This window comes from Saccopteryx leptura, chromosome 1 (genome assembly GCF_036850995.1).
Source record: "Saccopteryx leptura isolate mSacLep1 chromosome 1, mSacLep1_pri_phased_curated, whole genome shotgun sequence".
In the NCBI taxonomy this organism is placed as follows: domain Eukaryota; kingdom Metazoa; phylum Chordata; class Mammalia; order Chiroptera; family Emballonuridae; genus Saccopteryx; species Saccopteryx leptura.
The window spans coordinates 67,074,173-67,218,351 of record NC_089503.1 but is presented as its reverse complement, the minus strand read 5'-3'; the positions used below and the strand labels follow the sequence as shown (position 1 = coordinate 67,218,351).

The window sequence follows — 144,179 nt, the reverse complement described above, 5'->3', positions numbered from 1 at the left end:
TTCAAATTTGTAGTTAACTGTGACTAATGTGTCTCAGAACTTCAGACTCCCCTTACTTTTATATGTTTTCATTTAAATGGGTATATCCTTCCACCACAGCTTTTGGCAAAAAAAAAAAAAAATGTTGGGGGAAGAACACACTGTCCTTCCTAAAGAGACATATCAACCACTCCCATTCCCCTTTCACAAGGATATGGAGGTAAGAAAATGACAAAGATTAAAATAACATTTACAGTTTTGCCTTTGTTAACATCACTGAAAAAAATAACTTTTCATTATTTAAAATCCTTTTTATATTTTCTGCCTTATAATTTAGAGGTGAATAAGAATAACTTTCTCATTCATATAGTCATTCACTGTATATACGACTTTTACAAATATTTTGTGAATGTCTTCTCTGCAAACTTCTTGAGGATAAGGACTATTTCCTGTAGATCAGTGTTACCAAAACCTTCACAGTAATAAAAATTAACTAAAATGCTTTTTTAAATAAATTTTTTTATTAACTTCCATGGAGATTATTCTTATTTAGGATTATTCTCATTTAGGGTTTCTGGAATGGTAATAAAAGTTGATATTTCTAACAAATATTTATATAGTCACACTCACAGAAGATTGGCAAACACCAAGATAGATCTTTGTGTGTTCCATTGTGACTTGTCCATAATAAGCACTTGATTCTTTTCAATTCTTTTTTTTAAACACTTATTTATTGTTTTGTAGATGCAGAAGGAGAGGGACAGAGGCAGAGACAGAGAAAGAGACAGAGAGAGAGAGAGAGAGAGAGAGAGACATCAATTCGTTGACCAGGGATGGAACTCGCAACCTTTGCATGTCTAAGAACAGCAATCTGGCCAGGGTGCACTTGATTCTTTTTCTTAATATAGCTAAATTTTATCTTATTAGACCCTATCTGCTGAGACATTTGAAAACCTTGTATTTGTAATTTGACACAATCAATTTAGCCACCCGGCCCTGTGTCATCAGAGTTTAACAAGTGAGGCTTTTATGTCTTCTCCGTTTGCATCTATGACTTTAAACAGGATTGAGACGAGCAGCTTACCAGAAGTCTCCTTCTAATTGGCTCTGAAGCAATAACTCGCGTTGTCATCCGTGTTTGAATTACAGATCTAGCTATGAATCCTCGATTGTACTTTTATATGCTTTCATTCTGTTGGTAGGGATCTATCTCAACTGAGACTAAGTTAAATCTTTACTGAGATTACTTTTAAAATAACTATTTAATAAAGTAATTTAACTTAAAAAATGTTGGCATAATTTCTTATAAACCCATGTAGGCTTCTAATAATTACTACTTCTTTCTTGAAATCTTTACAGACTTTCTTCATCATGACCCATTACAGAATTTTTTTGGATGGGTGATAAACTTACAAATTTACTTCCTTATTGTCCATCTTCAGAAGAGTCTCCTATTCTCTGGGATTTTTGAATAATTACCAAGAGCAGTTTTACTGTCATACCTAACAAGCACCTTTGCTCAAGTATGTGTTCTTAACTGTGTTCCTACTTTTTATTATTTTAAATCCTGGCTGGCCTACATGTATGTTGCTATTTTCAGTATAAAAGAATGCTTACAATTTTTTCCCTTGGAAGCAAAAGTGTATGAGGTAATTTGGCTTTTCTCAGTTTTTATTAAAACTTATATCACTGGCCCAAAGCAGTTAACCTTTCTCTTTCATATTTTTGTTTTTATTGTAAACATACTTAAATTATCTTCTTATATTAGTTAGAATTTTTAGGGGTCTCAGCTCAATCTAGGTTTTAGCCTTGATGGCATATATATGTATATGTACACTTTAATCTGTTTAGATATTTTTTTATGCCAAAATTGCATGAGGCCTAAAATTAGACTTATGCTATCCAACCTAAGTCCTTCCAGTCTTGGACTTAACATGCAGTCAAGACCATAAAACAAATAGCTGTAGAAAGTCAATATGAATACTAATTTTGATGGATATAATGTTATTTTATGCAGATTTGGGTATATTATATCACTGCTATAGTAGTACATTAGAAACTTGACTGTTAATTGCTTTTGAAATGTTGCATTAACAGTGTGTTTTAGAAGACATTTTGAGACATAATTAGAATTGTTCAGGAAAAAGAAAAGCCTTGAAAGGTAAAATCATAATCATTCATTAAAGAGTAAAAGTTCCAGTTACTGACAATAGTAAAAAGTACCATTTTGTCAGTTTTTCTTTTAAGTAAAAATCATTAGTGAGAGGTAACTGGTATTTATATTTACTTAAAAAATGTGGCCTGGCTGGTTGACTCAACGGTAGAGTGTCGGCCCGGTGTGTGGATGTCCTGGGTTCGGTTCCTGGCCAGGGTACACAGGAGAAGCACCCATCTGCTTCTCTACCCTTCCTGCTCTGTTTTCTCTCTATCTCTCTCTTCCCCTCCCTCAGCCAAGGCTCCATTGGAGCAAAAATGGGCCTAGTGCTGAGGATGGCTCCATGGCCTCTGCCTCAGGCACTAGAATGGCTCTGGTTGCAATGGAGCAACGCTCCAGATGGGCAGAGTGTCGTCCCCTGGTGGGCATGCCCGGTGGATCCCAGTCAGGCGCATGAGGGAGTCTATCTACCTCCCCACTTCTCACTTCAGAAAAAAAAGCAACCTAGAAACACTAGTTATGAATTATAGGATTCTGGAACGATAAAGATAACATACAAGGGAATTTAATTGTCAGTATTGATATATTGGGTTGTTTCTAAAAAATGTAATTTTACTGTATTTCTCCCTGCGGCTGTTCCCTAGGGACAAGTGAAGAGCTCTTTTCGGGTCGATGAATATTTTATTTGCTTAGTTGTATTTTCAGTTTGCCTTCAGGAGGGAAGCCCCAGAATGTGTGGTAAGAAAGTATCAAGGGAGTTTGAGTTACTACAGTACTACATAAACTTAGAAATTGAATACTGTATGATCTGGTTGAAAACAAACCTTTTCTCTAAATCTGTTACTCAATATCAGTATTTATTTCTTTGATGAGTCAAAACAATGGAGTAATAAATTTATCAGTTTAAAATTTTTTTCCTAAGCTGTGGAAATTATATGGTGAATTTGGTTCATATGAAGTACACTTTTTAGGAATGTTGAAATGCACTAGTGCCCTGACTTTGGTGGCCTCAGACATTTATTTTCCCTTATCTTCTAAGAGAAGCACAATGAAAAGCCTTCTTTTAATGAAGGAAAATGGAAAAGTACAAAATACCCTGTATGATTTCAACATAAGGCTTATTTCATAGGAACAGAGGGTGAGCATGTGAGAAAAATGTCTTTTCCTTCCCTTTCACTTTCCTGTCGCTAGGTTCTGCACAATTTAAATTTCTTGCTTGGCTAAATTTTTGTTGACAAAAACCATTGCACAAAATAGGTGAGAGTGTGAAGCAGAAGTTTAGAGGATGAATTTGAGATTGAGATTGAAGAGCTCAATATCTGAAGTGTCTCTCCACAAGAGTAGAGGGAAATGAAAACAGGGTCAAAATTCTGATGTATTATGGATGGTCAGCGTAACATGATCACACATTCTGAGACCTGTGATGTGACATATTGAGCTGATATGCTATCTAAAAGACAGCCTCATAGAGAGGAAATGTGGAGAGTCTACAAGTAACTCATATGACTGTCTCACACATTATTTTTTTAAGTGAGGGCTGAAAGGCAGACTCCTACATGTGCCCTAACTGGGATCCACCTGGCAAGCCATGCTCTGCCCATCTGAGGCTGCTGCTTTTTGCTAGACAACTGACTATTTTAATGCCTGAGGTGAGGCCATGGAGCCATCCTCAGCACCTGAGGCCAACTTGCTCAAACCATTCGAACTATGGCTGTGTAAAGAGAAGAGAGAAAGAGGAAGGGTGAAGGGAAAGGGTGGAGAAGCAGATGGTCACTTCTCCTGTGTGCCCTAACTGGGAATTGAACCTGGGACTTCCACACACCAGTTCATGCTCTAACGCTAAGCCAACTGGCCAGGGCCTACACAAACTTGATATTCAAGCTACTACTTATATATTTAAAACAGACACCTGTATAAATAGAGTGTGTTCCTTCACCTCCCATTTCTTACCAACTCAATGTGTCTTTCCCATTCTGTGTCGCCATGGTTGCCGTGTGTATTCCAGCCACAGTGGCAGTGCTGACAGACATTACCATAGGGAGGAGCCAATGTTCTGTGCTTAACATTTTGTAAGTGTTGTCTATTTCATCTTCAAACTAATCTCATGAGATTGGGTCTATGATTAGTTCCTTTTTAGAGATGAGGAAATTGAGATCCTGGAAAGTTCAAAGAAGGTCATGAAAATTCTAACCAGGGGACCTAAGCTTCAGTATTAATTTGTAATAACCTAGGACCAGATTTAGATATTTCATTGCCCTTTAATCTATCTCTAGAAACTTTTCCTAGTTACTGAACTAAAGCTCCTACTACAGCAAGTGCAGTTAAGTGAATGCACACTTCTGAACATACAGACCTTTCTCTAGAGCTAGAGTCTATGAGAGGTAGTAGGGTATGGTGTTTGAATTCAACCACCTTTTACTTCTCATTTTTATGTACCAACTGGGTGACCATTAGTAGTTACTTAACCTCTGTATGTGTCAGTTTTCTGCTGTATAAATGAGATAATAGTACCTTTCTCATGAAGTTGGAGTGAGGATTAAATATGTTGTCATATATATATATATATATATATATATATATATATATAATGAATATATATATAATGAATATATATAATGAATATATATATATATATAAAATGAATATAAAGCACTTAGAACAGTGTTTGACACATGGTGTGCACTTTCTAAGTGTTAGATATAATTTTCTTCCATTTCTTGCTTAATATTTGAAAAAAACTTAACAGTTTCCAGAGTTTGTTTTTCCTTATTCCCTGGTGTGGTTCATATAGTCTGTGAAGCGTGAGATACAGACATGTGTTTTCTACTTCTGTGCAGAATGCCAAGGCTGTAGAGAAGATTACAGCCTGGTTACTGAGCGCAGGAGCTTGGGCAAGTAACATAACCCTTATAGAGATATGAGTACAATTAGCTTTTTATTTTTATTTATTATTTTGAACAAGGTAGAGAATGAATCCAGGGAAAATATGGAGGAGAGTAAAGATGTGATATTGCAAGAGGTAGGTGAGTTAAAATGTGGAGAAATTCTATCTTATACTAAGAACTTTTAGTACATTTTTCAGCAAGAGAGGGCCCTGCTGCTCAAAGGTATCTCAGAGCAATGATGGACTGTGGCAATGTTAATAGCAGGGATGGCAAAGATGCCAATCTTCCAAAAGTGTATCCTCTTTCTGCAATGAAAAATAATTGGATTTCTTCCTAGTGGAAAGAAGAAAATGTTATTATTCTTTCTGTCTATGGATAAAGTGATTCTCTGTGCATGCTCCTAGGGATTCTCTACAGGGAAAGGGACATTACGAAAAGAATTATTTTGAACTAACAAAGTATAAGACTCCTCCAAGGAGATGTTATAAAATTCATCATTATGGTTACTCAGAGCCTGTCGGTGAAAGTGATAAATTGTACTCTTTTCTCAATAGTAAATTATACTTAAAACATTTCATCTTTATTCAAATTCTAAAAATTGGTTCTGTGCATAGTGGTGCACACTACTTCCATTGATATTCTGCTCTCTGTGGCATGATTTATTTTTAAACAAATATTATTAAAATTAAAATCAAGGCCCTGGCCAATTGGCTCAGTGGTAGAGCATTGGCCCGGCATGTGGAAGTCCCAGGTTCAATTCCCAGTCAGTAGTGCACACAGGAGATGCGATCATCTGCTTCTCCACCAATCCCCCTCCGCTCTTTCTCTCTCTCTCCCCCATCCTGCAGCCATAGCTTGAATGGTTAGAGCAAAGTTGTCCCTGGGCACTGAGGATGGATCCATGGTCTTATCTCAGGTGCAAAAATAGCTTGTTTGCTGAACAATAGATGCCTGCCCTTCTGGCAGGCATCTCTCTGGTATGGAGCTAGCTGGGCAGATCCTGGTCGGGGTGCATGTGGGAGTCTATCTCTCTGCCTCCCTGCCTCTCATTTAATAAAAAAGTAACATAAAATATAAATTGTAATATATTTTAGATCTAGATGACTTGAGCCTGAAAAGGTAAAAGAAGAGGCTAAAATAAATTACAGATTTTACTTTTCCAGATTGGTCAAAAATTCCTATTTCTCAGAAATTTAGTCATATCTACTTTAACACAAACATATTGAGTTATAAAACTGACTAAATAACTTGCTTGCCCTTACATATGAAATATTTCATTTCTATATTTTCTCTCTCTCTCTTCTGTGTCTGTCTCTTTCTTTCTTCTTGGCCATTCCTTTATTTCTATCTTGCCTTTTTACCTAAAAAAAAAATGTTGTAATTGAGTAGAAAAACTTTTACTCATAATTGAATGTGGCTGTGAATCCTGGATCCCTCCTTGACTTGATATGTGAATGGTGCTGGGAAAACTGGAAAGCCACATGCAGAAGAATGAAACTGGACTACAGTCTGTCCCACTTTACTAAAATTAACTCAAAATGGATCAAAGATCTAAACATAAGACCTGAAACAATTAAGTACATAGAAGAATACATAGGTACTAAACTCATGAACCTGGGTTTTAAAGAGCATTTTATGAATTTGACTCCAAAGGCAAGAGAAGTGAAGGCAAAAATTAATGAATGGGACTACATCAGACTAAGAAGTTTTTGCTCAGCAAGAGAAACTGATAACAAAATAAACAGACAGCCAACTAAATGGGAAATGATATTTTCAAACAACAGCTCAGATAAGGGCCTAATATCCAAAATATACAAAGAACTCATAAAACTCAACAACAGACAAACAATCCAATAAAAAAATGGGAAGAGGACATGAACAGACACTTCTCCCAGGAAGAAATACAAATGGCCAACAGATACATGAAAAGATGCTCATCTTCTTTAGTTATTAGAAAAATGCAAATCAAAACTGCAATGAGATACCACCTCACACCTGTTAGATTAGATATTATTAACAAGACAGGTACAATAATAGCAAATGTTGGAGAGGCTGTGGAGAAAAAGAAACCTTCATACACTGTTGGTGGGAATGTAAAGTAGTACAACCATTATGGAAGAAAGTATGGTGGTTCCTCAAAAAACTAAAAATAGAACTACCTTATGACCCAGCAATCCCTCTACTGGGTATATACCCCCAAAACTCAGAAACATTGATATATAAAGACACATGCAGCCCCATGTTTATTGCAGCATTGTTCACAGTGGCCAGGACATGGAAACAACCAAAAAACCCGTCAATAGATGACTAGATAAAGAAGATGTGGCACATATACACTATGGAATACTACTCAGCCATAAGAAATGATGACATCGGATCATTTACAGCAAAATGGTGGGATCTTGATAACATTATACGAAGTGAAATAAGTAAATCAGAAAAAAAACAGGAACTGCATTATTCCATATGTAGGTGGGACATAAAAGTGAGACTAAGAGACATTGATAAGAGTGTGGTGGTTACAGGGGGAGGGGGGGAGAGGGAGAGGGAAAGGGGGAGGGGGGCACAAAGAAAACTAGATAGAAGGTGACAGAGGACAATCTGACTTTGGGTGATGGGTATGCAACATAATTGAATGACAAGATAACCTGGACATGTTATCTTTGAATATATGTATCCTGATTTATTGATATTGCCCCATTAAAAAATAAAATTATTAAAAAAAAGTCACCAAAGTTTCCTGATAACCATTTTCTTACCCATAACTTAGGTGATATTTATGTCATGAGTTTGTTCTAAAAAAGAAAAGAAAAGAAAAGAAAAGAAAAAAGCTCATTTGACACAAACAACAGTGTCGTGATTACAGAAATGAAAGGGGGTGGGGAAAGTAGAAGAGGGTAAAAAGGAGATAAACAGTGATAGAAGGAAACTTGAGTTGGGGTGGTAAACACGCAGTGCAGTGTACAGATGATGTATTGTGGAATGGTGCACTTGAAACCTATGTAATTCTATTAACCAGTTTCACCCCAAGAAATAAATTTAAGGTAGATAAATAAAATGAAGTAGTATGTTAATATAAGTAATTATCTACCTGAAATAGCAAAAATATTCAAAAACTAATTTACCCTATATCCTATGATTTGTTTCAATAGCCTGTTATTGCTACATCTGTTTATAATTTAGGTTAGCTAGAAAATTCTGACTTAAGTGACTATAGATAGATTTGGTCACTAAAATAAACTGATGAATTCTTATATGATTCAGTTTTAAAAACTTATAATTTTATCACAATAAATTAGATTATGTTCTCCTAATATCTTAGAGTATGAATTTTTTTAGACACAAATATTATCTAATTCTTAAATCTTTAGATTCTAAAGCTATAGTGCCTGACCAGATGTATAGGAAGTACAAAATGTATGTCGAATTATTTTTTTAATTGACATTATTAGCAAGACTCTTTGGCCTCATAAAATTATATAGCATCTAAACATACTGTTCACCTCAAAGATTGACCATAAAAAAGATTTATGTTTAATATTTTACCACTATACCAAAATGATATGCTAACTGTGTCATTTCTTTCAATAACATTTTTATGAGAAATTAAATGAATCTATATACATAAATGCTTTTTTAGGTGTTGGAAAACTATATTTTGTTTTGTTTTTTGCTGTTGTTTGTTCCATTTTGTATTGTTTTCAGACCAGAGGCCAGACCGCTGTCACCTATAGCTACGATTATGGAAGATTCAGCCCAGTATTGAGGCTGACTTTCTGATTCATGTTATAATGATAAATCAAGATCAGATAGAATACATATAACATGACTCATTTCCAGATAATTTCAAGTTGAAGGTTAGTTCTAGGAGTTCCAAAAATGTCTTAGTCAGTGACATAGTAAATGGATTCCTACATAAATGTTTAAAACTATAGTCACATTGCTTGAAGTGCACAGAATCATGCACATGAAGAAACTACACCTCCACTCAACAAATCTGTTGGAGATAGTTCAACAAGGACTTTTAAGTCACCTACTACATAAATATATTGCATGTTTTTGTCCTCTCATAAACTGACTCATGAGGCAATTTATTTTTCTTATCTGTGCATTTTATCAATAAAATGCAACAATTGGAAAAATGGATTGTTTGAATTTTCCATAGCTTCAGTGTGTGATTGACCCCCCCTTGCTTTGATATTGTGTTATTTTTATTGTTCTAAATTTTTTAACCTTTGACTTTTTTGTGAGACAATGTCTCTTATTTTTATTCTTCCTAATCAGTAGAAGTCTAAAGTGTGAAGTCTTAATAGCTTTCTCTAATATACAATTTCTTAATTCCTAGCTCCTGATCCTTTCTCATAACTCATTGTCCTGGTTATATTCTTTGTGAGTTACATAGGTACTAGAAGAGTACCTGAATCTAGTTGACTATGAGTTAAGCAGTTTTGGAAAACAGGTTATGTAACCAGAAAACATTGATGTTAGGAACATTTTAAGGATAATCTAATTCAGTGGTTCTCAAGTTTTATTGTGCATAAGATATACATAGAGAAGTCTTGTTCAGACATAGATTGCTGGATCCTTTTTAAAATTTTTTTAACTTAGTGCATCTGGGTGGGTTACATTTTAATTTCTCAAATGATGATGATGTTGACTATGACCTAGAGCCACAATTTAAGAATAACTTTTTTAACTCAACTCCCTTATTATGGATGGTTGGTGATGGTTCAAATTTACACAGCCAGTTAGTTCCAATATTATCATGACACAATATCTCGTTCAGTGTTCTCGTCCATTAAATCAGTGTTTCTGATAGTATGTTCTGTGGAATATTACTTATAGCAGATAGAAAGTACACCAGTAAATAACAATTATCGATACTTTGTTTTCAATAGCATTTGATCAAAATACCTGTTTCTTCTAAATATTATGACTAATAAAGCATCTATCTACAGAGTTTTTATTGCTAATTTTTACAAGTAATTTCTTAGTATTTTTGTTGTTTTTTGTTTGTTTGTTTTACTTTATTTGCTTTATAATCCATTCTAGTAGTGTCCTTCTGGATTGATTTAAATGGCCCTTTTATCTTACCAGAATTTCTTTCTCCTGGTTAAAGCCATAAATACTACCTGATGAAGCTGAGCATTTTCTAATTAAGAACTCTCAATCTTCAACACAATAGGATGTATTTTCTTCCAAAGGTTCTCATGTTGGTTAATGTATGAAATTATTGTCCACAGGAGGACTTCACTTGGCAGAAGGAAAATTAGATTGGGAATTAGTTTTGTGTTGTTTGAAGATTTTCTGTATCTGGGCTTTAATACCCTCTTTCAAGTACATGAATGTGAAAAATCATTAGTATGTCACACCAAGAGATAAGATGATGTGAACAGAAGTAGAGTTATGGTAGGACAAGTATTTACTACTATTTTTTCTTCAAGGAACTAGCCCTTGCTGTAGGCCAAATAAGAAAACAAATTATAAGTGACTCAGAAAAGACACAGCACATCTGTTAGAATAAGTATAGGAAGGAGGCAAAGTGCTCTACATTTCTTGAAGTAAGAGAAAAAGAAAGCACCCAGGATTTAGTTAAGCCAGGGAGAAAAATTCCTGAAACATTTGTATGTGCTGAGCTGGATAATAGCACGTAACTTTTCAGGCAGACAGACCAATGTATGAACGATGTTTCCCAATTTATTTGGCTATTACCTAGGAGAAATTATTTAATGTCTTGAAATCTCAGGGGTTTTTTTTATCTTCAAATAAGGGGGTAAGTAACACCTTTTTTTTTTTTAGGTTATGGTAGCAATAACTCCTGGGAATGCAGGAGGGTATCTGTCTATAATCATGTTGGGTACTTTTAACACAAGTCAAAGCAAAGAATGGGTACTAAGATACTTGATCCTTTAACTTTTTTTTTCACAGAGAATACTGTATCAGCTTAAGGTGGATAAACACACTAAAATGCCAATGGTATCTTTGCTTTATGCAGTAAAGTGTATTATTGTATTCTTTTTGGAGTCAGATAAATACTAAAGGCTAACTATGTCACTTATTAAGAAAGTAGTCTATTTTGTCATAATTACAGGTCACTTAAATATACTTTTACTTCCTCCATTCAAATTTTGGGTCGTTACATTGTAAAGTAGACGATATAACAAATTTAAAACACTGTTTTAGAATTTGATATCTTTATTGGTTTTCTCTTGCCTCTTTTATTCCTCTCCAGTTAATTTTAGGAATACAGATGGCAAATGGAATCAGTTAGTACTGAGAGATTTTTCTTCACAAAGGTTTATTATAAATTGTTCATGTTCTTTACAGAGGATGGAATCTTGACTACTCCTCAGCCCCTGTGTGCACTAGAGCCCTAGGACATCTGTCTGATGTCTGTGTCCTGCCCACGCGGCTACTTTACTTCAGAATAGAGACATCTTTGCAGGCAACTTGGCCTCATTACACACCCACACACTTCCTCTGAACAGCGCTCCAGGACTAATTCTGAAAGATCATGCACCTATTTATTTCTAAGATGTTTCAAGACTAAACATCATAGGGAAAATATATATATAGGAATGTCACACTGTGAGAAAAACACAATTGCTCTGAAATCTTCTGAGAGCTTTTAGAATTCAAAACTAAGTTGGCTGTGGACTCAAAGTGAAATTTCTATAATATAAACCAGATCATGTGACTCTTTCACTTAAAATCCTTTAATGACACACCATTGTGTTCAGAAGGAAACCCATGCTCTTTAGGATTTATGCATTGCTCTATGGAATGGGCTCTGTTGTCCTTCAGTTTCTATACAGCTTCTTTTCCAGGAACAACTGTGCTGCAGCCAGAGAAAGTGGTTTTTTTTTTTGTTTTTTTTTCTGAAGCTGGAAACGGGGAGAGACAGTCAGACAGACTCCCGCATGCGCCCGACCAGGATCCACCCGGCACGCCCACCAGGGGCAAAGCTCTGCCCACCAGGGGGCGATGCTCTGCCCCTCCGGGGCGTTGCTCTGTTGCGACCAGAGCCACTCTAGCGCCTGGGGCAGAGGCCAAGGAGCCATCCCCAGCGCCCGGGCTATCTTTGCTCCAATGGAGCCTCGGCTGCGGGAGGGGAAGAGAGAGACAGAGAGGAAGGAGAGGGGGAGGGGTGGAGAAGCAGATGGGCGCTTCTCCTGTGTGCCCTGGCCGGCAGAGAAAGTGGTTTACATTCCTCATAAGGCCATGGTCTCTTGCTTCTGAAACTATGGTACATGTTCCCACCCTTGTGCTTCACTTTTTTCTGGAAGACTTGCTTACACATTACTATTACCTATTAAAAGCATTCTTTGACCATGCTTACTTGGATAGGTATCCTTATCTCTCCTGATGTCTATCATAGTGCATACCATTGCTTTGTCCTTGTCTCCTAAAACCCCTTTTCAGTACTACGTGAATTCCATGTTTAATTAATCTCTCCGAGCCTATTACAGTATCCTGCACATAGGAAGCACTCAATAAATGTCCATATGGAGTAAATTCCTTCACTCATCCAATATGAAGAATATTTATCATAGAAAGATGCTCATCCTTTCTAAAATTTGATTTTTTGAGAATGCTCCCCTCCTGCCCTATTATATCATTACTCTAAACTCTAATTCATTCTCACAAATTTTCATTTTATTGATTTATTTATTTAACTTTATATTTTATTTTTCTTCTTTTCCAAGTAAGAGGAGGGGAGATATAGAGACATACTCCCGCAAGGGCATGACGGGATCAACCTGGCAACCCCATCTGGAGCCGACACTCTGTCCCTTAGGGGCCATGCTCTCAACCAAGATAGTTTTAGCACCTGAGGTGGAGGTTCCATGGAGCCATCCTCAGTGCCAAAGCCAATGCACTCAAACTGATTGAGCCATAGCTACAAGAGGAGAAGAAGGAAAAAAGGGGGGACAGGAGGGATGGAGAAGCAGATTGTTGCTTTTCCTTTGTGCCCTGACCAGAATCAAACCTGGGACATCCACACACTGGGTCAATGCTCTACCACTTAGTCAGCCGGTCAGGGCCTATTCTCACTATTAAAGGATACTGTGTTAAAAAGGCAGTCTAGCTTTGCTATTAGGTACTATATTACTAAAAAGCATGCTAAGGACACGGTTAGGCACCAGCAACATTATTATTATTTTAGGAAATTATAACTGTTATTTTCAAAAATACAATTAAGATTGGTTTTGAGAAAGTAAAAATATTAGTTGACTTTCTTATATGTATAAAATGGTTTTCTATATTTTTCTTTAAAAAATATATGTGTAAAGAAACACAATACTAAGTTTAATATTTAGGACTTCTAGAGCCCGAACATAGCTCTCAGACCACTAATTTATTAGGTTGAACTAATTATTCACTTTTCTATGCTTCAGTTTGATCTGATGAAGTTGATATAATAAAACTGAATTCTCAGGGGTTTGGTGAAAAGTAAATGAAATAAAATATATAAACAAATTTGAGTGTATATTAAAAACTTCTTAGTGCATCATTGATTACTGTACAATTGACTTTTGCCTTTATTTCTGAGAATTAAAGTTTTAGTTATAAAATTAAAATAATTTTCATATATTCTTCAATACCAACTCTGCATTTATATGTAATGATGACTAAATAAGTGAATTTGTTGAGGTTATGTTTCAACACAATAAAAGTTTTGTTTAAATATGTTTGAGACTTATGTGCAAGTTATTTAAAAAAGTCAGAAAATATTTTTTCATGTAAAATCCAGCGAAATCAAAACTACTGTATATACAGGAATCAGCTGTTAATGTCTTCCACACTTAGCTTCCCTTGATCCTTAAAAAGTTATGAGGATTCAATGCCATATTTATCACCTGGCTCATAATGGGTATCAATGTACTTATTCTTATTTCTTTTTATAATATATTTGAAAGTTATGAGCACTTGATAAATATTTACTGAATTATCTTGATAAGAAGTAGAAATATATTAACTCATAATAAATATGAGGGTTATAGATAGCTCTAATTTTCATTAAATGTCTTTGCAATATATACCTAACAAGATAATATCAATCTTGAATTTTGCTTGAAATTTTGATAGAGATATATTTGAGTGTGCATAAAAATAATAAGCCACATTATCCACCACAATAAAATCCCCAATAAAACAAAAAGTGAGAGTAACTGAAAGGTAGTAACATTTCCTCACTTCTTTCTGCATCCTGAAAATGGACTGCTTCCTCCAACCCCTGGATGGACCAGTAAGTTGCCAGAGGTTTTCCTTTTCCTTTTTCTATTTTTGTGAAAGAGAAAGAGAAAAGGAGACAGACAGATAGCAAAGGAGAGAGATGAGAAGCATCAATCTGTAGTTATGTCACTTTTGTTGTTCATTGATTGCTTCTCATATGTGTCTTGACACAGGGCTGGGGGCCTAAACTAAGCCAGTGACCCCTTGCTCAAGCTAGTCACACTGGGCTCAAGCCAGTAACCTTGGGCTTCAAGCTAGCAACCTTTGGGCTCAAGCCAGCAGTGCTGAGTTCAAGCCAGATAAGCCCTCACTCAAGCTGGCAACCTCAGGGTTTTGAACCTGGTACCTCAGCATCCCAGGTCAACACTGTATTCACGACACCCCACCAGTCAGTCACCAGAGGATTTTTTTGAGTAAAAGTGTCATATTATAATATTATTGCACTGCACTGAATGATATCCAAAATAATTATAAAAATTGTGAGCATTGTACAACATCTTCAAAAGGAGTTACTCTTCTATAGACGTACAGCCTATGGTTTTAGACATGTAGGTTGCGTTGGATATAAACAATCCTGTAAAGCAGATCCAATACCAACTTGGAACCATTATTAACTTGAACTTCATAAAAGGGATGACTTACTGTCTTTTCAACCAAATCTCTCATTTAACTTTGTTAATTATAAGTAGTTCTAGATTACTGGATGAAAGAGGTAGCTGACTGGTTTTCTTATTAATCAAATGTCATTTAACTTAGACTATTAATTATAAGTACTTCTAGCAAAATAGAAACAGACTTATATATAGATAGCAGGCCGACTGCTGTCAGGATGGGGGAGAATTTGGTGCTTGGCAGCGGTTGTAGGGAGTGAACAAAAGAAGAAAAAAAGAGAAAGTCATGAATATGAACAACAGTATGGTAATTGTGGGGGAAGTGAAAAGGGAAGTGGAGAAAGGCGTAGGGAGGATAAATGGTGATGGGCAGAGACTTGACTTGGGGTGGTGGACACGCAGTGAAGTATACAGATGATTTGTTATAGAATTGTGCACCTAAAATCTGTATAATTTTATAACCAGTGTCACCCCAATAAGTTCAATTAAAAGGAAAAGAAGAAAAAATTATAAGTGATTCTAGATTACTGAATAGTTGGACTTAACTATAAAAACAAACTGATTTGTAGTGGACTGTGTGTAAGAGAAATTTAGAGCTGAACTGCATTGGATATGAGAATGAGGAAAAAGGAGTTTCACATGGGAAAGTGTCTGCTGTATTTTAGGTTTATGCTGGCTGTCTTCACCCATTTTTTGTACCATCTTTAAACATCTTTTTAATCTCTCCATTAATTCTTGGAGGTATCTATTATTTTTCCCTTTAAAATTGCCTCTATTTTTTCCCATCGTTTTGGGAGAGGTATAAATCTCTCCCAAAGGAGACAGAGAATGGGAAGGAGATTACTGGCTCACTAAATGCTAGAAAAAATTGGGAAAATGACACCTGATCAAATAAAACAACTATTTCATAATAATAGTATATTCAATTTCCAGAATAAGAGCTGAGCTAAGAATGAAAACGGTGTGGTTCCCCATCCTCATCTCCTTGTATTTATCCTCATGAATTTATTAACATTAGAATAATTACTTTGTAAAAACAAAACTTCTCTCATAAATCCAAATTCTATTTTATTATAAAGAAAATTGTAAATCTACCATACAGAACAACATTTATCTTCACTAGAAGAAATGTGTTTGCTTTGTGCATCAAGCACTTGCAAATGACCTGCCAATCATTTCACAGTGGAGATCATTAAATCTATCCACACCTTAGTTCCAAACATTCTCTGGATTACCTCCTCACCCACAAACATTCTAATAGGAATTATTATAAAACCCTTTATGTATCTTCAAAATTTGCTGTATTTTATTCTTATATGCTTTTATTCATTCCCAAGATTAAGGGCAACTGGATTTTTATCTAGTCATGCTCAAATTACATATAAGATTGTGGCCAAATACTGAACCTCTCAGATTCAGAAATGAGATGGTTTTGATCTAAATGGACTCAAGGGTCAGTTCTAGCTCTAAGACAATATGATTTGAACCTGTCTCATTCTCTCTTCTCTCTTTTCTTCCTCTCCTGTTCTTTCTCTCTTCCTCCCTCTCTCTCTCCACACCCCTTTCCTCCCAATTATACTTTCTAAGATCTAGACTAGTTTTATGACTCTAGAACTTTATTTCTTTGAACTTCACTTTCTTCAGATTAAACTCCATGGTGTCTGAGAACCATAGAATCATGAAACTAGATTAGTAATTTATAACCAGTGTGCCTCAAGAATTTTTGAAACATGTGATACCTGACTTTTAGTCAGGGGCACTGACCTCTTTTATCATAGAATGTAAAAAAAAAAGGATGACAACAGCCAACACAACAAGAGACATTCAATGTGATGAATCAAAATTATACCTTCTTTGTCAGGTTGGCAAAAAAATACATTTTTTTTGTGTGTGCCATATAATTTTAGTAATGTGTGCCATAAAATGAAAAAGGTTGAAAATCACTGAGCTAGACTCATCACTTTTGTCCAGCCGAGAGTCGTTAGAGGTGTAGTGGTGAGGTACTCAAACATTTGGGTTTGAGTGCGCAGAGACTTGGTTTTCAATTATGGTTTCTCCACTTCTAGCTTTGGGACACTGTCAGCCCCTTTCCTGTATTTCTACTCTACTCTTCATCTTAGCAAGTTTTTTGTTTTTTTGTTTATTTTTGTATTTTCTTTTGTGAGAAGGAGAGAGAGGAGAGAGACAGACACAGACAGACAGGAAGGGAGAGAAGTGAAAAACATCAATTCTTTGTTGCAGCACCTTAATTGTTCTTTAATTGCTTTTTCCTATGTGCCTTGACCTGGAGGCTCCAACTGAGCCAAAAACCCCTTGTTCAAGTCAGTGACCTTGGGCTAAAACCACAACTTTAGGGCTCAAGCTAGCACCCTTAAGGTCGTGTGTATGATCCTATGCTCAAGCCAGCGACCCCACGCTCAAGACGGCAACCTTGGGGTTTTGAACCTGGGTCCTCTGTGTTCCAGACCAACACTCTTTCTACTGTACCACTGCCTGGTTAGGCTTACCAAGCTTCTTGAATAGTTCATCATTTTTCTTCTTTCCTGTTCTAAAAATGTCATCTTTTCCCTTCAGTATCTTTTTTTAAATTATTAAGTTTAATGGGGTTACATTAATAAATCAGGGTACATATGTTCAGAGAAAACATCTTCAGGTTATTTTGACATTTAATTATGTTGCATACCCATCACCCAAAGTCAAATTGTCTTCCGTCACCTTCTATCTGGTTTTCTATGTGCCCCTACCTTCCCCCCACCCCCTTCCTCTCCTTCCTCTCCTTCCTTCCCCCCCCCTGGTAACTATCACACTCTTGTCCATGTCTCTGAGTCTCATTTTTATATCCCACCTATGTATGGAATCATATAGTTCTTAGTTTTTTCTGATTTACTTATTTCACTAATATAATGTTATCAAGGTCCATCCATGTTGTTATAAATTATCCGATGTCATTATTTCTTATGGCTGAGTAGTATTCCATAGTATATATGTACCACATCTTCTTTATCCAGTCATCTATTGAAGGGTTTTTTGGTTGTTTCCATGTCTTGGCCACTGTGAACAATGCTCAATGAACATGGGGCTGCATGTGTCTTTATGTACCAATGTTTTTGAGTTTTGGGGGTATATACCCAGTAGAGAGATTGCTGGGTCATAAGGTAGTTCTATTTTTAATTTTTTGAGGAACCACCATACTTTCTTCCCTAATGGTTGCACTACTTTACATTCCCACCAATAGTGGATGAGAGTTCCTTTTTCTCCACAGCCTCTCCAACACTTATTATTACCTGTCTTATTGATAACAGCTAATCTAACAGGTGTGAGGTGGTATCTCATTGTAGTTTTGATTTGCATTTCTCTAATAGCTAATGAAGATGACATCTTTTCATATATCTGTTGGCCATTTGTATTTCTTACTGGGAGAAGTGTCTGTTCATGTCTTTTTCCCATTTGTTTATTGGATTGTTTGTTTGTTTTGTTTGTTGAGTTTTATGAGTTCTTTTGGATATTTTATGAGTATATTTTGGATATTAGCCCTTATCTGAGCTGTTGTTTGAAGATATCTCCCATTTCGTTGGCTGTCTGTTTGTTCTGTTTTCAGTTTCTCTTGCTATGCAAAAACTTCTTAATCTGATGTGGTCCCATTCATTTATCTTTGCCTTCACTTCCCTTGCCTTTGGAATCAAATTCATAAAGTGCTCTTTACAACGAAGGTCCATGAGTTTAGTACCTATGTTTTCTTCCATGTACTTAATTGTTTCAGGTCTTATATTTAGGTCTTTGATCCATTCTGAATTAATTTTAGTGCAAGGGGAGAAACTGTAATCGAGTTTCATTCTTTTGCATGTGACTTTCCAGTTTTCCCAGCACCATTTATTCAAACTAAACTAGCCACCATGAACATACTCAATTTTTAAAATACCAAAAGAGGGCCTGACCTGTGGTGGCGCAGTAGATAAAGCATCGACCTGGAACGCCGAGGTCACCGGTTCAAAACCCTGCATTTGTCTGGTCAAGGCACATATGGGAGTTGATGCTTCCTGCTCCTCCCTCCTTTCTCTCTCTCTCTCTCTCTCTCTCTCTCTCTCTCATTCTCCTCTCTGAAATGAATAAATAAAAAAATAAAATAAATAAAACAAAATACCAAAAGATCTTCTACACCAAAACCTTATCCTTACTGACTTTTGGCTTAGATGGCTCTGTCACTAGCTCTTAGAAAGAAATATACTCCTTCTCATGCTTCAAATTTCAAATTAAAATCTTCCCTTTCCTGATTACACTTTCTAGATACTCACACAGAATAATATATCAAATGTTCCACTTTTCCTCTATAATAGCAACCTGTTAATTTTATAGCTTATTTCTCAAATAAAAATAATAAATCTATGTGTTGATATTTTTGTTCATTTTTCAATATTGTACACTCCTTGAGGAGGGGTCCTGCCTGCTTGTTTACCACTCAACCATCACTGGGAACTGCTCTTGGAGCATGCTGGAAATTATATATCTGCCAAATGGATGAATGAATGTGTAAGCTGCATCTGTAAAATGGGGGAAATAAGCTTTACCTCATAGTAATTTGAATATCTGGATATATAACTTTGTATGCTCTCAGAAAATGTGCTTGTTATTTAACTGATAAGATCCAACTGATGAGATCAGAGTGTTTAACTTTACAGGTATAGAAAAGTGGAAGAGGCACCTTCCTTAAGGCAAGGATTCTTAAAGCACTGTATATAGTTTCTCCTGTTGCATCTGCCCTAGATGTGCTGTCATTCATACAGCCCACTCTCCACAGCTCATGCTGCTTAACTGCCCTGCAAAGGCAGAAGCTACGAGGCCAGAGCACCGCTCAGCTGTTCTGAGGCTTCTCTCCAACAAGGAGGCAGCGTACCTGGCATGTAAGCCAGTTTTTCTGCAGTGCTCTCTTTGGCAGTTAATTATGCATGTCATGTCTTTCTTATCTTAACACACTACTTCCATGGACCTTGACTTGTAATCTTGAGCATGGGCTATTTCCTTTTGAGCCTAAGTTTTCTCATCTGTAAAGTTGGGATTGTAATGACATCCCCAACTCTTGCATAAGATTGATAAGAAATGACCTCCTACCTGGTCATTTTTTTACATGACCCTAGGAAACATTTTAGCCATGCAAAGCCTCAATTTTCACATGTATATGGTCGAATAACAATAAGTAGTTCTCATCTTTAGTGAAAACAAATAAATGCAATTTCCATGAAATCAAATTGGAGATTATTAAATATTAATCCATGTATACAATATGAACACATACCCAAAACATGGTGGCCATTCTCTGTGTCCTTCTAAAGACCAGTCAGAAAAAATAACAAATATATTTATTTTATAAAGTACTTGCAAAGAAATATAAGTGGTATAGATGGGGACTTGCTGGACATGGGAGATAACCATGTGAGTTAGAACATTAAGGGCAGTTTCATGGATAAAGTTACATGAATTTCAGTAGGGGAGAGGGGGCACAAAAATAAAGCCTCTGCTCGGGAACAAAGAATAAGCATAGTTTGCTCAGATGCCATCAGCCAGTTGATCCTTTCTTTTTGTCTATCATTCCTATTTCTTTGACACAGAATGTGACCTGGATAGTCTGAGTTACTTAACTAGAACTTTCCCATTGCTGAATTAGCATAGAGTACCCTACTTTTTATCCATAATTTCTTTTGAGAATTGTTTAATTAATGTTTGTACATTAGCTAATTAGCATTACAAGTTTTTTTTTTCTCCTCAAAGGCTCTATAAAATATAAAGTAGCTTTTGATTGAAAACACCTCAGCAACCCTAGGTAAGGAAACTGGTACGCATGACCCCCTTAGAATTTGTACTTGGACATGAGCAAAGTTTTTCCCCAGCAAAATATAGTAGGAAAACCATGGAGAGGCTAGGTGTTAGGTTAATGAAAAACATCTTTGTCCTTTTTCAGGACAAACACAGCCAGTTTTTCTCCTAGCAGAAAGTGTGTTCTCAATGACTGTTTATGCTTGGGTGGTAGAAAAGAGGCCCTTCAATTGACAAACTCTAATAGAAACAGGAAGGGCTTCAATTATGAGCTGCTGAGAATAACACTTTGTGCACAGAGACGTGCACTTTCATTGCCGTCATTTATTTCCAGGATAACCATGTAAACAAGCTCAGAACTGAAGTCTACTTTTTGTGGCATAGTGTCCCGATTATACATGGACGTGGAGGCTATGATAGGTCAACTAAAATATAGAATATTCATATAATACAAAAAATCCAGTCACTGTAAATGATTAATTTCTTATTAATATCATCCTAGAGTGGACTTCCTACTTACTAGCTAAAAACCACCTTTAGTCTTTTGAACGTCAAGGTTTTTGTTTAGAAAATGGGGTCAACAATATATACCTTGTGGCTTGTTGTGGAGATAAAATAACTGAAAGTATACAACTTGGCACAAAGAAGATTCACAGTAAGTGTGAGTTTATGTCACTAGTTTTCATTGCGACTAATATAGAATGGATATATAGTAGATACTCAGTGACTGCTTATTGAGCAAATGCCTTGTCTGACCACTACACATGTAAATTCAAAGAGGAGAATAATGGTTCAGACTTGAACAATGCTACATTTGAGCCCATTTCTGTCAAAGAAATAGCTAGAGTTTGTTTAGCTTGTTTTCAGAAGGTTAATTTTTGAGTGTGTAATTATATTGGAGGAAAGAAAACATTTCCATAGTCCTATTTTAGAATCCCAATACTCAACATTCATTTATTACCTTTTATTTTCAAAACAGAATACAGATTTTTTTTAAAAGTGTGACTGTTTTCTTTTAAGAAGTCAACGTATAAAATAGAATAATTTTTTTAAATGTGTAAACACACTTGTACAGTTAAAAGAACATATGTACTATAGGGCTACAGAGGGATCAGAGATTTTTTAAAGAATTTCAGCAGGCAAAGAAGTAGATGTATAGCAGCGAGCTGTGCGAGCTGTTATACTTTATATTCAGAGAAACCCAATCCCTTATGCCCGTGATTGGGCTACAGACATTGTTTACTGGGCCCAATGCAAAATAAAAACGTAGAAACGATCTTTGTTCAAAAATATACAACTTTTTCTTTCTTCCACAGACTCTTTATTGACTTGTTATGGTGTTCTGTATTTACCTTTCACGTCACACTCCCTCAGGCAAGGGATACTTCTGCAGCATGGGCAGCTTCCTCATAGGCTCCGGGGACCCACTGTGCAAATCGGCTTAAACGCATGACCCAGCAGCTGGCACATGGCCCCTCCCACCAGCCACGCCCAGGCAGTGAGAGGTAGAGCCAGGCTCCTTCCCTTCCCATGGGTCTGCTTTTCACCCACCCACAGGGGATGGGTCACCAGTAAGTATTTTTGACCTATTTCCTGGTACACATACTCAACTAGCAGATGGGCAGAGAGTCATCTGCCTAACTACATGGCCAGCTGAAGGCAGGAATATGGCTGCCATGTTCCAACCGGAAACCTTGAGGTTGGAAAATGTCCGGTGGCAGAGTAGAATGCCCTGGGAGACCCATTAACGAGAGGTCAGAGTTAGGAAGGCTGCCAGATAGGGGATGCCTGGAGCCAAGTCCCCAAGCTCTCAGAGCATGCTTATTGCCCCTTGGAATTCACTTCCCAGATGTAGATGTAAAGATAACATCAACGCTTTCATGACAGTGCAGGAACCCTCTGGACATATATAGCCCTGCATCGCTGCTCTGGTTGTAGATTCATGAGGTCAACTCTGGCCAGTGTGCTGCTCAGACAAAATATGGGAGAAAAATGGTATTGCATTTTGCTGACAGTGAGATTTAGTCCCAGAATTAAAAGGTCTTCAGAAAAGTACGAAGCAAGGGGTAGGGTGAATGAGGCAGAGCTAATCAACATTTCATCTGAAGATTACAACCTTGACTGCTCCCAGGCAGAAGGGCTCTCACTGAGAACCTGCAGTGGGAAGGTGGTGGGGCTGAGCCACTCCCAGAGGACTGCTGGTTTGATGACTTCCCTGTTACCCACACCTCTCAACATCAGTGGGTTTGGTCTTAATATATAGCCAAAACAAAAAGGAATATGTCTAAGCTGATGTCATGTTATGATTGAGAATTGTTTTCTAATTAGCCACTGCTGAGTCCTGACACTGATATGTGGCTGTCTGACCATGGGCGACTTGTTCTGTATATATGATCTTTAATTCCTTGTTTGCAAAATGGAAATATAGCAGAGTTTTTGGAAAGTTAAATGAACAAAATTTAGAAAAAGTGTCTTATACATTCAGAAACTAATGTTCATTTGCTAGTAGTTGTTTCTTTCCTCTATTTTTATTTTACTTGTTTTTCTTAGGACATGTTTCAGCTTTAGGATGTAATTTAATTGTTTAAGAATTAATGAAAGGAGCCTGACCTGTTGTGGCACAATGGATAGAGAATCGACCTAAAATGCTGAGGTCGCCAATTCAAAACTCTGGGCTTGCCCAAAGCACATATATATGGGAGTTGATGCTTCCTGCTCCTCCTCTCTTCTTTCTTTCTCTCCCTCATTCCTCTCTAAAATGAATAAATAAAATCTTATAATAAACTTTGAAAAAAAGAGAAAAGAATTAATGAAAGGAAATTTCAGATAACAAAAAGATCAAAGCATGTGACTGCCAAAGTAGAAAGACTTAAAGAGAACCTATAGCAAATGTTGAGTCAATGCTGCATCAATAATAGCCTCAAAGTGAAAAACCACAGTACGTGAGAAATGTTGCCTTAAGCAGAAGACAATTCCTACATGAATTATATAAACCTGGAAACTCTGTAACTATTACAGACTAAGCAAATGTACACGTTCTGCAGGCGCTAACTTGGTCAGCATCCTTGGTTTCGCATGATCATCAAAAGTGATGTAATAAAAATGTGCTAGAGACCAAGTAGCTCTCTGGGGTTATCCTTGACATTGAGCACATTCCTTCACACATCTGAATCTCCATGATTCACCAAGAAATAGCAGGGATGAGCTTGGAAGATAACAGTGACAAATGAGTATGTCTAATAAAATTATTCTTTTTTTACAAAATGTTGCAGCTCTCAGGGTACTGTTACATAGAGAAGTGGGATGAAATCTGATGGTTTAATATCTACTGTGGAAACATAGTTGAATTGTATAATTGAAATGAATATTCTCTAATATCTACTGTGGAAACATAGTTGAATTGTGTAATTGAAATGAATATTCTCTATATTTCTATGTATTCAATTTAATTTTTAGGGGAAAATACATATAGATAAACCAAGAGAGATTGCTTCCAGATTTCAAAATATCCCATAATGGACTGAATGTTTCTGTCCTCTCAAAATTATTATGTGGAAACCCAATATGATGGTATTAGGAGGTGGGGCTTTTGGTAGGTTTAGATAAGATAATGAGAATGGGGCCCTCATGTTGAGATTAGTGCCCTTATTAGCGAAGAAAGAGAGACCAATGCTCTTTCTCTTTTTACCATGAGAAGACTCAACCTCAAAGGTGGCATGTGTAAGCCAAGAAGTTGTCTTTCTTCAAAATTGTTATCTTTTGGCACCTAAATCATGACCTTTTCAGACTCCAGAACTGTGAGAAATAAATGTCTGTTTTTTAAGCCACATAGTCTATATAGTATTTTATTATAACAGAACTATCTCCTAGAACTTTTTGAGAGAAGTTTAGGTTTTGATTTATAAAAAGTTCTCAACATAGTTTTAGTTCTTAGATAAACTCTAATGTTGTGATCATTTATTGTTCTAGACTCATGGAGAATTTTTATATTTTGAAGAGTTGTTTGTTGCTGTTATATACTTATCTTCTTTATTAAACATAAAACAAATGTAAAGACTATGAAGTTTATCTATCTTAAAGCCTACATAAAAAATATCTGTTGATTAAGTAAATTATTTTTATATACTGGCCAGATGGCTCGGTTGATTGGAGCATCTTTCCGGGGTGCAGAGGTTGCCAGTTCAATTCCCGGTTAGGGCACATGCAGGAGCAGATCAGTATTCCTCTCTCTCTCTCTCTCTCTCTCTCTCTCCCTCCCTCCCTACTATTCTCTACATTATCAATAAAATAAATATTTAAAATAAATAAGTAAATTATTTTTATGAGATTAATCCATTTGAATTATTCTGGTAGTTGCTCCCTTCATGAATGTTTTCTATCTACTTATATCTGTAAGTTAGATTATTTAGCTTTTGTTAAAACTCTATTCAAATCTTGATTATCTATAGCATGAAGTCTTATATAATAGTAAAAAATCAGAAATATGAAGTAACTAACATTAAATATTAATTAAATGTAATGATAAAATAAACAGGAACTTCAAGATTGATGCTTAACTAAGAGAGTCTGTCTTACAGCTAGGCAGGTATTTAGTCATTGAATAGTGTTTGTGTATCTTTATTTGATTTTCACCGTTTGATACCAAGAAGTGATTTGACAAATATAATATACTTTTCAGATAACCAGTTCTAATCAAAGAGGTAGAACTTCATTTTTTTTTTTTTCATTTTTCCGAAGCTGGAAACGGGGAGGCAGTCAGACAGACTCCCGCATGCGCCCGACCGGGATCCCCCTGGCATGCCCACCAGGGAGCGATGCTCTGCCCCTCTGGGGCGTTGCTCTGTTGCATCCAGAGCCATTCTAGTGCCTGAGGCAGAGGCCACAGAGCCATCCCCAGCACCGGGCCAACTTTGCTCCAATGGAGCCTCGGCTGCGGGAGGGGAAGAGAGAGACAGAGAGGAAGGAGAGGGGGAGGGGTGGAGAAGCAGATGGGCGCTTCTCCTGTGTGCCCTGGCTGGGAATTGAACACGGGACTCCTGCACACCAGGCCAATGCTAGAACTTCATTTTTTAACAGTATTGTTGAAAATAAAATTTTATGCAGAAGTAAAAATCTTGAATATCTGAACTCAAGTATAGACATTACATGTCAATTAATTTTTAATCTCCATATAACATGATACCGGAGTTTACATGGCTCATTTAGAAACTATACTAACTTGGAAAAAGTCCTCTAGGTGCTCCAAAACAGTATAAGAGAAATGCTGGACTTAACTTATTGGCATGAACACAGGCAATTCAAAAAATAACCAGACAGAACCATTAAATTAACATATCACATAGGACATGTAATTGAAAGAAGACAGAGGAATATTATTTATTTGACTTTTAAACTAATGGAAATTCACTATATTGGATTTACATCAAAGACCAGGAAATGGAACTGCAGGTTCCTAAAGATGCTTAGTGAGATTAGGCAGTGACCTGGCAAGGCAATATACAGATGTGTATAATGACTATTTATTATTCCTCATTGGGCACAATATTTCTCTCTGCTGATGCTAAAAACATCAAGATATTTTACTCAAAAAACATCTCTTGCAGCACTGTGAATGTAGATACTTTTTAACACACTTATTTTCATGGATAATCATGTAATGAAGTAAATAGTAGCAATGGACAGAAGAGAAACATTAAAAGTAAAACTTTCTTTTCTTATAGTTTGTATATGTGATATAATCATGCCAGTGTAAGCAAACAAATAAACAAGCAAAATATATATTTTTTGAAAAGGTAAATTGAATGGTGCTCACTATTTAAAATAATAGATTAAAAAACACCCTTACATCCACATATCACAAGCACAGTGATAAATAAAATCACAGTGTCTGTTTTCAAGGCTTTTATTTTGCAAATTTGACTATAAATGCATCAAATTTGATCTTCTCCAACATTCATTATTAGTAGCTCATATCACCAGATCTGATCCGTTAATCTACTTCTGCTTATAGTTTATCAGAAAATACTTTTTCTACTTTTTTCTTACATAATATATATTTATATGTATACACACACACACATAAACACACATCTAGACATTTAGAGAGAGAGAGGAGAGTCTGGAAAAAACGCCAAAAATATTAATTTAAAATAAATTCTAGAAATTTCTGCACTCTCTTCTGTGTGTTTATTCTTCACAGTGCATTCCATACACTTCAAATGTTTTGACTATTGAAAAATTTTAAACAGAAATGTGAAATCCAAGTGCCACATGAAATGGTAGAACAGAAGTAACTCAGATTGCATTTCTGTGCCTTTATATAAACACTGTGATGTTGTGGTTTATTTTAAATCAATTGTAGGAATATGCAGTACTAGTAGTAACCCTAGGACTCTTTCTTTTTTCTTTTAATTTGTACTAAATCCATAATAATAATGAAGCTAACCCCCAGGCATCAATTCCTTGAAGACAGATAAGAGATAAGATGCAAAAAGTTTTTGATAAAATTAATAGACCTGAAGATGTTAGGTATATTAGGTCTGTTGTTAATAGTATTTCAGGATAATTACTAGTAAGATATAAAAACAAACTGCATCATTGACTATTATGGGTAATATTAAAACATTTACAAATGTTACCTTCCTAAGACAAATAATTTTTGCTGATTTCATAAGTATTTTACTTATAAAAAATAAAATTTATATTTTTATAAGAGAAATGCATTTGCTATGGGATAAAATAAAGATGTATGTGGAAATAGAGAATTAAAAAAAAAAGTCATCCATGATTTTTCTCCTTCTTCATTTCCAGAGAAACTGTTGTTAAAATTTTAATGTAGGGTAAGCTTTTCTGAAAGATATTTAGCTCAAACATTCAAAAAAGCACAGACTTAGGATAGATCTTAGAAAGGAGTGTATTTTTCACCAGTCATATTCTTATCTGAAGTTCAGGGTATAATGTTGATTCTGCAGGTTGTAGGAAATGCCATTGCAATGGAGTGAAATTTTCTCAGCAAACAATAAGCATGGGAAAACAATGTGTTTTGTATTCTCTGAAAATCATGTTTGGAAATCTCACCATGAGACACTCTAGGAATGGCATATACTGGAAGACAGCATTGTTCAGTGTAAAGGGCAGCAGAAGAAAGTTTCAGGGGACCAGAGTGCTATCTGTGACATTACGCATGGCATTGGAGTACGGTGAAGTTAGAAAAGCTTTATCTTGGCAGAACCCGTCTTCTTAAATAGATAGATGAGAAAGTTAAGGCTCAGAGAAGAAAATGGCTGTCCCTAAACTCTTACAGGGTGAAACTGTTAACAGCTAGACAACTCAATTATTTAGTTTGCTTGGTTCTTCTTTTTGTTTAAAGAACTGGCAATGAAGGTGTATAGAAGAAAGTAGAAACAGGTAGACCATGGTTAGCAGTGTGGGGTCTGAAGAAAGAACTAATGTCCTCGCTATATGTGCTTCAGTTTTGCCTAGACAACAGAGCAAGCAGGAGACTTTCTGAGTAAATACAATGTGAAAGTGATCCAGTTTCCAGAAACTCTCAATAAATTTGTAGAATTTATGTTAAAGCTAGAATGCTTATCAGAGCTATTATAAACACCTAACTAAATTGTAGCAATTTTTTACATGATACTGGCCAAACAAAAAGATTTTTGCTTTCTTGTTTGAGGTTATTTTGAAGGTTTTTCTCTCTTCTTATTTAAAATAGTATATCTTGATGTCTAGGGTTAGCATAAGTAGATATTTACAATTTATATTCCCGTGACATAGAAGTCTTAATGTTAATAATTAGTTGCTTAATATTGAGCAATAACTATAGTATTCAACAGCTCTCTGTTTTCAGTGTTTTCCTGAATAGACACTATTGAAGAATGCTAGGTTACATGCCTCTGACTCTATTTCCTATCTTGAGGAGAAACTGGGAAACTAAAAATTTACTAAGAAATGTTTTCTCTTTCAATTTAAGTATTGGAAATATTCATAAGAATATTTGTAGATCTAAACCATACTGAATATATGATTGTAACACTTTTTTAAAGTATTTTAATCACCTACTTTTTAAAAAGAGGGAAAGAGTATGAGCTAAATTTTTAAATATAGTAAATCCTAAGATAAATATATTCTAAAAGGAATCAGAAATAGACAAATAGAAGTAAGTGAAAAAAAAATCAGGGCTTAGAAATATGAAGAGATATATTTCAAAAAATTAATGTTCTAAGAAACTAAGAGGTATAGTTAAAAAAATAAATCACAGAACTAGCACAATATACAACAAATCTTGACTATATTTAGCAGATATACATTTCAAATATATTAAATGTGAGGGCTAGTAGAATAGACTTTGTTATCATTGTTTATATTGATAGACTAGCAATTTTCAACCTTTTTCATCTCATGGTACACATAAACTAATTACTAAAATTCTGCACTGCGCCAAAAAATATATATATATTTTTGCCGAGCTGGCAGAAAATAGGTATAATTTTGATTTGCTCACACCAGACAGCTATTGTTGTGTTGGCTGTTGAAATTTTTAATTTGACAACCTAAGGGAAAAGAGGTCAATCAGTGTCTCTGACTAAATAGTCAGGTATTGCATGTTTTAAAAATTCTTGTGGCATACCAGTTGAAATTGCTGTCATAGACTGTATCAATAAAAGATATATGTCGCAGCTTTGCAACCTTAGTTCTCACAAATATAAGGTTCTATTGTTTAATACTTGAGATTACTGGAATCAATCTGAGTTTGAATTTCACCTATATACCTGAGCTCCAACTCATTTTATTTATTTATTTATTTATAATTTGAATTTATTGGGATGACTGTTTAATGAAATTATATAGGTTACAGGTGTATATTAGTGTACATTACGCTGTGTGTGCAACACTCCAAGTTAAGTCTACTTCTCACTCCAATTCATTTTAAAGTCAGCATCTGATATGTGTTATCTTTATGATTAGTCATACCCAATAATATTAATGATTTTTCCTGTTGAATTCAGCCCTAAAAAGTTCTAAAGAATGAAAGTATGTTTCCAAAAATAGCTCTATATGTGTTTTAGCTACTGTTGGTTTTATAAGATTTTTGGTTGTTGAAACTATAACATTAAAATCAGCACCTACTTACTACAAACCTCAAAATACTGATTGTTCAAGTTTCTCATAATAAAATATACAAAATTCAAGTAAGTATAAGACAGTAAACTTTTGTCAATTAGTGTAATTTATAGCTAAATTTTACCAGTAATCCCATGTACCTTGCATATCTTTTATAGTCTTATGATACCTTTAAGTGTCCCTAGCCTTCTCTACTTCTTGTGTCACACATATCATATTATTCAATCATTCTTTCCAGCCATTCAAATGCAATAGTTTTCTCTCTGTGATGTCAGGCAGATAATGGGCCAAATCCATTATTTCCTGATTTACCCCTCACTTTTAATCAGCTCTACAGTCATTTAATCTTTGGTCTTCTTTCGTATCTGGAGGTAATGTATTGTAGAAAGGAGAGATTAGTCTAGTGTTAATTGTACTAGTATAATACCTCTCCATATCCTTGTTTCTTAACATAGTTCCTAATTATAGCAAGGCTGTAAAATTACGGGTTGGTGAATGAATGACTGAATAAATGATTGGGTGAAAGCCATCTTCCTATAAAAAAGTAATAATCAAATAGAAGACTGACTTAAAATCATAGCATCAAGGAATTTGTGAGTTTCACCAATCTTATCTCCCAGAAGAAACAGTTTAACAGGTTTTTGTGATTTGTCAAGGCTTTGAGATAATAAATCCAGCCCTATAATCCAAGTGAATGACTAATCTATAGCCTAATTTCCTATTCGAAAACAACGTATTTTTATTCTAAAAGCATCAGATAATTTTTAATGTTTTAGTCCATCTGTCATAGTATAAGCTCATAATTCCGTCAAATGGCATATGTTATTGCTCTAAACTACTGAAAATAATAAAGTCAGTGGATAACTAAAATTGAATTGTAAGAGGTAGTGGCAATCAGTGCCTACTATCATTCTATGTTCTTCTATGAGTGTATTGCATTAATGAATAACAGTGATAATAAAAACTAACTATGGTGAATTTTTGTTGTGAGCTTTTCATGTGTGTTTACCAAGCATTCCTTCTTTTTTTCTAGTAGCATTACCCTACTAGCTTCTAGTGCAGAGGCTGGGGGATTGAGCACATGGTTCAGGCAGGCTAATCAGAGTTTATCCTCTCTAGCCACTGATTGTTTTAGTCATAACGTAAGCTGGACTAATCAGATTCCCCCTGTGTTGTACTGCCCATGTTTTCTCTGGGAATGTGAAGTGCAAAGCTATGGGTAGATTGGGCCTGAAGGTAGCAGTATAAGGGGTCATAGAAAGAGTTTTTCTGAAAACAAGGACAAGCAGAAACACACAGAGCTACAAGAGAGAGAAATAGAATTCTGACTGTCCTGTAAGCTTCTGGGTCTATCTATGCAGCTATTCCATTCTTTGGGCTTTTTAGTTATACAGGCAACTGGATACCTTAAGATAGTTTGAGTTTCTATACTTTCAAACTAAAGAAATTCAATCTGATATAATTAGTATTGTTGAGTAATCATTATAAATCTGACCTATAGTTCAAGCTTTATGTATGTTACAAATTAAATCCTCACCAAAACAAAAGAAAACAAACAAAAAAATTTACAATTTAAATTATATATTATCTTAAATATATGAATGAGAAAATTTAGAGGGAAGAAGCTAAATGAATACCCCAAGGTCATACATATTGCACCACGGGAAGCATTACAGTACGTTGAAATCTTTTTATCTGACTCGGAAGCCTGTTTTCTAAACATCTCATCAGCAAAGCAAACTGACTTTACATACCTAAGTTTCATAGGTCACAAAGTCTCAATTACCTTTTAGCATCTGAGACAGTTCAAAGACTTTATTTTTATAGGTACTTTGAGTCAATTATCTTTGCCTAATTTTATTAATAGACTAATGTATAAAATGCACTTCATTGTAAAATAATCATATTATATAGGTTAGTATTAATAAATAATAATTACAGTAGCAGTGATATTTTCCTGGGGTGGCATTATTAAATATAGTAAATAAAAATACACTTGTTGGATCCCATGATTCTGAATTTAAAGAGATCCACTATTAAAAACTTATGTGACTTTTTCAAATGACTTGAACTCTTTAATAAGATAATTTTTTATGATTATAAATGATTTTTTCAAGATAAAAATAAAATAAAGACCTGGCACAGCATAGATTTCAAACAAAGATAGTTTTTTATTTTCTGAGCTCTCCATACCTTTACAAAGATAATTTTATCACATTAAATATTTTATACATTGTCAGCCAATTAAATATTCCCATGGCAATTAATCATCCTGTATTTATGAAACAAGAATGAAAAACAATGAGAAGCTAAAACTAAATAAACAAACAAACTAAAAAGTCTGTCACAAATTAATAACAATAATATATGCTTTGGATATTTTGACATAATTGTAGTATCCACCTCTCTAGACTGGTTGTGTTACTATCTCATAGGAAACAATTTAATAAGCTGTTTTCAGCCTGGAAAAAATGGAATGAAACCTCAACGACTGTTTCTAAGAATCTGTAAAGGTCAATGCAATGGCAAACAGAGAACACCTACATATTGCACACAAAACTGCCCTTTAGAAACAGAGAATATAGCCAATTAAATTGCTGCTGGATGTCAACTAACCTTGCATATGGTGACATCAATTGGGTTTGAGTAACAGAAAGAAGGACTATAATTTTCTCCTGGGCTGATTTCAATAGCAAAATATACAAAGGCATATTTTAGGATGTCAGTTTGTCCTTTATTGATTGTACCTGATTCTCATGTCTAGATATTTTATTTCTTTATGCTGTAAATTTTAGTGCAATGGCTTTAGTCTCTGTTGTCTAAGTTAGGTACTCTTTCTGGATGTTGATTTATTAAGAGTCTTTAGGAAGAGTCATTTTTTTGTTTCTTAATTTTTTTAATGTTATATTAAAAGTGATAATACACCAGATATAACCTAATTTATTGTCACTACAAATGACAGAGTTAACTGCTTTGTAGTAATTCATTATCGTGAGATAAAATCAAAGCTTAGATCAGTGAAAAGAAAATATTGTCAATCCATTTTTCCCCATTTTCTGTTGCTGATGAGGCCATGGTGTGGCCGATATTCTACTTAATATTAGTGTTAAGAAAAACCAAAGACACTAGAGTGGCTCTGGTCGCAACAGAGCGATGCTCCTGGATGGGCAGAGCATCACCCCCTGGTGGGCGTGCCGGGTGGATCCCGGTTGGGCGCATGCGGGAGTCTGTCTGACTGCCTCCCTGATTCCAGCATCAGAAAAATACAAAAAAAAAAGAAAAAGAAAAGACAAAAATAAAAACAATAAACCTTATACTTAACTCATAGTAGGTACTCAAAATCTTGAGTATCAAACTTTAAAATATATTTGGCAATAAATATTCATTAAAATGAGTTGACCAATCTATTTCCTAATAAGTTTACTTACCCATTTAGGAGTCTTACGGACACCCCAGTCCAGTCCTTTCTCAAGGATGTGCAAACAGATTCTCACAGAATATTTTGAAAATACAAGGGATCCTCAGGTTACAACAGTTTCAACATATGACATTTGGAGTTTACGATACTCACTCCCATAAAAACTTTTAAAAATTGAGATGTGAGTGTTTCGACTTACGCTGTCAGCATCATACTTAGGGACAACATGGGTAAACTAGTTTGGTTGCACGTGACAGAAAATACGCACTAACAAGGCATATGAGTGAGGGAGTTGACGTCCCCCAGTACGCTTACCCATGCCATTTTGGACAGTTAAAAACGCAAGTGTTTCATTTGTGTTGCTTTGGTGAGTTTTGAACCTTATTATGGTTCTTAAATGAAAGTCAGCTTTCAGATGGTAGAGCTTTGAAGAAGAGGAAAGCCATCACAATGGATGTCACAGAGCTACTGGCGTCATATGGAAAGGAGCTGCCTGCTGAGGACCTCATTCAGCTGGAGAAGCATCTGACTAAAGAGGAAGAGATAGAAACCCCAGAACCCAAGACATTTACTACCAAGGGTTTGAAAGAAGGCTTTTTGTAGTAGAGGACAGGTTGGCAAAAATTCAGAATGAAGGCCCCAGTGATGACCAACTCAGTAAGGTCTACAGAGCTGTTATGGATGCCTTGCAATGCTATAGGCAGATTTTGGAAGAAAGGAAGTCATCAAACTTCCAGACTAGCCATAAACAATTCTTAAAGAAGGTAGAGAGGCCTACAAAAGATTCTATACCTTCTGCATCAGCAGCTTCTCAAGATGAAACACCTTAGTACAGGTAGAATCACTTCCAGCGTCACCTGCATGTTCTCTAGGCAATCTGATTCATCTGACCCAGTATCTCCAGCACCTTCTGCAGGTTCTCCTGCCTCTCCAGCTTCCTCCTACTAATAGGTCACTTTCTCCCACTTGCAATGCCTCTTCCAGTGTGCAAGCCAACCACAGGAATAAAGGTAAGGATTTTTTTTTACAGTATTTTTTTCTATTACTACAGTATAGTGTACAGTACAGTATATTTATGTTCTTTTCCTATTTCTATGGCTTAGCTGTGTCCTAGACTATGATTTTATAACTGTGTCAGGATAGGGAAGTAACTTAGGCTGGGGTGTGCTTCCACTTACACCAAAATTTGGGTTATATCATTGTTGTAGGAACTGAACTATGTCATAACCTGAGGACCCACTATAGTATCAGAGAAGTACAGATTCTCTATGGGTCCATTTACCAAAATTAATTTTAAAAGATTAAGAAAGGGTTTATAGAACTCATGCAAAGTCAATATATCCTCATAACAATGTCTGCTCTTGAATAAATGTTGCTTCAATTAATTTGATGGTGTTAGAGAAACAGGATAAGTTCTCTTGTAATCTCTGTGAAAACTTATGTACACTCTACACATCATACTTCTGTAAGTATGGTCTAGTGGATATTGACTGTAGGACAAACGAGTTTATAAAATTTGTGTTATTTGAGTTTGCTCACTTTTATTGTTAAAAATGGCACTGACCACATGAATGGCACTGCCCAGGTGAAACTGCTAATTACCTTTCTGCTTGGGAAGGGCCACTGTTATGCTAATGTGTACTGGAGGAGGGGTTTTTGTGGGCCCAGATAGTTTTTTAGAAGAGGAAGAAGAAGCCAAGATGCCAGGGTGCTGTAAGAGAAGCCATTTTGTGCAGAGAAGAGAAGGGAGAAGGTGTGCAGATAGGGAACCACAGGTGACTGAGACTGGTGGGGGGCCTTTGATTCTAGGAAAACATGGATGTGTCAGTAGCTTTGTGAGCACTGAATGAGTGAAAGGGAAGTGTTTACCCTCTCTGTGTGTTTTACTCACTGGCCAGGTGCAATGCTAAAATAAAGGAATGGCCCGCCATTTTTTATTCCACTGTTTCATTACTGTCTGCCCGAATTCAATCTGAACCTGCACCTGCCTGGCAGTGATGGCAGTCACAACTATTGGGCCTTACAGACATTCAGTTCTTGTATTACTCAAATCAGGTAGTGCCTCAGGCTCACTGTTAACACATCCCATTTTGTGGTGTTATCATGAAAAAAAGTATCAATATAAAAGAAAGTTGTACAATTAAAGGGCATTATTTGACATTAAGTAATATTTCATATCTATTTCATAACTATTGGTTCACCAAAAATGGGATATGAACTCTGAAATGTGAACTTTGAGACTGACCAGGCAGTGACACAGTGGATAGATTGTTGATATGGGATACTGAGGATCCAGGTTCAAAACTCTTAGGTTTCTAACTTGATTGTGGGCTTATCCAGCTTGAGCACAAGCTCACCAGCTTGAGTGCAGGGTCGCCGTTTGAGCATGAGATCATAGACATGACCCCATGGTCACTAGCTTGAGCCCAAAAGTTGCTGGCTTGAAGTCCAAGGCTGCTGGCTTGAATAGGGGTCACTGACTCAACTGGAGCCCTGGGTCAAGGCATATATGAGAAAGCAATCAATGAACAACTAACGTGATGCTCTATGAGTTAATGCTTCTCATCTTTCTTCCTTTCTGTCTGCCCCTGTCTTGTTTTCCCTCCTCTGACTTGTGCAAAATAAATAAATAAATAAATAAATAAATAAATAAATAAAGTATGAACTTAGAGTTATTATATTAATGAGGTTTATTAAATGTAGCAAATATGTGACTCTGGTGATGATGTTGCTAATCTTGGAGGCTCTCTAGTGTGGGGGAGCAGGGGACTGTATGGGAAATCTTTGTACCTTCTTCTTGGTTTTGTAGTAAAGCTAAACCTTCTTTTAAAAAATAAAGTCTTTAAAGTATTAGAGTTTGCCAATCCTAATAAGAAGAGAGGATGGTGTGGCTGGAGGACTATAGGGAGGAGAGTGGGAGAGGCAGGAGAAGCAGGAGCCAGAGCTGCTTTTAGGTCTCAGGAAGGGTGTTGGTATTTTTACCTTTGGTTAACAATTGAGAAACCACTGGAGGAGTTTATGGAAATGATAATAATCGCATTTCTAAAATATGCCTCGGTTGGCCTGACCTGTGGTGGCACAGTGGATAAAGCGTCAATCTGGAAATACTGAGGTCGCCGGTTTGAAACCCTAGGCTTGCCTGGTCAAGGCACATATGGAAGTTGATGCTTCTAGCTCCTCCCCCCTTCTCTCTCTCTGTCTCTCCTCTCTCTCTCTCTCTCTCTCTCTCTCTCTGTCTCTCTCTCTCTCTCTCTCTGTCTCCTTTCCTCTCTAAAATGAATAAATAAAAAGTAAAAATAAAATAAAATATGCCTCAGGTTGCAGTATCATTAAAAAAAAAAGTTTAGCTTGACCAGGTGGTAACGAAACACATAGAACATCAGACTGGCATGCAGAGAACTCAGGTTGGAGGCCCAAGGTCCCCGGCTTGAGCGCAGCTCATCTGGTTTGAGCAAGGCTCACCAGCTTGAGTCCGAGGTCACTGGCTTCAGCAAGGGGTCACTTGGCCTGCTGTAGCCCCCCAGCCTAGGCACATATGAGAAAGCAATCAATGAACAACTAAGGTGCTGCCACGAAGAGTTGATGCTTCTCATCTCTCTACCTTCCTGTCTGTCTGTCCCTATCTGTCCCTCTCCCAGTCTCTGTCACACACACACACACACACACACACACACACAAAGTTAAAAAAATTTCTTTTAAATAAAGGATTCTGAGAAGCATTCCTCAGAAGAACCAGAAAAGATTTGGGGCAGAAACAGCATTGAAATCTAATGCAAAGATCCTGATGGGCAGCCCTTCCTGGGGACAGGATTTAAGCAAGTTAAAATGGTATCAATTTTAATTGCTTTATAGTTACCGTTGGCATGGTTATGAATTCTATTTATAAAATGGTGATTATAGGCTTAAATAGGACTCAGAAGTTTAATTTTTATCTAGCACTAGACAGAGAACTAAAATACTTGAATATCTATTGTGCTAGATACAGAATAAAAGGATCATAAAATTTAACTTAATCTTCACAGAAACATGAAATGGTATTATTGTAACAGGCAAAGAAATGAGATTCAAAGAGGATGTTTAATAGATTCATCTATCATAAAACTAGAAAATAGCAGAACCAGGACTTGAACTCCTATATAGTACACAGTCCACATTCTCAATCAAACAAATACCTCCTTCCTCTCTCTTGGTTGAGCTCTAAACATTTCTACAGTATTTTAACATTTTTGCCTAATCCCATGAGTCATTCATTTCAAAGTGTTGCCAGTGTCTTTTAAGGCACAGGATGAGAAATCCCAGAATTTGAGGGCTTTGCCATAACATTACAGTATCCACAAATGGAAGACTTGTTGCAGAAGGTGAAGTTCTTGAGGGGTTAGATCTAAAACAGGAGGAGGCTGGGAAGTGAGGGCAGTGGGTGGTAGCCATTGACACTGACTCAGATCACAGCCTAGATCTGCCCTCATTTTCCAGCCCCACCCCTAAATGGTTTACATTTCTGTCTTTTCCTCTCAGTTCATTTTTTCAGCTTTAGCTGTCTCCTTTCTTAAGTGAGGATATTTTGTCGTCCCGTTGCATTATTTTGCCCTGCATTTTTCCACTTTTATTTTTATTTTTTTCTATTTGCACCCTAAGGATTAGTTTTGAAGCTGTCCCAGGCAAAATCAAATATGTCCTACAAACCTATTTTGATAAAATGTGTTTTTACAGTCCCTATGGTCCAAAGGCCTGCAGAGAACAAAACACCCTTTCTGAGACTCAAAGAGTTTGGACGCATAAGGTTCCTCACAGCTGCACACTGCCTGCCTAGCTCACTTTTACAGAGAAGAAGTGACATTTTCAGTGACCTTTACCAGATAATTAGAGCCAGCCTCTTCCCTCAGTCCTCCGCAGGGTGTTTTTGGTCTTCCTCTTTGGTACAGTGTGGTGGGCTGTCTCCAGCGCCTTTGTCTTTCTTCCTTTCACCAGTGGAGCTGAGCCTCTTTCCGTGCAGGTTGGCGTTCTCTCCTTGGTCTGCGGGGTTCTTGCTGCTTGCGGCCACATGCTTCCATCGTCGCTCTGGCTGGTGGAGGCTCACTTGCCTGCTCTTTGCTTTCCTTTCTTTCTCATCGTGTCAGTTCTCTTTGGAGGACCTGGACACTGTCTGGTTAGTGAGCATCCCCCCATGTTCTCCAGCATCAACAAAATTCTGACATGTTTTAATTCTTAACCAACTCTATTTTCAGGAAGCTCAGACCTTCTGCTTCTATGCTTGTCATTTCATCTTGTTCATTTTCACCAGGCCCTGGTTTTGTAAGCAGGGTTGTAGCATTTTCACTTTATAAAAAGTAGCAACACAGACTATAAGATTTAAGATCAGACGTCCAATTGTTTCCTGGGTTTCAATATTAATGCCAATACTTGTTAGTTATGTGAACTTGAGGATATTGTTTAAACTTTTTAACCTCTGTTCTTCATATCTGTAAATTGAGGATAATAACAATATCTACCACCCAGGGTTGGTGTGAGAATTACATGTGATAAGGTATGTAAAACACTAAGCCAGCTTAGAGGAGGTTTTTTCAAAAACCTACTTTTTAAAAAACCTGCCCTGTTTTTTGAAGTATAAGATCCTTACTGTGCACCGTGGTCTCTCACATCCTTTGTCACAGTTATGAATTAAAATACCCTGTGCATTTGATAATTAAGAATTCTTATTCTTATTGTATGAAAAGGAAGTAAGCTCAGAATGTAAGGCATCTTGCTCATAATCCTGTAGCTAATGTCACCTTGTATGTGGCCAGACAGAAATAAAACCTCCTCTTTTATTGCCAATTTAATGTTTAAACAATGTATTTTTCCACTTAATGCTGACTTTGACAGTCAACCTCCTTTTGCGTTTTTCAATCCCCTCATCTCTTTCTAGGACTCTCCAGAATATCGTGTGCATAGTGGTTATCGATATATATTTCCTTATTAAACTTACTGACTGTTTAGAGGAAAAAAATATTCCCACTACATTTGAAAGTCTATTTCTAGTTATATTTCAGATAATTACAATGCTTCACCTCAGTGATACTTATTAGCCGTCTTCTCTAACAAAGCATAAGCTATGGTGGCATGTGAGGTCAAAAAGAGGGAAACAACAGGTAAGTTTATTTCTTTTGGCTTAGCCTAAAATACTCTCAGAAATTTGTGGGGCTCCCTTTCTGCTAGATTTATTGCCTGATATGTTGTGTGTGTGTGTGTGTGTGTGTGTGTGTGTGTGTGTGTGTGTGATAGAGACAGAGACAGAGAGAGGGACAGATAGGAACAGACAGACAGGAAGGGAGAGAGATGAGAAGCATCAATTCCTCATTGCGGCACTTTAGTTGTTCATTGATTGCTTTCTCATATGTACCTTGACTGGGGGGCTACAGCAGACCGAGTGACCCCTTTCTCAAGCCAGCAATGTTAGGCTCAAGTTGATGAGCCTTGCTCAAACCAGAAGAGCCCACGCTCAAGCTGATGACCTTGAGGTTTTGAATCTGGGTTCTCTGTGTCCCAGTTCAATGCTCTATCCACTGAGCCACTGCCTGGTCAGGCTTGCTTGATATGTCTTACCATATACGTCACTTTCTGAAAATTAAGTTATTTCTGTTCCCTACATATACCATGACCTTTTATGTCAATATTGTTCCAGTTTTTACTAATGCCCATTTTGTGGAAATAACCATCTATCCAATCATAAGGTGCTCAATGAAAGAGGATGAGTGTATTATCTCTGGATTTCAGTGTCCAGTGGAGGCCCTGGTATATTGGCATTCAGTAATTTAATTCTACCACATACTTTAGTCATTTATTCACTGATGCATATTCACCACAGGACTGTGCTATATGTATAGTCTTATATATGTTTTTTTTTTATCATTTTAACATTTACCATGGATGACAGCATCAATTCCATTCAACAGATGAGATTCCAGGCTCAAAGAGGATGTTTTGTTTGCCCAAATTAATATAGATTGCTACGGACGGAGCTAGGAATGGGATACATTACTCATTTACTTTTATAGCAAACTAGATAGAGACCACATTTTAATATTACCATTTTGCCTTGAACCTTCAGCTGCTAGTTTGTGTTGCTGACTGTGATCAATATAACATGTGTACTTGTATTTGTCATGTTTGTGATGCCCACAATGTAAAAGCAAGTATGAAGATAGGGCCAACCCTGGCATAATGAATCTATGGAATAACCAGTTTCTCAAAGTTCTATTTGGGACAAGAGCATCTGATATGCTACTTTTCGATTTTTATGTTACTTGTCAGCTATCTTCAGAATATGAACATGACTCACAGCCTGTCTGGCAACTGTCACAGCCTCTCTGAAACTGCCTCTGAGAAATTGGAATATTGCATACTTTTCTTTCTATGGAAAATATTTTCCCTATGTTTAAAAAGCTGCTGTACCCATTTCCATCCTCATAGTCTTCTTAAATATGGTCAAAAGACCTCTTAACCTAGGGATTCTACTGAAGAGTTCGGCCATTTTACTTTATACCCTGAAAGTTATTAAGAAAACACAAACTTTATAAGGAAAACTATAAAAATAACACATGAGTGTTTATAGTGAGCTTGTGAAAGTCACAAAAATGCTATCAGTCTCTTGAATTTGAAGCTACCTTTGGACTGGCCAATGTAGGTCAGTGGTCTAATTATGAAATTCAAGCATTAAAAAAAAAATCTCACTTTTATAATGGAAGCCTCTGGGCCAATTACTGGGAATTTGGCCAGTGTGAATAGAATGGAGAAGTTGAAGCAACAATAATAATATAATAATAATGCTCTGTGTTTTTATAGATTATTTATAACATAGCCTATACCAGGATAAGGGCTGAGACAATAATAATATAATAATAATGCTCTGTGTTTTTATAGATTATTTATAACATAGCCTATACCAGAATAAGGGCTGAGTCATAGTAAAAAGTGATAGATTTTGGAGATGAATAGAATTGGGTTTTAAGTCTGGCAAACTCATCCAACCTGTGTGTCTCTGGACAATTTTTTTAATAATTTCTTATTTCAGGATATTCACCTATAAATCAGAAATAAAAGTAAACACCTAATAGGGTTATTATATTGATTAGAGATAATTTATATAAATAGATTAATGGGTGATGAGTAAAGATGTTTGTGACTGACTTTATTATTTTTAATGTTATTATAGTTCTTATTATGAAAGAGTTTCATATTTAAGTGATATAAATAATTCTATTACCTCAGTGGAAGGTTCCTATGATTTATGATATCAGTGTGCATACATGTTTCATATAATAAAGTGGGAGTTGTTATCTGTATGTATATATATATATCATATATATATGTATATATATATATTCCACTCAATTTGAATTTTTTATTAACACACATTAAAAAAACTTTACTTTTATGATTCTATTCTAAACCTGTTTTCTGTTTTTTTAATCTCACATCAAAAATTTATTTGTAATGGCAGCATCCCAAGTGCATTAATTACCTTGAAAATAAAATTTATCGAAGATGAGATCAGTCTTTTCTATCAAAAACTGTGTAAAATAGTATCAACATTACTTTTGTTTATTCATGTTAAACTAAGGAAGAACAAAATCAAATAATGACATTTACTTTAAATATTTAAAATAATTAAATAATAATGGTTTAAATGATTGAATATAAAAGATGACCTTATAATAAATACTAAGGAGAACTTGAAATAAATGTCCTATTCCAGATCACTGAATATTGGTCAGCACTCAAATCTAAACTGAGAAAAGGGTATCTATAGTCTATTCACAAGATTATAAATTAAATTGAATTTTCTTTGGGAAAATTAACTTATAATTGTCTGATCATTCTTTTTCCTTAGTTTAAGACCTGGACATATTATTTTCTTTCTGGTATGATGTGTACAATCTTGGCATTAAGTCGTTTCTGAGGATGAATGTTGACATTTATGAAAACCTCAAGATCCAGAAATGTTCTGTTAAAATGTTTCCAAGAATGAAATGCATAATAATAAATGAGTGAAAAAGTAATGCCTTATTTTTTAACAACTCTTATTGACTGTGGTAATGGTTGCCAATAGAAATCAAACAGATTAGAAAAAAAGGAAGTTAGTATAGTTTTAACCAAAGCAAGAGTTCAAATATATAAAACTGTTTTTAACTTTGACTAGTCACCTTGATTAAATCATCAAAATCTCTTCACCTCATCATTTTCTTTGCCAATTGGACTTAATGGCAATAAAAACTAATAAATAATACCCATTGCAATCTAAAAGTTTACCGTAACTTCAGCAATGTGTCTCAAAGAAGGCTATTTCTACTACAGAAAATATGTTTTCAACTCAACAATTATTGTGGGCTTCTTATTTGTCAGGTATTGGACTAAGCACAAGGAATAAAAACAAGAGTAAAGCACCATAGTGCCTTTGAAGAATTCCCAACCTAATGCTGTTAATGGGAAGCCAATCTGCCTAATTCAAATCTCTTGTTAAATGGAAATGTTCAATTTCATGAACAAGGCATCATTTACCTTTTTATTATGTAATACAAATGTTTTTATGTAAATTAATAATATAAATAATATCAAAACTACAAAAAGGAACACATATTTTAGGGAATTAGGAAGTATCTACTTACAAAAAATCCAAATTTATAGATCATATTATAAGTATTCAGAATCACAGTTCTGAAAATGACTTTGGCTCTGACTGGGTAGCTTAGTTGTTTGGAGCATCATCTGGAGCAGAGGTTGCTGATTCAATCCCCTGGTCAGAGCACATACAGAAACAGATTGATGTTCCTGTCTCTCCCTCTCTCCCCCTTTCTCTCCTTAAAAGCAGTAAAATAAACATTAAGAGAATGACTTTGGCCCTGGCCGGTTGGCTCAGCGGTAGAGTGTCGGCCTGGCGTGCGGGGGACCCGGGTTCGATTCCCGGCCAGGGCACATAGAAGAAGCGCCCATTTGCTTCTCCACCCCCCCCCCTCCTTCCTCTCTGTCTCTCTCTTCTCCTCCCTCAGCCAAGGCTCCATTGGAGCAAAGATGGCCCAGGCGCTGGGGATGGCTCCTTGGCCTCTGCCCCAGGCGCTAGAGTGGCTCTGGTCGCGGCAGAGCAACGCCCCGGAGGGGCAGAGCATCGCCCCCTGGTGGGCTGAGCGTTGCCCCTGGTGGGCGTGCCGGGTGGATCCCAGTCGGGCGCATGCGGGAGTCTGTCTGACTGTCTCTCCCCATTTCCAGCTTCAGAAAAATACATAAAATAATAATAATAATAATAAAAAAATAAAAAATAAAAAAAGAAAGTGACTTTGGTATTAAATAAGTTAGCTTCTCTCCTTTTACGGAAACTGATAACCATAGAGGTTATATATATATATATATATATATATATATATATATTCCCAAAGATACAGAATTTGTTAGTAGTAAACCAGAACCCAGCCTCCTCACTTTCCAGTTTATTAATTATATTATTTATTAACTATTTTATTATTTATTAAATTATTTATTAATTATATTATTTATTACATTATTTATTTATATTATGTTATTAAAATGTAACTCAAATATCTTAGCTCTTGAAATTCTCAAGAACTTTATTGTCACAGTGGGAGCCACAAGACCTATATTCTTGTCTTCCGTGACAGAAAGAATTCAATCAAGTGAAAAAATGCATTAAGTAAAGAAAGAATTTATTGGCTTTGCAAGAAGAATGTTAGAGAAAAGGGGAATTGGAGATGGGTTCAGGGTGATAGCCCTGGATGAGCTGCTGCTGCTGCCCACTGCGCCCCTGGTTGCAAGTCCCTGGAGTCTCTTAGAGTGTAGGAGAAAGAGGGGCCAAGGAAAACATGCCTGGGGGAAGAAAAGGGGAGGAGAAGGGGGAAATGAAAGGTACAGGCTTACTCCGTGAAGGGAGAGTGGCTGGGACCTCTGTCCTAAAGGATATTAAGGGTGGGATTTTAGGGGAGGCTTTAGAGGAAGATCTCAATAGAATATTCATCAGGTCTCCAGGTGTGTTTTTTTAGGGTCTTATTCTCCACTGTTTGGTCAGCACCAAGACAGGAGGTCATTAGTCAATGCAGCTGGTCCTGAGGTCAGCCATGGCTCTCCTTTGTCTAGCTTTACTAATTTTCTGGGCCTGGAACTGAAACACAACTGAGACCTAGATGTTATCTCTAGGGTTTACTGCTTAAATGCTATTCTTCTGCTTTCTTGTTTGTTCCTCCTCTAAGGGGATCTGAAACCACATGACCATCTATGGGAGGAAAGGTTACCCTGGAGGTGAGGTCCTTGTTTTACAAGTTTGCCCATTGCTAGGCACATAGGGCTTTTCTCTCTGGTGGCCTTCTGTACCTGGCCTATAGTCCTTGCTCTGCTCATGTCTGTCTATCTATCTACCACATTGTGAAACCAAATTAAATTTCAGATTGAGCCTGAGAGAAGTATGTTCTATAATGCAGGCTATTCCTAAACCATTTTAGATTTCCTACATATTCATGTTTGTACCCAGTGAATTATTGTTTATATTACTTATTTTCCTTCATACTTTTCTTCATACCTGATAACCAGTTTCCAAATAATGGATTTCTAATACAATCAGAAGAAAGTCTAATTCTCTAACTAGGCATTACAAAGCAATTTGCTTATTACAAGGCCTATCCTTATTTTTCTTGCTTTACCTCTTACCACTGTCTTCTTCAAACTATTCGCAGCAAACATCAGCGACCATTTGTAGCTTCTGTTAAGATCTATCATTTCTAGACACTTACTCTGACTGTCCATTGCCATATAATGTCCTTTACATCCTCTTTTGAGAATAGATATTGCTTCCACAGTGAAACCTTTCCTTAATATCTCTGCTCCAGTAAAAGTCCTCACTCTTTGTCTGCTCCCATCATATCCTGTCTCCATCACAGTATGTTCTATATAACATTGCAGCTGCCTGCTTACTATCTCTCTTACCTACTAGATGGTACTTTCTTGTGCCATGTTCACTGTTGTACCTTCAGCAATTGATTTAGCTAACATATAGAAACAAGTAATTGTTTATATATTATGAAAAATGAAGATGTTGCTCTTGCATTTGTAAGGAGCATTATTGTATTGGGGGGTGTTATTCTCTTTCTGGTATCATCCATATGAAATATGATTCAGTGTTATATATTATAGAAACATTTTTATGTAAAAAAAAATCAAGAGACATCTAAAAAACATTGAGAGAAATATCTAAAAGGAGATACTGAAAACATAAAGAGGGATATTGACATATAAAAAATAGAAATATCTGGCATTGTTTCATAGAAAAATTTTGGAAAAAAATCTCTGGATCATCGAAAAAACTGCATTTATATTTATGGTTAGATTGTCAATTTTTATTTTGGGTTTATTTATTGCACAACACTTATAAGTGCTGGAAAAGGAAGTACAACTTATATGCAAATTATTTCCGTTTATTTCTAAGATCATGTATACTATGGACTATTAAGAAATATTGATGTTGAAAGACATCTTAGTATCACTATACTCAATCAATTAGCAAAAGAGAAAACTAGGTTAAATTAGTCTCACAAGGTCAGACAGCTGGATTGTGGAAGAGCAGGAACCGAAAGCTCAGTCTCTTATCTCCCCTCTAGGGCATTGTGTACCCCACCACATATTACAATAGCAATAATAGGCAGTTTTTAGTGTCTTATATCTTGCCAATCTGTTTGCCCATGTGGAAAGATCTTGATTTAATATTACATGTAGAAGAAACTGTAACTCTAGGTGTTTTAAAAGTTGAAAATAGTCTTGGAAAATAAATGTATTTTTTCTTTTGGTGCCATGATGTAAAGCTGTGTTAAGGATACTGGTCTTTCTGACTTTTATTGAGTATTAGGGTTAGTGTAAGCAATCGATATTTATTTATTCGAGTAATGAAGATAGGTCAGAATCATATATTGACTACAGAATAGGGCTGTAATTTCTTAATCTAGTATGTAAAGTTCTCTAAAATTTATTTATTGCAATGTCTGATCAAAAAAGAGAGAGAGAGAGAGAACCACTTATTCTGAGTATGTCAAAAGTCTTCTCTGTCTTTGGTTAATTAAGAGAGAAGAAAATGTGAGGAAGATATTGACTATCATCTAAATGCAAGTCCTTAGGTGCTTTCATAGACATTATTTCATTTCAGTCCTTATAATAACCCCACAAGGGAGGTTTCTTTGCAATTCCATTTTAGAGATTAATAATTTGGGGCTCAAAAAGATTACATAGCATAGAGCAGGAATTTAAATTCAATTATTTTAGCTATCAGTCTAGTGCTCACACAAATTTCTTCTACAGTATCTGTGAATACAAATTAGTTGGCAACTTCCCCACCATCTAAATAGTAACACGTTCTAATGGGGCAATGTGTGAATCTCAGATATTGTCAACAGAAATGACACAATTCTGCTGCTGACAAGAGAGATAGTCATTGACATCAATGAAGATAGCAAAATACAGCTGATTTCTAAATTTCCTTATCAGAAAAGTGATTGAGATCAGAAAGTCTTCTTTTATTACTGCTTTATTGGAACACATTAATACTGAATCCTTCCCAAACCCTGGGCCAGCAGCAGTAGATTAACAAATGTAAGCAAGGATTGATAATGGATCAATAAAGTTGTTTGATGAATGGCAGATCCAGGAGGTGCCAGAGGAGACAGCCATACTGGAGAAAAAAAATAAGAGAAAACTAAGAAAAGGGAAATCAAGTGACAGAATGATCCTACGTGAAAGAAAAAGAAATGTGAAGTAGATCTATTCCAGCAACTGCAGAACCTTTCTTAACCTGTAAAGGGAAAGTGCGATCTTGCTCACAGAAAGGGTTGCTATGCAAAGGTCTTCATGGAAGCCAACCAACAGGTCCCTCTGAGAATTCCAACAATTATGGGGATCTAATTGGGCATCAAATTCTCCCAAGTCTGCAATGGAGGTTGACTTGAGATGGTCAGTTTGTAAATGATGTGGGGAAAGAAAAGAGATTTTTTTTAATAATTTTATTTTTAATGGGGCGACATCAATAAATCAGGATACATATATTCAAAGATAACAACTCCAGGTTATCTTGTCATTCACTTATGTTGCATACCCATCACCCAAAGTCAGATTGTCCTCTGTCACCTTCTATCTAGTTTTCTTTGTGCCCCTCCTCCTCCCTTTTCCCTCTCCCTCTCCCCCCTCCCCCCGTAACCACCACACTCTTATCAATGTCTCTTAGTTTGTATGTATGCAACAGAGTAAGAACTCAAGTCAGTCTATAACACTTGAAAAAAAAAGTGATGGTCTTGAGTGGAGTGATGCATGCTTACCACAGAAAAGTAGAGAGAGAGAGAGAGAGAGAGAGAGAGAGAGAGAGAGAGAGAGAGCACAGGATTTAGGGGATGGTGGATGGAAGTGAAAAGCAATAGAGAAAGAAAATGGAGACAATAAGAATGGTAATAGTTTTCATCCAACAGTCCTAGGCTACCTATTTCTATTCCACTTTTCTTATTTGTAAATAGTTATAATTTTATACCAGTTTTATTACTTTTACTTTTGAGAATTAAAAACTCTCAGACTAAGTGGATGATAGATATAGAATTGAAAAGGCATTTACATTCTATTTTCTTTTTAGTCCTTCACATGTTGTGAAGTAGATAAACCAAATATGAAATAAAACTGAAGCTGAAATATAAAAGTTACCTAAGTATTATTCCGAAATTAATGTGTGTATACTAGGGAAGAGAGGGTTCATTTTTGTGCAAATAAGTCAGGAAATGATTCAGGGAGAAAGCAACAGCTGAATGGGTTTTAAGGGTCGGAGAAATGAGGGGAAAGCATTCTTTGTGTGAACAGAGGTGTAGAGATGAGAAATACCAGGTAAGGGTAGACAGAGCTAGTGATTCTCTGTCAGGGAACAGGGTGTTAAAAACACCCATGGGGAAATGAAATTGGAAAGTTGGGTTACTGACAGATTAAAGAGGGAGATGAATAAGAGGCCGGGTGTTTAACCTTCCTGTGTAGGAAGAATGGAGACTGCAGACTTCTAAGCCCATGCATCACTTCAGCAAGACTGTGCTTTAAGAAAAATTGTAAACAGTCATATATATGATAATTTAGAGATGGCAATGGGGATGCAATGTTTGAAGAATAGTTATCCATTCATAGATATTTGCTGAGTCTAGAAGAAAATTATTTTTCTTTAATATTTTAAGGGAATTTACAAAATAGGTTTATGAATAGCCGAAGAAAATAAGACCAATGAATCCCTACCCTTTGCTTCCACTAATACTTCCACTCTCTGAGTTGTTTTCTGCTAAAACTTCTAAGTTAATATTTAATGCAAAAATGAAATAAACTCAAATAACTTTAACAGTAAAAGTATTTCCAAATGTGACTTTACTCACTTTATATTAGGAAGATATTAGCCTTGGAAAATTAATTAATCTAATAAATGTGCAATCAGAGGTGAGCCAACAATAAAATCTAACTCTAGTTTCTAATTATGTCTGATTGGAAATCATAGTGTTCTTACATTGGCAGTTTGTGTACAGGTATTCTTATAAATTCCTCATTCAGTCCCTTCTTATTTCTTCCTTACATATTTTTTAAGTGAGAGAAGGGAAGATAGACTCCCACATGTGCCCCAATGGGATCCACCTGACAACCCCCAACTGGGTGGATGATCTGCCCATGTCAGGCCATGCTCTCAACATAACTATTTTTAGCATCTGAGGTGGAGACTTCATGGAGCCATCCTCAAGGCCTGGGGCCCACATGCTCAAATCAATCCAGCCATGGCTGGGGGAGAGGAAGAGAGAGAGAGAAGGAGAAGAGGGAGGAGGAAGAAGCAGATGGTTGCTTCTCTTGTGTGCCCTGACTGTGAATCGAACCCAGGACTTCCACACCCTGGAGTAACACTCTACCACTGAGACAACTAGCCAGGGCTCTCCCTTAAATACTGAAACTGCCTGAACTGGTCTTTGCCTTCCATTACTTATAGATTGAGTGTAAAAAAGCTAATATTTATCAGAGGCTTACAACATCATTTTGGAAAAGATAATGTCAAAGAACATTCTTCTAGGAGGAGGCAGTATGGAGTCATAATACAGTAAGGATAGGTCAAAGTGTGATCATTCTACCATAAACTGCTACTACCTTCAGCAAAATGAGGTAACTTAAAATAGAAATCTACACTCAGAAAGTCTGCCACATTTTTGTTTAGTATTATATTAACTGTGGCATTTTAACAAGTTTTAGGGATATATATATATATCTTTGTTTATCTGAAAATGTGTAAAAATCATGGTTAAAACTGGAAAGAAAACTGTGATCATTGGTAATTAATGCACAATGATATCTAAAAAGAGTTGAATTGACATAAACTTTATGTAATAATTTCTCAAAAATCAAGATTAAAATTTTACTATCAAAAATTAAAACTAATGGTAGTCAGAGTAATGGCAGGGTAGGAAGCGATACCGATAAATCTCCCCCAAAACTCAACAAGATCTTCAACCAGAAACAGAAAAACCTATACTTGGAGCCTCCAGATGCTTCGCAATACACCCAAAGGTATGGTCGAGTGAAAAATTGGCTAAATATATAACCAAACCCCGAAGGAAATAGGGAGTAAGAAATGCTCCGCCTTCCTCACTAACCTAAACAGGGCGGCTTTCTCTGGTAACTGTGAATATAGAAACTGAGGCGGGCAAAGGGGGTGAATAGATCCAGGCCGCGGCACAAACGGCCGAACCAGGCTGTGGCACGGAGATCCAAGCTGATGAAAAACTGATCCTGTGGCAACCCGGGCAATACAAGCTAACACTCGCGCCAAACCCAAACAAAGAAAGACAAGCGGGGCGGCCATTTTACCCGGTCTCCTGGTCAGCGTGCGCGCAGTTAGTGGGCGAGAGATTTCTTCCTAGGCCCCGAGAGTGGGTGCCCGTGTTGCCCCACGGAGAGGCAGGGTCAGAGGCCTTTCTTTGGGCCGAGGGCAGAGTCTCTGGGCAGCCCCAGCGCCCTGGGAAAGCCACGCACGGGAGGAAGTGAGAACTAATTCCAACGGTGGAGATTTTCTGTGCTAGAGGGTGTTTCACTCAGAAGGAAACGCGGCCGGCCTCATATCCTGGTTTGCGCGCGCAGATAGTGAATGAGAGATTCCTCCGAGTGCCTCAGCAGTGCGTGCCCGTGTTATCTCACAGAGGGGCAGAGTCAGGGGCCTTTGTGTGGGCCAAAGCGGAATCTCGGGCCGCCCCAGCGCCTTGCAAAAGCCGCGCACGGGGACGGAGCGAGACTCAATTCCAACGCTGCAACTTTTCCCTGCGGTTGGGGGTTTCACTCAGAGCGTGAGACTGCTGGCCGAATATCCTGGTCTGCGCACGCAGCCAGTGAGTGAGAGTTTCCTCCAAGCACCCCGGAAGTGGGCGCCTGCCTGTGTTACCGGACAGAGTGGCAGACAGAGCCAGAGGTCTTTGAGTGGGCGGAAAGCCCGCCTGATTATACTAGCAGCTCTGACTGACTGAGCCTTACCCAGAGCCCTGTGCTGAGTGGAAATAGAGTGGGGAGTTGCCAGCTCTTTGAGCCTCTTACTATCCAGGTAGAGGCAGCAGCAACCCCATAGCTGGATTATCAGGCTACTAATTGAGGAAGGAAAGACTAGGAGAAAGGCTCCAGGAACACGGACTCTCTCACTGTCGGAGCCTATAAATGCTAATGAGCCTCGACTGCCAACGAGACTAAAGCACAATACATGACATTGCCATAGAGACTTATCAACTGCAAACCTCTACCTGAGCGTGCCAAAGGGGCAGAACCCGGGGTACAGAGTCACCGACCAGGAAGAGGGAGAGAAAAGAAAAAGCAAGAAGATAACCTCTCAAAATCAAGAATAATCTGCAGACTTTATAACCTATCCCATTTTATTATATTTGTTCATTTGTTTCTCTTATCTTCATTCTTGATACTTTTTTTCCTCCTCCAATTTGGCCAATTAACTCTCTGCCGGTCTTACTCTCTCCTCTCCTTGAACTACACTACCCATAAGTGTTACATCTCCCATTATCTTTTCTCTTCTCTTCCTTTCTCCCTATGAGGGTTGCACTCCAAAACCCTTAACTCTCTCTCTCTCTCTTTCTCTCTCTCTCTCCTTTCTTTTTTCTTCTTTTAGTGGTTCCCTATTTTTTTCTCTCTCTCTCTTTCTTTTCTCCCTCTATATTAGTTTCTTCCTTTCTCCTTTACATCTCCTCTCATTCAAACCTCAATAACAAACAAATTATCTTATCTGGGACTCAAACTTATGTTTGTGGCATTTTGGGGGGTTTTTACTTCACCTTTTTAACTCACTAGCAGTGCTCCCATCCCTGGCTCTCCATTTTATCTAGTTCTTGTTCCACTAAATACAATAGTAATTTTTTAATTTGTCCCCCCATTTTTCCATTTTCCTCTTATTCCTCTCATCATAACTCTTAGACAACCAACAACTAAAAGCAAATCATTTTATTCTTGACCCAAATTTTTTCCTTATTTGCTTTTTGTGGGTCCATATGCTCTTTTTCTTTCTTTCTTTCTTTTTTTTTTTTTTTTTGCCCCTTTATTACTTTTCCCCAATTCAGGCCCTCCATCACAGGCATTGTTTGTTATAATTCACAGTTCACCACAAGATTTTCTCAAGAAAGAGGGGAGAGGAGAGGAGAGGAAAAAAGGAGGGGGGGAATAATTTCCTTTTTAAAAAATTTTTATTTTATTTTATTTTTCTTTATTTCATTATTAATTTTTTTTAAAAAAACAACTCTTTTTGATTTTTTATTTTTTTTATTATTTTTTTTAACTTTTTATTCTTTATTAAATCTCATTAATACTATCAACAAAACCACCCTCAGATGCCATTAAGGAAGAGAAAATCGAATATCATGGATACAAAGAAAGAGAGGTAACACAGATAGATGAGGAAAAATCTATGGAGAAAAAATTTAATATATTGGAAACCTTGGAGCTAAATGACAGAGAATTCAAGATAGAAATCCTAAAAATCCTCCGAGATATACAAGAAAACACAGAAAGGCAATTTAGGGAGCTCAGAAAACAACTCAATGAACACAAAGAATATATGTCCAATGAAATTGAAACTATAAAAACAAATCAAATAGAGATGAAAAACTCAATTCACGAGCTGAAAAACAAAGTAACAAGCTTAGTTAATAGAACAGGTCAGATAGAAGAGAGGATTAGTGAAATAGAAGACAAGCAACTTGAGGCACAACAGAGAGAAGAAGAAAGAGACTCAAAAATTTAAAAAAATGAGATAGCCCTACAAGAATTATCAGACTCCATCAAAAAGAATAACATAAGAATAATAGGTATATCAGAGGGAGAAGAGAGAGAAAATGGAATGGAGAACATACTCAAACAAATAATAGATGAGAACTTCCCAAGCCTGTGGAAAGAACTAAAGCCTCAAGTTCAAGAAGCAAACAGAACTCCGAGTTTTCTTAACCCCAACAAACCTACTCCAAGGCATATCATAATGAAGTTGACACAAACCTACAGCAAAGAAAAAATTCTCAAGGCAGCCAGGGAAAAGAAGAATACAACATATAAAGGAAGGCCCATTAGATTATCATCAGATTTCTCAGCAGAAACTCTACAAGCTAGAAGAGAGTGGACCCCAATATTTAAAGTCCTGAAAGAGAGGAACTTTCAGCCACGAATACTATACCCATCAAAGCTATCCTTCAAATATGAAGGAGAAATAAAAACATTCACAGATACAGAAAAGATGAGGGAATTTATCATCAGAAAACCCCCACTCCAGGAATTACTAAAGGGGGTTCTCCAATCAGATACAAAGAACAAAAAAAAAAAAACAGAGCCACAAGTAAAAGCTCCAAGAAGAACACAATAAAACCAAATTTAAACTGTGACAACAACAAAAAGAAAGAGGGAGAGAAGATGGAGATTAACAGTAGCAAAGGACGATGGAGTACAAAAGTACTCACAAAATAGTTCGCTACAATGAACAGGGTAGGGACCCTTTTCATTACTCAAAGGTAACCACCATTGAAAAAACCACCACAGAAGCACATGAGATAAAAAAGATAGCAACAGAGGAAAGATGTATGGAATACAACCAAATAAAAACAAAAGATAGAAAAACGAAAGAGAAGGATCAAACAAGACACAAAACTAACAGAAAGCAAGATATAAAATGGCAATAGGGAACTCACAAGTCTCAATAATTACACTAAATGTAAACGGATTAAACTCACCAATAAAAAGGCATAGAGTAGCAGAATGGATTAAAAAAGAAAATCCAACTGTATGCTGCCTACAGGAAACTCATCTAAGTAACAAGGATAAAAACAAATTCAAAGTGAAAGGCTGGAAAACAATACTCCAAGCAAATAACATCCAAAAAAAAGCAGGTGTAGCAATACTCATATCGGATAATGCTGACTACAAGACAGGAAAAGTACTCAGAGACAAAAATGGCCATTTCATAATGGCTAAGGGGACACTGAATCAAGAAGACATAACAATTCTTAATATATATGCACCAAACCAAGGAGCACCAAAATATATAAGACAGCTACTTATTGATCTTAAAACAAAAACTGACAAAAACACAATCATACTTGGAGACCTCAATACACCGCTGACGGCTCTAGATCGGTCATCCAAACAGAGAAACAACAAAGACATAGTGGCCTTAAACAAAACACTAGAGCACCTGGATATGATAGACATCTACAGGACATTTCATCCCAAAGTGACTGAGTATACATTTTTCTCCTGTGTACATGGATCATTCTCAAGAATTGATCATATGTTGGGCCACAAAAACAACATCAGCAAATTCAGAAAAATTGAAGTTGTACCAAGCATATTTTCTGATCATAAAGCCTTGAAACTAGAATTCAACTGCAAAAAAGAGGAAAAAAATTCCACAAAAATGTGGAAACTAAACAACATACTTTTAAAAAATGAATGGGTCAAAGAAGAAATAAGTGCAGAGATCAAAAGATATATACAGACTAATGAAAATGACAATACGACATATCAGAATCTATGGGATGCAGCAAAAGCAGTAATAAGAAGGAAGTTCATATCACTTCAGGCATATATGAACAAACAAGAGAGAGCCCAAGTGAACCACTTAACTTCCCACCTTAAGGAACTAGAAAAAGAAGAACAAAGACAACCCAAAACCAGCCGAAGAAAGGAGATTTTAAAAATCAGAGCAGAAATAAATGAATTAGAGAACAGAAAAACTATAGAAAAAATTAATAGAACAAGGAGCTGGTTCTTTGAAAAGATCAACAAAATTGACAAACCCTTGGCAAGACTTACCAAGGAAAAAAGAGAAAGAACTCATATAAACAAAATCCAAAATGAAAGAGGAGAAATCACCACGGACACCGTAGATATACAAAGAATTATTGTAGAATACTATGAAAAACTTTATGCCACTAAATTCAACAACCTAGAAGAAATGGATAAATTCCTAGAACAATACAACCTTCCTCTTTAGCTATTAGAGAAATGCAAATCAAAACGGCAATGAGATACCACCTCACACCTGTTCGATTAGCTGTTATTAGCAAGACAGGTAATAGCAAATGTTGGAGAGGCTGTGGAGAAAAAGGAACCCTCATACACTGTTGGTGGGAATGTAAAGTAGTACAACCATTATGGAAGAAAGTATGGTGGTTCCTCAAAAAACTGAAAATAGAACTACCTTATGACCCAGCAATCCCTCTACTGGGTATATATCCCAAAAACTCAGAAACATTGATACGTAAAGACACATGCAGCCCCATGTTTATTGCAGCATTGTTCACAGTGGCCAGGACATGGAAACAACCAAAAAGCCCATCAATAGATGACTGGATAAAGAAGATGTGGCACATATACACTATGGAATACTACTCAGCCATAAGAAATGATGACATCGGAACATTTACAGCAAAATGGTGGGATCTTGATAACATGATACGAAGCGAAATAAGTAAATCAGAAAAAACCAGGAACTGTATTATTCCATACGTAGGTGGGACATAATAGTGAAACTAAGAGACATTGATAAGAGTGTGGTGGTTACGGGGGGAGGGGGGAATGGGAGAGGGAAAGGGGGTGGGGAGGGGCACAAAGTAAACAAGATAGAAGATGACAGAGGACAATCTGACTTTGTGTGGTAGGTATGCAACATAATTGAACGACAAGATAACCGGGACTTGTTATCTTTGAATATATGTATCCTGATTTATTGATGTCACCCCATTAAAAAAATAAAATTATTAAAAAAAAAAAAAAAGAAATATGGTAGTGCCTCTGAGCCAAAAATCCATATCTAAGGATTTGATGTAAGGAAGTAATAAAAACAAAATGTGCACTCAGAAAAAAAAAAAATTAAAACTACATTTGTAGTTATTTCAAAGTAGATTATCTGCATTTAATAAAGTAGAAAAATAAGTAAAACATGCACATATTTGGAGATAAAATTATGAACATAATTTTAAAATCATTAAAACATGTTTTAAGAACATTCAGAGAGTGTTTCCCTACAAAAACATGAATCAACTAAAGTTATTAAAATTCTTAAATGAGTTTAGTATTAGCAAGAATATATTGGAAAATACAGTAGACTAAAAGTATTTTTAACTATTCTCAATAACAACAACAAAAAAAAAATCTGCAAACTAACTAACAAGGAAATGTGAAAACTCATATGAAGAGACAAAGTATAAAAGCTTGGAATTCAACAAAAAACATGAACAAGAAGAAAAACATGAACTCAAACACGAATCTCACAAAGGTATTATTGATCCTCAAAATTATGTATATACTATTTAAGCAAATTATTATGGATTATGTGTCTTTCAAAGGATTTATATATTTTAAAGATACAGTGACTAGGTGCTACTTTATCACATCTTTAAAAAGATATATAAATTCCAAAACATCCCAGTCTCTTGCAAAACAATGCAGATACATATGTAGGTTTTAATTTAGTATATAGTAAAGATGGCATTTTGAATCTGTATAACGAATGATAGTTTATACAACATTATATCAATTTATTTTTAGGAAAGAATCATAGTAATAAAAAATGGTTTAAGAATAAGAATATTAATTGCAGCATTCTGAGAAAATGAGAGCCATCTTAACTGTCAAAAGCAAAGGAGTTTTTAAATAATTGGCATTTCTGTAGAATATAATTATGTATCATTAAAAATAATGCAATGAAAGGATATGTAAAATATAATATGTAACTATATAAATAGTACACTTAATTTAAAAAATCAAATGTAATATGATTTTACTTATAGTTTATTTTTTATAGTATATGACAAGAAGACCAAAACCAGTATGTTAACAGATGTTATTTCTATATAGTAGAAGTGAGTAATAGTTAATTATGATTATTTTTATATCTATATTTTCAAAATGATGTTGATACAGTTATGTGCTGTATTGTAAATTTTAAAAAATGAATGAAAGTTACACAATACAAAGTGCCACACAAATCATATGCCTGTACAAATGATCGTCTTAAAGCAGAGTTGTTTCTCGAGTTATTTGCTCCTCTGCTTTTGTTTCAGAGAAGGCTATGAATGATGCATGAGGATTCCTCCTTTCCTCACCAGGTTGATAGATGCTGCTGTGTTGTTTGCTTTCCTCCTTACAGATCCTCACCACCCAATACCACCAGTCCCCACACTGCGGAACATTCACAAGGACTGAAAGGCAAAATCCCTTGAGAAACCTGACTTTTTAGTAAGGATTCTCAAGAAATATTTCTCTTTTTCCTTAGCTCTTCCATTTTTATTCTCTCTTCCCTCAGACGCAGTTTCTCTGGAGCTTTGAGGAAATTGCATTTTTTTTTCCCTGCAAAGTGCCCTTTAGAGAAGAGTGAATTCATGGGACCCCAGTGTGTGTCAGCCTCTGTAACTTGAGCCCCTAACAGTCTGAGGCAGTCTTTATCTGCTACTAGAGTCTCCTTTCACTTCAGGGCCTGAGTGAATAAAATCCAAGAATGGTCGTATTGAAGATATTTTTTTCCACTTTATATGAGGATGGGGAAGAGAATTTATTTTTCTTCAGGATTATCTAAATATTAGGGATTAACGGGACACCAGGACTTTTGTGTAAAGGCTCTTTTACCTGAGAATTCAGGCGTCCTGCCCAGCCTATTATGCAGTCCCTTTCTCTCAGTCCAGTGTCTTGCCTGACGGGTTCAGGTCTTGAAGTCCCACCACTATGGGCTAGGGACTTTGACCACTTCAGTAGTTCTGTTTATTGGTTTGTATTTTTCTTTCCTGGCTTCCTCTCCCCTAAAAAACCTCTCTTACCTCTATTGGTAGCTATACCTAGGTTCAATATATCCAGTATAATTCATTTGCATATCAGACTGTTTTTTCTTTAATACAACAAAATATACTGAGCATCACTTTTGTGCTTAGAACTGCTGAATTCCACTATTTACCAGATTGAGGTTGATCCCTCTACTGCAGGGGTCGGGAACCTATGGCTTGTGAGACAGATGTGGCTCTTTTGATGGCTGCATCTGGCTCGCAGACAAATCTTTAATAAAAAAATAATAACATTAAAAATATAAAACATTCTCATGTATTACAATCCATTCATTTCCTACCGCTCATGTTCATGGTTGCAGGTGGCTGGAGCCAATCACAGCTGTCCTCCAGAACAATACCAAATTTTTATTGGATAATGAGTAACGTACACGGGTTGTTGTGTGGCTCTCATGGAATTACATTTTAAAATATGTGGTGTTCATGGCTCTCTCAGCCAAAAAGTTTCCCGATCCCTGCTCTACTGTGTTTCTACCCCCAAAACTCCAAAGCATTGGTACATAAAGATATATGCACCCCCATGTTCATTGCAGCATTATTCACAGTGGCCAAGACATGGAAACATTCCAAATATCCCTCAATAGAGGATTGGATAAAAATGATGTGGTACATATATATTATGGAATACTAGTCAGCCATAAGAAATGATAGCATATTATCATTTTATGACAACATAGATGGACATTGAGAACATTAAACTGAGTGAAATAAGTAAATCAGAAAAAGCTAAGAACTGTATGATTTCACATGTAGGTGGATATAAAACATGGACATAGATAAAAATGAAGTGGTTACCAGGAGTAGGGGGAAGAGGTGGGAGAAAAAGAATAAATAAGGACAAATATACAGTGATGGATAATGATTTGATTTTAGGTGATGGGTATACAACATAATCAATAGTTCAAGTGCTACAGAAACATTTACCTGAAACCTGTGCATTCTAATTGATCAACATCATCTTGTTAAATTTAATTTTCTAAATAAAAATTAAAAAAAAAACACTATGGAGTTGAACCTCCATAAAGTAGAGTTGAACACTTGTAGTTAACTGCTTAGTTATTTTTAGTCCTCTACAAGAATTGACAATCGAGTTTATTTGCTTTTTGTTATTTTCGCCTTCCTCTCATGCTGTAAAGCCTATAGTTCTATCTGTTTTGATAGAAATATTCAAATTATGCTATCAACTCTTCAAATTCCCTTGACTGAAAAATAGACCTTTATTGATACCTTAAAATATACCATTTCTTTGCTATAGATCTTAAATGTTTATAGAATACCATTTTGTGCAAAACTACTAGTGCACATGTGAAATGACCAGTTTCTTTTTCTAAAATATTATATAACCTGTGGATTACACTGTCCTATACACAGTTATTTATGCTAAAATACTAGAAATTAATTCTATGAAGTATTCTGTGGTAACCCTTCTCATTCAATTTCTGGATCTGCTCAATGCTATGTAAGTAATATATTTTGAATATATTAATTTATTCTAACCCTGTCATGATGTTAATTTTTATTATTGCAATGGTCTGTCTTATCAATAGTTTTGTCAAATACAGTATTTCCAATATATACTCAATTTTGTCACCATCATAATAGTTTTATGTTGTACTTTCATTTAAATGGTGTGAAACTTACTCTTTGGATAAGTGCAAAGTTTTTCAAGATATAGTTTAATGGCAGAACAAATTAAATTTCAATTATTGTGGATTAAAAACAAAAATTAAAGAGAGATAAAATTCTTTAGTGATATAATCTACTCCTTATCCAATGTAATGTCTTTGAAAACATTTTTACACTAATTCTTGTATTTATTCTCAGAAGTCACATTTATGATAGACAATGTGAAAATGAACTATTTTTTATAGGTAAACTTAGTTAATAGAATTTAGCCCTACAGAGGAGAGACTAAAAATAATATAGATCAATCCCTTTATTTTATAAACTGATAAATAAAAGCTCACAAACTGAGTCATGGCCTCCAGTCTGTCTTTCCATAATATTTACAAATGCCTTGAGGTCAGGAACTGCATTTTGATGACCATTATATTCTCACCATTTGGTCAAGGATTCATTCACATTTGCTGAATGAATAAAGAAATACTTTTATGGCTTCAGAGGGAGGAAACTGGATACCAAAATCCTAGACTTTCACTAAATACAATCTCCACTAAAAATAATTGTATTTTGGCCCTGGCCGGTTGGCTCAGCGGTAGAGCATCGGCCTGGCGTGCGGGGGACCTGGGTTCGATTCCCGGCCAGGGCACATAGGAAAAGTGCCCATTTGCTTCTCCACCCCCCCCTCCTTCCTCTCTGTCTCTCTCTTCCCCTCCCACAGCCAAGGCTCCATTGGAGCAAGGATGGCCCGGGCGCTGGGGATGGCTCCTTGGCTTCTGCCCAAGGCGCTAGAGTGGCTCTGGTCGCGGCAGAGCGACGCCCCGGAGGGGCAGAGCGTAGCCCCTGGTGGGTGTGCCGGGTGGATCCCGGTCGGGCGCATGCGGGAGTCTGTCTGACTGTCTCTCCCTGTTTCCAGCTTCAGAAAAATACAAAAAAAAAAATTGTATTTTTAAGTGAGAAAGAGAGAAACAGAGAGAGACACACACAGAGAGAGAGAGAGAGAGAGAGGAAGAAAGAGAGATGAGAAGTATCAACTTGTTGCAAAACTCTTAGTTGTTAACGGCACTCTTAGTTGTTCATTAATTGCTTCTCATATGCGCCTTGACTAGTGTGTGCGTGTGTGTGTGTGTGTGTGTGTGTGTGTGTGTGTGAGGGGGCTCAAATAAAGCCAGTGACCTCTTTTTCAAGCCAGCAACCTTGGACTCAAGCCAGTGACCTAGGGCTCCAAGCCAGCAATCCTGGGGTCATGTCTATGATCCCACGCTCAAGCCCGTGACCCTGCATTCAAACTGGTGAACCTGTGTCCTCAGCAATCCAGGTCGACACTCTATCTACTGTGCCATCACCTGGTCAGGCAAAAGATAGTAACCATTTATTAGGGATTTTACTGAGTGATGGGGTGACAGCATATTCTATTTATATTACATATAATATTTTGGAAATTGCTTTTCTTTCTTTCTTTCTTTCTTTCTTTCTTTCTTTCTTTCTTTCTTTCTTTCTTTCTTTCTTTCTTTTTTTTTCTTTCTTTCTGGTGATAGGAGGGGAGGCAGAGATTCTCACGTGCACCCCATCCAGGATCCACCCAGCAAGCCCACTAGGGGGCTATGCTCTGTCTATCTGAGGCCCTTGCTCTGTTGTAACTGGACCCATTATATAGCACCTGTGGCAGAGGCCATGCAGCCATAGTGCTCGGGGCCAACTCGCTCTAATTGAACCATGGTTATAGGAGGGGAGAAGAGAGTGAGAAAAGCAAGGGGGGTATGGAAGCAAATGGATGCTTCTCCTGTGTATCCTAACTGGGAATCAAATCTGGGACATCCACACGCCAGGATGATGCTCTACAACTGAGACAACTGGCCAGAGGTGGAAATTATATTTAAAATTATCTCATTATCTTTTTTTAATCTTATGTTGAAAGGTATTATGAGAACTATCTCCATTTTAGAGATTGAGAAAGTAAGGCACAGAGTGATTGAGTAGCTTCCTACAAAGGTCATACATCTAGGAAGAGGCGAAATTGTATTTAAATCCCAGTAACCAGAACCCAGAGTTCTTTATTTTTAACCTTCACCCTGCCCCACCATTGTGCAGAGTTATGCAGTCAAGGCTGCCTAACTATGGAATATTAAAACACCCATCAAATTGTACTTTATTCTTGACATAAATGGGAAAACTTAGGGTTTTTAAGTTCAATTTTTAACATTGTACTATGGGAGACATTATTAATTCCATAAAAATCACAATGGTTCTAGAAACCATGCCTAAAATTCAAATGATATTGCTTTTCAATCAAAAGATTATTGGGTAATTTACTTTACCACTGAAAATTTATCATTACTAAGTGAGAACACCATGTAGAAGTAATGACTTTTCAGCTATATTAATTTTTATTTCATACTTCTCATTTTGTACTTTAGAAGAGCGTCAGAGTACAACATTGACTTTACCTGGAACAATTTATAGTGGCATTTAATTTTAAATGGAGAGCTAAGATGGAGAGATAGATAAAAATTTAATTTTTCCCAACATTGATGTTTCCCATTTGCAATCTTTAAAAATATCTTTTCGTATCCAGATTCCTTTGACTTAAAATTAATTTTAGAAGAGATTTATATACCAAGAGTAGAGTAGATTTTTCATCAATAATTTAAATGATTGAATGCAGGATTAAGATTATCTCTGACTATAACATACATTCTCAGAAGGATGCCTTCTGGAAACCTGGGAAAGATACATTTTTTCATGTGAAACATTTAGTGTGCCTAATCAAAGAAATATAGATTTAAGAATCAGTAATGCAGTGTTAGAGACATCCAGAAGAATGATGCTTAGCAATTCAGAAGGCTGGGTGGCAGGCAGATAAATGGAATTGCCAGTTGACAGAAGTAAATTTGAGTGTGTACACTTCTGCTTATTAGCTGTCTGACTTTTCTAAACTTCAATTTTTTTTATCAGTAAATTAGATTTCGTCTGATTTAGATTATACATGCAATACTTTCTAAAAGGTTAATTAGGTCAACACAAATTAGAACAGCTATATGTCTAGAGTTTTCCATATTCATGAAATGTCCCCTTTTTTATTACTACTTGAGAGCTTCTGCCATATATAATTCATCCAGGAATCTTGATGGTTGTTTGAACAAGCCGATAAGGTGCCTTAAGATGCTTCCTCTTTTCCTGTGCAGTTTTCTAGCAAAATACTTCAAAATTATTTAATTAAGAGTGCTGATATGGAAGCCAAGTAACTGCTTACCAACATTTTTGGAACCATAACACTGTCTTGACCTATCTTTCTTCAATTTACACTTGAAACTGAGCCAAGCATTAAGAGACATGAATTAATTTCTTATTAAGGTTTAGAAATATAAAAAAAAATAAAAAAGAAAGATAACAGAAGAGATTCCCTTTTTGTCAGTCATGATCTCTTGCTGACTGATTTAGTCTAAGAGCTCTCCAGCCAGAGTGCCTACTTCACCCTCAAGAGGCCTGTACATCTATATAAAAGTCATTTATGTCTGAAATGCACTTTCCTCTTTTTATGTCTGGAGGGGACCATCTTTCCTGTGGCCCCAGTAAGTGTGATTTAATTCTTGGATAGCTCTCTGGTTAACCCTCGGTGGAATACTACAAGAAGCAATATTGAAGCTCTATTTAACCCAGCAGAATATTTCTCAGCTTTCTTCAAAACAGTGTCCCTTAGTAGAATATCATTAACCTTTTACTCTGAAAGGCTTTTAGATATACTTAATATGTTACAGGTGCTCAGTAAATACATGTACTGCCTAATTGATCTTGTACATTTTTTCTTCTCTATTCTTTTCAGTGCTTCAGATAATAAATTCCACATGGTGTTTGCTAACCATTTGTTGGTTCAAATAGAACCATATATATATACAATGACAACTTCCATAAAGTTAGTCTGAAAACATTAATTTAATAGAAAATTACTTTGATTCTACATACATTTCCATTTAACACCATTTAATGAGTACCAACTTTGTACCAAGAATTGTGTTAATTATTCAAGGAAAATGAGATAAAATAAAATATGATCTCAGCATAAGACCACCATAATCTAAATGAAGGAAAAGCTAAGTGAACCCACATAATGATTCATAATGTACACCACATGATAATGTTAATAAACCTCATATTAAGAAGTAAATATCTATTTTGGTGTTATTAGGGAAAAACTGAAAGAAGAGATGGAATTATTATAGAACTGAGGTTTGGAAGGTTGTCTGTGCTGGACTTAAGTAAGCTTTTACCTTTAAGTTGAGTAACAAGAAGTAAGTACAAAGCATTTGATTGTAAAAGAAGTGCACATGTTGGGAAACCAATTAATAAAAAAGTTTTGGACTAAATCCAGAGTCAAAGCATTTAGGGGAGTATACTTAGATCAGGAATATTATGGCCTGATTATAAATAATCTCTAATTATAAAATAAGGTGTGTGTGTGTGTGTGTGTGTGTGTGTGTGTGTTTGTAGGACTGAAGTACTAAGAAATGGTAACTTATTTACAGGAAAGATGATTCTGAATGAGAACAGCAAGTAAGCAGAGAATTTAGAAAGCAATGATAATTTTGTAGGTGTGATATCATAAAAATGTTGCTAAAGTATATAATTATGGTAGTACATACTGAGATAAAAGAAATAAAGAAGCAAGCAAAATATTTTTTTTTCTTAAATGAGCAAGTAGTTGTTCTCAGACCAGCAGTATCAGCATTAAATGTAGAGGTACTACATCTGAACATGGTGTGGAGAGAGGTAGCAATTGATGGTATAGTAAGCCCTCCAGATGAATCTAATGTACTTCAAGGTTTGAGAACTATTGACTGAAACTTTTTAGTGAATTGTAAGGGCTTCTCTTTCTGTGCAATTTACATGCTCATTCACCATACATTATTAACATAATTCATTGACTCAAAGATGCTTCTAGTTTTAAGATGCATTGCTACTTTATGTATCACTTAAAATACTGTCTGTTTAACCAATTCATACCATCAATTTCATGATGTATCCCAATTCAAAAGTGTTATTAAAATAAAAATGCACTCCTAGAAATTATAAAACATTTTGACTGCCACAAAACCAATTAATAAAAAAGTTTTGGACTAAATCCAGAGTCAAAGCATTTAGGGGAGTATACTTAGATCAGGAATATTATGGCCTGATTATAAATAATCTCTAATTATAAAATAAGGTGTGTGTGTGTGTGTGTGTGTGTGTGTGTGTTTGTAGGACTGAAGTACTAAGAAATGGTAACTTATTTACAGGAAAGATGATTCTGAATGAGAACAGCAAGTAAGCAGAGAATTTAGAAAGCAATGATAATTTTGTAGGTGTGATATCATAAAAATGAATAAGAGGCAATGTTTTACAAATACATCAACATGTATCTGTGCTTCTTCTCATCAAAATTTGAACCATAACTAAATAAAACCTACATTCATTTACATTTTAAATATGCATCTCATGTTTTCACTCTCTCCATCACCCGCGCTACGAGGTTATCCAAATCTAAGTTGTTGGAATCTAAATCTATTCTACCCACACAAGTAATAAGGATAGAAATGTTTATAGTGTTAAGTTTAGGTATTGGTAATAATTCTGTTTCTCACAATTGGGAAACCCCTTTGGTGGGAAAGGGTGAGTTTCTTCTTCAACAATGCCACCACCACTATGTGGCTCCAATTACTACAGACACAATAGACACAATCGAGATAAGATGTGAGACACCCGTATTTTAGAAACTCCCACAAAGTCTGGTAGTGATCCTCAGTATGGTTGGGTAGAGAATATCTGGGTGTCACAAGATTTTAAAAGAAACCTGACTCCCCAAAAGACTGCACTTACTCCTTACCCTGGGGAAGAACACAACCAACCTATACCTATATTTCTTCACAGTTTTGCTCACTCAGTTTTAAGCATTGCCCTGTTCCATTGTTCACTTCTTCTACCTCTTTTATATTCTGTCCAGATCCTTTTCTGAGACCAGGAGGAGCCCAGAGTTCTGAACTAGCTTGCTATGTTTTCCTAGAGCCTGAACTGACTGAGAATAAAATGAGAAGTGCCCTCAGGCTGTAGTTGATGCACTTGGGAAGAATCTGAGACAGAGTGACTGAGGGGAAATTTAAACTAAAGTATAAAGATTTTCCATATAGGCTGTCAATCTTAAAGGATAGATAAAATAGGAAACTCTATGAGGCACAAGGGTGGAGGGCGAGAGATCCAAATGAGTTTAGGAATCTGAGCTAGCCTGAGCCATGGGGGCGTAGCTGCTGGTGATGGAGCTAAACTGCTGCCACTCCGATAGGGAAAAAACAAACAAACAATTAGATGGAAGTTCTCAATGCATTTTTAGCTGAGAAAGTGACACTGAACATATAGAAGTGATTTGCCTAGTTCACAAGGTTAGTAAACAAATGAGGATATTGGCCAAGACTTTCCACCAGAGTCCAGCAGTTTTCCCATGCACACCTCTAATGAGAAAAATTATATACTACTATCTCAGCAATTGTTAATTCACCACAGATATAGGCAGTTAAGAGATGTTAGAAAGTTGAGATGTTAAGAGAGTTAAGAAATTTTAATTAAAAACAAAACTACACTATTTTAGTGTGTGTGTGTGTGTGTGTGTGTATATATATATATATATATATATATATATATATATATATATATATATGGTAGAGTTACCTGAGAGGAGTTACTTGTAATCTTTGGGAATTGCTTTTATCCCTTAAAAAATGGGAAAATGATTTCTTCAATCATGCTTCTCACAGTTTGTTTTTCATTAGTACAAAAATCACCACAAAACTTATAAAATATAAATATGCTATAGAAATGTAAATTATAATCAATATTATTATCATTCAACAGGACCTAGATTAAATTCTTGCTTGGATTAAGTTAATTTAAAGAAACATGTGCAAAAAAAAAACAAAACAGTTGCTTCTACAGAGGTCATCTTGTGGTGTCTTTAAAGAGCATGGTAAATTAAAAAAAATTTGAATCATATATACACGTATGAAATATTGCTTAAAGTGTAAGTCAAATGGAAAATACACAACTCAATTAGTACTCAACTGTAAAAAAAAAAAGAAAAGAAAAAGAAATAAAAAGAAGTACAGGTGGTAATGCCAGTGGCCAAGGCCAGACAGGTCCAACTTGGATTCAGGCAGATGGTACAGAAACTATGGAGCCAGAAGGTGTTGGGCCATTCCTGTTTAATAGATTCTCACAATGGCAGATGAGCAGACAAGCAGGGGGAAATCCCTTCTCATGGCAACAAGTGAATGAACAACAAAACAATCCCTCAGAGTGGTGGGCAGGCAATCCACAATCTCCCCTCCACTATCTGCCATGAGTGCAAGCACTCATAGCCTTACACAGACTATAGACGTGTTGGGCTGCCATGTGCTCATGCATTAATCAAGCAAAGTGCTTTCAGCCAGAAAACCAGCGAGCAAGCCTAACAAAACTATTTTCCCACATTCCACCCCTTTAGGGATGCCTGCTTCACAGTCTACAGAACAGGTTTTTCTACAATAGTCCCTGTGCAAGGAGTTAGGTACATTACATAAACAGAGTCTACAGCAACAGCATAAGTTATACAATAATTACAAAGGTGCCCTTCACAATGTCTCCCTGAGCACTCTGCCCAGGGAGTTAACTGGAAGCCAACGTTTAGCCCCTTACCCCATGGTAGATGAGAGGGCCCATATAGTCCAGAGCTATGTCCATTAAAACCATAAGTTGTCCTTGGTGCATCTCTGCAAATGGATAGGAGCAGCTTTCCAGTGCAGGAGGGCCTCCACTGGAGCTGGGCCCCAACCCTGTCGAGGTCTCTCATAGTACTGTCCACAAGCAGTGTGTGCATCCAGCAAGGGAGCCAGTGCTCCCTCTCCTGCTGCAGTCCCTGCTTCAAGAGTTGGTTACAGCCTGACCTGGTGGTGGGCAGTGGATAGAGCGTCGGACTGGGATGCGGAAGACCCAGGTTCGAGACCCTGAGGTCACCAGCTTGAGTGCAGGCTCATCTGGTTTGAGCAAAGCTCACCAGCTTGGACCCGTGGTCACTGGCTCGAGCAAGGGTTACTCGGTCTGCTGTAGCCCCATGGTCAAGGCACATATGAGAAAGCAATCAATGAACAACTAAGGTCTCGCAACGAAAAACTAATGATTGATGCTTCTCATCTCTTTCCATTCCTGTCTGTCTGTCCCTGCCTATCCCTCTCTCTGACTCTCTCTGTCTCAGTTAAAAAAAAAAGAGCCAGTTACACCACTTAATTATCAGTCCACGATAGACAGCCCAGATTTCTGTGCAAATCACCAAAGTAAATGTCTATTACAGGCAACTAACCACACAACTCTTTATTAACAGATCTCGGCGCCTTTCTGTAAGTGCTCTGTTCATTGCCACAAGCCCCATCCAAACCCCTCAGAGGTCCAAGCTCACAGGGCCTGGCAGAGACAAAATGCATTTAATGCCTGTGCTGTTGCAAAAAAGTACCTATTACCTTCTAATGCCAACACTTGCTGCACATTAGAAGGGGACCAGTGGATTGTCAATTTTACATGTGGCCTCTGACCCCCCCCCCATCCCTGTTGGGTGTGTCCCTCTGACCTTCCCCCTATTTAAACTGGGATAACGGGTCTTGGGGATCTTCCTCTCCCTCAGCTGTCTCCATCAAGTAATCCTGCAAATGTGCAACCTGAACACCAGCCACTTTCTTGGCAGCTTCTGGGACCACAACTTTCCCCCGTATTTCAGTGGCTGGAACTTCTGTTGTGGCTTAAGCTGCTTCCAAAGCTCTAACAGAATTTTATTAAACCTGCCATCTAATTTCTCCCCATCTGCCCCAGCTGCTATCACATCTACCCACATCTGTGTTTGGGTAGCCTTTACAGGTCCATTTCTCTTGTTAGTTGGGGGCAGCACAGGCAGCAGCCCTCACAGCTTTATGATTCCATGCTGCCTCCAGCTCTCACAAATCTGCTATCATTTGTGTAACTGTGTTGATGGGCAGCCCCACACAGAGGCTCAAGATAGCCACTAGTGACCTAAAAATGGCTGACGGGACACTACAGAGGATAAGGTCCCTCATCTCTGCCATAAACACTTCCTCATCTGGCCCAGAGGACCTTGGGATGAAAGCAGCATTCTTCAAACCTAGTTTCTGAAGGATCTGGGGCAGCTCAATATAGGACTACCACTGACTCACTGCATGTGGCAAGTCCCCAGCATTCTGCCAGACCATACAAATGGCAGCCGTAACCCATTCTGATAAGATATGGTTCCCTGGGTTGTCATGGAAGTTCTGAAAACCCTGACTCAAGGAGGAGTGTGTGGCAATGGCAGCCAATTTTTCCATCTCTGTTTCAGAAAGCATGATGCCGCCTATCCCTGTGTTCTACAGCCACAACAACCAGGCTGCCAGGGGTTCAGTGGGTTTCTTTTTGAATTTCGCCCCTAACTCAATCAGCTCTACCTGGGTGTAGGGCTGGACCACAGAGTGCTCCACAACCTGCAGAGGGGTTTGTGCCTTCCCCTGGGGTGCTCTTTGCTGCTGGGCTTTTACTTTCTGGGCGACCTCCAGCCAGCCTCTGAGTTTGTGAATGGCAGTTTCAGCTCAAACCTCCTTCCCAGAAGAGGAGTAGTTGGAAACGCCTGCTCCCACTGACTCAAAGCCACTTCACTGGCACAGATGTTGCTCCTTCTTTGGCACCCATTCTGGCTCCTGTAGCTGCCAGCTCTAGGTCTGAAGCTGAAACTCGAGCTCTTGGACCTGTAGTTGTTTCTCTAACAACTGTTGCTGCCAGCATTCAGCTTCCAGGGCAAATTGCAGCTCATGAAACCGTACTTCCTTCTCCAGGTGCTGTTGGTGCTCAGCCTACATCTCACATTGCAGCTCTTGAACCTAGACAATCACAACAAATCTGCATGTTGCCTATTATCTCTATTCTATAGATGAAAAAATTAGAGTGCAGAGAGGTTATTTACTGGACTAAAGTCACAAGACTTATAATTGGAAAAAAAGAACTGGAACACCAGTCATTATGGCTTCAAAGCCCTTACTTTTTCCACAATATGTCCCAACTTCTCAGGGACAACATAAAATGAACTGAATTGATTAGTCAAGGATTTGTTACTATGATTATGTTTCATAGTTATATATTTGTATTTATCTGTGCTTCTTTCATATTCACTTAGTTCAGTTTAGAGGTGTTTTAAAGAAAGAGAAAGCTTGGTATTAATATTGCTCATACTTACTGTGGAAGGAAGCCTTTTTCTACATATGAATGGTAATTTTATTTCTGCCCTTAAAATGAGAAATAGGTCAACCTACTTACTTATTGCATTGCTTAAATCACCTTCTGGGATTTTGGCAGTTTAATGCTTATAGGTCTTTTCTTTTCTTGGCTATCTTCCTCTAAATCTCTTAAGGGGTCATGGATATTCTATGCACATCCAATCAAATATTTATTAAAGTATATAAGATATGACTGTAAATTTACTTTAACATTTTTTTTTTGCTAAGGAGTTCAGAACCCTATGGCATAAAGTGCCTCATTTATCTTCATATACATCCCCAAAGGAAGAGAGCTTGGTAGTATTATTAGCCTAGATTAAAAATAAATGGACAACTATAAGCCAGTTGTTCAGTTAGTCAGTCTATCATCAGGATTGACAGGGTTTCCACTCTCTGCAGTAAACTGTGCTGGAATTAGTAGCCATGTTGTATTCAGGTCGGATCAATGGGTCCGACCAAGACTTGTCTGGATGAAAACCTGAAATGGCTCAGGGGTACCTCAGTTCATGTTTCTCTGATCATCTGCAGAGAGATACATAAGCTATTGTCTGCCTTGGAGATGCCGTCAGCCATTGTTCTGACTGACCACCTCATGCGTCAAGGTTCAGATGGGTCATTATCTTCTCTGTGAGGACTGTCTTGATCCTCAACAGAATTAACCATATCTGTCTATCATTGTGACAATTAGATGGGTGGATATATGTGGTTAATATATCTAATACAATACATGGAATGGATATGTTTTGTGTTCATCTTCTCTAAAAGGCCAAGAGCTTCTACAGGGCTGAAACTGTTTTTATTTCTCTCTATATCCTCAACACAGGTCACAATGCCTGGCACAAAATACATATTCCAGATTAGTTTACTTAATAATGTAGGGAACTAGAAAACATATTTTATATATGAGAATCAGACTATAAACTCATGCCTCAGTTATCTTTGCCTCTACATTCTATTTAATTACATTGATCGGTGGGTTGATTTTCCACTTCAAATGCTATTTCTGAGCTTTTCACCTTCTATAAAAAGAGGACAGTGATACATCTCTGCTCTTCATATGATGCCATAGGAAACAAACAAATAATGATGTTAATGTATCGGATTTTTAGGGTTTCCATAATAAGGTACCACAGCCTGGGGGCCTTAATAACAGATTTATTTTCTTATTATTCTAGAAGATAGAATTCTAAGATCAAGGTGTCAGCAGAGTTTATTTCTTCTATGACCCATCTCCTTGGATTTTAGATACCCACCATGTGCCTCTGTTTCCTCATGGTCTTTTATTTTCTGTTGTGCATGTCTGAGTCTTAATTTCTTTTTCTATAAGGACATAAGTCGTGTTGGTTTGGGGCCTACTCTTATGACTTTATTTTACCTTAACTACCTCCGTAAAGGCCTTATCTCCAAATAGAGTCACATTATGAAGTAGCAGAGGTTAGAACTTTAACATATGAACTTTGCAGGAACACAATTCAGCCCATAACAGTGCGTAAAAAACCTCGATATGCTGCCTGGCATGTAGTTGTCATTTTACTCATGGAAGTATTATTACTATCACTTTCAGTCAAAGATTTCCAATAGATCAAAAATGGCTTTTAGGTTCTTGTAAAATAGCTCCTGTGGTTTCTTGCTCAGCTTGCATGAAAAGAAAAATAACATGTAAATAAGGCACAAGGGAGAAAATGAAGAATTTTCCTAACGTAAGGATACTCTGACCTCATTTACAGATTTAACAAGATCCTGGAATAAATGGAAAAACTGATGACCCAGATGAAGAAATTGATGCTATAAGTGGTGGCAAATCTTCAAAGAAAAATGAAAAGCATGTAGAGGTCTATTTCCCATTAAGAAAAATGACAATGAGTCAGGATACAAAGCTTGAAAGGCATTAGAATGAAACATTTTCATGAAAATTTACCTGTCAAATTTTGATTAGAAAAAAAGTCATTAGCCATCATCTATGACATCAACCATAGCCACATCAGCCTGGTGATGAGCTTTGAGCCATTTTTCATGCAATCACCTTTTGTTCAGTCCTTGCTATCCTTTCCCTCTCCTCTCCATTCCTGTATTCCTCCCTTGCTATCTTCCACACACAAAAAAAATAATAATAAATTGAGTTCTTGTTGTACCATAGGCATTGTCATAGTACAGTGGTATATACCAAATTAAATAACAGCCTCAAGGAGATTAATGTACAAATATATGAAGTTAATTCTCATCATCTGTGACAGTTCTATAAAGCCATCACAAACAGTGAGTTAGCAAATACTGAATTATGGTTCCTAGGGAAAATACACACACACAGAGACACACACTGCAATCTTAAATCCTAGAAAATATTCATTCTTGTAGGCTCTATTTTCTAAAAGAGAAACCAAGCTTCAGAAATCTTAAGTCACTTGTTGGAGGCTCTCCCAGTAACAGATGCCGAATTCAGACCCCATCCAAAGCCAGAGCTTCATTCTACACAGCATTTCACCTTGCCATGTACATCCCCTGGTTATAAAGATACAAGTAAAATAACTTATTTTATAATTAATTGACAAACTTGTGTTAACAATACTTGAAACACTAGTACTTGTGCACTGAGATGACATCCCCAGTCATTAAATAGCACACATACAAAAGCCGATACAAATGCACCTTGGATACAGGTGGGATGCTACACATGTGTATTTCAATGATTAGGGAAAAATTCAATATGCCAAAAAAATGTCATATCCAATGTTAGGAGAAATAAAGCCCTATTCTCTCTTCAGGACTCTGTTGGAATCTTTTTTTGATCATCCATCTATATATAACCATCCCCAACATTTAGAGCTCTGTGCTGAGCTGAGGGTGATCAACTGGCTAATTATTCCTAGAAGCATAGCTGCTTGCTTCGAAAGAGAATTCTCTCTGGAAGAAATATTAGTAAGGAATGTCTGTGAATAAATAAAGGGGTATTAACAAAGAGTATTTCATCCATAAATGTACAGTATCTATTGGTTTATTGCTGTCATTATTTAAATGGTAACCTTTGAACAGAATATTGTTTAATAAACAAACCATTATTTTGAGAGCATAGATGGTTCACTGATACATAGTAGACGCAAGCCATACTGTCTATCAAGTAACTGAGGAGTTAGATTTAAGTTTACTTTTCTTTGCAAATGGTATATAGATGAGTTTCATTGTAAATGGTAATATATTTACATTTATATTGTCAAAAGCAGCATGGATGTTAAAAATTACTGAGTATGAATCTTGACTTCTTGACTTCTGATTGTGTGATATTTGACCTCACATCTCTGAGCTTGTCTTCTCCTCAACTGCAAAAGGAGAGCAGGGGAACCACAGTGACCATTTTGGCTGTAAAGAATATATGAAAATATATACCATCCTAAACTAGTTGCTAGTTTTGTTTTTCAGCCACCTTAGTAACAATAAAAATGTGTCGTCACAAAGTGCAACACTTTATTTCGTTAGACTTGATAATCTATTACTGGATTTAGATACAGACCCTTGAATTTACCACACACAAAATTCAACGTGATGAAGTTTTAGATCAGAAATAAGCATATGTGCATTAGATTTCCATTTTTTTAATTAATAAACTTTATTTTTAGAGCAATTCTAGGTTTACAGAAAATTAAAAAGAAAGTATAGCACCTCTCCACAGTTTTCTCTATAACTAAAATCTTACACAGGCATAGTACATTTGTCACAGTTATTGAATCAATGTTGATACATTATTATTAGCTAAAGTCAATAGTTTATACCAGAGTTCTTTTCTTATGTGTTGTAGAAAGATAGTCTCTATCTGCCTGTCATGAGTCACTGGGAGTCAACACAAACCTATGTTTGCTGGAACTCTCTGCCTCATCTATGACCAAATTGTGCCAAGAGATGATGCAAGATCAAAGGGTAACTTCTACAACATCATGATTTAATTTTATCTTTACAGCAAAACCTATATTCTTTACAAAATTATATGGAATGTGGTTGTCTGTTAACTTTATTACCTCCCTTTGTTTCCTATGGAAACAGAGGTTTAGAAAGGTTAAGTTACTCTCCTTGAAGCCTAAGGATAACAAATGGTAGAAATGGAATTTGTACTTAAAAGTGTGCTATTTGTCCAATATATTTCCCACACCTCTAGGCTGCTTCTAAGACAGCTAATAGGGTTTTGAATGCACTTTGTAATATATTCCTAGAAACAAAAATAATGAGAAGGGATAGTTCCTTCTCCTGAAATGTTTCCATACCTTAATAATTCATTTAATCAATGTTGACCCAGTACTTACCATATGTCTGCCAATCTGCTTGGCATAGAAAAGGCAAATATGAAATAACTTTGGTTAATTACCTAGAGGAGATCAAAACACATTTGGTTACACACATAGGTAAACAGAGCATTATAAAGTACTGAAACAATGGTAAAGACAGCCAAGTGCTTGGGGTACTAGAACACAAGGGAAGTGCAGCTGAGTCAACTGATGAAGAAATGTTCTCATTTATTCTTTTTATTCCGTTATTTTTTTGAAGGCAAGTATACATTCTCTTGTTGTTTTTGTTGTTGTTGTTGTTTTTTTCTGAGTCCCAATGACATAGTCCTGAGAAGTGGAGAGCCTTAGATGCTTCTCACGTCTGTAAAAAACAGAGGCTTTATTATGATTTTCTTTCTGCTTACATCTCATTCCCTTTCTGAGGCCCTAGTTACCTTGCAGGTTTAGTTGCCAGTTTCTGAGTCCTTTCTGTCTCTCCACCCAAAGTAAAATCTCTTTGAGGACACTGACCATGGAACCCGTGCGTGGTTTCCTCGGGGCCCAACATAGGATGCTGGCCTTACCAAGTGCTCAAGAAATAAATAAGGGATGGATATAATGCATCATGTTCAAATATATGACTAAATTCACAACTATTTCCACATATGTGAACTGAATTGTAGAGGTGAATTCCAAACAGAAAATATTTGAAATAAAATAGAACTCTATTGTCATCATAAAACCATTTTCAAACCCCATCCATTTGAGATCCTTGGAAGAGTAGAAAGTGGGCAGATGGCAGTTTTATTTTATGGAAGGGAAATCAGTTTATACAGTCTACACATGCACAGACAATGCATTCCAGTACTATCCCTTGGAACTTAGTACCTTCATCAAGTGAATGTTTACTGCCCAATGGTCCCATGGAATAATAGGAAAATCATCACTCTGGGTAGTAACAAAATTGGGCTCTAGCACTAAGTTCGCCATCAGACGGGTGTGTAATTGTAGACAGGTTAGCTGAGCTCGCTGCTCAGTATTACTAAGGATTTATTCAATGTTCTTAACAGTATTTTCCACTTTAAAAGAAAAATCATGATTAGACTATTATCTATCTAAATACTTTCCAATGTATCTAAATAACTAAGACAAAGGTATTTGAAATTAGTTCATTTAGAGCCATGGAAACTGAACCAATTATTTAATTAATAAATTGTATTGCTGAACAATTGTACACGGTTTAAGAGAGAAGATTCTGAGAACTTACAAGCACTTACTGTCCTAACCTAATGCTAAAGACTTTTGAGTTCCCTTCTATACCTGGGGCTGAGCTTGTACTTTGAATACAGCATAAGCAGAGGGTATCAAAGAGGTTTCTCCTTATTTCCCATGGCCACTCTGCTCTCAGAGTGACACTGGATTGGACTGAGCCCCTGCTTAGAATTGTCTAATGGCTCCCTTTCTTTATCATACTGTTTAACAAACTATTCTGTACACTAGCCTGGTAAGGTCTACCCCTTCATGAAAATAACTAAACATATTTTTCCTTATTCAAATAAGTTAGAAAATGCTGTATATGCCTCTTAGAAACACGATGTGCACTAACTTATTAGAGGTTTTAAGAAGGCTTGCAGCTCAGACACCTATATTATTTTCCCAATATCCCTTTTCTATTTTTTACTTATTATGAGAATTATGGCAATGTGTTGACATAAAATACTAATTTTCTGTGACTTCCTTTTACTTTAAGAGTTGGCTATAAAAGCCAGTCCTGGCCAAAAAAATTTAAACACAATTGATAAGTAGAGTTTCTTGTAAGAAATATTTCTGAAAGGAGAACCTCATCTGTTAGCATGCTCCCGATATTTTCTGTGTTTTTTGTTTGTTTTTGGTTTTGTTTTCTTTTTGTATTTTTCCAAAGTGAGAAGCAGGGGGAAGGCAGACAAACAGACTGCCACATGCACCTGACCAGGATCCACCTGGCATGCCCACCAGGGGGCGATGCTTGGCCCCTTAGAGGTGTTGTTCAGCTGCAATCAGAGCCATTCTAACACCTGAGACAGAGGCCATGGAGCTGTATTCAGTGCCCAGGCCAACAATGCTTCAATGGAGCCTTGGCTGTGGGAGGGAAAGAGAGAGATAAAGGAGAGGGGGAGGGGTGGAGAAGCAGATGGGTGCTTCTCCTGTGTGCCCTGACTGGGAATTGAACCCAGGACTTCCACACGCCAGGCCAACACTCTACTGCTGAGCCCACTGGCTAGGACCCAAGCTCCCTATATTTTCATCCTTCCTCTTCTTCTCATCTTGGAGACAAAATTCACACCCAAAACAGCCATTTTGTGACCATGAACATGCAAACTGAATTGTGGCATAGCTGAGCAGAAAGATAAGAAAAATCCCAGGTCCTTGCAAGCTCCTCTAGCCCAGAGTTCCTACTCCTAGATTTCTTGTTAGATCAGAAAAATATACCATTAAGTTAGCTACTGTTTGCCAGGCTGTCTTATTATTTGTGACACAACAGTTTCTCAAGGTTAAAACATGAATATATTTTTATCTCAATAATTTTTGGAACTATGTCCAGTGATGCTGCCTATATTGTTTTTATTGCAACTGTAACAAATTAACAAAAACTTAGGGACTTAAAGTAAGATAGATTTATTATCTGGAAGTAAAAGTCTGACATGGGTCTCCCTACAAAATCAAGGCACCATCAAGGCTGCGTTACTTTTTGGGGGTGCAGGGGGGAAATTGTGTTCTTGCCTTACTGGAGTTGGACGTTCCTCCAACTCCACAGCCAGCAAAGATAAATCTCTCTCACCCTTCTTCTAACCCCATATCAGTCACTCCCTGAACACAGCTGGGGAAGGTTTACAGCTGTTAAATACTTGTGTAATTAGATTAGGACCATCTGGATAAGCATAGGTATCTTTATCTCAAAATCTGTAAATATAATTCCATCTTTATAATCTCTTTTGCTACATAAGGTAACACAAGCACAGGTTCTAGAGACCTGGGCCCAGACAGTCTTGTGAACCATTCTTCTGCTTCCCTCACCAATAGGTAAGGTGACCAATCATCCTCCCTAAGGGAGGACAATCCTTCTTTTGTAAGTTCCATCCTCCCTTGAGAAGTGTCCTCCCACATGTCCTTCTTTTTGATATTGGAAGACTAATCTGTAAATGTCTGTATTCAATCGATGCAGAGTTGATTCATTGCGTGTGATGTGACGTATTTGTATTTGACATGACAATTCGTCAAGGAACAGTACAGTGCAGCAAGATGCAATTATGAGATGCATGCGCTCTACATGGGAGACCTTGAGAGAGTGTGCAATATACCGAGTGTGCAAATGGCTTTGTGTACTTCTTACTGAAACATGACAGGGCACATATGACATTGTAGACTCACAATTATTTCTTTCTCAGTGAATATTAAATCATAGACAGGTAAACACAATTCACATTTTACTAATTCATTACCTATTTAATAATTTCCAAATATGTATAATTTTATTTACAAGTATTTTCCCAAAATTCAAATTTTAAAGTGGAAATCTAACCTCAAATTATTTATTAATAATGCACTTTGATTAAATAGTTGCATAAAACAGACATTTTTTAATTAGAAAATGATAAATACACCCAAATATCACTTCATATTAGTGGTTTTGATATTCGCCTACCATAATGTAATGTTTTTAGTTCTTAATGTGCTTGCATCATTTGTGTAGCTCTACAGTGTGTCCGTAAAGTCATGGTGCACTTTTGACCGGCCACAGAAAAGCAACAAAAGATGATAGAAATGTGAAATCTGCACCAGATAAAAGGAAAACTTTTCCAGTTTCATACCTATTCGGTGCAGTTCGATATGGGCTCACGCACAGATTTTTTAGGGCTCCTTAGGTAGCTATCCCGTATAGCCTCTACAGACTCGTCACTGACTGATGGCCTACCAGAACAATGTTTCTCCATCAAACTGCCAGTTTCCTTCAACTGCTTATCCCACCGAGTAATGTTATTCTTATGTGGTGGCGCTTCATTATAAACGTGACAATATTCACGTTGCACTTTGGTCACAAATTTGAATTTAGCAAGCCACAGAACACACTGAACTTTCCTCTGTACCATCCACATCTCAACTGGTATGGCCATGGGCTGCTCCACGGTATACATGGTGTTACATCATCATCTGCAAATGTGCACATGCTGCCACATCATCCTACAGAAACTGGGAGGGTTTTCCTTTTATTTGGCGCAGATTTCACATTTCTATCATCTTTTGTTGCTTTCCTGTGACCGGTCAAAAGTGCATCATGACTTTATGGACACACTGTATATTTAATTTCTAATTTCATTTAAGGGATGGAAAAATCAAAGAAGAGAAAATGTCGTTTCAATGATAAATTGAAAAAAAATTCCATTCCTCATATCAAAGAAAGATACCATTGTTTTCTGCAATATTTGCAGCGGAGAATTTTGTATTGCAGTTGGGGGCAGAGCAGCAATAACGAAACACTTGATCACCAACAAACATAAGCAATCATTAGATGCTTCAATTTCCAACAAGTTTTTTTAAAACTTTAAATTATCTGAAGATGAAAAACAGTTGGCTGCAATGGAGGGAATATTTGCATTTCATACCATAATTCAAAATCAAAGTTTTCATGGTATGAATTGTACAACTAAATTATTGAAAAAGTTTCACAATACAAAATTTTCATGTGCCAGGACAAAATGTGAGGCTATTTTGAAATCAGTATTTAAAAATTACTGTGACAAAATACTTACAGAGGACTTGGAAACTGCAGCATTTGTAACAATTTTATCTGATATATCAAATCATAATAAAATTAAATTGTATTCAATAATAGTAAGATATTTTAATGTTACCAAGGGCATTCAAGTAAAAATTTTAAATTTAGAATCCATTGAGGGTAAAACTTCTGAAATTTTGTCAAACCATCTATACAGAGTAATAAATGAAAACAATTTGAAATCCAAAGTTGTTGCACTAACGGCTGATAATACAAATACAGATTTTGGTGGGTGAAGGTGCAAAGGGGTGAATAATGTGTATGTAAAATAACATGAGTTACTCCAAAAGAAAATACCAGGAATAGGTTGTAAGGCACATATTTTGTCAAATGCAATAAACACAGTGTCATGTGCCATGCCGATTGACATATAAGTAATAATAACTACAATTTATTTGCATTTTAGTCATTTTACCATTCATGTTGCTACTTAAAACAATTTTGTGAAGAAGCAAATGTTGAATACAAAATACTTTTAGGATATTTAAAAGTTAGATGGCTTGCTCTAACACCTGCTATAGAACATGTTCTACAATTATTTGAGCCTCTCCATTCATATTTTTTAAATTTAGACAAATGTCCTAAAATCATGGAATTGTTTTCAATAATGAAAGATCTGACATATTAATGTATTTTGTACATAATCAAGCATTTGTTTTGCACAAAATGATTCAAAAGGTTGAAGGTGAAACATTAGAGCTACAGAAGTTAGTCTTATTTTGAATGACTTTATCCTTCAATATAAATCTTATTTTGAAGAAAAATTTCTTTCTTTAATTATAAAAAGAAAATTGCCCAACTTAGAGGAATCAAATTCAGGCATAACAGAAAAGTTTATGAAAGAAGTGCAGAATTTTTACCAGACATGTTTCCAATATATCAAAGAATGGTCTGAAACAAACATCATGGGAAATAACAGTTTTCAATGGTGTTTTTTGACTTCATCACAAGTATATTGGAGAGATATTGAATCTTGTCTTGAGTTTTTATCTAAAGAAATGCCAGACATCAAAATAGACAATTGTCTTTTTGAAGAAATTAGAAGACAATGTATATTTAAATTCTAAAAAATTAATACAATGGAGAAATGAACATGTCAAAATTGATAAAAGATGGGTGGAAATATTCAGCAATTTCAAAAATGAACATATTCAATGTGAAAATATATTTATTCTAGTTTAATTTACATTGTGCTGCCCTGGAACTAATTGAGCAGTAAAAAAGAGTTTTTTCAATTGCTAATGATTTTTGGACCAGTGAGAAATCGAGATTGAATGTTGATACTCTAACTGTAGCACTGCAATACGTAAAATTCAATATGAAGGATATTTGTTGTTCAGATATTTCTAATATATTGTTATAAGATGATACATTGACAAAAAATATTCATTCAATGGAAAAGTACTCATTTAGATAATATTAGCTAAATGAGTACTTATTTCTTATACTTATTATTAAAAATTAATAGGCATGCAAGCATAATTACAATATAAAATTACAAATGTTTTTATTATGCATTTATCATATTATAGTGTATTATTTTTGCAATGACTAAAATGTTTCTTTTATTTACAAAATTGTTTTATTCAATTTATTTTTGTTCTTTTCATTGTAAAAATATTGGTTACCTTACTATAGGATAAGGTGTGGATACAGCTTGTACTCCTTGGTACCAGTCTTTTGTGATGTGATTTTAATGTCACTTCTTTCTAATCACGCTTTCTTACCACTGTACATTTCTCTTTCATATTTTTCTGTCACACAGATCCATACAGCATGGCCTGGTCCTCTTAACTTTACTGAATAGGTCACAAGCCCATCCTTACATTTTTAGGCCTAGAGCAAGCATCAAGATGAAGAACTACAATCCCCTGTCCAAACAGTTTAAAACTGCAAACCAGTATCAAACTGTTAAGCAGGCTCTATCTTCCTACTTTGAAATATATACTTTGATAATGATCTTGAAGATTGAGTGTATTTTAGAATTTTCTTCTTTCAGAATTCTATCCCTGAGTGTGGCAACACAAGAAGAAATGACGCTAAACCATTTCCTTTCCCTGTTCTGAGGACCTCACATCTGGGCAGCTAAGCCCACTTATCTTAGCTGTAGTCACACTTCTCAAAAACAACCACATAGGGCCACCATTCAGAAGTACTGTATAGTCCTGACAATGGGGGCATGGCCTGTACTCAGGAGAACAGGGGTGGAAAGCCTTGCTGCAGGGTTACCGAAAACTCCAGTGACATGTGTATTGGGGCATGGTCTAGGAAGGTGGGGAGTGAACTCCAGCTGAGGAGTAGTAGGGCCTCAGGAAGGGGGAGAGTGAACTCTGGCTGAGGAGTAGTAGGGCCTCAGGAAGGGGGGTGTAGTTCTGGCTGAGGAGTAGTAGGGTCTCAGGAAGGTGGGGAGTGGGCTCCAGCTGAGGAGTAGTAGGGCCTCAGGAAGGGAGATGTGGTTCTGGCTGAGGAGTAGTAGGGCCTCAGAAATGGGCTGTGGTTCTGGCTGAGGAGTAGTAGGGCCTCAGGAAGGGGGGTGTGGTTCTGGCTGAGGAGTAGTAGGGCCTCAGGAAGGAGGGTGTAGTTCTGGCTGAGGAGTAATATGGCCTCAGGAAGGGGGTGTGGTTCTGGCTGAGGAGTAGTAGGGCCTCAGGAAGGGGGTGTGGTTCTGGCTGAGGAGTAGTAGGGTCTCAGGAAGGTGGGGAGTGGATTCTGGCTGAGGAGTAGTTGGGCCTCAGGAAGGGGGGTGTGGTTCTGGCTGAGGAGTAGTAGGGCCTCAGGAAGGGGGGTGTGGTTCTGGCTGAGGAGTAGTTGGGCCTCAGGAAGGGGGGTGTGGTTCTGGCTGAGGAGTAGTAGGGCCTCAGGAAGGGGGGGGATGGGTGTCTGAAGGGCAGGACTTAGGACACAGGCTCCTTTTCTCAGATGTAAGTTTATGTGTCTAAGTAAACATTCTACCCCTCATTTTCATATTAATGTGAGCTAATATATTTCTTATGATCTATCTTATTTCTCAACCATTTTGTGAGAATTTTGTGTGAGTCTCCTTCCTCATCCTATCGCCCATTACTTTAGAACTTAAAACAAAAATGACCTCTACTTTTAATAATAATAATAATAATAATAATATATATGGCCTATAATACTTATATAACATGATATATAACTTAACTGTGACTATAATATAATATAGTATAGTATAGTATAATATAATATAATATAATATAATATAATATAATATAATATGCAAAATAAATCACCTTAGTATTTACTGAGGGCATTGCACGTACCATGCACTGTGCTATCCAAACTACAGATATCAAATGTACTTCTAGAATCACATTATTGCATTTTGTAGTTACTTATGTTAATGTCTCTTGAACACAGGGACTGTATCCTCCTTCTCACTGTATCTACAGTAGCTATGAAGTGCTTAGCACAGAGTAAGTTTAGATAAATGTTTGCAAAGTGAACGCATGATTGATCAGAGCTTTATATTTATCTGATGCTATTCGTCTCCATCTGCCTTATTTGTTTTCCTCTCCGTGGATATGATCAATTTAATCTGCCAAATTGGTCTCAAGAGATTCTTTAATGCAAAATGAACAGCACTTGAATGACTGCAGGTTCCTTTCTCACTGCATTCCGAACTGGTGACCATTCTAAAGATAATATGGAAGGGCCTGAAAGGCTTTGACAGACAGATACCACTGAAAATGTTAGGAACATATTAATAGTTACATTTTCCAGCCATCATGTCATCATATTTATTTTTCAAAATAAATTAAATGTTCTCATGCTTGAGGGGCTTAGTTGGTAGAGAGTTAAAATACAATGGAATAACCACCAAAATTTTTTTCAAAATTTATCATTTTAAAAGGTTGAATACATAATAATTTGTCATTTTTTCATGTGTCTGTGGTATATTTGCCCTCACATTACATGTGAGAAAATGTAACATCATTGCTCCCTTGAGTTGAACAAAGGCTCTTATAAATTTTATGTTCTAATGAGTTGATAATGCATTGGTGATGAGTTATAGTCTACTTCCTAGTGAATCTGTAAAAGGAGATTCTGGAGATAAAAATCAACATTATTTATGTGCTTCTGTTAATATGAATAATGTGTCAGTTTAGCTGAAGCTGAATAAATATATCAACTTCAACATTTATAAATGAAAAAATTACAAGATATTCAGAAAAAATAATGTTTTCCCAGAGATTCTTTCTTTCTTTCTTCCTTTCTTCCTTCCTTTCTCCTTCCTTTCTCCTTCCTTCCTTCCTTCCTTCCTTCCTTCCTTCCTTCCTTCCTTCCTTCCTTCCTTCCTTCCTTCCTTCCTTCCTTCCTTCCTTCCTTCCTTCTCTCTCTCTCTCTTTCTTTTCTTTCTTCTTTCTTTCTTTCTTTCTTTCTTTCTTTCTTTCTTTCTTTCTTTCTTTCTTTCTTTCTTTCTTTCTTTCTTTCTTTCTTTCTTTCTATTTTCTCCCTCTCTTTCTTTTTTCTTTCTTTCTTTTAGGTCAGAGAAGGGGAGATAGTGAGATGGACTCCCACATGTGCTCAAACTGGGATCCACCTGGCAATCCCATCTGGGGCTGAGCTGAAGTACTGAGCTATTTTTAGCACCTGGGGCTAACACACTGGGATCAGTTGAGTAATACTCAGCACCCAGATCCAGTGCTCAAACAAATCAAGCCACTAGTGCAGGAGAAGAACTGGGAGAGAAGATGGAGAGAGAAGGGGAGAGAAGCAGATGGTCACTTGTCCTGTGTGCCCTGACCGGGAATTGAACCTGGGATATACATACAAGGAGCGACACTCTATCCACTAAGCCACTGGTCAGGGCCCCCAGAGATTTTTATTAAATGTGTTTACCTCAGATTCCTTATATATAGATGTATATTTATATATAAGTGAAAAAAAGAAGAGTTAACACTCCTCATTGATATAAACTATTATTTCATTTTATTTGGTATATAATGTTTTTATTCTAAGCAGTCAATTGTAACTCAGCATTTTGGGGTTGGTGAAATCTGAGAAACTGAAATGAACTGTGTGGATTAATCAGAATGTGCTTAAATAACAAACAGTGTGGTGATTGCTGGGGAGTGACTGGTGGGGGTTTGGAGGATAAACAGAGGCTTGGTTTGGGAGGAGAACACACAATATGGTGTACAGAAGATGTGTCATTGAATTGTCCACCTGAAACCTGTATAATTTTGTTAACCAGCTTCACCTCAATAAATAATATTAAAAAATAAAGCAAATCTTCAAGAAATTTGATTGTGACAACAGAAGTAATAGATAAATGAAATAATTACCCCCCCAAAAAAATCAGATATCCTTTACCTTGCTTCAAAGGGGAACATGGCTCCTGAATTTTTCATAAATATTACTTACATTTGAGAGGTGAGGTCATCATCTCTTAGTAACCGTATGAATAGTCTCTACACTCAGACAGACCTGGCTCAACCTCTGATGTTTGACAAGTTACCTATTCTCTCTTAGCTTCCATTTACCTATCTATCAAATAAAAGACTATAATACTCAACTTTCAGGGTGATTGTAAGGGTCATATAAGCCAGGTAATCCATATAAAAGGGCTGAAAAGTTCCCATGCATAGAGTAAATGACTATAATTATAATTTTTTCTACCCTACTTTATATGAGTATATTATAGTTAATTAAATGGCAAATTTTAGCTGAATTATACTAAATATTAAGTTTGGGAAATAAAATGTGGGCTTGTTTCTACATTAGGCCTGAAGAAAAAGGCAGGCACCTATGGCTGCGGTGCATAGAAAGTGGTTAAGTAGAAAAAGAAAAAGATCACGTTTAAAAAAGTCATTCAAATACCATCCTTTTGATGATTTACCCACATAAGCAATCTCATCAGCTAAAAGCTTCTTCCCTCTCCCTTATTTTCATTCAGTCAACATATTTGACAATTACTACGAGCAAGTTACAGAGCTCAGTATTGGAGACTTAACAGTAAGAGAATAATGATTCCTCATTACCCCAAGTTTGCAGTCGGAAGGGATATAGGCAATTTCAGTTTACAGGACATTTTAACCAAATATGATCATTGTGATGGTAGAGCACTAGCACAGTCAGAGAGAGTTTCTAGAAGAAATGGCGGCGGGAATGAGAGATGAAGACCAGGTGAAGGGATGTAGGAGCTGGGAGTCGGAGTGGAGCAGCCTGGCCCTGTGTTAGAGTCCAGGAAAGACAAAAAAGTCAGAAACAGATCTTGGACCTGTTTAAAGAATTGAATAGTAAATAATCTCTAAATCTAGGTAGATTATAGACTAAATAAAGTTGATGATAATGAAGAGATGAAAAGAACAAACAAATAAATAAAAAAGAGATCAGAAGACTATATCATGAAGGACTTGTTAAGAGTTTGGACATTGAGAAAAATCTCTCAATATCTCCATAGTCCTGTATTAATTATGAATTTTTCTCATTCTATTTTATATGAGTTACTTATTGATAAGCCTATATTCCATATGTAATATGCTACCCTTCAAAGAAAGATCTGTACTACTGCAAAAATTCAGCAGAGCACAAGACCTATTATGTGTACATTTCCCCATATACAGTTGATTTTTACAGGTGTAACCCCAGTAAATCCTCATAATAACTTTTTGAGAAGTAGCTTACATATTGTTCCCTATATGCAAATGAAATAATTGAGTTACATAAATGGGATACCTACTAAATGAAAAACTCAGTTCATAAATACAGAACTGATGGAGATGATAGAAATGTTCTTCTATACAGTGGTGGGGTGGGCAAAAATAAGGTTATATTGTGAGTAGGCAAATCACAGTTTGCTTTTATATTAGTAACTATTGTACTATTTTTATATGAACCACTGTAAATCTACTTTTGCTCAATCCTGTATGTACACTTATCCAATAATGTAGCCACAGGCCATATGTGGTGAATAAGTACTTGAAATGTGGTTTTTACAACTGAGAAACAGAATTTTAAATGTATTTAATTTGAATCAATTTAAATGTAAATAGCCATGTGTAAATAAGGGCTATCATATTGACAGTATAGTTCTTTTTTTGTTAAGTTTTAAATTTTACATAGAAAATTAAATTTAACAGGGTGACATTGATCAATAAGAGTGCATATGTTTCAGGTGAACATTTCTAAAGCATTTGAATTGTTAATTATGTTGTATACCCACCACCCAAAGTCAAATCATTTTCTGTCACCTTATATTTATCCCTCTTTACACACTTCCTCCCACCCCTCCCACATCCCCCTCCCCCACATTCCCTTTCCCTTGGTAACTACTTCACTATTATCTATGTTACTTTTATCTATGCAAGTTTTATTCTTTTTCATGTGGCTTTCCAGTTTTCCCAGCACCATTTATTGAAGAGGCTTTCTTTTCTCCATTGTGTTTTTGGCTCCTTTGTTGAAGATGATTTGTCCATATATGTTTGGTTTTATTTCTGGGCTCTTGATTCTGTTCCATTGGTCTGTATGTCTGTTTTTCTGCCAATACCTCGGTATTTTGATTATCATGGCTCTATAGTATATATAATTCGAAGTCAGGTAGTGTGATACCTCCTGTTTCATTCTTTTTCCTCAGTATTACTTTGGCTATTTAGAACTCTTTATGGTTTTATACAAAACTGGTAATTTTCTTGCTCTATTTCTTTAAAAAATGACATTTGACCTATTGTGATATAGTAGATGGACAGTACAGTTCTATATTATATCTCATACTTGCCTAATGAATGGGTGCCAAATAAGTACATGAGTATTTTAGAGGATTATTCCTTCATTATGTCACTTATATATGATTTTGAGTCCTATAATATTTATATCTACTGTATTTTGACAAAAACAATCTTCTATAATAATTGACTTTCCTTATGATGACATAAATTCTTGAAGCTTTTAAAACATTTTGGTGAAACCAATGTGTTTGGAATTGCTTTCATTATATTACCTATAAATAGTTAAAAATTAATCTCCATATGAATGATATTTTTTTAATTAGCCAGAATATCATATTCTCCATGCATTTTATGAAAAACAGTTATATAAATACTGAGTGTATTAGTTTGCTAGAGCTGCAACCACAACATCACATACTGGATGGCTGAAATAACAGAAGTGTTATTTTCTCATCATTCTGAAGGCTGGAGTTCATGATCAAGGGTACTACAGGGTTGGTTTCCTCTGAGACCTCTCTCCTTGGCTTGTAAATGGAAACCTCTGGTGTCTCTCTGTATGTCTTAATCTCCTATTCTTAGAAAGACACAAGTCAGATTGGATTAGTACCCATTCTAATATCCTCATTTGATAATAATTGCCTTTTTGATGGCCCTATCTCAAAATACAATCACATTCTGAGGTGCTGGGTGTTAGGGCTTCAGCATATGAATTTGAGGTGCAGGGCACAATTTAGCCCATAACATCACTTTCCAGACTATTTCTTTCTCTGATTTTCATTGGAGCTCCTGAAGAGGGTTCTGAGCACAAAATTGGATATTATTTAATCATTTTTATAACTATTCTGCACTTTTTAAGTATATAGTGATACAAGAGAGGCTTCATTTAGACAGACCACTTATCTTTAATTTTTTATAAGACAAAAAATTAGTGAAAAATGCTAAAGGCCAATCATTAATTTCCAACAAGCATTTTAAAGTATGATGCCCTACAATTTTTTATGACTTATAAAATGTGAATCATTTTATTATCTATAATAAAAATGTAATTATCATTAAAGTTAATCCTACAGGCTAAAAATTTTTAAAGTATATCTATTACTTCAAATGTACTTCTAGTTTTAACTTTTATTTGCTTAGATCAAGGGTAGTCAACCTTTTTATACCTACCACCCACTTTTGTATCTCTGTTAGTAGTAAAATTTTCTAACCGCCCACCAGTTCCACAGTAATGGTGATTTATAAAGTAGGGAAGTAACTTTACTTTATAAAATTTATAAAGCAGAGTTACAGCAAGTTAAAGCATATAATAATAATTACTTATGAAGTACTTCATGTTGGATTTTCACTGTTTGGCAGAATAAATCTTTATAAAACAACTTACTATAGTTAAATCTATCTTTTTATTTATACTTTGGTTGCTCCGCTACCGCCCATCATGGAAGCTGGAACGCCCACTAGTGGGTGGTAGGGACCAGGTTGACTACCACTGGCTTAGATAAATTTCAACCAATGAAATAATGGAAATTTGATTTACATGCCAGTAATATCTATCTTTTCTCCTGATGACAAAATTAAAATTTGATTAGTAAAGTGTAATGCCATAACAGATGATACTTATACAATGCAAACCTCTGATAATTCTATCAGTGTCTGAGCCTAAATGACAAAATTCACAATATGTTAATATGGGGAAAGTAGTAATTACCTAGCACTGATAGCTTTAATGGCCCACATCTTCAAATGAAGAGGTGGTATGGAAATTGTCAGTTATGGTATGGAAACTCCCAGTTAGAGTGAGAGAGAATGATGGTTTTTACCACTTCTTAGCTGAGTGACCCTGAGCAAGTTAATCTCTGAGCACTGGCTTTTATCTATGTCTAAAACCCAAGCAGAGGTCCCCAAACTTTTTACACAGGGGGCCAGTTTACTGTCCCTCAGACTGTTGGAGGGCTGCCACATACAGTGCTCCTCTCACTGACCACCAATGAAAGAGGTGCCCCTTCCGGGAGTGCGGCGGTGGGGCTGGATAAATGGCCTCAGGGGGCCACATGCGGCTGCGGCTCGTAGTTTGGGGACGCCTCATTCGGAATGAATGAATCAGCCTTGCTAACTACTCTGAGAAGTGGCTTTCCCCCCATCATATTTCTAACTATTTCAGTGGTGTTTTTCTGGGGGATAGGAGTGTTGGTCAGTTACTGCCTTCATTTTACCAAGTGAGCACTAATATGGGGGACCTGGGAAATGGCTTTTATTTGGTAACTAAATTGTCAATCATTATCTCACAACGTGATTAAATCTTAGAGAGCTGGAGAAATGGAGAGTTTTGGTGTGATTAATCTAGCCAGCCTCCATTGCTAATTCCATATTTCCACTGCACTAAACCCAATGATAAGTCCTTCATGACCCAACTTGCACTATTATCACTTTTTATCCCTTGAGCTGACAGCTCCACATTCCACTCTTTTTTTTTTTTTTGTATTTTTCTGAAGCTGGAAATGGGGAGAGACAGTCAGACAGACTACCACATGCGCCCGACCGGGATCCACCCGGCACGCCCACCAGGGGCGATGCTCTGCCCACCAGGGGGCGATGCTCTGCCCCTCCGGGCGTCGCTCTGCCCAGAACCAGAGCCACTCTAGCGCCTGGGGCAGCGGCCAAGGAGCCATCCCCAGCGCCCGGGCCATCTTTGCTCCAATGGAGCCTTGGCTGCGGGAGGGGAAGAGAGAGACAGAGAGGAAGGGGGGGGTGGAGAAGCAAATGGGCGCTTCTCCTATGTGCCCTGGCCGGGAATCGAACCCGGGTCCCCCGAACGCCAGGCCGACGCTCTACCGCTGAGCCAACCGGCCAGGGCCTCTTTCTTCTTCTTTTTTTTTTTTTTTTTTTTTTTTAATCAAACTTCTATTTCCCTTTTTTCCAGAGACCGTGTCCTTTTAAATCAAAATTTTCTAACTCTTTCTTTATCCAACCCTTTCCCAGGCTATCTTCTTTCCCTAACCTATTTTGTCATGGAAACTTTCGGGCCTTTGGCTCAAGTGTGAGTGAGAGCTTCTAGTTCTGAGCAGTCCAGAGGGGATGGATATAGGGAAGACAATTACTTATTACCCTGATTTATTCTTTTTTTCTTTCTAAACTTTTTTGAATATCGTCAGAAAACTTTTTAAACATTTTTATGCTCTAAAGTTTAGTGTCATGGGAGCTTATCTCCTGCGAATAGAGTTACCATGTTTAATAGTGATGATTCAAATCTCCATTGTTAACATAATTTGTAAACAATTTACAATGAGCTAGACCATCTTCCTTCAGAAAGTAAGCAACAAGGAAACAAAGAACAATGACAAAACTTATCATTAGCGTTACATAGAACCATTCCCTAGTGCTTCCTGTTCCTTGTTCTGTTTTAAACTTGGTTTCTTTGCTTTACATTTCTTTTCTTTTGATAATTTTTTTACCTTTTCTAATGGAAAATATCATTTAAAGTAGAAATTTGATTTATTGTTTTAAAGGTAGATAGCACAGTTGGAAAAATCTGGTTAGCACCAACATTAATACCATATGATGAAAATAAAATGTTATAATAGTTGTGGAAAAAATTACAATGGAGAGCTCAGGACAATTTCCTTAAAATTAGAATGATATTTCCACATATATTTATAGTGAATATTCATATTGCATTTACTTACTGATACCATGTATATGTTGGTCAGCAGGAATGTTACAGGGGTATAATTCAAAACTAATATTGTTGAATGTGTATCTGCATTAGCAGTTTATGTCTGCCTTTACTTGCCAGAATGATTATTGGGAATGGTCCAATCTGTGTTAACAGTAGCTACCATTTATTATTGAGTGCCTATTGTGGACCAGGAAATATGCTAAGAACAGCAAGTCTAGCATAGCAAATAAAATGAAGCAGCTATAGTTAATAGACTCAAATGAATTTCCAGAGATGTTTGCAGAGTTAAAAGAACAAACAAGCCTGATGAGGCACCACAGACTAGAAATGATGGGAAGGCCGTACTGCCCTTAGGATAGAGGGAAAGGAGAGGAAATAAAGAATCAAACCTCACTGAGAGCTGAAAACACACATCTCTGGTTTCAGATCTCTGTTTTCTTCTATTATGATGTCTTTCTTGTGAATGTATTACATCTTAACTAAAATTACATTGATTTATGTGTCTCTGTTATCTCTTCCATGGAACTATAACAGGGACTTTTGCTACTTTCGGTTTTTAATCCCTCACGAGCTCAGCCTGAGTTTTGCTCTATAGGAAAGTCATATTATTTAATTGAAGAATAGATGACTGACTGAATTCAGAGTTGTTATAAGCCCCTATTATAAGAAAGTCTCCTTAGCAATCTGTGCTGACATTACTCTACAGAGGAAAATTTGTGTTATGAAAGTAAAGCAGTGTTTCTATTTTGGACTTGCAAAGAGGAGAGCTTGAGAACTAGATAGTTGGAAATATATTTCTGGTATGTGTGTAACAATCTGAAGAACTGGTCCCTTAGAAGCCATAATCTTTGCAGAGGTAACTCAGAAACAACAACATACCTTGCATTCAGATGAGCTAGACTCAGACTGCTGTTCTTCAGATATCTAATTTTAGTCATTGTATAAATTTTATTGGCCTAATTTTACATTAGCACTAAAAATAAATTTCTTGCATGTCAATTAGTGGCAGTTTTGGTAAGCCTTTGAAACTTTTTTAGATGTCTACAATGTAAATCACTGTTACAGCCGCCAGAAATATGGAACTGGGAAAAAGACAAAATTCTATCCCTGTGGAGCCTACAGTCAAGTGTGAAAAAACACATGCAGAAATAAATTTAGAATATAATGCTAGAAATTTCTATGTAGCATGAAGATAAAAAAAAAAATAGGGTGAGCTTGTAAAGAATGATGTGAGGTGCTATTCAAATTGGGTGGAGAGGAAAGGTCTCTTTTTGGAGAAGATTTCCAACTGAGACTTTAATCAAGTAAGAAAAAATATGAGCAAGGATACCAAGGAACAAGTGCCAGGTTAAGGAAATGAAAACATACTTAAGAGAGATAAAATCGATGAAATAAAAAAGGAGGACTTTGAGAACTGAATTTACTGTAATGTATAAAAACATAGTGACTCTATAAGAAGTACAGAGATTTACTACAGTGCATATTAGGTTTTCAGGACAGCTGAAACAAATGTGCACAACCTGAGTGTCTTAAAATAACAGGAACTTTTTTTCTCACAATTTTGGAGGCTAGAAGTCTGAAATATTGATGCCCACTCTGAAATATTTTCTGGTTTGTTTTTTTTAAATTCTGGTTTCCGGTGACTCGCTGCCAATCTTTGGTGTATCTTGATTTGTAACTGCGTAGCTGTAATCATCTGACCATGGCATTCTCCCTGTATGTCTGCCTTTACATGGCCATCATATGAGGACACCTGTCAAATTGAATCAGGGCCCCACCCTATTCTAGCAGGACCTCATCTTAGCTAATTAACTCTGCAGTGACTCTTTTACCAAACAAGGCACATCCTGACACACTTCAACATATCTTTTTTGAGTGTGTGGGATGAGACACAACTCAACAAATAATGAGGTATTGGTATTGGAAGGGATTTCTGACATTTGATAGTCTCCCAGGAAGGAAATCAGAAGATTTAGATGTGGATGACAGAGAATACTAATGACCATTTTTTGGGGGAAACAATTTCATAATGTAACTTAGGTCAAGAGCAGAGTGCTGAAAAGGCAAAATCAACCTTGCTCTGATTAGTTTTAAGAAAAGTTAGTTCTAGAATTGTTTTCCTTCTCAAGATTATAAGCAAGACTGGCTATTTAATCCTGGCCTCTAGATCATTAGAAGCATGCCCTAGGCAAGGTCGTTAACTTGAAATATAAGGCTACCCAGGGCAAGTGGAAAGAAATACTCCACTCATGCCTGAAGTCAAAGATGAAGTTAACTAAATAATGACAGAATAATTAAAAATTGAGAACAATATTAAATTATACCTAAAGCATTAGATTCCTTAATAAAATAGATTCACATTCATGAACTACACATAACTCTTTTTAAGGTTATACTATTCTAATTAAAAGTTTGATTTTTTCTATATTATTGAGAATATATGCATGTGTATGTGTGTGATTATTTTTTAAATTGGATAAAGGTAATGAGTGTTCAGATTACCTTATGAAACCATGGCCATAGCAATAGTGAATCTGGTATGGAAGAAAACTCAGGGCATTTTTGAGCCAGAAAGTATGACTTTCAAATGCTTTGCCATTACACATTTGCTTACCCTTGAAAGAAATAGCTAATCCCTTTGTAAGTCAGACATCTTGTCTGTCAGGGTTAGTAGGAGAATTAAATAAGATCATACGTGATATAATTTAGGTTACTTATGAATGTTAATTCTCTTTCTCTTTCCCTCTAGTAAGGGTTTGCTATAATTATAAACAAATTTCCAAAAAGGAGATAATTCTTTCAAACTAAGCCTACTATGTAAAACAAAACTGATGGTGCCTGACCAGGCGGTGGCGCAGTGGATGGAGCGTGGGACTGGGATGCTGAGGACCCAGGATCGAGACCCCGAGGTTACCAACTTGAGCGCGGGCTCACCTGGTTTGAGCAAGGCTCACCAGCTTGAGCTCAAGGTCGCTGGTTTGAGCAAGGGGTCACTCAGTCTGCTGTAGCCCTCTGGTCAAGGTACATATGAGAAGTCAACAATTAACAACTAAGGAACCGCAACGAAGAATTGATGTTTCTCATCTCTCTCCCTTCCTGTCTGTCTGTCCCTAACTGTCCCTCTCTCTGACTCTTTCTGTCTCTGCTACGAAAAAACAAAACAAACAAACAAACACAAAAACCTGATGGTAAGCCATCTCTGCATCCTTTGCAATGATTAGCAAAATTCTCCATTTCAATTATGTATTGAAAGAGTGAATGATCATAACAGAACTTGACCCCAGCAAAACATATCTTCTTCCTCCTCAGTAACTTTTTCTTTAAAATAAGTTTTTTAAACTATTTGTTGATTTTACAGAAAGAAGAAGTGAGGAGAGAGAGAGAGAGAGAGAGAGAGAGAGAGAGAGATCTGTTCCTGCATGTATCCTGACCAGGGATCAAACCCACAACCTTGTATATTGGCATGATGCTCTCACCAACTGAGCTATCAGGCCAGGGCTTGTCAGCAGCTATTAACAGGCTTCCCAACAACATACCAGAATCTCTCCACTACTGTCCTGCTTATAAAAGTCACCACTCTTTCTTAACTTGCTATCTGCAGTGGTTCCTTTCATATCTTTATATAATTAACTGTCTACATGGTATTCAGTTTTAAAATACAAATTAATCATAGTTAATTTCCTCCCTATAAACTTCCACAGAATTTCTATTGCACTAGTGTGAAATCCAACTTTTTACAGTCCACAGGGCCTTTTCTTACTACCCTTCCCTGACTTCCCACTACTCATCCTTACATTCACTGGCCCTTGTTTCTAGCCTTCTTACACAGGACCAGTCCTGCATTTGATCCTTCGAACTTGTGTCAACCTGGCTTTTTGTCTCCTAAACACTCCCAATATTGATTGAGCACCACCTAAGCATGGTTCCAGAAAGTGGGGATACAGGTATAAATATAACGGGCAAGCTCTGCCCTCATGACTCTTTTAGTCTATAGGGAAAGACTGACAATAAACACAGATATAAACAAACAAACAGTAAACAGGAGGTGACAAGTACAATAGGGAAATGTTAAGCAGGAAAAGAGTGTAAGTAGTTTTGAAGAGAAAGAGATGAGGCATTCAAATATTTTAGATGATGTGTCAGGAAAGATCATTTTGGTAAGTTAGGTAAAGACCTAAAAGAGGTGCAAGATGAGCATGTGCTATCTGCAAGGAAAGCATTTCTGACAGAGGCATCTGCAAGCTGGGGGAGGAGCTTCATAGTGGAGGAAACCAGACAGGAGTTAGACCAGAGGGGATGGGGTGGAGGTATGTCTGGTGGAGGACCTTATGGCAACTTTGAATTTTATTCCAAGTGAGATAGAAAGCTGTTGAAAGTTTTTAAAGCTCCTGAGTGACCGATACAATCACTGTTGACAGACTGCAGGATGTTTCTTTTTTTACCATGACAAATATTTGTTAAATGAATTAGTACAATTAATGAAGGTTGTTTAAAAAAATGCTCATCAGATTTTAAACTATTGCCTGATATAGCAGACCGTTAAACAGACATGAGTAGAGTAGAAATGATAAGGTAGGTACAGAAAGTCACCAGGGTGAAAAGCCCCTGGTGCCTAGCCATGGGCAAAACCAGGAAAACTAGTATTGTATGTGGGACCTCACCCCCAGCGCGCTTTCTCCCCTTGCATATTGCTGTTCATTTGATTTCGACCACCTGATCTTTCATATTGCTAGTCATGTGGTTCGTGACCTTTCTTCCCCTGGCATGTTGCCAGTCATGTGGTAGCTCCCTTTAGAGGAGGAAAAAGGGGACAGGAGAATAACTTCTATGATTCTCATACAAGCTCTTGCATGATCACTCTTTTAAGCATTAAGACCTCAGAACAATGAAGTTCTGGTCCACATAAAACAAAGCCTCAGGACTGTTGATCATAGAAACAGAGTTTTGATTAAACTAGAGGTAATATCTAAACCTCAGTTGTGTTTCAGCTCCAGGCCCAGAAAAGCAGCAAGGCCAGGCAGGGTGATGCCATGGCTGACATCAGGACAATCTGCAGTGACTAATGACCCCCATACTCTAGCAGTGACCAGTCAGTACAGACCATAAAATAACCCTGAAAAGACAGACCTGGAAAGCTTATGAATATTTGATTGAGATTCTCCTCTGAGACTTCCCCTAAAATACCTGCCTTTGGAAACAGATAAAAGCCCTTAAGATGAAGGACCCAGTGTATTCACTCTCTCTATCCATCTGTCTCTGTCTCTCTCTTCCTCGGTCTCTCTCTATATATATCATACCTATGCCTTTCCCACCCCATTCCTCCAGGTGCCTTTTCCTTGTTCCTCTCTTTTCTGTGCTCCAAGGGACCTTCTTTTGCCTCTGTAACTTGTTTTCTGATTCCATGCAGCTCAACTGGCTCACTTCTTCTAAGGCTCATTTCTACTGCTGTGACTTTCCAAATAAACATTTGCTGGTATTTGCATCTTGGCTCTGCACTATTTCTTAGCCAAACTCAAAACCCCAGATCTAACTTTGTGGGTGACATTGCTACCTTTCCATTATGTAATATTCAAGCAGTGAAATAAACCCAATCCATGTATTTGCTATTGAACCTAGATAAACCTGAGTTATCATCAATGTGTTTATGCTGAGATACGTAGAAAGTATCTAAAGGTTAGGATGCTTCCTGTCATCCCTTTGTCTTCTGAGATTAGCTTGCTAACTACTAAGAAGCTGGACTTAATAAGCTTTCATTTCCAATTGCTTTCCTCACTGTGCAAATGACACCAAATTTATGAATTTACAATTGATTAACATTCCTCTAATGCCACTGTTTGCTTAAAGATTGAGAAGATTCAGGCTGTGCAGAAAATTCTCACTGCTTCTGATTTTTTTCCTGTTTATTTCACTGAGACTAGGGGTTTTAACATGAATACCTTTATGTATTTGTTCCTGAGTAGGAGCTGAGTGATGTCTCCTCACATCTCTGATGTTAACATTTCACATTTAAACAACTTTACTTTTCTGTATAATATTCAAAACAGTCTGAATTCCTGCCATCATTTAGTTGAGGTAAATGACAATAAAAAATGTGACATGGACAATTTGGTATTCAGTGCAGTGGTGAGATGCATAAGTGTTAGAAACAAATTTGACTTTGAATTTTTGCTTTGTCATTTACTTTGTTTTAATGGGCATATAACTTCCACCTAACAGCTTCTTTATCTAGAAAGAAAGGGTAAATGGTATTTGTTGACTTAATGGTATTACATGAGAAATGCAGTTAAAGTAGCCCCCATCACATAGGATTTTAATATAGTTAATGGTGGTGTTAGTCAATCTTTTTCTGGTTATGTGCTTCACCTTGATGTGTTAATTTGTATTGAACTGTCCTAAAACCTAGTCAGGGAGAGATAATCTTCCATAATTATTTCTTCTATTAAATAAAAAGCAAGAGAAAGAGTAAATATTTTGTTCTAGATAACTTTCATTTTAACCTTTTCTTTTTCTTTCATCTGGTTTATTCTCATCTTTTGGCTGCAACACATGGGTAAGATTATTAACCCAGGTGAAATGATCTGGTAAAACAAACAAACAAAAGAAATCCCTGCATTTGGTTGCCTGAGCATATCATCCATACCAAAAACCTTGACTCTGAGTCATGAAATGATAACTATGGAGATCGTGCAGTTAATACTTAATTATAAGGTAGTGAAAATTACAGAGTGACAGTGGACTCTAAATCAGAAGGTATGAATCTGAGTGCTGTGAAGGGAACCAAATGATTTTTTCCCTGTTAATCTGTCTCTGTTAATTTGATTATTAGCACAGCTAGAAGAACTTAGAAGATGAGAGGAAATGTATTAAATTTTTTTTCTAGCCCCCACAGAGACTCAAACTTTTACTGACTTTCTCAAGTTGAATGAGATAACTTTCTGGGGATGGATATTTTTAGGTAAAAAACTAAAGACAATGATAGCCACCAAGTTGTATTATTACAGAGATAAAATGAGCTCTTCTCCCCACTATATATATATAAGGCTACCAAAGTTATTTCAATCTCAACCCAATTGTGTCAGTGGTTATCAGGTACCCTTGCACTTCAAGTTTTAACTGTAAACATAAAAGGATGACTTAGATCTTAATTTTCCACCTTTAGCAGGCAAAAGAAGTGTTCCAGAAAACATGTTTAAAATAAAGATTTTCAAATCCTATTCTCAGAGACTTGAGCAATGCACCTAGCATTGGGAACCCACCTATAGTAAGCTCTCCGGAGAACAATACTCCAAAAGATGGCCCACTGAGTACACTTCGGTGAATAATGGATTAAATGATTGCTAACAACTTTTATGGTTTAAGAGTATGCATGCATAAATATGTATTCTTAAAATGTTAGTCCATGTCATTATATTTTCAATGGTACATAATCCAGTTATAAATGAAGCTGCTATGAACATGTTTTATATGATATATATCTTTTGGTTGATATAAGCTCTCATTTCTCATGGGTATTTACCAATGAGTGGGATAGCTGTGTTATATTTCCCTACCAGTGTGACAGACAGTTTGGGATGTTAGGCATATGTTTAGCTTTCACAGATACTGCCAAACAGTTATTCAAATTGACTGTGACAATTTATAGTTCTCTGATTGCTCGATAGATAGATAATAGATACATAATAGATAAGTGATTGATAGATATAGTTAGATATAGGCTAATATGTAACATGGAGAGTTTTTTTATTATATATATGTAATTTTCACTTTATATGCACACATACATATATAATTTTTATTTTTAATATACTCTAATTTACTTTATTAGTTTGATAATCACCTTAATAATAAGAAACTATGAAAATAGACCCCTTACAAAAATTAGATAAATTATATTTTGCACCAATTGATACCATGTATTATACAAAATAAACTTACAGGAGTTTGAACACAGAAAATCAGTAAGACTACATAAGGGTTATGTCACATGCCTTTTTTACAAGAGAACTAAAAAAAAAAGCCAAAAATAAAATTTATAGCAGAACTATCAAAACCGAACATACCCTATGTTTATGTTCAATATTAGTTACATAGACGGGTAAAGCAAAACTGTCAAGGAGAGGCTGAGCGGCCACACACCTCTGTGTTTAGAATTGTGGGGTTAGACTACATGACATCTGCCCTTTAGTCTCTGATTTTATAATTGTATTGTAATATAGAGCACTGCCAGATGGAATTCAGGGGAGAAGCATGTGTATATGCTTGTGTGTATACTTATAAATGTAGTAAGAAATTGTGCTGCTTTAACATTTTTATTGTATCTCTATGACAACCTGAGTCTCAAGCAGACAGGATTTACCTAGTGTCGATATTGGCATACCTTTAACAACATAAAAAATTACACATACTTATGCATATCCATATATCCATGCAATTTTAACCATGCCTGATGGCTCTAAGGAATGACATCAATATCACTCTGTGGTTCCTAATAGTGAAGGAGCTGGAAATAATTGGTAGCCAATTTGGCCAGTGGAATAATATTTGGGTTAGTTCAATCTGACTTTTCTTGTTGATAGCAGACAACTGCCATTTTGCACCATCAGATTTTTAGTATAACTTTAAATTCTTATGGTGAAACACTTATAACTCATTTTATCTTTACCTATCCACTTGATCCAGGTGCAGTATTGTTATTCTCAGTCTGTAATATGTGGTTTTTACCCAGGCTTGGCTTGGTTTCCTTTTAACATGATCTATGGAATTTGGCTGCAACTCAGGATGCTATAGCTGGCTGTCCCTCAACCAAGAGCTCTTCCTGTTCCCCAAGTGGAATCACTTTTGATTCTCGTGGTTGAATTCCTACTACCTGCATCCAGAAGTGGGATCATCAAACACTTATCCAGGAGAAGTAACTTTTTGCTTATATTAATATTTCACAATAAATTAATCTTTTCTTTCAATGACATGATACCTTCTCTGTGCTGTCACTGACAGTTTCTACTACTTCAGTTTTAGCTTGAATCAGAAACTTCATATGCAGTAAGGTGTTCATGAATGCTCTAGTATAGCTTATCTACAAACAAAAGATATCAATAATATAGCAATTTCCAGTATGCTGGCATAATGCTTTATATTAAATGGAACAGTATGGAAAATATACAATAAATTATATTATAGTAAGGGTTTGAACTCCTGAGTTTCAATCTTTGCTTTTTCCCAGCACTTAATGCAATGCATTAATTAACCTCTCTGAATTTCAGTTTCTTTAAGTAAGAAAGCATTATCTTAAATACCTCTAAATTTGTTTATATTTCTAGAATTCTCTTTGAACTATAATGTTATATCCTCATTAAATAATTTTTATTTTTAATTCATAATTGGGGACTTACTATCATATAAACCTTCTCATTGAGCTTCTAGTTAGGGCCATCTGGCTATTTCTACCCTATTCTGGGCACTATTTTGAGTGAAAAGATATCTACCCTCCGATCACAGGAGCCTGGAGCCTGATTCTGGAACCTTTGAAGCTTTGTTACATTCTTGGTAAAAAGATACTTTTTGAAACCTGAAAGAGAAGGTGACATTTGTAAGGATCACGAAAGTGTGAACTTGGTCACTAAGCATATTATGCTATTCATTTGTACTTCCTGTAGTTTTTACTTAATATAGGCAAGATGCTATTATTAAAACATGCTTTTGGATCAAAGATGAAAGAGGAGATATCTCAATAGAGGTAATTTTGACATAAAGATGTCTGTTACTAGCAGAGCTTTTGAATACACTGGAAAAGTAGTTGACAGTAAAAAAGGTTTTTGTTCGTTTGTTTTATATGGGAGGAGAGGAGAAAGAGAAACAGATTCCCGCATGTGCTCTGACTAGGATCCACCTGGCAACCCCTATCTGGAGCCAATGCTTAAATCAACTGAGCTATCAACTGAGAGTGCCTGAGGCTGATGCTTGGACCAACCAAGCCACTGGCTGTGAGAGGAGAAGAGATAGAGAAGGGGGAGAGGGAGGAGAAGTAAAACAGATTTATAGTTGCTTTGCATGTGTGCCCTAACTAGGGATTAAAAGTGGGACATCCTTATGCTGGTCCAATGCTCTATCCACTGAACCAACCAGCCAGCACCAAGAAAGGTTTCCATTGTATATTTTACATCACAAACAAGCAGAAAAGAAGAAAACTAAAAAAATCCTTAAATATCTATGATTTTAGGCATTGTGTTGAGTAATGGAAAAAGAAAAATGAATATCAAAGTAAAGAATGATATAGTATTTTATTTATGTAATCAGCACAAATGATTTTACTTCTTTACTAAAAATGTTTATATTAAAAAGTTAAGTAATGTCTCAATAAAATTTTATTGAGTGGGACAACAATGTTCATCTACTTATTGTTGTATTTGCTATTTTAGAGTATCATGTAATTGACCCTCTTCAAGAATTTTTAAGATCACTTGATTTAATGTATGTATTTTAGATTAGAGGCTGTGATGTTTCCTAGGAGTAGCCTTTGAATCACTGGGTTCATTCCCACTTGTAAAATATTAGTCAAGACACTCTAAGTCTTAGTTTCCTCATCCAGAAACCTTATGTATTATAATTATATCTATTGTCATTAGATAGCTAGATTTTTCAAAAGTTATACAGTAACTGCCATTAGAGCTAGTTTAGATGTAAGGTCTTCTGAAATACAATCATTGCTTTTGCACTACACAAAATTGCCTCTGATAAAATGTAACGTGTAAGTTTTCTTCAAGTTTTTCACAGGCACTAATGTTACTTCATTTATATATACAGGGAGTCCTTGGGTTATGACACAGTCCATTCCTTTGACAGTGGCATAACCCAAATTTTGGTGTAAGTCGAAACGTACCCTAGCCTATGTCACTTCCTTATCCTAACACAGTTATAAAATCATAATCTAGAACATAAAAACACAACTAAGTTACAGAAAAAGAAAAAAGACACAAATATACTGTACTGCATATTCTTCCACAGCATGTAACCAAACTAATTTGCCCAAGTCGTCCATAAGTACGATGCTGATATCATAAGCCAAAATATTCATGTATCAATTCCTTTAAGTTTTTATGGGGGTGAGTGTCATAAACTCAAAATGTTGTATATTGAGACTGTTGTAACTTGAGGACCCCTTGTATGTCTATGTACATATGTAAATCAAATAACATGATATACAGTATATGTTGATCTCTGTATCTGTACTTTCCCCATCTGCAAATTCAACCAACTGTAGATCAAAAAATTTTTTATAAAACAGAAATGGTTCCCTAAAAATTATAATATAACAAATATTTACATGGCATTTATATTGTATTAGGTATAAAAAATAATCTCAAAATGATTTAAAGCAGTGGTCCCAACCTTTTTTTGGGCCATGGACCGGTTTAATGTCAGAAAATATTTTCACGGACTGGCCTTTAGGGTGGGACGGATAAATGTATCACGTGACTGAGACAAGCGTCAAGAGTGAGTCTTAGATGGATGTAACAGAGGGAATCTGGTCATTTTTAAAAATAAAACCGTTCAGACTTAAATATAAATAAAACAGAAATAATGTAAGTTATTTATTCTTTCTCTGCGGACCGGTACCAAATGGCCCACAGACTGGTACCGGTCAATGGCCCGGGGATTGGGGACCACTGATTTAAAGTATATGGAAGGATGTGTGTAGATAATATGCAAACACACCATTTTATATAAGGGACTTGAGTTTCTGTAGATTTTGGTATATGCAGGGGTCCTGAAATTAATCTCCCATAATACCAGCAGAAAGCTATTTTATATACATGTAATGTGTATCTAGATGATAGGTAGATAGATAGATACACATATATGTATAAGACTATCTGTAACTATGTGCAAGACACTGGTTTAAACATATACTATTAATCCTCACAATAAGCAGGTGATATAAATATTATTGTATCTACTTAAATTTTGTGTATTTTGGCACAGTAATGTCAAATTACTTGTTCAATGCCACAAACTAGTTTGAGGCAAGATCTAAATCCTCTCTGTCTGACTCCACAATGCATGCATTGGTTAATGATATTTGTTAACTGAACTTTGCAATTACTGAGTTCCAAAAATAAGATTTTCTTACAGCTTTGTAACAACATTCATTCAGGGTAAGTTCTCTGGAAAATCTTTCCTTATATATTCCTAGGAGGCATAAAGAAAGGTTTTACTACTGCAAAGTGATAATAGTAGGGCAAAATCTAATCTGTATAATATAATTACAATTATGTAAAGTTATACATTACATAATTATAACCATGCTTGGCTGAAAGTGATGAAACTTAGGACACTTATTTTATGATACAGCAATTCTATGTGTGAAAGGTCATTCTCAGGACTGTGGAGGTTAAATTAGTGAGGGGATTTTATGGAAACTGGGAAACTGATTAGAGTGGATTTTAATTGTTAATGTAGTAAGTTAATCAAGCCTGAGGTAGGGGAGAGAGCGTGAATCACAGTAAAAATAAAGTTTGTTTACAGCTTTCAAGTCCAAAATAGCAAAAAAATGAAGAATGGGCCAACTTAATGTTTTTGTATATGCATGACCATTTTCTCTGTCTCTGCCTCTCTAACTCTGGAGTCTGGGAAAGACTCTCGGTGTAAACCAAGAGGCAGTCACTATAGTAACAGTAAAACTCTGTCACCTCAACATTTCTACCATATTTCTCAAAATTTCTGAACCTGTTTCTAATAAGATTTTTGCCTACAAATTAAGATAAAGAACTAAACATATCCATTGCATTTATGAAAGTCGAAAGTAATTTTTGGTCTTACGACAATTTTGGTAGAGCATTGAGGCCAAAGCCAAACTGTAGTAGACTAAGAAGGAATGAATGAATAAAGTACAGATGTGGAGAGTAACATATAGTTTATGTATACATATGTGTGTGTGTGTATATGCAAGGGTCCTGAAAAAAATGTATATATTTATACACACACACACGGAGAAACAGAGAGAATAAGTATGTGAGTGAAAGGAAGGCAAACGTTTTTCAGGAGCCATGAGTAAATGCTCATGCTTCAAAACGATAATGGTGCGACAAAAAATAAAATATTATTACAACTAAAAAAAATACATTATTACAACTATGCAAAAATAAACATAAAAATATCATTACAGTTGGGTTAGAGTAGTGAGAGTATTTATTTGTTTCTTCCTATTCCATTTTCCAAGTGTCCTATTATGTTGTTATAGTACCTTATAATATAAATTATGTAAACTAATTTAAATTAAGTAGTAAATTTGAAATTTAAAAGTACTCCTTAACCAACTCTTCCATATCCACCACACACACACACACACACACACACACACACACACACACACCTACTCATGTGTACATACAAATGCATACCAACGTATAATAAAGAATAAGAAAAATCAGCACCAAATATTGGGAGAACACCAACAGTTGATTGGCTACAGAAGACTCGGCACATGTGTCATGTATTAGAGAGAAGTTACTTATATTTGGAACAGAGGCTATTGTCATAGCCTCTGCAAAAGTCAGTAAGAGAACTCCATATATTTTTTTAGTATTTATGGACAAAAATAAGTCCCTTTGTTGGAAAATATCTTTATATTTTACAACAGTAGAGTTCAAATAATTTTCAGTTTCTCTTCCAGTATTGAGGGTTTGGATATAGAAAGTTTTGGAAGAAAAATAAGTGTTTAAAAATTCCACACATTCTCCTACTTACAGTAGTGTCCTTTAGCTATTCCAGCTATTCCTTCTCTATTGTACAGTGGGTCTCAAGATAAAATCTGTAGAACCCATTTTCTGAATGCATAGAACAATGATTATCTATATAAAAATAAAGAAAACTTTACTAAATTCCTAGGTGTAGTGAGCTAAATAGATGGAATTTATAAGCATGTAAAAGAGATATTCATATAAAAATAATCTAGTTAAGTAATTGTTATACTGTAAACTGTGAGCTTTCAATTAGAAAAAAAATTATTTTTTTTATTTTTTTTTTTTGCTTCTGCTAATTAGTGGATTTTGTATCTGCTTCAATTAAGCATGAAGCTGATACTGGTATAGTTTTTCACCTCAGGGAATACATTTGCAATTTTCTTAGTCTTCTGGGATTTAATGCAATTAAAATTAAATTGAATTCTTGGCTTAATCCTGCTGAGGGAGTTTGTGGGACAGAAAGCCCCCCAGCTTCACAGGATAGAGACTTAATAAAGTAGAGTGTATTACCATCCTTAGTGTGTTTATATACTATCCTTTCTGGAATTACCTTGATCTACCTGGTTGGAATTACCTTGATCTCTGGACTCTCTTTAGATCCTTCTGGGATATCCATTTTTGTTTTACGGTAATCCCTCTTATTTACTCATATATGTTATTTAGAAGGCTGTAAACTTTGGAGACAAGTACAATGTCTTATTAACGTCAGCCTATAATGATGAGATCATTGTTGGTAAGCTCAAAGTTGATGCATAGTAGTTACCAAGTAGTTATTTGATAGGTTTTCTTCACTAAACACATGCAACATTTTTGCCTTGATTGGTCACAGACCACATGTGAATATCAGGCATTATTAAAAGCTGCACTTCTCAGAGTCATTGTCAGTGATCCACAGGTTCATCATTATTTTAGTCTATTTATGACTCCTACAAACACTTGGGCTTCCAGGGTCTGCTGTCATTAGTGATTGATCTATTATGGATGACACCTTCTGTTTCCCGGGGGTCCAGTGTAGTATGGTGAGATGTGTATGGACACAAACTATGGAATTAGTCTGCCTTGGGTCACAGTCTTACTAATTATTTCTTTGAATTTGCTTAACTGCTTTAATCTCTCTGAGCCCTTGATTTCTTATTTAAGGAATGTAATATCATCAGTGCTTTATTAAGTATTTATTTCTGGGAGGATAAAAATAGATGAGATACATAGATTTTAATAAAGGCTAAGAAAATTTCCTTTGGTATTTGCCATTAGAAAAATTCTAGGACTGTTTTTTAAAGTTACTTTATATTTCCCTCAAAATAAGAGCAACAGTTCATACATACATTTCTACGGAGGATAGGACATGTCCCATCAAGCACACTTTTTTTCTTGTTATAAAGTTATAGATTAGAGAAAGGAAGTCAATATAGAGTTTATGCAGGTAAGGCTGGCACGTGGTATCATCTCTCAAAATATACTTGTGAAGAGTTGGTGAACTAAGGGATGAATTTAAAGACAAGCTCTTGAATAGTTACTGTTTTATCTATGTTGATGATCCAATGTTATTTTTAGAGAGACTCTCCTTGTATTTGACTCCATGATTTTGCCCTGAATAGAATCAGTGAAACGTACATGAGAATGAAGGGCATATTCATAAAGGTTTTTAGAGTGGGATAAGCTTAAGAATGATAGTAAATGAAAAAAAAATGAATTAGAATAATAGAAGAGTCTTTAGTGGCTTATAGTCCCTGGACCACGTACATAAGCTTTATTTTTAAATATTTTTTTAAGGCCTAACCTATGGTGGCGCAGTGAATAAAGTGTCGACCTGGAAATGCTGAGGTCACTGGTTCGAAACCCTGGGCTTTCCTGGTCAAGGCACATATGGGAGTTGATGCTTCCAGCTCCTCCCCCTTCTCTCTCTGTCTCTCTTTCCCTCTCTGTCTCTCTCTCTCCCTCTCTCTCTCCTAAAAATGAATAAATAAAATAAAATTAAATATTTTTTTAAGAAATCATAATTCTTGACCATATCTCAGACCAACTGAATTAGAATCTATGATTGTGAAACCACAGGTGTAAAGCATTAACAATTTTACTCAAATGATCCCTGTGCTTATTAATGTTTTGAATATCACTGATCTGGGATAAAGAGTTAAATTCAACCCAGTGTACTTTAACCAAAATACAGTTCAAGATCTATTACATTTGCAATTAGGTAGACTGGTGATAAAGAATATTTATAGATTATTATCAGCAGTTAGCACTATTTAAATGTGAGATGAAGTTGCCATTTAAGTGTATTATGCGATTTTCTAGGTTAATATTCACCCATTCATTTATTCATTAATTTATTCATTTGCCATATACTTATTTATACATTTATTTATTTAACTAACCCTTACTGTGAGGCAAAAGTCTATGTTTTCAAATGGTAAATTGCAGGATAGTAAATGTGTTTATAGAACTGAATTTTTGAGTAAGACTTTACCTAAGATGTAAAATTGACTCTATGTAGGAATAGCTTGCCTCAAGAATAGTATTATATTGTTTTAAAAAGTTATATACTGTTTCATTGTGGGTTTGTTTTTTTAAAATTTTCTGAAGTGAGAAGCAAAGAGGCAGAGAGACAGACTCCCGCATCCACTTGACCAGGATCCACCTGGAAAGTCCACTAGGGGGTGATGATCTGCCCATTTGGGGCATTGTTCCATTGCAACTGGAGCCATTCTAGCACCTGAGGTGGAGGCCATAGAATCATCCTCAGCACCTGTGTCAACTTCACTCCAGTGAAGCCTTGGATGTGGGAGGGGAAGAGAGAGATAGAGAGAATGGAAAGGAAAGGGTGGAGAAGCAGACAAGTACTTCTCCTGTGTGCCTTGGCAGGGAATTGAACCCAGGACTTCCACATGCTGGGCTGACACTCTACCACTGAGCCAACTGGACAGGACCTGTTTCATTGTGTTTTAATTGAATACTAACTGCCCATCTCTAAGCTTTGTTTCTTTGAAAAATCATGGCTAGTTTGAGTGTTGAATTGAGTTTCTCTTTCATTTTTCTTTTGTTTAAATTTTATTTAGAAATCTGAATTTAACAGAGTGACATTGATTAATAAGAGTACATAGGTTTCAGGAAAATATTTTTATAGCATTTGAACTGTTGATTATGTTGTAAGCCCATCACTGAAAGTCAAATCATTTTCCATTACTTTATATTTGTCCCTCTTTACACCCTTCTTCTCCTCCTCTACTTCCCCATATCCCCACATCTCCACATCTCCATGTCACCCTCCCCCTGGTAACCACTTCACTTTTATCTATGTTCATGAGTCTCAGTTTTATATTCCACCTATGTGTGAAATCATACACTTCTTAATTTCTCTGATTTACTTATATTTCACTCAGTATAATGTTCTCAAGATCCATCCATGTTGTCAAAAATGGCACTATATCATCATTTCTTATGGCTGAGTAGTATTGCATTGTAATGTATGACATCTTTTTTATCTTATCCTCTATCAAGGAGCACTTTGGCTGTTTCCATGTCTTGGCCACTGTGAACAATGCTGTGATGAACATGGGGCTGCATGTGTCTTTATGTACCAATGTTTTTGAGTTTTGGGGATAGGTATCCAGTAGAGGGATTGCAGGGGCATATGGTAGTTCTATTCTTAATTTTCTGAGGAACCATCATACTTTCTTCCATGATGGTTGTACTACTTTGCATTCTCTCCAGCAGTGAATGATAGTTCCTTTTTCCTACAGCTTCTCCAACACTTGTTATTACCTATATTGTTGATAGGTACGAAGCGGTAAAATATCATCTAATTTTTGTGAGCAGTATATATACTTTTGTCCTCCTTTGACATTATTCAAGAAATTGATTTTAGAAGTTAAGTTCCAGTTTCATGGTTTCAATCTTAATATTTTCTTTCTTTCTTTCTTTCTTTCTTTCTTTCTTTCTTTCTTTCTTTCTTTCTTTCTTTCTTTCTTTCTTTCTTTCTTTGGTATTTTTCCAGTTAGAAGTGGGGGGGCAGTCAGACAGACTCCCCGCAAGCGACCGACCAGGATCTACTTGGCATGCCCACCATGGGTGATGCTCTGCCCATCTAGGGCATTGCTCTGTTTCGGCCAGAGCCCTTCTAATGCCTGAGTCAGAGGCCATGGTACCATCCTCAGTGCCAGGGCCAACATTACTCTAATGGAGCCTTGGCTGCAGGAGGGGAAGAGAGAGATAGAGAGAAAGGAGAGGGGGAAGGGTGAAGAGGCAGATGTATGGGTGCTTCTCCTGTGTGTCCTGACTAGAAATCGAACTCGGTACTTCCATATGCTGGGTCGACGCTCTACCACTGAGCCAACCAGCCAGGGTCTTCAATATTAATATTTTCTATAAATAGGTATGCTTATTATGTACCAAGGAAACATATATTAAATGAAATTCTTTGAGAATGTGAGATAATTAAAAATCCAAAATAATACAGATTTATTTTCTATAATTGAAGATTTTCTACCAATTAACTTGTTAGCAACATATGATTAACCCAAAGACTCACCATTTTTCAGTTCAGTATCCTTAATGAGGTCATGACATAAATGCAATGCTGCAACATTTGAAGTTTAATGCTGGCCTTTCAGTTATATTCATGAAAGAAATAACAGAGAATAAATGGGGGGGGGGAAGTGGGGGGAGAGGCACAAAGAAAACCAGAGAGAACGTGACGGAAGACAATTTGACTTTGGGTGATGGGTATGCAACATAATCAAATGTTAAAATAACCTGGAGATGTTTTCTATGAACATATGTACCCTGATTTATCAATGTCACCCCATTAAAATTAATAAAAGAAAAGACAGAGAATAAAAAGACTCTCTGGAATTAAAAAAAAAAAAGAAAATAAGTTTCTTATGGCATACTATACTGATGGACAACACATACAGTCTTAGGTCTTTTTTAGAACCAGCAAATTGTAAGGCCATTGTTGGAAATACTAATTATATAAATCTATAAGATGCCCAGACCCTGTTTTTATTTCTATCTCCCTAATTCCTGTACAAATAGTTCACCTCTCCAATCCACCTCCCACTCTAAAGATATCTCTGTAAAAAGAATGCGGCCATGCTATTCTTAAAAAATTGTAGTACTCGTTTCTGGAAACACACACTCACACATTAATCACAGGTTTAAGTTGCCCCTTTTAGACAAGCAGAAACCCTTCAAAATGGGCCCCACTTCCTTTTCAGCCAGATCCCTACCAGTCCCTCATGTTTCAATACAGAAAACTAGCTCTTTTTTCCTCTACAGAACAAGGCCTTGCATGCCCCAGGCCTTTTGCTTGCTGTTCTCCCCAAGTGGAATGCCTGCTATCATCCCATGTATGGATGAGTAAACTGGAACCTTTCCTACACAAGAATGGACAAGTTGCATAAAGTTCTCTATAGAGACAATATTTTTCAAAACACCTGAGAAACCCTCAGTTTTCACTTTATTTCCTGACATAGCAGTTACAAAGCATATGCTCCACAAAAGCCAGTCCTGTTCCAAAGAATCTACACATCAGAACGGGCCATGTTGTTTGATTTTAAATTCAGGGCCCTGATTTTCTTATAGCACAATGCCTGGTTAAGTGAATTTTTAGCAGTAACCCACTCAGGAAGGCAAGGACAATTACAGATGTGAGCCCTGGGGGTTCACCCTGAGTGTCCAAACAACTGAACTCAGTGTGAAATCTCAATTTAGTGCTTAATCCCCTCCTCAGTGCCAGCTGCTAATTTAGATTAGTCAGCCACAGCCTCTGAAGCTCAACTTCTATCTGTACATGTAGATTAGCAATACTTCACATTGGCCACTACAGTAACCATCACTCTGTTGGTCATTAATATATTAATATAAATACTATTGACATCAAGAAGAGACTCCTAGAATGTTGGCCAGTTGTCAAAAAATGTATGATTATCCATCTTACTAAGAATATCAAAGAGCTATTAGATCAGCTTTTTCCTGAAAACAACAACAACAAATCTTTTGACAGGGTCGTCTTTAGTTTCCACTCTTATGTGCCATACCCCACCCAAAGAAAGAAGAGAAATGTGCTTTAACAAGAATTCCACCAGGAATACACTGCCCTGCTTGTCTATGACATGGCAATTTATATTTAGAATCTGGAAATCTCCAGTGGTCTTGAACCATAAAGACCCAACTATAACTGAATCATTAGATTATAAATAGAATTTGTATATTAAGAAAGAGGGTTACAGGCCCTGGCCGGTTGGCTCAGTGGTAGAGCATTGGCCTGGTGTGCAGGAGTCCCAGGTTCGATTCCTGGCCAGGGCACACAGGAGAAGCGCCCATCTGCTTCTCCACCCCTCCCCCTCTCCTTCCTCTCTGTCTCTCTCTTCCCCTCCCGCAGCCAAGGCTCCATTGGAGCAAAAAGTTGGCCAGGGTGCTGAGGATGGCTCCATGGCCTCCGCCTCAGGCGCTAGAATGGCTCTGATTGCAATAGAGCAACGCCCCAGATGGGCAGAGCATCACCCCCTGGTGGGCATGCTGGGTGGATCCCAGTCGAGCGCATGAGGGAGTCTGTCTGACTGCCTCCCGTTTCCAACTTCAGAAAAATAAAATAATAAAATAAAATAAGAAAGAGGGTTACACTTTATTTTCTTAAAGCACCCGGGTGTGAGCATGGTGGCTAGGAGGAATAATTTACAGATACTTTCATATAGCCTTGATAAATACCTTTTCTGGTATTTGCCAGGTTAATTCAGTTGCTGATTCCTTTAAGAAAGTTAACTGTGTTGGGGTATTCTGACCACGTGGCATATGGAATTTAGGGTGGAAGAAAAAAGTATAAGGGGAAAATATCTTTAAAACATTTTTAAAAAACAAGATAATAAAAATAGTGTAAAGACTGTGTAGGCTTGATAGGGTTCAATAGATGTCTTATTGAAGCATAAGTTCATATAAAATAATTATTGTTACAGCTAGTGTCTGCAGAGCCTTTCATTCACGACTCCCTTTTCCTCTCCCCAAGGCAGACTCAATGGCTTCTTGAATTAAACTCTCTTAGGTGCCCAGGGTGGCGCTTATATAAAAGTTCTTTTATCTATATTTTATCCCTGTCTTTCCTGCTTCCAGATGTTTTGCAAACTATTTTAAATGAATAGACATTGAATTCAATTTTTTTTTAATTATTTCTGTTTTTACCATTGTACAATACTTAAGAAAAATGTGTGGAACAAATATACACATGAACACAAAGAGTTATGCAGAGCAGAAATAAACGTCACAAAGAGTTAAGCTATTTTTATAAAGGGAAGAAAGCTAGCATGTTTCATCTAAACCTGTTTCAAAAGGTTTCTACAAAACAAAAGGTTTCAAACTGTTTCTACAGTACTTGAATGTTGTGGAGATTATTTGCATGCATTTAGGAAATACTTGCCTCTGTTGCTCTTGCTGAACCATGAAAGATTTACTATAAACTTTATATATATATCATATATATAATGTGTATATATATATAATGTCTATATATATAATGTTATATGTTTGAATTATACATATATTCATTTCTATGAAGGTATATAGTGATAAATATATATTTATAGATTATATTTATATAGTCATATAATACTTTCTCTAAAGTATCTTGACATCTTTCATAAAGGATTTAGGAAATAGTAATTCACAATTCATGCACAAAAATGAGAAAAGTTGGTAATAGTTTAGATTCGAACTAGAGAGCTTTTTTAGAAGACACTATCATTTTGGGCCCAACAATATCCAAGGAAATCAAAATAATTATTTTCTGTGTTACTTTGTTACTTTCTGCATCTCTGTCTGATTGCAATTTATCATCCTTCTGCCTGAAGTGTCCTCTTTCCTTATATATGGCTTGTCTAAACCATAGACTTCTAAGACAGTCCATCATAAAAGCTACTTATTCCAAAAGAGAATACTTTTTTTTAACCTAATCTCAAGTGAAAACAAAACTAAGTGCTCATGGGTCCCCATTAACTATGAAGATATAAATAGTGCCTTACATTTTAGATTGTAAACTTATTTAAAGTATGTGGTATGTCTGGTTTATTTTTATATTTAATGAAGGGCTAATACAAAATAAGTAATAAGTATTTTTGTAGACTATCAAGAAAAAGAAATTATAGATTTCAAAGTAATATAGAATTTAATTTTATAGACATACTAAATAAATTTCAGTGGAGACATTGCTAAGGTTTTAATATAAACAGGTAATTTGAAAATAAACCACTATGATTTTATATAATAAATATTTAATAGTGTATCACATATAAAGCCCTAGAGTCAGAACAAGACTTCTCATCTAGAATAAAAAGTTGATATAAGTAGATCAATTAACATCAATGAACAAAATCAACTCGAGTTACATTTTGGTAAGCATTCTAAAAGTGTCAATACTTTCAATGAATCATAAGACGTCCAGATCCAGTAGTAATAAATAACTAAAAAACTTATTACTAAAATTAAAAATAAGAAGAAAAAGAAAAACTAAAATCTGCAAACTTGTTGAGAAACTCTTTTGTATTTTCAACGAATACCAAAGGACCAAGATTTATCATATAGGTATTCTTCAAATGTTAGCATAAAAATGATCTGAAATAGATACCTACATGCTTCTTTCCATGATTTCATTCCACATGGAGTCCTTCAAAAAATACTTCCAAATATCAACCACGAGATATATTGATAAATACAGGAACATTATATGACTAACAAGGTTATAATGTCTAAAATCAATATGGCTTGATGTACTCGATATGAAAACAGTGTTTATTGAAAGACAATGCAGAAAAGTTAAAATTCTAATACTATTTAAAAATATAACTGTCTAATCTTAGGAGGATTCAAAATACCAGTTAAGCCTTTGATATTATCCTAAGGTTACTTGCAGTAGTCAAAGAACATTTTGTTTCTTCTCTGTGCAAAAGTTTTTTCAACTGGTCTGCAAGAAAAAAACTGTTAAGTATTTATTGGGCATGTCTTTTGATTTTACTAGTCTTGAAAGGCAAAATTCCAAGAAAAATTCTGAGAAATTCTATTATTGTTTCCAGTATTACTTTTTCTTTTATTAATATATAAAATGATTTGCAATTATATTTTTAAATAGTTTAATCAATCATGTATAATTCATTTGTAAATTTACTCAGCAAACTCAGTATGGACAGTTTAGAAAATCAGCTGTGGATTAGATAATTAGAACTGTTGAAATGTGGAATTAATTATCCAAGCTTGACAAATTCCCATTAACACTTACAGAAACATGGAATGATATATACCATCAAAACAGGGACCAGAGTACTTTCAGACTTGATTATTTCTCCAAAGAGTCTCACTTATTACCTTTCTAAATATCTTGCAAAACCACAGGGAGTGTCATAATGTTTTGTGTGTTCAGATAACCAAAAATAAGAATTTCTAAGTGATAATCCAGTCTTCAGGAGGAATGGACTGGGACATAGCAACATTCTTTTTTTTTTTTTTTTTTTTTTTTTAGAAAATGAAATTTAATAGGGTGACATTGATCAATAGGAGTACATAAGTTTAGGTAAACATTTCTATAGCATTTGAACTGTTATGTTGTGTACCCATCACCCAAAGTTAAATCACTTTTTGTTACCTTATATTTGTCCCTCTTTGCACCCTTCCCCCATCCCTTTCCCCACATTCCCTTCCCCCTAGTAACCACTTCACTTTTATTTATGTCCATAAGTCTATTTTATATCCCACCTATGTGTGAAACCATATAGTTATCTTTCTCTGATTTACTTATTTCACTCAGTATAATGTTCTCAAGGTACATCCATGTTGTGATAAATAGCATTATGTCATCATTTCTTATGGCTGAGGAGTATTCTATTGTATAGATGTACCACATCTTCTTTATCCAATCCTCTTATCAAGAGACACTTTCGTTGTTTTCATGCCTTGGCCACTGTGAATAATGCTGTGATGAACATGAGGGTGCATATGTCTATGTTCATCATAGAAAAAGCAACATTCAATCGCCTTCAGACCACTGTAATCCCACAAACCAGTAAATGATAACACCCAAGTGACTTTAAATATCCTATGACATTTACCACTGTAAGTATTTGTCTATAAGATTTTAGCAAAATTGGATTGATATATTTAGACATTTTGTGAAAATTTATAATTCTTAGAGAATAAAAGCTCTTTATTCAGAATTTTTAATAAGGGATGTGGAAGATTTTTAGAATTGAAGTGAACTAAAAATGAAATCTATGGAGCATGCTTAACTAGTATAGCTCTAAACAGAATTTAATTAGTTAATTATCCAATAAACATTGGAATTCATAAACAGTACACATCTGAGTATGTTGACTAAAAATTGCAAATTGCCTACATTCATAATGGATGATTAAAATGTCATTAAAGATATGTAAATGCAAAATCATTTCATTAGAATTTTAAGGAGGAAAACAGGTAATTAAAAAAAATAATTGTGCAGTGATATTAGGTATCTTCTCATTGGAAATGTGTTAATGATATTTTTTCCAAGATGATTGGAGTTTAAGTCCATTTGGCAGCCAAGCTGCAATCTAACTGGCTCTATTCTCCCTCCCTTTTCTGAATTTGAAACTATCTTGTTAGCATGATATCAGAGGATTTAAAGAGTTTGTTTATTTCATCTACTATATTTTGAAAGAGATGTTTGGCAGCCAGTCCAATCTTTATTGTAAATGAAACATGATACTTACCTTTTCTGAGGCTTTTAATTTCACTAACACAAAGTCTGTCATTGAGTACACTGGAGAGTTGGCGTGATTGTCAAAAGAAGCTCAGCAGATAAGCTCACATTTCATTGTTTTAGTGTAGTTTTGAAGCAAGAAACAAACAGCCACTCTCAGTGTCTCTGTATGTTGTTAATTAAACAAAGAGGCCAGACTGAGGTTCTCTAATTTCTTGATGGCCTATGTATGCAACCCAATACCTAAGTCAGAATCAGTGCACTTGAATCTGAGAAAATTGAACTTAAGAAACAACCAATCACAAATAATTAATTAGACTTTTCCAGATAAGACAACCCCTTAAGCTCTAGACAATTAAATCATCTTAAAATCATTCTTATTAGTCAGAAATCCATCTCTTTGGGACTTGTAGTTTACTTCCTCTTCTATATAACAGCCTTTCAACAATATAAGTGATCTTTCCTTCACTTTGTGCATGTCATCTCTGTGAATACAGTAATGACTGTTTTTCTTCCTAGGTTAATTATGAACGCATTAACCTTTCTCAGTTTTTTTTTTTTTTTTTCAGAGAAAGAGAGAGTCAGAGAGAGGGTAAATAGGGACAGACAGACAGGAAGGGAGAGAGATGAGAAGCATCAATTTTTTGTTGTGCCACTTTAGTTGTTCACTGATTGCTTTCTCATATGTGCCTTGACTGGGGGACTACAGCAGACAGCGACCTTGGACCCAAGCTGGTGAGCTTTGCTCAAACTAGATAAACCTGTGCTCAAGCTGGCATCCTCAGGGTCTTGAACCTGGGTCATATGCATCCCAGTCCAACATTCTATCCACAGGCGCCACCACCAGGTCAGGCCCTTCTCAGTCTTTCTAGCCCAAGCTAAGAAAGCATCGTTAATCTGGTGACATCACCATCATTACAAAGAATGGTTCTTTCCTTATGATCAAGGACTCAACTTTATAAGTTCACTTAAACTGACTAAAAATCTGCAGGACTAATGTAAACTAACCAAAGCCATGAGAGAACAAATAAATTATCTCCTCTTTCAATTGGTACTGTCAATTATTTTGCATCACCAGTCCTCCTGGATTATTATAAAGCATCTAACTTCTCTACATACTGCATCTAGGGCTTTGTTATCTTCAATTTGTGCAACCAGGCATGTAGCATTTTGCTTGATACATTATAGATTCTAAGTGAATGTTTGTTGAAATGAACATATTGTCCTACAGTTTAACTAGACCAGATGTCTGGACCAAATGTCCATGCCAGCCCCTCTGGACAAATGACAATAATTTATGATTGTTATAGCCATCCTATAAAATAGCCCTCAATGACCCATGCTTCCTTATATTTATGGTCTTGTATGGTCCCCTCCCACATTGCATCAGTGTTGACCATATGAGTAATAGTATGTGACTAAAGTGACAGTATAATGTCTGAGATTAGATCTTAAAAGACTTTGCAACTTTTCTTTGGGACTCTTGGACTGCTTGCCATGTGTGGAAAAAGCTGGCTTATGGCTAAGGCCCTTCAAGTAGCCCTGTGGAGAAGCTGAAATAGAGGGGAACTGAAATCCTGCAACACTTGTACTAATTTTCCAGCCTTGTGTGAACCACCTTGAGAGTGGCTTCCCTGACGAGTCATATCCTTAAATGACTGCAGCCCAGGACATCTTACTCTGGTCTTATGTCTGATCCTGCATCAGAACCACCCAGATAGTTACTTTCAAATTTCTAACCCACAGAAACAATGAGAGATAATAAACAACTTTTATTGTTTGAAGTCACTTGAGTCTTTAGAGGATATTTTGTGCAGAATTAATTAATACAATGACCTTGTCTGAAAAGTTTGGATATATATCATTTAAGGCCTATAGCCTCCTATAACCACTGAGTCAGAACACTAATCTCTAAAAACCATATGGTAAATATTGCTAAATCTTTATTTCTCTATTAATTTCAAGCAAAATATTGATTTGATCAAATCCAAAATATTTTGTAAATGGTTGATGCATATTACATGGTTATCTCTCTATATAGATATTTACATATATAAATATACATATGTAATATTTATATTATATATATGTATATATATAAATAATTTATGTGGCACTGTGTTTTGGCACAATTATATGTTTTATTTATAAATATTAACACATTTAAACCTCATAAAATGTCTGTGGATAGGTTTACTTACTAACCCCCATTACAGATAAGGAAACAAGTTTAAATGAGCTTAGCCACAGACAGGATCCAAAGTGTCTGTCTCACCACCATGCTCTATAGACCTGCTGCCTATCTGCCTATGCAGTTATCAGAGTTTGATTTTACTGCCACACACCTGAGACATTCCACACACTAACTGCCTCAATATTGGCTTATTTTTGGAACAACTGTCAATGGGGCCCATACACATTTTAAGATAGGAAGAGAATTTTGGAGCTGAAAAGAAAGAAGATGATGATACAAGGATAAAAAGAGGGACCTACATAGGACAAAATAAACAGGAATGCTCTACAAATGCAAATTATTTAGTTTATTCATATTCCTTTTTACACTGCATCTCCCTCTCCCCAACCAAGCAATTTCATTTATTTCTGATACATTTTTTATTGATTTGTTTTCAGTCAATATTATTTTGTATTAGTTTCAGGTGTATAGTAGAGAAAGTGTAATTTCTTATCAAGTGTTTTTGTCTAATGGCAGAAGCCTGCGGGAGAGCCCATGAGGAAACCTCGTCTTCTTTACTGACAGACAGGTCATCCATCACTCTTTTTAAACTGGGAAAATATTTTAATTGCATGACATAGACTATATTACCAAATATTTGCTCTGTGTCCTGTATCTCCAGGGTGGTATTTTGTAGCCAATGTTTTAAGTAATAATAAAGAGATCGAGATTTAAAATGACAAGAACAACAGCAACTATTTATTATGCATTTTCTATTTTCTTCATTTACTGTGAAGTGGCATTAATCAATTTATACCAAATTATCTGGGATACATTTGGATTGATTTGGTCTGGGACTACTGTAATAACTTTACATTTTTGAACCTTTTAGTACATCTTTTCCCACAGAAATCTACTGAATATCCTTAAAGATAAAAAACATAGATTGATTCAATTTTTTGCAAGTGACTTTTTTCTCCCTGTCCAATTTCAAATCATCAATGTCTAAATTTTTAACTTTTTTAAAAATATTTTTTTTCTGCAATTCTCTTCATACACTTACAGTATGTCTTATCATCTATCCCCATTAGATACATTTTGTTTCCTTTAGTAGTGTTGTATTTTGAAAGACTGCATTTTATAGTATAGCCTTTCATTCTGAACTGGAGACAACTTGTGTCCATCAATATCTCGGGCACCTGAAGGACAAACTCAGGGATAGGAGCATGTGTGTCTTCTGTCAATCTACCTGTCCTGGTGCCATCCCACTTTAATATTATATTGCTTTATAAATTGAATGAGAACCTAGAGTTAAGAGTCACTATATGATTATACTTCACAAAATAGAACAATAATTTTAAGTTTGCCGTAATAGACGTTTGAAGTGTCCTTAAAAAGCTCAGGGTATTACTTACCAGGCAAGGGAGATACCATAGTGATGAAGGCAGTTTTTCCAGGGAGAGGCTTATCCATTGCACTCTGGATGCTGACCCCTGTGATTCCCCAAATGTGGAAAACTCGACTGCATAATCTGTGGTGGGGGGGGACTGTGTTTGCACTCTCCCCTGAACAATAAATAAAATAAAAGCTCAGTGTATCTAGGATTCAGTTTCACTAACTTTGGTAGATAGAATTTGGAAGGCCCCCTTTTATAAACAAACAAGAGAAGGTTAATAGTGGAAGAGAGTACAAATAGCACAGGATGCAGAGTTAAAAGAGTTGGGTATTGCATTTTGTTTTATTTCTGCCTTGTTTTTATAATACTTTGTAACTTTGGGCCTGTCTTGAAGTTTTCATTGGATAAGTGGTCACTGAATCAAGAAGACATAACAATTCTTAATATATATGCACCAAACCAAGGAGCACCAAAATATATAAGACAGCTACTTATTGATCTTAAAACAAAAACTGACAAAAACACAATCATACTTGGAGACCTCAATACACCGCTGACGGCTCTAGATCGGTCATCCAAACAGAGAATCAACAAAGACATAGTGGCCTTAAACAAAACACTAGAGCACCTGGATATGATAGACATCTACAGGACATTTCATCCCAAAGTGACTGAGTATACATTTTTCTCCAGTGTACATGGATCATTCTCAAGAATTGACCATATGTTGGGGCACAAAAACAACATCAGCAAATTCAGAAAAATTGAAGTTGTACCAAGCATATTTTCTGATCATAAAGCCTTGAAACTAGAATTCAACTGCAAAAAAGAGGAAAAAAATCCCACAAAAATGTGGAAACTAAACAACATACTTTTAAAAAATGAATGGGTCAAAGAAGAAATAAGTGCAGAGATCAAAAGATATATACAGACTAATGAAAATGACAATACGACATATCAGAATCTATGGGATGCAGCAAAAGCAGTGATAAGAGGGAAGTTCATATCACTTCAGGCATATATGAACAAACAAGAGAGAGCCCAAGTGAACCACTTAACTTCCCACCTTAAGGAACTAGAAAAAGAAGAACAAAGACAACCCAAAACCAGCCAAAGAAAGGAGATAATAAAAATCAGAGCAGAAATAAATGAATTAGAGAACAGAAAAACTATAGAAAAAATTAATAGAACAAGGAGCTGGTTCTTTGAAAAGATCAACAAAATTGACAAACCCTTGGCAAGAATTACCAAGGAAAAAAGAGAAAGAACTCATATAAACAAAATCCAAAATGAAAGAGGAGAAATCACCACGGACACTGTAGATATACAAAGAATTATTGTAGAATACTATGAAAAACTTTATGCCACTAAATTCAACAACCTAGAAGAAATGGATAAATTCCTAGAAAAATACAACCTTCCTAGACTGAGTCAAGAAGAAGCAGAAAGCCTAAACAGACCTATCAGTAGAGAAGAAATAGAAAAAACCATTAAAAACCTCCCCAAAAATAAAAGTCCAGGCCCTGACGGCTATACCAGCGAATTTTATCAAACATTCAAAGAAGACTTGGTTCCTATTCTACTCAAAGTCTTCCAAAAAATTGAAGAAGAAGCAATACTTCCAAACACATTTTACGAAGCCAACATAACCCTCATACCAAAACCAGGGAAGGATGGCACAAAAAAAGAAAACTACAGACCAATATCTCTAATGAATACAGATGCTAAAATACTAAACAAAATACTAGCAAATCGAATACAACAACATATTAAAAAAATAATACATCATGATCAAGTGGGATTCATTCCAGAATCTCAAGGATGGTTCAACATACGTAAAACGGTTAATGTAATACACCATATCAACAAAACAAAGAACAAAAACCACATGATCTTATCAATAGACGCAGAAAAGGCTTTCGATAAAATACAACACAATTTTATGTTTAAGACTCTCAACAAAATGGGTATAGAAGGAAAATATCTCAACATGATAAAGGCCATATATGATAAACCATCAGCTAACATCATATTAAATGGCACTAAACTGAAGGCTTTCCCCCTTAAATCAGGAACAAGACAGGGTTGTCCACTCTCTCCACTCTTATTTAATGTGGTACTAGAGGTTCTAGCCAGAGCAATCAGACAAGACAAAGAAATAAAAGGCATCCATATCGGAAAAGAAGAAGTAAAGGTATCACTTTTTGCAGATGATATGATACTATACATCGAAAACCCCAAAGAATCCACAAAAAGACTACTAGAAACAATAAGCCAATACACTAAGGTCGCAGGATACAAAATTAACATACAGAAGTCAATAGCCTTTCTATATGCCAACAATGAAACAACTGAGAAGGAACTCAAAAGAACAATCCCCTTCACGATTGCAACAAAAAAAATAAAATACTTAGGAATAAACATAACAAAGAATGTAAAGGACTTATATAATGAAAACTATAAACCATTGTTAAGGGAAATCGAAAAAGATATAATGAGATGGAAGAATATACCTTGTTCTTGGCTAGGAAGAATAAATATAATCAAGATGGATAAGTGGTCACAATGCTGTTTTTCAGGGTTATTTGTAAGAATCAAATAAAGGAGACTTTATGAAGGCACTTTAAATATTAGTCAATATTATATAAATATACATTATTTTCAATATTAAAGCAAACATACTTGAATATATATCTATCCATTCCTTCTCTTCTTAACATAAAAGCAAGTACAATATTTTATTTGTTAGCACTAATGCCATCGGATGTTACCTAGCATAATATCAAGCAATGACTAAATACAGAATTGATGGTAATTGATTTTATTTTATCATTCCATGAAGAAAAATGAATAATATTCAACTAAAATGTATTATATTTGTATGTGTCTGGGGGAAATAAAAGGAGGAGATCACGAAGAAATAATATGTTCTGTGGTTGCTGGTAAATATTTACCAACTGGATTTCCAGAGAAGGTGGGTGGGAATGGGAGTGCTGCTTTAGCATCTGTTAATTGATTTCCATGGTAGAAATTCTCCCACTATTATTGATTTAGAATTATCAGTGTGGAATCATCAAAGGTGGAATTGGAGAGAGATCTTCAGTAGCACAGCATTACATAGTATTTTCAGGACTAACACAGTACACATAATGCTAGCTTAGAGAATAAATATCTGAAAATAAGAATTTCTCACTCCGTCTTCCTCTAAGAACTATTCTCAAACCAAAAATAAATCTTACAACCTATGTCATTTTTCTCTTTCAATTTTCCTTTTTATCTTCTGCCCTATTAGTCTTACCTTCTTGCCTGGCTCAGGATAAAAGTTTTCTTACTTTGGCCAAATCTCAAAGAGGTATGAGTCTAAACCCTTAAAACTATGAAAAGAAATGGTCTTTGGTACACTACAGAAAAACTGTGTTTCTTAAAACTAGTGTGAGTTTTATTTTAAATGTTTATTAAAAAACAATATATGTTTAAAGTAGAAAGAAAATTATGAACAAGAATTTAATTTTTTAGCCTGACCAGGCAGTGGTGCTGTGGATAGAGCGTCCGACTAGGATGAGGAAATACCCAGATTTGAGACCCCGAGGTCGCCAGCCTGAGCGCAGGCTTATCTCGTTTGAGCAAAAAGCTCACCAGCTTGGACCCAAGGTCACTGGTTTGAGCAAGGGGTTACTCAGTCTGCTGAAGGCCCACGGTCAAGGTACATATGAGAAAGTAATCAATGAACAACTAAGATGTCGCAATGCACAATGAAAAACTAATGATTGATGCTTTTCATCTCTTCGTTCCTGTCTGTCTGTCCCTATCTATCTCTCTCTCTAACACTCTCTCTGTCTCTGTAAAATAAATAAATAGATAGATAAATAAATAAATAAATAAATAAATAAATAAAATGAATTTAATTTGTTAAATGTTTTTTATTTTTTAAGTTATTTATTTTTTGATTGATTATTATTCTTGAAAACACCATTAATATTTGCAATAGTTATGTGGGAGGGAAGGAAGGAAGGAAGGAAGGAAGGAAGGAAGGAAGGAAGGAAGGAAGGAAGGAAGGAAGGAAGGAAAAGAAAGAAGGGAGGAAGAAAAAATAGGAGGGAAGAAGAGAGGGAGGGAGGAGGAAAGATAGATATATTGTATAACTTACATATACAGTTATGTCTTCTGTTTCTTTTTTTTTTAAATTCAGTGAGAGGAGGGGAGGCAGAGAGACAGACTCCTGCATGTGCCCCAACCAGGATCTACCCAGTAAGCCATTACAGGGCAATGCTCTGCCCATCTGGGGCATTGCTCCCTTGCTCAGCAACCAAGCTCTTCTTAGTGCCTAAGGCAGATGCCATGGAGCCATCCTCAGCGCCCGGGGTCCAACTCACTCCAATCGAGTCATGGCTTCAGGAAGAGAGAGAGAGAGAGAGAGAGAGAGAGAAGTGAGGGGGGGGAAGAGAAGCAGATGGGTGCTTCTCCTGTGTGCCCTGACTGAGAATCAAACCTGGGACTTCACATGCCAGGCTGGCACTTTACCACTGAACCAACCAGCAACTGGCCGGGGCTTCTGTTTCTTTTTCAGTAATATTTTTCTATAACCACTTCCTTGTTATTCATTATAAATATTAACTATTAATATTTATAATAAATAACCTTTCTTAATGTTTGTAATCCTATAACATAAAAATATATAAAACAACAATTAACTAATTTTTGTTTGCATAAGTTATTCTCCAATTTTTGCATTTATAAACAACTGTATGTTAAAAAACCTTGTATGCTAATTTTTGTATTTCTCTCTTTTATTCATGTATTACTGACATAACATTATATTAGTTCCAGGTGTACAACATAATGATTTGATATATGAAGATATTGCAAAATGATCACTTCAGAAGACCTAGTTAACATCCATCACTTCACATAGTAACATTTTTTTTCCTTGTGATGAGAACATTTAAGATCTATTCTTTCAGCAACTTTTAAATGTACAATTCTGTATTATTAACTCTATATATTTTGATTATTTTTAGATTGATTTTATTATGTGCTATTTTGGATCATAGAATATGAATATTCTAAAACTGTGTTTATTGTGAAATATTATTAGGAAAATTTTATGCATTCAGTAACGTGACTGATATCAATGTCTAACTACTGCACATGCTTCCTTGCATCCATGTCTATACAGGAAAACTATGACACTGGTATTATAGACATCAAATAATGTTTGTGAGTAATAAAGTAGAACCTTTCATGTAACGAATCAAAAACTCTTGGACTGTGTGTAAAGGAGACTGGGCTTTAAACCAAACATTTAACATATGCTAACTGTGAATGTGGTCAGGTTGTTTAATGCCTATGAGTTTATTTCCCCATCTGTAAAGAATATAACTAACTTCAGCAATTTTTCTAAGAATTATTAAAAAATGTATGAAAAGTGAACTATAAAAAGTTAGTTCTGGGCCCTGGCCGGTTAGCTCAGTGGTAGAGCGTTGGCCTGGCGTGCAGGAGTCCCGGGTTCGATTCCCAGCCAGGGCACACAAGAGAAATGTCCATCTGCTTCTCCACCCCTCCCCCTCTCCTTCCTTTCTGTCTCTCTCTTCCCCTCCTGCAGCCAAGGCTCCATTGGAGCAAAGATGGCCCGGGTGCTGGGGATGGCTCTATGGCCTCTGCCTCAGGCACTAGAATGGCTCTGGTCGCAACAGAGCAACGCCCCAGATAGGCAGAGCATCGCCCCTTGGTGGGCATGCCGGGTGGATCCCGGTTGGGCACATATGGGAGTCTGTCTGACTGCCTCCCCATTTCCAGCTTCAGAAAAATACAAAAATATAAAAATACAAAAAAAAAAAAAGTTAGTTTTGGATAGATGATAGTTATTTATAAAGTCCAGGAATAATTTTAGAAAATACAATAATAAACTGAGTTGAATTTTAGCCAAAGAAATACAGCTCTTCTCAGCATGTAAAAATCAGCTCTTTAACTACCTTGTATTTCCAAGAGCTGGATCTCAATCCTCAGGTCAACCCTTAGCTTATATTTATGAGTCAACATCAATCCTTTCGTAATTATAGCATCAATCAACAAACCATATAAATCCAATGATACATTTGCCTTGTTCTTTTGAGGGGTTACTAGTGCAATACTGTGATGCTCACTGGAAAAGCTGGAAACAATCTTCACAGTAAAAAACACATGATTAAATGAAAAAATTGATTTGTTCATGATTTATAACCACCAGATATTTAACTATGTTCACTTTAATAAATACATATATTCAAATATATTTTTGTAACTATATATGCATATTTTTGATAATTTAAGTGCCTCTACTACTTGTGAATTGGAATTTAAACAAAAAATAATAATTTTGTTTAAATTTTGTATTCCTTTCTATAGAGACATATCTTTAATGGCTAACTCTTTGCAAGCATTTGTAATGAAATTCTTTTTATAGTATTTAAATTTTGAAACAGCTAATTTATTCAGGCATACATTCTTATGTATCTATAGGAATTTGTCTCTATATCCCTATGGCAGCAGCTGTTTTCTTCTGGTTCTAATTCCTTACTTTGAGGACTATGATAAGAGCCTAAATTTGCTATCTCTACTCTATCTGGTTTCCAACAGAACCTCTACCTCTAGGATGAAAAACTGCCCCTGCCATCATCAGGACCAACCTGTTCCCCAATAGTTTTGTTTAGTCTGGAAGGAATTTTAACACTGACCATTGACATTTCAACACATACAACATACAACAAGGTATGTGTTCTCCAGATCACCATTGCTCCAACAATTCTCAGTGCTTTACCCTTTAATGGTTCCTGCTAAGTACACAAAGATTGTGTTTTGTCATCTTTATCCTACACTGTCACCAAAGTATTCTTTCAGTTCTCAAATTTGATCAAGCTGATCTGCTTCTCAAGAATCCTTTCTGGCTCCCTGTTTGCCTCCTATACATTTTAACATGTCAATTGAATCTTTCTCTACCTTTAAGCTTTTATTACCAATATAAAATAAAACTAACATTTATTAAGGACTTAGTGTTTCACAAGCATTGTGCTAAGTACTTTGCATTAATATACTTTTTTGGTACTCATAATAATACTATATTTAAGAAATTAAAAGAAGAGAGTTAAATAGTTAATTTTGAGAAAAAGCTAGAGTTTAAAGCAGTACATATCTCACTTCAATCTTTTGTTTATTTAACTGTCCCAGTGGGAAAAGGGGGAAAACAATTGCCATCCGTAAAGCACCAAGAATGTGTGTGTCAAGAAGTAGAATCAAATGAGTCATAGTGATCAACTGAATGTAATATGTTACGTAGCTATCATGTTAACTTTAATGAGTTAATGGAGTAAGACAGGGGACAATGAATGGCATATTAGAGAAACAATTCTGCATTTTAGGAATGATAGAAAGCTATGTAACAGTTACAAGAACAATAATTTGTAGAGAAAATACAAAAGACATGAGAAAACAAGAAAGCCCATATTATCATGATCTTGCAAAATAACCAGTGAGAAAAAAATATGTAGGAAGGCACCTTCAGCCAACACAAATGGCTTTCTGAAGATAGTTTGACTTTGTAAAGAAATGGAGAATTAAAAGTGCTGACAACATAAAAGATAGATCAAGATAACAGGTTTGATTAACAGGATATGCCTTTTAATTTAAGAACGAGTAACTAAGAATGAACCTTCTGAGAATAGAAGCCATAAAATGTTAGCATGCCTATTCTTGAGATTATATGCCACCAAAAACACTTCTGTTTTTAATTTAATATTTTTGTTTCTTCAGATCATTTTATATGCCAGAGGAGATTTATTTATAATAGGATTTTTATTTTTAAGTGACTTTTTTAGTCAAACAGCAAATCAAAATAGAGATATAATGTTGAGATTTAATAGTTCCTCTTCCTTTCTTTTAATAATCATGTGATAGACACCATAATTTTTATTCTGGGCTAACTCTGTAAGGTTCATAAAGATGAATAATAAGACAGCCATTAATCAGAGGGGCTAACAATCAAGAAAGGAAAACACCATGTGCAAATACATACCATAACTACCATTGCTACAAAATGCATTTCCTGAGAGATACTGAGAATTGCAGGGGCTAAGAATTGGAAAGATCAATTTGACTATAGAATATCATGGAAGACATCATGAGGTCAGTAGATAAAGCAGTATTTATTGAAAAGCAAGGCAGAAGACCACAATTCATGCTCTTTTCCCCCTTCTAATTTGTAGTTTAATTCTTTGTACATCACTTGACATTTCTCATTTATAAAAGAAGACTTAAAACTTTTTGCCTAATAGATGGATTGCATATCTAAATATAAAGGACAATAAATAAATAATAAAGGATTTAGAAGATATAGAAGAAAATCTTTATGATCTTGAAGTAGAAAAGATTTCTTAAGAATAGTACACAAAGCCTGACTAGACAGTGGTGCAATGGGTAGAGCGTCAGCCTGGAATGTTGAGGACCCAGGTTTGAAATCCCAAAGTCTCCAGCTTGAGCACAGACTCATCTGGCATGAGCATGTGCTCATCAGCTTGAGCACAGGGTTACCACCCTGAGCGTGGTATCATAGACCTGACCCCATGTCACCAGCCTGAGTGTGGGATCATAGACATGACCCCATGTCATTGGCTCGAGCCCAAACGTTGCTGGCTTTAGCCCAATGTCACTGGCTTGAATAAGGGGTCGCTGGCTGAGATAAAGCCCCTGATTGAGGTACATGTGAGAAAGCAATCAATGAACAACTAAGGTGCCAAAACTATGAGCTGAGGCTTCTCATCTCTCTCCAATCCTGTCTGTCTCTTAAAAAGAAGAAGAAGAAGAAGAAGAAGAAGAAGAAGAAGAAGAAGAAGAAGAAGAAGAAGAAGAAGGAGAAGAAAAATACTATACAAAGATATTAAGGATGTCAAAGTCTTTTCTTTTGTCTCCATGAACCAGTAAGGGAAAAACAAAACTGATAGACTAGAAGAAGATAGAAAGATACTACAATAATATGTCTGAAAAATGACTCAAATATAGAATACATTTGAAAACATCTCTCAGAATCAAGGAAGGAAAAGACATTAAAAATAGATGAAAAATTTGCCAGTCACATTGCAAAATAGAATGCCCATATGCCTCATACACATATGAGAAGTTGTTTAACTTTATTAATTTTCAGAAAATATGCAAAATAACATCACACTATGATTTTACCAAAAGACTTTGACATGGGGCAATGATTCTTGTTTACGGAGGTGGGCCCAGTTGAATTGCATGGGTCCTTAAAAATAGAAAACTTTTCCTGGCTATGATGAGAGAGAGACAGAAAAGGGAGATTGTATGTGGGGGAAGGGACTTGGGGCGAGGGAGAGAGAGAAGGGAGAAAGAAATATGGACACAGAGGCAGAGACAGAGAGAATAAAAGGGAAAAAAAGATAGGAAAAGAGAGAGATACAGGTTTCTCTTCGAGGCTCAGAATCTACTACTTTCTGGTGCTGCACTATCTTTAGGACTTGGATCCATCTTGAATCAGTTTGTTCAAGTGCCTTACCCATTGACATTTTCTCTGATGGAACTGGGCATTTCCTCTAAATCTCATCCTAACATGTCTGGGCCCCTGAATTTCAGCTTTATTCAGTTCCTTTCCACAAGGGATGGATCCTCCCCTGTCAAATTAAAAGCATGGTCTGCTATGGATAAAATAAGGAAAACTGGAGGGTATTTAGATAATTTTATACTCACGAGAGAAAAATACTCAACAGACTTGTTGATAACAAGCCATGTGCATGGGAAGAACAGGTCCACTTAAGGAAGCTGGAGCTGGTCAGCATACACAGTGACTGTGCCGGCAGACTCTACCTGGAGAATATAGTGGGTGGGAGACATTATCCAGAGCTAGAGCCAAACAGACCAACTATTTTACCTTTTGAACTAATTAGAACTGTCCACTAGATGGCATTATACCTGACTCCATGCACAAACTGATCACTTGTTCTCTCTGACTTAGAATGAGACATCTAAACTCCTCCTAAAGTTTTCTTTTGGCTTAGAACAATGATGGCGAACCTTTTTATAAAAACTGCCTACTTTTGCAGTGCTGGTCAACCTGGTCCCTCCTGCCCACTAGTGGGCATTCCAGCTTTCATGGTGGGCAGTAGCGAAGCAACAGAACAGCACTGCAATTACATACTAATTGACTAACTGTTGACCAGTCAAGATCAGGACAGCGGTCAGACTCTGCTACAGGGCATTTGTATTGGGACTGCACCCGACCTCTTTCTCAACCACCTGGCCCATATCCGTGAGCGGCCAGGTACCTGACCCGGGGTCCACACCCACCACCTGATCCAGCGGGCAGTTTATGACCGCTATTGTTGCCCCAAAACTAGCAGTTTATTGTTTTATTACCCTATAGACCAAGAACTCCATGGTTTGACGCTTCTTTCTATGACAGAAACTTCCGGACAATGGAGACACCAATTAACTCATACTTTCAACTCGATTCCCAGATTTTAGGGTAATAGAGTGACATTCTAGGAACCTCCCCTTGGACTGCCAAAACTAGCAGATATCTCTCTACTTTGCCCCAATCACAAAGAAGTGATGCCATTGGCCAACACCCGCTACATAAAATTTTATAAAACGCACAACCACGGATACTCACTAACTTAGTCTCATCTCGACAAACTCTCGCTCAACCACAACAGTTGTAACATCGTGACCACGCAACAGACTTCAAGAGCATAAGTTTTGTTCATGTTACGTAAGTGAAGCTAAATTGTTACATAATAAAAACTAACGTCAGTATGTAGTTAGATTTCTGGGAGCAAGCACATGCTTACAGCTTCAAACAAAATATTGTGAAATATCATGAGCCCATGCTCAAAAAAAAAAAAAAAAAAATACACACGTATTCACCAGAGTATCTGAAAATGGGTTTCATAGAATCTGTTGCAAATAAACAACATCCAATATGTTTATTGTGACATAAAACATTATCTAATGAGGCAATTAAGCATGTCGATTGAAAGAACATCTTTCTACAAAGCATCCAAATGACAAGGACAAGCCCATTGAATATTTTCAAGAAATATATAAAAAATTTCAAAATCATTCAACTATTGTTGCATCATTTAAGAAACAACATACAACAAATGAAGATGGATTAATTGCCACTTATTGCATTTCACAAGTCATTGTAAAAAAGTGGTAAAAGCTGTAATATTGGAGAAGCTGTAATAATACCCTCTATAAAAGAATTTATCTCAACAGTAATGCATCAGGATATACCTCAAATTGTAAAAATGTTGCCCCTATGTGATAGCACAGTAAAGTGACGAATTGATGAAATAGCAGTTAATGTTGAAAACAAACATAAGTATTCTCTAAAATTCTTCATTTTCCATGCAATTGAATGAATCTACCATTGCAGATAATGATGCTTTATTGATGGCATATGTACACTATTTTGATGAAAACAATATATTATGGGAAGAAATGCTATTCGCAATAAATCTCATCACAGATACAAAAGGATTATCTATATTTAAAACTGTGAGAACATACTTTACAAAAAATAATATTCCTTTGAATAATATTGTTGCATGCACTACTGATGGAGTACCATCAATGGTAGGTCGCTATCGTGGATTTGTTGCTTATTTGAAGCAGGAAGTGCCAAATGTTTTATATATTCATTGTGTGGTGCACAGACAACATCTTGTAGGAAAACATCTAAGTACAAGTCTCCATTCATCATTAACTATAATAATTCGAGTCATAAACAAGATCAAATTCAATGCAAAGAATGATAGAATTGCCAGGACAATAATGCAGATTTTATTAAGTTACTTTTGCACACAGAACTTTGGTGGCTGTCAAAGGGTACATCTTTGGCTAGATTTGTAGCATTATATGATAGTGTCATACAATTTTTTGAAAGTAATAATGAGACCAATCTGTGTCAACAGTTAAAAAAAGTAAAGAATATGCCTTTTACTTGGCAGATACTTTCAAGAGATTTAACAATGTCAATTTGCAGCTTCAAGGAGCTAATAAAACTCTTACAGGTTGCCAAAGTATTATGCTATTATTTATTGACAAACTTGAACTACTTCGTCATAATCTATTGAAGAGAGAATTTCATCAGTTTCCTCAATTATCATCTATAAAGATGATGTAACTCCAGAGGATATTGACGGATTCAGTAGCCACCTCAACGAACTTAAATTGGACATGGAAAAAAAATTTGAAGATATTTTGAAATTGAAGGTATATGACTGGATGAGAAATACTTTTACCGTAAATATTGAAGAGGCTGATACAACCTTCCAAGAAGAACTGTTAGAAATTAGATATGGTGAAAAAAATAAACATAAATTTGACAGTGGTGGATATGAAAACCTATGGCAAAATAAAAAAATGCTGGTTTTATATCCAAATATGTAGAAAATGGTATTCAGTTTATTGATACCTTTCCCTACCTCATATCTTGTGGAATCAGGATTTAGTGCTCTTAATCATATCATGACGAAAGAAAGAAACCACCTGAATATTTCTGAAAGGGGAGACCTTCAATTGTTCCTCACTAAAATTGAACCGGATATTCAATATTTAGTTTCCCAGCATCAGCCTCAGGGATCCCACTAAAATTCAATTAACTAGTGTAATTTCTATGTATGCAAAGTATAAATAAAAAGATAGATTTAACTATAGTAAGTTGTTTTAAAAAATTTATTCTGGGCCTGAACTGTGGTGGCGCAGTGGATAAAGCGTCGACCTGGAAATGCTGAGGTCGCCGGTTCGAAATCTGGGCTTGCCTGGTCAAGGCACATATGGGAGTTGATGCTTCCAGCTCCTCCCCCCTTCTCTCTCTCTCTCTCTCTCTCTCTCTCTCTCTCTCTCTCTGTCTCTCCCTCTCCTCTCTAAAATGAATAAATAAATAAAAAAACAAAAAAAACCTGAAAAATGTTAAAAAAAATTTATTCTGCCAAACAGCGAAAATCTGACATAAAGTACTTGGTAAGTAATTATTATTATATGCTTTAACTTGCTGTAACTCTGCTTTATAAATTTTATACAGTAAAGTTATTTCTCTACTTTATAAATCATCATTACTGTGGAACCGGTGGATGGTTAGAAAATTTTACTACTAACAGAGATACAAAAGTGGGCGGTAGTTATGAAAAGGTTGACTACCCCTGATCTAAAGCCATCAATGGTGTATTGAGGTCTCCAAGTATGATAATATTGTTTTTGGTTTATACTTTTAAATCAGTTAGTAGATATTTTATATGTTTTTGTGTTCCCTGCTTTGGTGCATATATATATATTAAAAAGTGTTATGTTTTCTAATACAATGTTCTCTTTATCTTATGAACTGTCCATCTTTTTCTCTCGTTACCTTTGTTGTCTTATAGTCAGCACTGTTAGATATGAGTATAGCTACAACTGCTTTTGTTTGTATATGATTTTCTTGGAGAATTGTTTTCCAACCTTTCAATTTGAATCTATTTTTATCATAGTAGCTTAGCAAAACAAAGAACAAAAACCATATGATCCTGTCAATAGATGTAGAACTGGCATTTGATAAAATACAACATGCTTTTATGTTTAAAACACTCAACAAAATGGTAAGAAAGGAAAATACTTCAACATAATAAAGGCCATTTACAACAAACCATCAGCTAACATCATACTAAATGATAAAGAACTGAAAACTTTTCCTGTAAAATCAGGAACAAGACAAGACTGCCCACTATCTTCACTATTCAACATAGTGCTAGAAGTTCTAGCCAGAGAAACCAGACAAGAGAAAGAAATAAAAGATACTCATATTGGGAAAGAAGAAGTAAAGGTTTCGCTTTTTACAGAGATATGATCCTGTATATAGAAAACCCCAAATACTCCACAGAAAGGCTATAGAAACAATAAATCAATACAGTAAGCTTGCAGGATACAAAATTAATTTACAGAAGTCAATTGCTTTCTTATATGCTAACAATGAAACTTTGGAAAAAGAACTAAAAAAAATAATAATTTTTACAGCTGCAACAAGAAAGATTAAATACCTAGAAATAAACATAACAAAGAATGTAAAGGACCTATATACTGAAAACTATAAAGCATTATTTAAAGGAAATTGAAAAAGATACAATGAAATGAAAAAAATATTTCTTGTTTGTGGATAGGAAGAATAATTATTTAAAATGGCCATATTACCTAAGAAATACACAAATTTAATAAAATCCTATCAAAATTCCAAAGTCATTTTTTAAAGAAATGAAACAAAACATCATCAGGTTTACATGGAACCATAAAAAACTCTGAATAACTGCCTGACCTGGCGGTGGCGCAGTGGATAGAGCATCGGAATGGGACCCAGGTTTGAGACCCCGAGGTTGCCAGCTTGAGCATGGACTCATCTAGTTTGAACAAAGCTCACCAGCTTGGATCCAAGGTCACTGGCTTGAGCAAGGGGTTACTCTGTCTGTTGAAGGCCCACGGTCAAAGCACATATGAGAAAGCAATCAATGAACAACTAAGGTGTCACAACAAAAAACTAATGATTAATGCTTCACATCTCTCTCCATTCCTGTCTGTCCCTATCTATCCCTCTCTCTGACTCTTGCTGTCTCTGTAAAAACAAACAAACAAAAAAAAACCCAAAACAACAAAAATGAAACAAACAAAATAAAAAACTTGAATAACCAAAGTAATTCTAAGGAAAAAAAAAGCAAAGCTGAAGGCATTACAATATCTGACTTCAAACTATACTATAGAGCCATGATAATCAAAACAGCATGGTACTGGCAGAACAAAAGACACACAGACCAATGTAACAGAATCGAATACCTAAAAAACAAACAAACACATATATATATATATATGGTCAAATCATCTTTGATAAAGGAGACAAAAACATGCAATGGAGAGAAGAAAGACTCTCCACTAAATGGTGCTGGGAAAATTGGAAAGCCACATGCAAAAGAATGAAACTTGACTGCAGTTTGTCTCCTTGTACAAAAATTAATTCAAAATGGATCAAAGACCTAATATAATATCTGAAACAATAAAATACATAGAAGGAAACATAGGTACTGAACTCATGGACCTTGACAGTAGAGAACATTTTATGAATTTGACCCTAAAGACAAGGGTAGTAAAGCAAAGATAAATGAATTGGACTATATCAAACTGAGAAGCTTCTGCACAGCAAAAGAAACTGACAACAAAACAAATAGACAGACAACTAAACGGAAATGATGTTTTCAAACAATGGCTCAGATAAGGGGCTAATCTCCAAAATATATAAAGAACTCATGCCTGACCAGGTGGTGGTGCAGTGGATAGAGCGTCGGACTGGGATGTGGAAGGACCCAGGTTCGAGACCCCGAGGTCGCCAGCTTGAGTGCGGGCTCATCTGGCTTGAGCAAAGAGCTCACCAGCTTGGACCCAAGGTCGCTGGCTCCAGCAGGGGGTTACTCGGTCTGCTGAAGGCCCACGGTCAAGGCACATGTGAGAAAGCAATCAATGAACAACTAAGAAGTCGCAACGCGCAACGAGAAACTGATGATTGATGCTTCTCATCTCTCTCCGTTCCTGTCTGTCTGTCCCTGTCTATCTCTGCCTCTGTATAAAAAAAAAAAAAAAAAAAAAAAAGAACTCACAAAACTGAGCAACAAACAAGCAAACAATCCAATAAAAAAATGAGAAGAGGACATGAACAGACACTTCTCCCAGGAAGAAATACAAATGGCCAATAGATATATGAAAAGATGCTCATCTTCACTAGCTATTAGAGAAATGCAAATCAAAACTACAATGAGATACCACCTCAAACCTGTTAAATTAGCTATTATCAACAAGACAGGTAATAACAAGTACTGGAGAAACTGTGGACAAAAGGAACCCTCATTTACCATTGGTGGAATATAAATTACTACAACCACTATGGAAGAAAGTATGGTGGTTCCTCAAAAAATTAATAGAACTACCATATGACCCAGCAATTCTTCTACTGGGTATATACCCCCAAAACTTGAAAACATGGGTACATAAAAACACATGCGTCCCCATGTTGATTGCAGCATTGTTCACGGTGACCAAGATGTGAAAACAGCTGAAATGCCCTTCAATAGAGGATTGGATAAAGAAAAAGTGGTATATAACATATATATCATACAATGGAATACTACTCAGCCATAAGAAATGATGACATAGTACTATTTATAACAACATGGATGGACCTTGAGAACATTATACTGAGTGAAATAAATAAATCAGAAAAAGCTAAGAACTTTATGATTACATCAGTGGTTCTCAAAGTGTGCGCCCTAGAAGATTTCCAGGTATGCCCTATGGTATTCCAGAGAAATAAGTGCCTGTTGAGGACCAAAAAACCAACAAGGTTTTTGGAGTTTAGATTTTTGGGGGACAGAGGCGTGGGGAATTGGCTGTAAGCTGACATTCTGCCCAACCCCCCACCTCACTTGCCTGATTAGGTTGCAAATGGCTGTTAAACTGTGGTACTGGATTGCTTACACTCATCCTACTTTCCATGTTTCCCGGAAAGACTGGAGGCAAGTTTCTTTTATCCTTTGTTTGATGTAAAGTTAAGATGATATGTATGGTGGGGGTTTTCTGTACTTGGTAAAATTTTTGGGTTGCCTTGAAAATATGATCAGAGATCATTGATTTGCTAATGGCCTCACTTTGACCTATAAATAAAGCAAGATGTGGTTCTTGGGCATGCTTTGTTCTCGCCAGCAGCAATTACAGGGCCCTCCCAACCCCATCTTTTATTTCTTTAAGTGTATTTTCTTAATTTCACATATTTTCATAATTCTGCACCGTTCCCACTCGGGACCTGAAATTACTAGCTGCGCTGGTTTGTGGCATGTACCTAGATATAAAAATAAATATAGTTACTCTATTATACCATTTTATTATGAAAATACCACTCTTTTTGTTAACACATCATTATTATATTTATTATTAACACATCATTATATTATTTATGTTTCTCATAAACACAAGAATGAAAAAACTTAACACATTTGTGCAGGGACCTGCTAAATTTACTAAATCTTACTAAGTATATCTATATATATATATATATATATATAGAGAGAGAGAGAGAGAGAGAGAGATAACATTGTTGTTGCTTTTTTATTTTTTAACCCCTCTTTATTATGAATTCTAAAGGCATAACTCAAAAAATGTAACAAAAAATATTGTTTAATGTCAGAATAAATTTAATTTTGTCATATTTATTTTGTTTAATTACCATAAAAGCATGCTTGGACTTTATATTTTTTAATATTTGACTTAATTATTATAATGTATTTCTAAGAAATTTGTATAGAGTGTGCCTACAATTATTTGTAAGATTTTCAATGCGCCTCGACTTCAAAAAGTTTGAGAACCACTGGATTACATACGTAGATGGAACACAAAATTAAGACTCATGTACATAGATAAAATTGCAGTGGTTACCATGGGGAGGGGAAGGAAAGAGAGAAAGGAGTTTGGGGGGAGGGAGAGGTTCTTAAAGAGAAACAAAATAGAAGGTGATAGAGGATGATTTGACTGTGGGTGGTGGGTATACAGCTTAATCGACTGTCCAAATGATGTGGAGATGTTTTCTCTAAATCTATGTACTCTGGTTGACCAATGTAACCCTGTTAAATTTAATTGTCTAAATAAAAATAAATACATACATACATAAAGAGAAAAATGAAGGTCCTTTAGATTATTTCATATTTCAGTGGTCACAAGACCTCAGCAGAACCTTTGCATGCTGGGAACAGGGTACATGCATGGGAAAAGAAGGTCCATTTAAAAAAGCTATGCAGCCAGTCAGTATACAAAGCTTGTATTTACTATGTTCTGATTACCTTTCCATTACTATGTTTCTCACTCTCTATAGACCCTGGACATGTGGGCTCTGTCTTGAGCAATAGTTCCATAGTAACATGTATAAAAGTGTCTTATCTGTGTCCATATTGCATAGATCTAACCTCAGCTCTTTCAATGGACGTCTGTATGGCCTTGGGACATTTTCTTAAACCCTCTGCCTAGTTGCCTCATCTTATTGATGTGATGTATAGAAAAGTGTTGGCATATGAGGACTATATAAGTGTTACTTGCTACTACTATTATTATTATTGTTATTATTATTATTATTATTATTATTTGGTCAAGAAGAGTTTCTCATGTCATGCCCCTGTGCAGTGGGAACATAGGAAAAGCAGAAGGGAATTAATTCCTCTTGAAGGTTCAATGTGTATAGAACCATTTGAACAGATTTGCTTTCAGCATATTTAATCTACACAACCTTCAGGACAATAACCTCACGCGTATTTGGCAGATAAAAACAACAACAACAACAAACTGAGGCTAAGAAAGGAAAACTGAGTGAAGTTTACCCAGCTAGAAAGTAATAGGATCAGAATGCCATCATTGTCATATTTGAAGGATTCTGTTCATGTCACAGTGCTAGAAGAATTCTCAGAAAGTAGGCATTTTTAACTCTTTCTTGACTTTAAAACAGATGTTTGTCCTCTTTTGACTTTGAGGAAACTGGCCTTATTCATAATCTATTCCATCTTTCACTGATTCAATGACATTTCTTGATGCCGGTTCTGAAGAGATAGTTTGGTTGAATGAACTATTCAAAAAACATTGGCAAGAGTAGAGGGCAGGTAGGAGCTCTGAGAAGTAGTTCAATAGTGATGGTTGCTTCCTTCCTAGCGCTAGGGGATATAAAGATACAAAAATGACCTGGACTAACCACAAAAGAGCTCACAGCTGCCTTTGTATCTGACAGCCTCATTTCACAAAAACATTTGGAATTTCTTGTTTTCCTTATGGACCCAAGCTTTGCTCTGAACACTCATCACACAGTATTTAAGACATTATTGAATCAAAAGATTACATAGAACATTGAAATGGGTACTAGAGAGATCTGTAAGATAGGGGAATAATGCCTGAGAAAAGATTTCTTATCTCCTATTAATGGAATCACATTAAATGCTGGAGGCAGAAAGAGATGTAAAGAAGTAAGTTTTCTTTCTTTTCAGGCAGACAATCCAGTGCTTTGTTTTAATCGGTAACTATATGTCTTAAGTTAGAATTACGTACTTCTTTGTTTTTCCTTTGATAACTTACAAATGAGATGTGTTTCGGATAGAATCCAGTAAAGCATTGATGAATTTCCACTCACTACTACTGCTGTTACTACTACTGCTTCCACTGCTATTACTGTGCTACTATTGATATTACAAAGTTCCTACTACATACTGACACTGCTCTGGGTACTTAGCTGAGTTATCTCATTGACTGATAAGAGTATTACAGGTGAAGAAATTGAAGTTGAGGTTATAAGAAGAATCAAGATTGTTTCCCAGTAGAACAGTTAATCTCTTGAGCTCTCTCTCTCGGAGTTAAATTTTGGATCTACCAAATTATCTAAAAATTATTTTGGGTAATTTGGCCCACTCTGAGCTTCAATTCCCTCATCTATTAAATGGAAATAATGTCTGCTTCATTGGAAAGGCTGCTATAATATTGAGTGAGATACTCAAGAGAAAGCATTCTGCACAAGGAACTAATGCTACCTATATTACTTAACGTGAACTGCCTCAGGCTGCAAATCTTTGTGTGACATAATTAAGCAAAAGCAAGAATCCTATAAAATTTGGTTAAATGAAGCCTGGTTGCAGTATACTATGTCTAAAAATATTAGCACCAATGCTTCACAAGATAAGCAAAATACAAAATTGGAGCAGAAATCTTTTTGGAGCTTGAATGACAGTGAAGACTTAGGTCAATAGCAGAGACCTGTGGGAGTCAGGGTGAAGGCTCTGGAGGGTACCTCATTAGATGGCAGTTTGAAGTTTTGCCTGACTGTGGTGCTGCATGTCAATGAAGCCATCACTAATGAAGAGGTCTCTGACAGTACTCATATTTGCATTTAGTACATTTTATGTCTTTTACCCAGAGGATTTTACTAATTATTTTTATGTCTAATCAAAGCAGAGAACACTACTGAAACTGTTCAATCTTACTGAAATAAAGAGTTGTGTAGAAGTTAGGCCCAACCAGTGGTTGCACAGTAGATAGAGTGTTAACCTTGGACTCTCAGGTTCCAGGTTCGAGACCCTGAGGTAGCCAGTTTGAGCCCAAAGATCGCTAGCCTGAATCCAAAGTTGTTGGCCTGAAAAAGGGATCACTGGCTTGCCAGGAGCCCCCCCGGTCAAGGCACATATGAGAAGCAATCAATGACCAACTAAAGTGTGGCATCAGGGAATTGAGGCTTAGCAATTTAAACACCTCATGTCAAAGCCCTTCTTTGCTCATGGGTTTGGCATGGGAAATATGTACATCCAGTAGCTTTTCAGATTCTGCTATATCAAGCTTACCTCACTCATAACCTTACTGTTTCAAGTAAAAAAAATTAAATCTCTCTCTCTTTCTCTCTCTGCCCATTTCCTCTCTTCATCCCTGTCTGTCTCTGCTTGTGAAGTGATTTATATCCAAGAATGTTAAGCTGCAAAAGCAGAATCATTGAGTCCGTATATAGTGTATGGTGACTGTCATAGCAGCACTCTCGGTACTGACTGGAGCCACTAGTGCAGGTAAAGAATGATGAGTGAGAGATGCCAATGGCAAATAATGTTGTGAGATGAAAGAGTGGCAGTGTTATTTACAAGGTAGAGTAATAGCTCCAGAAGTTTCCTTTAGTGACTACTTAGACTCAAATACTGTAATAGTTCCATAGTCAATGGTCTGCCAATCAATCATGTGCCTTCAATATTAAAAATCTGAATTTCTAATTTGAGGTAACATTTGGATTCCAAAGAATTGTATAAGACAATTCAAAGCTTTAATGATAAAAACTAGTAATACTCAGCTTAAGTGGCAGTGTATGTAGGAGGGATAAGTAGCTTTAAGAAAAAATATTTCTATGGAATCTTGAGGGAGTTTTGCAATATAATTAATCAATCATATGCATGTACAAGCATTCTAAGCACTGTTTATAATCACAGACAGTAACAGCTCTGAATAATTCCCTGTGATCAATTTAAAAAATCTTTACTATTTTAATTTATATGCCACAAAATAACAAAATACTTCCATAGTGGTCTACTTCCGTTTTATTGACGGTAACAATCAATTAGTGAGTGTACCTTTGTCCCCATCTTTGCCACTGTGGATTGCAAAACAACAACAGGTAATTTAAATGCCGCACTGGGTTGCCTTCTAAAGTCCTTAAGACATTAGCTAAACATATTTTAAAAGACAAATGGGAGAGTAGCCCAGTAAAAAGTTTGGATCTGAAAAATAAGAGACACACATCAGGGGTTAGTTTGTTTCAAAATACAGAAAAGGAGTTGACTTCATACAGAGAATCGGAAAAGGGCACAAGCTGAAAGCAAACTATATGGGGCAGTTCAGAGAATGGTTTTATTTCCTTACACATAGGTATTCCTGCATTAGAAGCTCTCTTCTTTCACTTTCCCTTGGAATTTAGACATAGCAGGAACTCATTAACATCTCTTAAATAAATGAACAAAGCCCACAGGGTCCTTATTATTAAATGTGTTTATATAGAAATGAAGGAATTTACCTAAATTATATCAGAGTCTTTCTTTGCAGTGAGATCTGTGCTATTTGAATGCTGGGGAACAGGTCCTTGCCATTCTATCAGTCATAAACAAAAGCTCACTGATGCTGTCTTAGCCATTTTTTTCCTATCAAGTTAAAGTATTTATTTCAAAGACTAGGATATTGTACTAGTATGCAATCTAACTGATTAGGTTCAGGTGAGGGCTCTTGTCCTCTGGAAATATAAACACACACACACACACGCACGCACACGCACACACTGCATTGCACTCTATGGTAAGTACAAGCCAGAGTACCCACAGTTAAAACCCTTCTTCAGAAAGAAAAGAGTGGGGAAAGCTCAGCAGTCACTGGTCCATACTATAGATCGAATCCTACTTAGCCGATATTCTGATAACCTCTGCAGTTGAGGAAGTCCCTTAAATAGAAACTGGATTTGCTCTCAGAGATGATTTTCTTACCATTGTTTTAAATAGCTAATGGTTCTGAATTCTGGGAAGTTCTTTCTTGTTTGGTATCATAAATGGTAATGCAAAGAGGGTTTTTACAAAATGTACCCTCTTGTCCTGGCAGGGAAGCTCAGCTGGTTAGAGCATTGTTCCCATACTCCAAGGTTGCGGGTTCAATTTCAGGTCAGGGCACGTACAGGAAACAACCAATAAGTAAATAAATAAGTGCAAGTACAAATCAATGTTTCACACACTCTCTCTCCCCTTCTCTCTCTCAAATCAATAAATAAAAATTTAAAGAAAAATGTAGCCACTTTGGAGTCCTTGTTAGTGAATATATAGAGGCCTGAGGGCTATTTTTGGTCATGGGATTTTCAGGCAATATAAATAAATTCCTTTGAAAACATTTGAGGTTTTATCTTGTTGTTTTTCATGACATGTTAACTTATAGTTAGTCAATACAATCAGATTTCTGTCTTAAACATAGATCTCATGTGTGGATATTCTTTTCTGCTTCCTTAACGCCATTCCTCCCCTCTCGGTTCGTCTCTTTCCTTCCCTCTCCTCATTCATTTCTCTCTCACTTATAATGTTATTTTTGCCAAAGGCCTTAATCCCTCTGCTCAATTTAGAATTGCTAATAGGCTTCTATTCATCAAAATGTTTGTCAGTCTTATTTCCTGCTATTTTAAATCCAGAAACAATTAATTTTTCCATCTCTGCAATGCTCCAAATTTTCCGGACTCTCTATTTCCTTCCATTGATGCTCTCAAAAGAGCTCATTTTTGGTAAAGCTCATTTCTTTTGTATAGTGCCTTACTAAACATGGCAGGCAATAGCTAACACACACCAAGTTTTAGGATTTTCCCCCTTTAACTATAGACTCATAAGATTTCTATTCAGCTTTTAAATTATTACAAGTAAGAACTTTACTAAACATTTTATTCCTGAATTAAATGGACCTCAGTTTTCCCGGGGCTCAGTTCATATTTTTTAATGTAATTGTTCATGTTTTTATTAAGGGAATACCTCATTTCAAAGTACTAATGCTTAAACTATTTAGCATAGAATATTCTGTAATAATAAACCAACAGCCTGAGGTGGATGTTTCTGGTCTGTACACAGTTCTCCTCTTTGCAAAGACCTAGCTATCTCCTTCTGGCTCTACCATCCTCTATGACCTTGAGTCCTATATTGCAAGTTGCTGACAGGGAAACTAGTGTGGAGAGAACACACACACCAGTTGGAAACCTTGGCCTTGAAATGATATATTATCTTTGTTCACATCCCATTGACTAGAACTCAGGCATGTGGTCACGCCATACTGCAAAAGAAGCTATATAATGTAGTCTAGCTGTGTGTTAGGGAAAGAGAACAAAGAAATGCTATGCCTGCCATAGGTCCCTTTGACAGTTTCTCCTTTGTTAAGATAGCCTGGTTACTGTGAATATAATTATTTTATGTATTAAGCTTTTTTTTTCTCCCATCAGAAGATGAAGTGGGTGAATAATTGATACAGAATGGTCATGTGCTTAACTTATTTTATCTTTTGTTTTTTTAATCAATTGGACAAATTGTAGGCTCCTTCAAAAAAGAGTTCAGGTTTTTATATTTTGATGGTTTATAGTGCCCTAAGCATAAACCTGGCAGCAAAACAGTGCTGAATATATAATTGTTTTTCTTTTCATTGTTTAATGCTTTCGAGTTTAGCATTTTTATATGGCGTATAGTGAAAATGTTAGAACTTTCTGTCCTTATAGTCTCTGTCACAATTATGAAAATCTGCTGCTTTTAGGAAAAAGTAACCATAGACAACAAATAAATGAATATGTGGCTGTTTTTTTTAAAAAAAATAGTTATAAAAACATGCAGCAGGCAGTAATTGGGGGACTGGAGGTAATTATTGCTTAGCTTGATATTGAACAACTTTCTTACATACTCTGAGTCTCTAAATTTCAGTGTAAAAGCTATCACCTATGGGTAATTTTAAATATTTTATGTGATAATGCATGAGAAGTACCAGTTCCTGAGTCTTGAAGAGAGGAGATGCTCATTCAGTGGCCCATGTTATCACCACATCTATTCTTTTTAAAATGTTTATGTGTATGAAAGTTAATTTTGAATGTCTTTTTAGTCTTTTAATAGACTAAGGAACATTGAAGAATTGAAACTACACTATTTTTCCTGTTATTTCTCACCATGAGTTTGATAGTGGATGTTCAATAAATATTTAACTAAGGACTTGAAGACTAATGTGTCTGTCTTGTCACATACTAATCACAAGAGGCTTTGTAACATTGCTTTAGAACAGTGATTCTTAACCTTTCCAATTTTATATTCCTCCCATTACTATATCAAAGAACAAAGATCTCAGCATGATTAAAATAAATGAATACTTTATTATGAGAAAGATTGTCGATGTTTACAGATACTGTGTTGTTGCATTTATTGTTGATGGTAAATATTAAGGACAGTATTACTGCTTTTGTATTGATGGAAACCAACTTTATAGCTCTGGCTTTAAAACAAATAATTCTGTTTAGTTTTGAAATGTATAATAATATAAATAAGAAAAAAGATACTACCATGGCAACTATACAACCCAAAGTTAATAATAATTTTTGAATTATAGTAGTATTATTTTCAGGTGAGGTTGGCAGGAGAAATTTTCAATACTAATTAAGGACAAAAATGAGGAATGATGAATTCTTAAGAACTGTTTTTGAAAAACTTATAGCCCATTGAAATATTTTCTTGTCCCTCCCCAAAACTTAAAGTTGGTTAAAAACAACTTTATAGACAACCTAGGAGAAAAAAAATAATTACATTCTACAATAGATTTGATATTCTGATGTCTATATTGCTGTGTGAATGGAGAGAATTTTAACTTGAAGTTAAAAAATTGCTTCCCTCTACAGATACCATATGAGCCAGAAATCTCTCTTCAGGTATCTACCAAAAACTCATAAACATTTATTTGTAAAGCTATATTACTCCTGTGTTCATTGCAGCATTATTCATGGTGGCTAAGGCATGAAGACAACAAAAATATCCTTCAATAGATGATTAGATAAAGAAGATGTGGTACATATATGCAGTGGAATACTACTCAACCATAAGAAAAGGAGAAATACTATTTGCAACAACATGAATGGACTTTGAGAATATTATACTTAGCAAAAGTCAATCAGTCAGGAAAAGCTAAGAACCATATCATTTTACTCATATGTGGGATATAAAATTAAAATTTATAGACACAGACAACAGAATGGTGATTACCAGAGGGAAGGGGGTGGTGTGATAGTAAGGGTAAAGGAAGCCAAATATATGGTGACAGAAAATTTGGGTGGTGAGCACACAATGCAATGCACAGATCATGTAACATAGAAATGTACACTTGAAATCTATCTAATCTTATTAACTAATGTCACCTCAATAAATTTAATAATAAAAAGGAAATAAAAAGAAAAAATACTCCCTTTAATGTATGAACATAATTGTTACAGTTAATTTTTTTCAAGCATGATTTAATCAATATTTAAGGAACCACCATGTGACAAGAAAAATGGTGGCTATTTAAGGCATCAAATGAATGAGATTTCCTATATCTGACATGCTAATATACTAGTGAACAAACAAAAAAAAGCAGGCAAATTTAATACAATGCTGTTTAGAAGCACCTCATGAACTAGAACTATTGTTGGCAAATGGTAGATCCACAAACATTTTTTGGTTGGATAAATCAATCTTTTATTACTATATTTTGAATGATAATCTTTTATCTCCAACTAGATTATTGGCTTTTTAATGGCAGCCATAACTAATTTTCTTATTTTTTTCTTATTTGTTTATTTTATTTTATTTTTTTTGAATATTTTTAGGTTGTGCAAACCATGGAACAATTTCTTTTAATGACAATTTAACTACTTCAGAGGCCTTTTCTGTACTGGTAAGAAGGGCTTCTACCCATTCAGAAAAAGTACCCATAAAAACTAATAAGCATTTCCATCGCTATACTCTAGGTATCTGAGTAAAGTCTATTTGCCAGTCCTAAAATGGATGTTGCCCCTGATATTGTTGTCTCCTGGCTTCCTTTTTTTTTTTTTTTAATTAATTGTGTTT

General features: G+C 36.1%; 1 non-coding gene across 1 annotated transcript; it reads left to right on the top strand.

The window, feature by feature from the left end:
* Positions 1-117,995: 117,995 nt before the first annotated feature.
* Positions 117,996-118,156, top strand: LOC136390021 (U1 spliceosomal RNA). The gene has a single exon (XR_010748550.1). It is a non-coding gene; the product is annotated as a U1 spliceosomal RNA (small nuclear RNA).
* The last annotated feature ends 26,023 nt before the right edge of the window (positions 118,157-144,179 follow it).